Source organism: Lithobates pipiens, unplaced genomic scaffold (genome assembly GCF_037356315.1).
Source record: "Lithobates pipiens isolate NorthernLeopardFrog02 unplaced genomic scaffold, aLitPip1_a1.2 Scaffold_13, whole genome shotgun sequence".
NCBI classification, from domain to species: domain Eukaryota; kingdom Metazoa; phylum Chordata; class Amphibia; order Anura; family Ranidae; genus Lithobates; species Lithobates pipiens.
Genome location: NW_027507718.1, coordinates 32,113,061 through 32,257,239, shown reverse-complemented (window position 1 = coordinate 32,257,239; position 144,179 = coordinate 32,113,061). Strand labels below are relative to the sequence as shown.

Below are 144,179 nucleotides of genomic sequence, written 5' to 3'. Positions count from 1 at the left end.
TAAGTGGAGGGGTAGTCACTAAGGATGGGTAGAATTTGCCAAGAGAAAAGCAAAATAATGTTCTCACTAAGTGGATGATAGAGATTGCATATTGACATGAAATGCTTTCCTCATAAATACAATGTTGCAATTATTCCCAGTTCAAAGGATACCATACACGATGCATTTAGTTAATGCAATGACAAAGGAGAGGTGTATTGGACTTTCTACTATGGGTTGTCACATAGATTAATGCTTTTATTGAGCTTTAACTCTTCTAGCAGGGGAATGTTAAATTGCCTTGGTGTGCAGATTAGTCCACATATCTGCCAATTTGTTCTGTATAATACTGGTGTCCAGTTTAGCATGAATCCAGGGGATGGAAGCTTGAAATACATATGCATTACATCTTGGATACATGCCCCATGGTATCGCTAAATGATTTGTCTCCTGGGAGAATTTTTAGACAATTTTTGGCTTCACCCCTATAATAGGGGGTAGGGTGGCTTGTTATATTGGTATAGAATATCCATGATTTTGATAATAATGTTTTTTATTTGAATGCGCATACATGCTCCTTGTTCTTTCTTTAGTAGTTTTTTGAGGGATGATAGAGACTACCTTTGGAATAAAGAGGGACATGGACAGAAATCAAGAAGGTAAACAGAGAGGAGAGGTCTACTAACGCCAAAGCTCCATAAGGAAGGATACTCAAATGGGGATCTCAGAAGAGCAGAGAGGAGCAGACTGAAGTCCTACGTAGTCTTTGATGAACTCTTTGTACAAAGGTGCAGGCTAGAGAATTGTAATAAAGTGAAGACAACTCATAATATGACTGAAAGAGCAGGCTCTATGGTGGATGGCTTGTGACTTGCCCCACTCTTTAAAAAAGAGAGTGTGTGGGTGATGTGATGTAGACACTATGAAGACTTGGGAGTCTGGGAGCATGGTGGAGATGACAGCTTTTAACAGCTTCTGTTCCCTTAGCAATAAAGCTTCAAAAATGTCAGGGGATACCTTGGAAAAGATTGGCGCATAGGGTGATAGCTCTTAGAGGGGTCTCCAATGTGCCAACCCTATTAGTAGACTGACTTGCTAAACCAAATAAACTAATCTCTTACAAGAAAATTAGAGATTGGGTACATTCAAGAAACATGCTCTCTTATGGTCGAGGTGGTTGGAATCAACGGAAGAATGGAGTTGGGTCTATGCAGCTAGAGGGTCACAAAAGTGTAGTCTGCAATATACATTGTGAGATGTTTCCCTGCTATTTCCATTTGTGCCTTTTCTTCTGAGTATGCTCTTGGAACTGATGTGAAAATTGAATATATTATTTTCACCTATCTTTCTATGGGCAAACTGTACACTGTGTTTTGTTTTTTTCACTACTAATTGTACAAACATGTTCACTAAAGATAACGTGCTTAAAAAAAAAAAAAAAAAAAGAAACTGAGAAGGATGAATCAGGGATCCTGAAAGTACGAGATCTCAATGATAAGAAAAAGGCCAGAAATCATCAGTGGTCAAAACAACCACTCCTGAGTGCCAGCACCTGGGATGCCAAATTGAGATTACAGGAATGGTGTCAACTCCCTGCAGTCTTATCTTCTTAAGGAGTTGAGGAAATTTTTTTTTTAAAGGGTTGAAGATGTATGCCAAAGATTACACAGTTTAGTGACAATGACTACAAATCTTGGATCTTGAATTTGCAAGACACTATCAGGTCAGTGTCTGGATTCCCTTTACAGTTGCAAATTTAGAGAAATACTTCTGGGTAAAAAGGACCCCTGGTCAAGGAATCCACCATACTATTGTCCTTCCCCAGAATATGGATTTGAGAGAAAGCTGGAAAGTGATGTTCTGCCCAGTTCAAGATATAGGGCACTTTTCTCAACAAGGCCCGATTCTCTATGCTTCACTACAGCTTTAAATGTGCCACTGCAGTGATGCTGTCAGAATGAATCCTCACTAAATGGCCACTGAGTGGTAGGTTCAGTAAAGAAGATACATACATATTGCTTGGATCTTCAGGATACTGATTGGAAGAAAGGCGTTCTCTTAAGTCCATTAACCGTGGATTGACAGGCAAGGCTTGCCTTGTTAGGTAAGATTTTTCAACACCCTGGAAGGGGGGATTGGCCCAGTGAAGCCAAGAGGCATTGAATCCTTCAGAGGATGGAACACTTGGTTTGAAGAGTTTTGCTGTCTATAGAGTGAATAGGTCTTAGTAAGAAAAAGCTCTTTGTAAATGTCAGGTATGGAATAACACAAAGGGAATTTCCCTAAAGGAAGACACCATTTGCCTGAGGACACCCATGCATAAGTTAACAGTCTAATCGTATTGATAATGGTGCAAGGAGACCTCTTACTGTAGAACAACCAAGAAGACAGACTGTGTTCAACCTGCTGTTTAGAAGCATGCCTGGAGGGGGCGTGGCTACCGCGCTGCTGGATGGATGTCTGCTAACACAGCTCCGCTCCAGCAACGGGAACCGAACGACATACGGACAACATCGCTGACCAGAAAGCCCTTTACCGAGCACCCGAAGCTCCGGGTACCTTCGAGGGATGTCCAGAAAGCAGAGGGGAACGGTGGCTCCGAAGAAATTGGACGACTTCTTCTGACGGGAAGGCCGCGATCCACGGCAAAATGGTGCCGACCCCTGCTCCCAGGCGGCCTCCTCCTCGGACGGCTCTGCAGCATCCAGCCCTGGGACCCGCGAGACGGACTCCCGCAGATCCCCGGAGGCCTCCACACCACTCTCTTGCAGCCCGGCCAAATCTAAGCCAAGGAGGGCTTCAGACATCACCCAGGTGAGCACAGGCCGGGTGTCACGTACCTGGTATAGGAGCCCAGAATGCAGGGAGCGGCCTCTCGTAAGCCTCTGGCTCGAGAATCCCTGGAGGTGGGAACAGGAATTCAGGAGTTCAGAGGGCACAAGTGCCAAACTGGTGAAAGACAGGTTCGGACCTTGAGTAGTGGAGGAACCACAGGAGAGCTGGAATGTAGACACCCGGCAGACTGGTCAGACAGCAGACGGAAGCAGGTACAGACGATCAGGCTGGAACAGCAGGTGGCAGACAGCAGACAGCAGCAGGCACAGGCGGTCAGGCTGGAACAGCAGGTGGCAGACAGCAGACAGCAGACAGCAGCAGGCACAGGCGGTCAGGCTGGAACAGCAGGTGGCAGACAGCAGACAGCAGCAGGCACAGGCGGTCAGGCTGGAACAGCAGGTGGCAGAAGCAAGGTCAAAGTACAATCCGGGTCGGTAACAGGCGGACAGCAACGGTACACAGGAAGAGGCAGAAGCGTAGTCAGACAGGCTGGAGGTCAGAGGCTGGCAGCAAGCAAATGTCGTCAGGAACAAGCCGGGTAACAGGAATCAGGGGCAATCAGGTAGCAGAAGACAGAATAACCGGACACGCTGTAGACTGGACAGCAAGGAGGCACAGTAACAGGTTCCTTAAGTAGCCCTTTGGGCGCCAAGAACGGTCGCACGGCGTGTCTGCGCGCGCCCGCGTGTAACCGTGCGGCCGTTCGTGACCCCGCGCACCCGCCCGTTCGTACCATTGCACACCTGCGTGCGCCCGTTCGTTCCACTGCGCGCCCGCGTGCGCTCGTTCGCAACATCACGCACCCGCGTGCGCCCGTTCGTACCAACACGCATCCGCATGCGTCCGTTCGCGCCGACGCGTGCCCATGGATACTGATTAGTTCTCAACGTGGGGATTCCATGAGCAGGCCTTCCATATGCCACTGGATTCCGGGGACGACCATGACATTGCCCCCCCCCAAGGGGCAGCCTCCGGATGCCCAATTGTGCCATCTTACCCGGATGGGACCTCTCAAAGGCAAGTATCAATCTCCTGGCATGGACATTCGACTCAGGCTCCCAGGAATTTTCCTCAGGCCCGTACCCCTTCCATTTTACCAAAAATTGGATTTGGCTGCGTCTTCGCCTGCAGTCCAGGATGGATTCTACCTCGTATTCGACTTCACCGTCGACGATCACGGGTTCAGGGGGAGCGACCTTCCGGCTGACAAAGGGATCTGGAACAGCTGGCTTGAGTAAGGCCACATGAAAGACAGGATGAATCCGAAACGATTCTGGCAACCTCAGTTCATATGCCACATCATTCACCTTCCTTAAAACTGGAAAGGGACCCACAATTTTTGGACCCAACTTCTTGGATGGGCAGGCCATTTTCAAGTTCAGAGTGGATAACCAAAGCTGATCCCCGACCTTGAGATTAAGTTCCCCCCTTCTCTTCTTGTTGAACACCTCCTTATTATAGTTCTGAGTCTTCGTCATGGTCTCCTGCAGAAGCCTGTTGTTGGATCTGAAAAAGTCGAGGTTTTCTTGAACCGCTGGTACCGGACATTCTGGAAGATCGTTGGACAAGAACAGAGGGTGGAAACCGTAGTTTGCGAAAAACGGGGATTGTTTCGTGGCAGAGTGAACAGAGTTATTATACGCAAACTCGTCAAGAGGTAACAGAGGAGCCCAATCATCCTGGGAGAACGAAGAGAAACAGCGCAAATACTGTTCCAACGTCTGGTTTGTTCTTTCAGTTTGCCCATTGGTTTGAGGATGATAAGCAGAGGAGAAGCAGAGATCAATCTTCAGGGCCCCACAAAGTGCCCTCCAGAACTTGGACGTGAACTGTACTCCCCGATCCGACGTGATATTCGCAGGAATGGCATGGAGTCTCACGATTTCTTTAATGAACATCTTGTCCATTTCTGCAGCGGAGGGAGTGCCCTTCATTGGTAAAAAGTGGGCCATTTTGGATAATCTATCCACTACCACAAAGATCGTGGAACAATCTTCCGAAGGTGGTAGCTCGACAATGAAGTCCATGGAGATCATCCGCCAGGGTCTCTCTGGGACAGGTAGTGGTTTTAACAGACCCCAAGCCATGGACTTACTGCCCTTGTTCTGGATGCAGGTAACACATGCCTCCACATATTCCTTACAGTCCTTCTTCAACTGTGGCCACCAGAATGTTCGTTGAAGCAGCTCGGAGGTCTTATATACACCAAAATGGCCAGCCAGCAAGTAGTCATGACAAGAGCTGAGAACCGGAACTCGCACTTCCTGAGGAACGTAAATCTTGTCCTTGTACCAGAAGAGCTCATCCTTGGCCAGAAGAGTGATATCAGGTGGAAGAACAGTACTAGCGGATGCTTGCTTGATCTGGGACAGCAAATCCCCTTGAAGCAGAAGAAAATTCCCCGAGGGCAGAATGGTGTCCGGATGCGAGGAGGTTTCAGGTTCACTGTGCATACGAGACAAAGCGTCAGGCTTGGTATTCTTTGACCCGGGCGGTAAGTTATATGAAAAGAGAATCTGGAGAAAAAGAGTGCCCATCTGGCCTGACGTGGTCTCAGTCTCTTGGCAGACTTCAGGTACTCCAGATTCTTATGGTCAGTGCAGAAGAGATCTTGGTCCTTGTCTCTGAGAGAGTACTGCCCCAACCGCTATCTCGGAGGCATCGACCTCCAGAATGTATGGCAAAGTTGGATCGGGATGCTTTAAGATAGAAGCCGAAATGAACAAGTCCTTCAAAGTAGTAAAGGCCGCTTGAGCTTCGGGAGTCCACTGGAACTTCAGGCCCTGTTTGGTTAGTCCTGTGATGGGAGAAATGATGGTGGAAAATCCCCTAATGAACTTTCTATAGAAGTTTGCGAAGCCTACAAACCGTTGGACCCCTTTTTTGTCCGTAGGAGCAGGCCAATCCCGGATGGTAGAAACCTTCTGGGGGTCCATTTCAATACCTTCTACCGAAATGATCAGGCCAAGGAACTGAATGCTTCGTTGCTCAAAGATGCATTTTTCTGGCTTGGCGTATAATCCATGAAGGCGGAGTTGTGATAGAACGTTTCTGACGTGTTCCCGATGTTCGGCCAGGGGGGAGGAGAAGATCAGGATGTCATCTAAATAGATAATAACAAATAGGTCCAGATAGTCTTTAAAAATGTTGTTCACAAAATGTTGAAATGTGGCAGGGGCATTGCACAGACCGAAAGGCATGACCAAATATTCAAAATGCCCGAAGCGAGTGCGGAAGGCAGTCTTCCACTCGTCTCCACTCCGAATGCGAACAAGATTATAGGCATCCCGAAGATCCAACTTGGAAAATACTGCTGCTGACCCCAGTCTTTGAAACAGTTCGGGCACTAGCGGCAGGGGATAACGGTTTTTGATGGTGATTTTGTTGAGTGCCCGATAATCAACACAGGGACGTAAGGATTGGCCCTTCTCTATGAAGAAGATTCCTGCGCCTGCCGGGGAGGTAGAGGGACGGATAAATCCCTTCCTCAAGTTGTCGTCCAGGTAAGTCTTCAAGGCTCCTAATTCCGTTTCCGATAATGGAAAAATTCTCCCAAAAGGAATCTCTGCCCCAGGAAGCAGTTTTATCGGGCAATCGTAAGGCCTGTGAGGAGGTAGAGTCTCAGCGCCCTTTTTACTAAAAACGTCCAGGAAGCTGTGGTAAGCTTAGGGCACTGCTTGACGAGTTTCAGCGTCTATTTCCAGGTAGAGCAGAGAGGAAGGGGCTTCACTGATTCCCGATAAACAATATTGGAGACAGTAGGGTGAGAGGAATTTCATCTTCCCTGAAATCCAGTCGATTTGGGGATTATGAGCTCTCAGCCAGGGCATGCCTAATATGATAGGAAATAGAGGGGACTTGATGACGTCCAAACACAATAACTCCTGGTGAGTCCAGGCAATGGTGGCTAACAAAGGTAAAGTCTCTTGAGTTACTGGACCAGATTTGAGGGTTGAACCATCGGCCAGATGCACGGAAAGCCCCTTTGCCCTAGACCGAAGCGGAATGTTATATTTCGAGGCAAAGGACAAGTCTATGAAGCCACTGCAAGCCCCCGAATCAATGATTGCGCTGGTTCGGATATTTCCTCCTGGGAGCTGCAAAAGAATGGGTACAGTCAGATGGGAGATACTGTTCGGCAAGTCAGGGGTAAGGGCAGGAGACATGGAAAAGCACTTACGAAGCTTTGCAGGGCAAGTGTGCACAAAGTGTCCCGGTTCTCCACAGTACAGACAAAGGTTTCCTGCCCGACGGCGCTGGCGTTCTTCAGGTGTCAGAGAAGGTCGAAGTAAACCCATCTGCATGGGTTCAGGAGGGTCCTGGGTTGCCGTGGTGGAATTAGAAGAGGCCGGATGGGGGGAATTAGGTACCATCCACACTGGACGAGAGGTTGCTGAGGAACGTTCCAAACGACGCTCTCTTAAGCGTCTGTCTATTTGGATTGACAGATCCACGAGGGCTTCCAAAGTTTTAGGAGTGCCCACTCGGGCTAGTTCGTCTTTCAGGGATTCCGAAAGACCCATACGGAATTGATAACGAAGAGCCGCATTATTCCAGTTCGTGTCAGCACTCCAACGTCTAAACTCCGATACGTAGTCTTCCACGGGTCTGCGGCCTTGCTGCAGCGTATGCAAAGCTGCCTCTGTGGTAGCAGTTAGTTGTGGATCCTCATACAGCCGGGACATGCCCTGAAAGAAAGCGTTCAGGGTATCAAGAGAAGGATCCTTCTTTTCCAGAAGACGATGAGCCCAGGTCTGGGGTTCGCCTGTCAGCAGGGAAATGACAAATCCCACCTTGGCAAAGAAAAGTTCGCAGGTATTGCGGAATGCCCTGAATCTTCCCCGGTTGCCTGAGAATCTTTCAGGTGTGGGTACCCTGGGTTCTGGCGGCAACATCACCACCGAAGGTGCAGCAGAAGTCCCGGGAACAGCTGGTGTGGATGCAGACAGGGCCTGGACACGTTCCTCCAACTGGCTGTAGCCTTCCTGTAGGTTCTTCACCGCTTGGGTAAGTCCAGCAAGATGGGGCCAGAGCTCGTCCATTGGTGAAGTAACTGATCAATTCAATCTAGTACTACTATTATCAGTTATGTATTCCTTTGCTAGTCCCTATAGTTTAGCTAATCTATCAATCTATTACGCCAAGCACATGTTATTGTTAATACCACAATGCTACCACCCTTGGCTATGAAATCAATACACGGTCTAAGGTCAATTAAATCTCGTTTATTTCCCAAGGAAATAAGAAAACGTGCATCAAGTATCAGTAGAAGTTACAATAATACATAGCATACAATCACAGTGCAATATAAGCCTTATACTTATCGATCCTCATGACTGGGTCTCCTGATGGAATAAAGAGGGACAGAGGGAGACCTCATGGTTGCAAACCTTTTTGTTAAACATACCTCAGCCATACCACACCCCATAGCCCATCCTACTCTTTCCCGTAGACCAATCAGCGTCTCTGGGGCGTCTCCTCCCCCAGGCTAACAGTCCTGCCATACTTGGCCTCTGGGGGGCAGTGTTTGCCCATGAATTGCAACTGCTCCGACTGGATTGCAAATCTTGTGGCTTGATCTCGGACGCCCCACCAGCTGTCCTTTGTTCTTGCAGACAAGCCGGCGCCATATTATCTTTGAAGTCAGTACATTCCAGGTGGGCTGAATAGAACTCATTCTGCTATTCAAATTGTGTCACATTCCTTGCTTTTAAACATGTGAAACTGCCTGGCATCAGTATGGCTGAGTTCGGCTGTACAAACAGCTGTGTAGATGTATAATAATAATTCCTGTCTGATTCCAACATATAGCCCGCTTTGCGCCTAAAAGGCACATACCACCCTTCTTCAGACACTGCTCCTTTTGAACAGTCCATAACTGTCTTAACGTGTGTGGTTCCCCAACATGTGCTTCCGAACCAGTACCTGGGGCACAATCCTTAGCTTGTGTAACGCGTGGTTGTTTCCAACGAGCACTTCAGAGACATCTCTTATGGAACAGTACACAAGTGTCTTACCACGCTATGTTTTCAACGTGTGCAGAAACAGGTCCTATGGAGCAGTCCATAATTGTTTTACCATGTGATGTTTCCCAACACGTGCCGCTTTGCCACTGAGTGACACATCTCCACCATTCTTCAGCGACAGCTTCCATGTCACCATTCTGCATCTTGGGTATCTTCAGGACGGCAGTACAGGCAAGGGGTTCCCATTCATTCACCATTCACCAGCACCCATTCAGAGCAACATATCACCCAGCTTTCAGACCCAGAGTCTTGAGGAGGGCCTTTCTTGCCCATATTACTAGCCTACAATACCCATAGGTCACACTATACCACGAACATAAATCAACTTATTACCGTAATATATACATATATATGTATTACGCACCCCAACCTCCTATAACCTTTTACTGTAACTACGGGTCGGGATTAGGCAGGCTTGCTCGCAGCGGCGTTGCAGGGCTCTGACTTGGCAGCAACGTCTCCAATTTGTACACAGAGAGCTCACCGTCAAATCGTCCCTCAACTTGCATAGACAAATGGGAGACCCTTCTAGATAAATATCGCTTAACTACACATATAAGTTTACAACAATTACCAAACCCACACAATTCCACCCCTGTGCCTGGATTTCAGAGATCATGCCCATTGTGTACCATGCACCTCTACCTACGGTTAGGTTCAAGGAACCCTCGAGTCCCATGACTAACACTACACCGGTATTCTTTAGGACAAAGAAACAAAAACTCGCCTATGTCCTAAATAATACCTGGGTGCCTTCTTCCCAGCAATGACCTCTCCATCCAGAATACAGAGAGAAATAACTTCCCAACATTATTCGTTCATCCCCATGTATTGACCTGGCCTACAAAGGACATCATGGTCATGCTTCCGACAAAGGGAAATATCAACCTGCCTCCAGCGTTCATCTTCTCTGATCACATGTGTGATATATCCTCAAATGCAACAAGATAGAGTCCCCAGTCAGTAAGCCTATTGATGCCACCAAATATACAGACCAAGTCTGCACTTCTGTATATGAGAACGTACAGCATAACACCTTTCACAATCCAACTTAGTACCACCCATACAGGCATTCGACCACTACTTTGGATTAGTGTAAGCAACGTGTTTTGGCAAAATCTTACTGAGCGGTGATGCTAACTCATCAGGCCACTGCCCCTTCATACAGAGACAGTACAATCAGCTTGATGTTGGCTGATATTTCCACCTGCCACAGAGTGCGCGCCAGAGCCAATGACAGGTTTCTGTCCTCCCTACCAACCTCTCAACATGGTTGACAAAATCCGGAGCCACTCTAACCTGAGTGTTTCTGTGACTTCATTGAATGTTATCAAGGATACCACCAATCTCCCGGGTTAACAAAGTCACGCTCCTTCTCTGAAGCTATGGCTGTGAGTTTGTTCCTCAGGAGGCTGATGTCCCCTCAATTAACAACACCCATCCCAGCTATTGTTCCCCCCCAATATAGTGCTGAATACATCCCTCCTCTTTCGGGTTACTCCTCAGAAATAAGCATCCTGCATGGACCTCATTCTCATCTCTGGGAGTAAGTCACTGGTACAATAACCGCACCTGATTCAGTGTATACTCAGCACATATAGGGTGATAGGTTTTTGTCAACCACCATGAGATGTTGCAGCACCATGTGGTGAAGTCCTACGGTACCCTGGTAGCCAGCGTTTGTTCCCTTTATTTTAACAGAGCATGCTCCTGTGTGTATTCACTGGCATTATCTGTGCAGGGTTTCAACCTCTCAGGTGAGACACCAACCGGGCGTATCTTCCTCGTGTCTAGTTCTGGTGTTCCGCATGTCCTGTAACCGAAAGCTTCTCTCTAGGACCGCTAGGATTGAGACACCACCCCTACGAGGAAGTTTTCACCCCATTGATGTATCACCTGGCACCCTTTAGTCTGACCAACAGCCACCTTATTATGCATAAGCGCCAGTATACCTCCTGGGTACCTGCACCATATTAACTCCGTTACATCAATGCATGTCATACATTAAAACCTTTCTTCTTTCAATAAAAAAAAAACACATATTTTACATTTTCATGTTTTGACGGATTGGATGTGTCATAATTCTTCCCCAACCTCCAACCCATTGCACATGTATAAATAACATGTTTGCATTCATCAGGAGAGACTTCAGCAAAAATATTTCACAAGTTCTCTTGCTAGGCACAGTCTTTCAGATTCAGCATTAGCACCAAATTGTCCATACCAAAAAAAAACAAGTATAATCTGAATCTTTCAAGTTTTTCCTTTTTTCCTCTCCTGATGTTTATCAGAACAAATTTGTGGTATGGTGTGGCACAGACAAACTGCCAACCAGATGATCATCTGTCATCCATCTTCCAGAAGCCTCTCCAATTCTCGCTCCACTTGGATTCTGGAAGTGAAAAACAAGAGCAGTATCAACTTCTTATCCACAATATCTGTTCGCTTACCATGTTTACTTATAGTTCCCTCCTTGGAGCCCAGGACCTCAGTATTCCTGGCTTCTGCAACTCTGACCAAACTATCCAAACAACCATGACCTCTTTAGGCTGAACCCACTGTAAAATGGATCCCCATGGTATGATCAAAAAATGTTTAAACCGAACGTCAGTGTTGCTTCTCAAAAACTTCAAATTTTACAAACTAAAAAAAACAATGCATCTATCTGTATCTTTACGATGTATGCACTACCCCTTTTCAGGTGACTGGTTCTAACTGAGGGCATTGTCAATTCCCCCCCTTTCAGGTGGATTAGACCTACTACTTTTCCACCTGAATAAAAATATAACTAACATAGAGGACTAAACCAATATCCCCAAAAAAATTTTTTTTAGAAGAAAAATAAAATAAAAAAAAAAAAAAAAAAAAAATGTAAAAAAAACTTAAAAATCTGGCCATGATCACACAAATAACATGACAAGACAACCATCATACGACAAGACAACCATCATACAACAATGACAAACACTCAACTTTTAGTTGACAACATCCATGGACTTTTCTCCTGAGGAGCGTGCTCATTCCAATCTGAAATACCATTAGTTACTGGGGAAAACAAAAACAAAACAAACATATGTATCATCACAACATTTTAGCTTCATTTGTAACTCTTTTTAGTACTATTTATTTTTCATTGTTTGCAAACAATTACTAACTAATGAGCTCAAGGTACCATGTGATAATCGATTATGCATTTACAATAACCTAACCCATGTTCTGCTATATTTTACCACTGTTGTTACTTTGAGAGACCTGCAAACAAATGCAAATGTCCGTATACGAACCAGTTTAACTTCTTCCTGGTCTCTGGAAAAAGGAACACACAAGTGATTACACACAATTCTTATGTTAATCAGCAGTATTGGATATTACTCAGGAAAAGTTTACAAAGACTGACAATAAGAGAAGAGTAAAGAAACACAAGATTAAAAAAAAATCATAACAGAAACATCTTTTAACCACACAAAAGAAAAACCACAATACCAATTCAGGGGTTTATCCCTAAAAGTACAAAACAAAAAAAATGTATATCTATATCCAGGTCCTCTATCATATTCTGAACTTGAAACTTACATCAAACCTTTTTCATAGCCGGGAAACATTGACCAGAATATTCTTACCATGCTTGCAGCTCACTAAGTTCTGCTAACATCGTTTCCCCCAGTGCTATATTTGAGTAACCATGCGTCTATCTCCATTTTGACTCTAAGCAACTGTCCTACATATTGCTTTTTAGTTTGTAGACCCCGCATTTGCGTTTTACACGGGAAATGGGTTTGATTACTATGGGTTCCATGCTTTGGATGGCTACCCCACCTTGCTGAATAACACACCTGAAGCCTTGGGGTCGTTTTCGGGTATAATTTCCTTTCAATATCATTATTCGCCGCCCGACAATATTGTGAAGTGTGACCCCCCCTTTTACACAAAAAACATTTTAGTTCTGGTTTCCCTGCATAGGCCATTTTTTTAGCATATGGCGCTGGAAACCCACATTGCTGGATAATATTACTGCGATTGGAATGCACAGACTTTACACTTTCGTTGTCTGAGGAGTCATCCGAAGTGTCAACTCCTGAGTCAATTTCAAGTGCAGTTATCCCACCTTTATTTGCTTCTTCCACATCGATTCCCATCACAGTACTATCATTTGCAGTGATAATAGCATACGGGTTTTCTTCATATTTCACTTCTAGCTTTTCTATACACTGAGCATGTGTGGAGGGTACCTCCACTATTGCACACTTGGAGGACAATTCCATTATGACTGCTTGTGCCTTAAGCCTTGTGATAACCTGCAAATTCTCAGCCTCCCTTTGATTCAAAGAGGCAATGCAACTTTCTCTTAATTTACACGTTTGTTCTAATTCATCTAATCTCTGTTGCAATACACATTTCTCAGCCATTAATTGTTTAATCCGACTACAAGCATCCGCATCAGCCTTTTCAATCCTCATTGATATATCACTTACCTGTTCCATCACTTTTTCTCTATCAGCAAAGCATTCTAATTCTTTTTGTTCCGCAATTTCTTTCATTCTCATTAACATGCATAAGGCATTGGCCATTCTCTGTTTCCTGCCTTTTTTTGATTTATTAAATATGCGACTGTTATGTGTATTACATTGTTTTAAAAGTTCATTAAACTGATATGTTAATTTACCTTTGTGAGTAAGTTGAAATCTAATCCCACCATGCTTGCTAATGAAACCTTCAATGGCTTCCATTGATATGCTAATTAGCCTATCCACACCAGGTTGCTCCACCAGTTGCTTATACAATAGACAAACAACTATATAACCCCCACAAAGACAGATTCCTACCAACAAACGAACAAAAAAAAAAAATAGATACGAACCGTTTAAATTTCCAGTGACTTGTGGTTCTACAGCATACAAGACACAAGGCACACTCTTAATCAATGCCTTGGTTTTATTGGACCAGAGCTATTTCACTCTCCCGTGTGTAGAAATAAAAACCTATACTTCCTCCACTTTTCCTTTTTCCTCAAAGATGTATGGTAATTCCTGCCGCTCTCTAACCAACACTGTGCATTAGCAATACACTAAACAATCAGATACCAAATAGGCTGTTTAGAAGCTAGCTTTGACCTGTAGTCCCACTCCAAATACAGACAAAAAAAAACAAAAAAAACCAAATACAAATCCGTTTACCCACGAATTTCTTTAGGAGAACACACTCTTATTCAATGCGCTCCTATACGATAGCAGGTCATAGGGAATTTCTTTTTGGGACAGAAAGCTTTTTCACAATCACGTGGATATTTCCACTTTTCCCTCAAAATTGTATGATTTATCCTGTCAATCAGCGGTTATATCACATAACCAGGGATGATCAGTCCCTTATCTCGCCAGTGCGCCAATTTGCCCTCTGGTTACAAGTTTGCAAACACAACAATACGTACATATATATATATATCAGTCACAGTTCTCACCAGGTTTTACGCGTGCGTTTATACCAGTGAAATATCTCACAGAATTTTCCTGCTCATCCAAGCGTGGTTTCAGAATTCGCGAGCCAGCGCTAATCTTGTCCACACTAAAGATGACTTCCAGTTCTGGGTGGCTTTGAGCATCTGTGCTTACAGGGACTCAAACAAAAATACCTTAGATTTTTGTGGATTCTGTGTAAAAATATGTTTTACACGCCTTCTGGGGTGCCAAATGAAGTAACTGATCAATTCAATCTAGTACTACTATTATCAGTTATGTATTCCTTTGCTAGTCCCTATAGTTTAGCTAATCTATCAATCTATTACGCCAAGCACATGTTATTGTTAATACCACAATGCTACCACCCTTGGCTATGAAAACAATACACGGTCTAAGGTCAATTAAATCTCGTTTATTTCCCAAGGAAATAAGAAAACGTGCATCAAGTATCAGTAGAAGTTACAATAATACATAGCATACAATCACAGTGCAATATAAGCCTTATACTTATCGATCCTCATGACTGGGTCTCCTGATGGAATAAAGAGGGACAGAGGGAGACCTCATGGTTGCAAACCTTTTTGTTAAACATACCTCAGCCATACCACACCCCATAGCCCATCCTACTCTTTCCCGTAGACCAATCAGCGTCTCTGGGGCGTCTCCTCCCCCAGGCTAACAGTCCTGCCATACTTGGCCTCTGGGGGGCAGTGTTTGCCCATGAATTGCAACTGCTCCGACTGGATTGCAAATCTTGTGGCTTGATCTCGGACGCCCCGCCAGCTGTCCTTTGTTCTTGCAGACAAGCCGGCGCCATATTATCTTTGAAGTCAGTACATTCCAGGTGGGCTGAATAGAACTCATTCTGCTATTCAAATTGTGTCACATTCCTTGCTTTTAAACATGTGAAACTGCCTGGCATCAGTATGGCTGAGTTCGGCTGTACAAACAGCTGTGTAGATGTATAATAATAATTCCTGTCTGATTCCAACAATTGGAGAGGCTCCCTGCGTGGGCTCGGACATGGCTGTCCAGTAGTGTCAGGTACCTGGTATAGGAGCCCAGAATGCAGCTAGCGGCCTCTCGTAAGCCTCTGGCTCGAGAATCCCTGAGGTGGGAACAGGAATTCAGGAGTTCAGAGGGCACAAGTGCCAAACTGGTGAAGGACAGGTCCGGACCTTGAGTAGTGGAGGAACCACAGGAGAGCTGGAATGTAGACACCCGGCAGACTGGTCAGACAGCAGACGGAAGCAGGTACAGACGGTCAGGCTGGAACAGCAGGTGGCAGACAGCAGACAGCAGCAGGCACAGGCGGTCAGGCTGGAACAGCAGGTGGCAGACAGCAGACAGCAGCAGGCACAGGCGGTCAGGCTGGAACAGCAGGTGGCAGACAGCAGACAGAAGCAGGCACAGGCGGTCAGGCTGGAACAGCAGGTGGCAGAAGCAAGGTCAAAGTACAAGCCGGGTCGGTAACAGGCGGGCAGCAACGGTACACAGGAAGAGGCAGAAGCGTAGTCAGACAGGCCGGAGGTCAGAGGCTGGCAGCAAGCAAACGTCGTCAGGAACAAGCCGGGTAACAGGAATCAGGGGCAATCAGGTAGCAGAAGACAGAATAACTGGACACGCTGTAGACTGGACAGCAAGGAGGCACAGTAACAGGTTCCTTAAGTAGCCCTTTGGGCGCCAAGAATGGTCGCACGGCGTGTCTGCACATGCCCGCGTGTAACCGTGCGCCCGTTCGTGACCCCGCGCACCCGCGTGCGCCCGTTCTTACCAACACGCACCCGCGTGCGCCCGTTCGTACCAACACGCACCCGCGTGCGTCCGTTCGCGCAGACGCGCGCCCATGGATACTGATTAGTTCTCAACGTGGGGATTCCGTGAGCAGGCCTTCCATCTGCTACTGGATTCCGGGGACGACCATGACACACGGGATTCATTAGAGGACACGAGGGAGCTGATTGACCCCTTCACTGCCTTCCCCGCCACATATAAACCTATCTCTGATACAACGCTGAAGGAGATGCTTCTCTCCCTCCGCACCTCTATGCATAATGACATGCTACACTGCCTTAATAATTTTAAGACTGAGATGGGAGAGTTGGGCATGAGAGTCGACCACATTGAAAGTAAAATGGGGGAATTCGCCACCTCACATAATACCCTGATTGATGCCCATAGCGATCAAGCCGAGGAAGTCGCATGGCTTAAGGCTAAAGTCGCAGACCTAAAAGACAGGTCGTGAAGAAACAACATTAAGTTAAGGGGGGTCCCGGAGGTTGTCCTCCCTGCACAACTCCAGTAATATGCACAGGACATGTTAAAGGCCTTTCTCCCCTCCCTGCCTCAAGCAGAAATGCAAATAGACCGCATTCATAGGTTGCCAAAACCTACTTTCCTCCCTGATAACATTCCTCGTTTTGATGAGAGTTCATTTTTTTCAAACGAAAGAACAACTCATGTCTGCTTTCCGCAAACACCAGAACCCACCTGCAGAATATGCTCGCATCCAACTATTCGCGGACCTCTCACAGTTCACCATGCAGAAGCGCAAATCCCTTCTGTCTGTGACTAAGGCCCTACGCAACCATAACATCCCATACCGATGGGGTTATCCAGTGAAATTAACAGTCTCCCACGAGGGCAAAACCACAGTTGTTACCTCCATTGAAGAGGGTCTCACCCTGCTACGCTCATTGGACATTCTGCCTGCCCTGACATCAGAGGGTGCCTCTCCCTCCTCAAGTGAGCACCTACAGCTGGAGTGGCAAAAGGTGGTACGCAAGAAAAAGCACAAGTAACGTCAGTATTGATTAAACGCTAGTGAGATGCGATTATACCTTTTATAATAATATTCCTGTTGCACTGAGGACCCCACTCAGTGTATCTGTTCTCTCCCCCCCCCCCAAGATATGGGCAGCTGCTATGCCTTCGAGTGCAGGATTGCACTTATCTTTTTACAGAACTTTGTTTGCTTTTTTTTGTCTTTTATTTGCTCCCCCCTATCCTAGAAGGTCTGGTCTTTCCGTACACCTCCATACCCATTACTCTGGAAGAGTGTCTTCAAGCAACGCCTGGAGACGACTTACAGGAGGCTTTGGAGATATACCTGAGGTATCCTCATTATCCTTTTTCTGTGCTCATTTATGGCTATTAATATAGTCTCATTCAATGTCAATGGTCTTAACCATCCTGCCAAAAGGTCTTCTCTATGGAGAGAAGCTATCAAATTGCGAGCTGATGTTCTCTGCATCCAAGAGACCCACTTTGCTGTTGGCTGCACACCCCAAATCCGTCACAAAAACGTCCCACATATTTTCTTGGCCTCAGGCACCACGAAACAGAAGGGCGTTCTATCAAGGACTCCGTTGCCTTTACCATGAAGGAACTACATGCTGACCCGGAAGGTCGTTATCTTATTCTTCTATGTGAACTTAACAACAAACCCTACACTTTGGTGAACTTGTATGCACCCAATTCTCATCAACTGCGTTTCCTGAAGCGCCTTCACAGTAAAATATCTGCCATCAAATGGTGTTCTTTGGTAGTTTGTGGAGATCATAATCTGACACCAGAATACTATATGGACACTACCTCTACAGCAAGATGACAACCACCTTCTCTTCAACCTCTTCTTCATGCAGAGGACATGTATGATGTCTGGAGATGTCAGCACGCAAACTAACGTGATTATACCTACCACTCTTCAAGGCATAACTCTAGAATTGACCTGATTCTGGTTGACAAACTTCTTCTGCAGGCAGTGTCCTCCTCCACCATACATGATATTACATTTTCTGACCATGCCCCTGTCTCTGTCACGGTGGTGGAGGGACACACTCCAGGCCCTGCATATATTTGGAGGGCTAATGCTCGTATTTTTCAAAGTAATGCGCACTCCGCAAGCATAGCTGCCAACCTCTCTGAATTTTTTTCTTTAAATGACCATTCGGTCTCTGATCCAATGACGCTGTGGTGTGCGCACAAGGCATACATAAGAGGAGTAATATTGCAAATCTGTGCAAGGGAAAAAAGGCAGAGGACACAAAAACTCGACCAACTTCTCACTAAGATTAAATCATTGGAGACTCTTAATAAAAATTGTTCTACTTTACAGCTTTCTCAAAATCTTGCTCAATATCGCTCTGATCTCAGGCTCTTATTGATAGAACAATATGATAAACATGTCAGATCTCTCAAATTATCCCACTATGCCTCGGGCAATCGGGCAGGCCAATTCCTTGCTCAAAGGCTTAAAGCTGCTAGGCTCAAATCTAAAATTTCATATCTTATCCATCCTCCAGATAATAGGAAACGTTACAATCCCAAAGACATAGCGAACTCCTTCGCTGAATACTATGCCTCGCTCTATAATCTAGAAACGGACCCTAACACCCCTCAACCGAACGAGCAGAGTATAACAGAGTTTTTAGCAAAAATTAATTTGCCCTCCCTTACCCCTGACCAACTTAACTCTTTGAATTCCCCTATGACGGAGTCTGAGATCAGGAAACTCATTAGGACCCTTCCATTGGGAAAGTCTCCGGGCCCAGATGGGCTTCCCAACGATTACTATAGGTCCTTCCAAGACAATATTATACCAACTCTTCAACATGTATATTCAGCCGCAATGTCCTCTGCCTCATTTCCTGCAGAAATGCTCAAAACTTATGTGGTCACCATCCCGAAACCAGGGAAGGAACCTACATCACCAGCCAATTTTAGACCGATTTCTTTGCTTAATTCTGATGTTAAGTTGTTTGCGAAAATCCTTGCACATAGACTACTCCCGATACTGCCTGGGCTGGTCAACCCTGACCAAGCGGGCTTTACTCCGGGTAGACAGGCCTCTGATGCCACAAGGAGAGTCATTGGCATAATGCAATATGCCAGGACCTGTCGGGTGCCTTCTCTGCTCCTCTCTTTGGATGCGGAGAAGGCATTCGACAGGATCCATTGGGGCTATATGAGACTTACCTTGCAAAAGTTTGGATTCACGGGCCCTATCTATTCGGCTATAATGGCCCTCTACTCATCCCCTTGCACACAGGTCTATACGTCCAATATGCTGTCCAGCAAGTTTATTATATCCAGTGGTACAAGACAGGGGTGCCCCCTCTCCCCCACCATCTTTAATCTACTCATTGAGCGCCTAGCAGAAAGAATTATAACTCACCCACATATTTGTGGCTTTGACCTTCCAAATAGTTCACACGTTATAAATCTCTTCGCTGATGATATCATTCTGTTTCTAACCTCACCACAAACCTCTCTCTCCCACACCCATAGTACGCTTACAGAATTTAGCAATATATCCTATTATAAGGTCAACTGTAAAAAATCGCTCATTCTCCAACTCGGCCTTCCCCCCCTCTTTGTAAGTCACTACAGAAAACCTTCCCCTATACCTGGAGCAAAGACAAGTATAACATACCTTGGCCTAAAACTTACTGATATTAAGCGGTTAGCGGATGCCAATTACATACCTCTCATAGACAAACTTAACAAAGAAGCCAAACGCCTAGCTAAAATTGAACTGACTTGGTCGGGCAGACTTGCTACATTTAAAATGCTACTTCTCCCTCAAGTGCTGTATGTCTTCCGGACCCTGCCAATCCCATTAAAAACGAAATATATCAATGCTTTGAACTCTTTACTAAAGAACTTCATTTGGAAAAATGCGAGATCTAGATGCGCAAAACTTTTACTAATCAAACACAGATCAGCCGGGGGGGTGGGTCTAGTTGACATACAGGACTACTATAGGGCCTCTATCCCCAGACACTCTCTGGTACAGTGTCGAACAAGCTTTAAGCCCGACCAAGAATCTCAAACATCTCTTGATTGTTGATGCTGTCCAACCGATCCCCATTCATAAACTACCTCCCACTCTCCATGCCTCCTTAGCTGCCTGGAGAGCCCTTCAGAAACTCTCTCTTCCATCTGATAGGCTAACTGCCATTCCTATACCCTTATCAATTCTTCAACAGGCCATTCCCAATCTCTCAATCATAGGCTGACAGGAAAAAGGTATACAATTTATCACTGACTTATATGATGGGAACTCCCTTATCCCATTTGATGTTCTTCAACTCCGATTTAACTTACCATCATCAGACAAATACAAATATAATCAAATTCACCACTTTTGTAGGTCCATTAAATCGCCCATCATTCATATTCCAAAGGAGGTTTGGCAGTTCTATAATATTGTCCCCACACCTTGGGAAGCTGACCTTAAGACAACTTTTACCATTTTGCAGTGGAAGGAAGCTTTTAGATGGCTATATAGAGCCTCAAAATGCGTTAACCATTGGGAATTGTCTCAAAAAATAGCCCTTAGATGGTACCTTACCCCATATAGAATTGTCAAATTTAGTAAGGATGGTTCCCCGCTGTGCTGGAGGAAGTGTGGTGAGGTGGGTAACTTACTCCATATGTTTTGGACATGTAAAAATCTTACTAGCTACTGTAATTCTGTCTTCCGCTCGCTCTCCAGCATCACGGGCATTATCACACCCCCTAACCCTAACCTGGCGATACTAAATATAGGTATAGACTCCTTCCTGCCGGAGTTCAGAGTGGTGGTCACTCACGTGCTCCTGGTAGCCAGATCCCTGATAACAAGACATTGGAAATTTGACAAAGCCCCTGCTGTGGCTGAAGTGTTCACTACTACGCAGACCCATTATGTGTATGAGTCACTAATAGTGGCAGCGGGAGGAAATAAAAAACACTTTGATAATAAATGGAAGAGTTGGACAACTTGGTACAAAGCTATTGACTGATATACCCCCCTAATTTGGTCAGCATCCCCACCGTCCGGAACAGACCTGACCTCCTACATCCTCCCCTCCCCCTCCCTGATTCCCTTCTTTCCTTTTCTTGTCCCTTACTACTGCTTTTTTTGTTCACACATTCTCCGGCAGTGTATTTTTAAAGTTAAATAGTGGTGTCGTTTTAGGACTTTTTTAATTGAGTCCTCTGCAGCCCCAGGGGAGGTGGATTGACAATATTGCAAAATAGTAGCTATAAAGTATAAACATACATCCTAACACTCTTGATGGCTGGTTTCTTTTCTGCAATAGGTACTTGTTAGTTTATCCACAATAGTGTACTAATATCCCTACACTGCTTTTTTGGGGTTTCCCTATTCTTGCCAATATGTCTGACTTGTTGTGGAAGTTGAAATCTGTAATTTGCAAGAAAATTGTTTTTTTTTTTCTTTTCTTTTTTTTTTTTTCCTATGTTTGTTTATTTGTCTTTGTTCATATGTTTATACCTCAATAAAGACTATTTACAAAAAAAAAAAAGAAGCATGCCTGAACATTCCGTGCACTGGGAGGGACCTAAAGAGAATTTCTGGAAAATATGTAAAACAGCTGAATTTCTGTGAGGTCCTCAAGGAAATTTAAAGGCTGATTTGTCTTTTGATAGCTAATCTACTTTATGAGCAGATTGTCCAGATTGGGCATAGCTAGGATTCCCTTGCCGGGTTTCTTCCTGAAGTAAACTTATCCATTTAAATCAAAAGATAAGGATGTTTATTAAGAAGAGAGGTGTTCTACTTAGTAAATAAGTCCTTGGGAGATGAATAAAAGGTTTCCATGTGTTTGGGATATGTTGATTGGTCGGGATTCTTCCACTACTTGAGAACTAGGTCTTAAAATTCTTGTTGATTAGGAAAGAAATTCTGGGAGCACACTGTAAGCCAACCTTTCCCAGCCTTTTTACCCTGTTCCACTTTGCTTTAGCCCAGTTTGTACATTAAAGTGAATGTAAACCCTCACATATACTCAGTGAAGTTAACAGTCTCAGATGATAATCAGACATGAAACAAATCTCCCTATATAAGTTTTGCATGGATATCTGCTGTCTTCAGCTTTATTAATTCTTTAGAAAGTGCACATCGTGTTAGAGATTTTCTCTTCCTGTTCAGCACTGGGAGTGGATTCTTGGCATACAGCCAAGGCAGCTGATTGGAGGAAAGGCACAGTCCCCCCTCAACATAGGCAGAGACTTGCAGAGCTGTGCTATGACAAGGCAAGCTCTCTGCTAATATATTTCTAGCAAACTCCCCAACACAAATTTCAGGCTGCTTGTATCAAGGTTGACAGAGAATTTGTCAGAAGTTATAATGCTGATAAACAAGCAACCAAACAGCAGAAAGACGTGGGACTTAGTGCTTTGGAGAGAGATTAGGAAAACACTACAGATATATGTGCTTAGGTCAAATTTTATGAATCAGGTTTACATCCACTTTACACTTCTAGTGTGCTTTTATATTAGCTCCTCAATAATTTATTTTTATCAAGTGCTAAAGTTTTCCTGTACTCCAAATGTATTCAGTGCTTCATACCTTTGGTTTCTATCATAATCCTGTTTAATAATGATGCATTTTAAATCTACTATTCTCATAGCATTTTACTAAATTTGTCATAAGGTATACACATCTACTCTGTGGTAATGGTACCTTCCTAGAATCTGCATTGGTATACTCCAACTGTTCTTTGCATTCCCATATATGATAAAAGACAATGTCAAAACTGCAGCAGGCAGAATCTGAAGCAGCCATATGTGGCCAATCAGCTTCTATCTTCAGCTTTTTCAGTTAAGCTTTGAAAATGAAAAGATAGAAGCTGATTGGTTGCCATGCACATCTGTTCTAGATTCCATCTGCTCAGGTTTTGATTAAGTCCCCTCTTTCTGCCTTATGCACTGTACACACCGGCAGACTTTCCGACGGAAAATGTGCGATCGGACTGTGTTGTCGAAAATTCCGAACGTGTGTGGGCTCCATCTGACTTTTTCTGTCAGCATTTCCGACACACAAAGTTTGAGATCTGGATCTAAAATTTTCAAACAACAAAATCCGATCGTTTAAATTCCGATTGTGTGTATACAATTCTGACGCACAAAATGCCACGCATGCTCAGAATAAATTACAAGACGAAAGCTATTGGCTACTGGCCTCTTTATAGTCCTGTCGTAAGTGGTTTACGTCACATCGTTCTGAACGATCAGATTTTCCGACAACTTTGTGCGACCGTGTGTATGCAAGACAAGTTTGGGCCAAAATCTATTTGGCTGTTTTTGTAATAACACTCTGTACTGGTTGAAAATGTCTTGTGTGGTGCCTGCATAAGAGACAACAATTTTGCACAATCTCTGGAAGAAATGGAAAGAGTCTTGTAGGCAGGGGTCAAGTCCTGGGAAAAAAGTATGGGAACTCACTCAATATCCTCCACCCCACCTCAAAAATACAAAATGTGTGTATTTCGCATTTACATCAGGGTCCGCAGAGTGCAATGTAAGGGGGAATCCTGCAGACTCTGATGTAAAGGGAATGCCGGGAACTCTGCCCCCTTCACTCTGCCCCCTAGTGTTCTCTGTATCCTTCACTGCCCCCCAGCAATGTCCTCTGTCCCCTTCACCCCCCCAGTAACATCCTCTGCCTCCCTTCACTCCCCCTCCCAGTTATGTCCTTTGCACCCTTCCCCCCCCCAGTAATGTCTTCTGGCCCCTTCACCTCCCCTCCAGTAATGTCCTCTTCCACCTTCACCCCCCCCCCCCCTAGTAATTTCCAGAGTGGGGGCTGGTGAGATTTCAAGTGACCTGTCAGCGAGGTGATGAGCTGACAGCGGTGTGGTGCTGTTCCTTCGTTGACCATGGGGTGGCAGCGGAGGCTAGGTGGTATCGGTAGTAGTGAAGATGTGTGCGGCAGCGGGGTGAAGGAGGAGGAATTGGGAAGGAGAGTGGAATGGGGCACACCTGTGACATCACACACCAGGCATGCCAATTCTACGAGGTTTGCCATTACACCGGGACACTCACAGCCGGTGTTTGGGACTCGGGAGTTGTAGTTTCTTCCTGTGCTGCTCAGTTCTCTCCAGTCTCTACCCACCGCCACCAGGACCTTGAGCGTAGTCCGGACTACAAATCCCGGAATGCAGTGCAGCAGACTGCCCTCCCAGCTCAGCCCGCCCCTGTTCAAAGGCCAGTCCTGCTAAAGGGAACTGCGTTCCTGCTATGGAAAAAGTACAGGAACTCCGTTCCCATGCGTTCCCGCTGGTCTTGAGCCCTGCTTGTAGGTAAACAAAGCACATAAAAAAGACAAAAATACAGTTTAAATATAGAAAAAAAAGTTAGAGAAAAAATGTACAATCTTGTACATTGTAAGAATGGTATTTGAAAACCACTATATTTCACCCAAATTACAGTACAGATCCATTGCACTGCTGAGTACAGCAGATAAAGTTTCTGAAAAGACTTATGCCCTGTACACACGGTCGGACATTACGATGACAAAATCTGTCGGATTTTATATAGTGGTTTCAAATACCATTCTTACCCTCAGCTCTTGATTGGGTAGATTGATAGCAGCGCAGCCATTGGCTCCCGCTGCTATCAATCGAATCCAATGGCGCAAGCGCCGGGGGCAGGGCCGAGTCCTGCATTCAGCCTCTATGGACGCCGAATGCTGGACTCGGGAGCACACCCTCAAGGTAACCCCCTCGGGGAAGCGTTTCTCCAAGGGGGTTATCAGATGTGGTGAGGAGCCGCAAGAGCTGCCGGGGGGACCCCAGAAGAGCAGGTTCGGGGCCACTCTGTGCAAAACGAGCTGCACAGTGGAAGTAAGGTATGATATGTTTGTTATTTAAAAAAAAAAGTACCTTTACAGTCACTTTAAGTTTCTCGAAGTTGGGCTTTAACACATCCCAGTTTATTTTCAGATGCACTTCCTGCTGCCAAACCTATATTAAACCATGCCTCCCCTCTTTTTCTTTGGTGTAATTTTCCCAGTTTATTTTATTTGTTTCTCTATTTTTTTCTTTGAATATCACCATTGTGTGTACTTTTTTTTTTTTCCAATAGATTTTTATTGAAATGTATTGTTGTAATTATAACATAGATGAACGATAAACAGACATCCAATATACCACATTAGTCATTCTCATAATTTTGAGACATTCCGGCATGAATGATGCTCCCAACTTATGGGACACATGGTTATCTCATGCCAAAAGCATCTACGACCTTAAAAAAAGTAAATAAACCATAATAATGATATTGTAGAGCTATATGTAGTAGATGCACTACTGAATACATGTATGCTCTCTTTTGATTTTTCCTACAGCTATCTTATCTTCTCTTTCCTTATGTATATATGTATGATTAATGTTATTTTTTGCCTACATCTTGTAGTGATCTGAATCACAATCTGCTCCAAAGCTATGCACTTCCTGGAATGCTGACTTTTATCTGCTGTTATTATGTGATCTATCTGATTCCTTCTCACCCCATCCCTTAATCTTCATGCCTTTTTATGTTTATCAATCCATGGGAATTATGTGCTATTGATCGCCAGCTCCATCTTCATTGTAAAATCAATTGCTCTCTCACCATTATTACTTTCTGCGTGCAGATGTCATTTCCCTGTTAATCTATATTCATGCTCTTTTCCTACCTTTGAATTTCAAACACCTACCCTATTTTAATAATATACTTAGGAAATGCCAAAAAAGAACTCCTATCTTCTATTTGTTCCTCAATACAAGCCTGAACAATAAAGTTGTTATAAACCCCTAAAATGAAAAATGTATTTTTGTATTTTTATTGTATACTTGTCTCAATGCAAAGCACATAGTGTGATTTCTGTCTCCTCTCTCATTCCTCTGCTATCTGAATGACTCACTTCTGACAGGTAATGCTGAAACCACAATATCCCCATTAAACCTCCAGCACACAGCAGATGATTGACAGCCTCAGGTCTGCATGTTTCCCTATGTGACTGGGTAGAGGGGAGGGGGTGCGCATTCCCTCCACTCGGGTCTCAAATTACAGCCAGCTATCCTCGCTATGCTGTGTGTGAGATGCCCTGCATGTTGCAGCTGAGAAATAGCCTTTGATCTGTGTGTTTTAAAGCTGATTTGGCTGTACTTCTCCTGTGGATCATGTAAGAAGCCTGCTGTCAGATGACGTCCAGGCTCGAGAAAGATTGCGACCATATGGTCGGGATCCACTCACATGCCTGGTCCAGTACCACCAGCAAATGAGAGCCCGAGCCAGCCTCTCCAGCCCTCTCCACAGCCCAGAACCCCAGTGAGCACTGGAGGGGCAAACCAGACAGCGGTGACTGACAGTCACCAGCTCTCTACTAAGGGAGCTCTGGGACTTGAGTGATCGGCTTTGTTTGATCACTTGGTTCTCACAGTTAGAGCCGGCAGGGGACTGATACTGTTTCCACCTAGGTAAGTATGAGTCTAAAATGAAAAAATTCCAATACTTCTTTTTTAAGGCTTTGGAGAAGCAAGTGCTGCAGATAAACAGGTACAACTTATGTTGGAGGATTTGTTTAATCTCTGTGTATAACCTGAGGCCAGTGACTTCAGTGGGTATATGTTAGGGTTCACAACCACTTTAATAGTAATATTCCTTATTAATGTATTAAATTCAATACACATACTTATAAATATATCATTTTTAGTGGAGTAAAAGTAATTTTAAAATCTGAATGTAACAAGTTTGTAATTTTTACTCTTTTTTTTTGTAGATGCTCTATTCAACTTGTATTTACGTTCCACCCTATTTATTGTACTCTATCTGTTGGTTATCTGTTGATTATTTATTGATGCATAACACATTCATACGAGGAGATTAAATGTTTTCAAGATTTCTTTGAAGTGGAGAAGGATAATTCTTACTAAAAAAAGACCTCACGATATAGGCCATTGCACATTCTTGCCAAAAGCAGTCTTCAGATGTAGTGCCCCATGCAATTTTCATTTAACACGATTTATTTAAAAGCAAATATCACATGCAAGCAGTACAGTGCAGTTGATTTTTAAGGTTTACATACACATCACAGCAAGCTTGTTTACAAACCAGACATTCATTTTTAAGCTTGTTAGAATCATTAGCTGTCTCAAAGTTTAATGTAAAATGACTAATGGGGTAAAAAGCTTCTTCCTTGTCTAGCAACACAAAAAAGCAGATTGTATGAAATGGTGACCAAGGTAAACTAATGCCACGTACACACGACCGAATTGTCCGGTGGTCTTAGTCCGGCAAACAATCCACCGGACTTTCTAACGAACGGACTTGGCCACACACGGACACTCCGAAAGTCTGGCGATTTCTAACGTGATGACGTACAGCACATACGACGGGACTAGAAAAAGGAAGTTCAATAGCCAGTAGCCAATAGCTTCCTTCTCGTACTTGCTTGCGATCATTCTTAGTCCGCCAGACTAGCACACTGATGAACAGATTGTCCGCTGAAAGCCAAGTCCGGTGGACAAATTTTGAGTCAAAACTACTTTCTAAGTCCGCCGGACTTTACGATGAAAAAGTCCGCTGGAGCCCACACACGATCGAATTGTCTGGCGTAATGCAGTCCGGCGGACTAAGTCCGCCAGACAATTCGGTTGTGTGTATGCGGCATAAGTGTACTTTTCAGGGACCTCACTGGGACACTAAGGAAAATAATTTTGTGGCATGGGTAACAAATGATACCAAGAAGGAGATTTTTCTTTCTAAAAGAACAAGATTGACTCTGTACCTAGAAACACAATCTCAAATACGTTGCATGTAAGGTTTGAAGCACATTCTTTTATACATGTCCATATCCTACCAGAGTCCCACCAAAATTTGTGCCAGGGCCTGGACTTGTACCTCTGCTGTGTTTGGTAATGACTCTTCTTGCTGAGCTACCTGAGATGCCGGACAGCACCCTGTCTGATCCATTGGACAACTCTGCCTTGTGCCTTGACTTTTGTTGAACCTTGAATTCTTTGCTCCTCCCGTGAACTTCCTGATTTAAGCCATGTCTCTGCACTTCCGGTTTCCCAGACTATTGTGCTCTCTTCAGCCAGTATCTCGCTCTTGTCATCCTTGCTGCCGCCCATATTGAGCTACCATGCGTTATCGACTAGTGATGGACGAACTTCCGACGGGACGTTTCGCGAACGCGAAACGCGAACGGACACAAACGTTCGCGAAAACGACCGTTCGCCGCGGGCTCCATTGACTTCAATGGGAGGCGAATTTCGCAAACCTTTAGGTCGAATTTGCGGCCACGGGGTAATTATTAGGGGGTAGCACGTAGTCCCACCACCTGGACAATAGCATAATACATGTATGAGGTGAATTTGGGATCGATAACTACAAGCATTTTTTTTTTATTTGGGAAATTGTTCTGACAATTCAGGACTATGGAGCTAATGAAGGCAATGGAGGAGAGGGAAGGTCAGGGACCAGGGTAGGCAAACAAGAGGGTGCAGGAGATACAGAGCACTGACAGCAGCACCGTAATACAGAGCACTGACATCAGCACCGTGACATACAGCGCTGACAGCAGCTCCGTGACATACAGCGCTGACAGCAGCTCCGTGACATACAGCGCTGACAGCAGCTCCGTGACATACAGCGCTGACAGCAGCTCCGTGACATACAGCGCTGACAGCAGCTCCGTGACATACAGCGCTGACAGCAGCACCGTGACATACAGCGCTGACAGCAGCTCCGTGACATACAGCGCTGACAGCAGCTCCGTGACATACAGCGCTGACAGCAGCTCCGTGACATACAGCACTGACAGCAGCTCCGTGACATACAGCGCTGACAGCAGCTCCGTGACATACAGCGCTGACAGCAGCACCGTGACATACAGCGCTGACAGCAGCTCCGTGACATACAGCGCTGACAGCAGCTCCGTGACATACAGCGCTGACAGCAGCTCCGTGACATACAGCGCTGACAGCAGCTCCGTGACATACAGCGCTGACAGCAGCTCCGTGACATACAGCGCTGACAGCAGCACCGTGACATACAGCGCTGACAGCAGCTCCGTGACATACAGCGCTGACAGCAGCTCCGTGACATACAGCGCTGACAGCAGCTCCGTGACATACAGCACTGACAGCAGCTCCGTGACATACAGCGCTGACAGCAGCTCCGTGACATACAGCGCTGACAGCAGCACCGTGACATACAGCGCTGACAGCAGCTCCGTGACATACAGCGCTGACAGCAGCTCCGTGACATACAGCGCTGACAGCAGCTCCGTGACATACAGCGCTGACAGCAGCTCCGTGACATACAGCGCTGACAGCAGCTCCGTGACATACAGCGCTGACAGCAGCTCCGTGACATACAGCGCTGACAGCAGCTCCGTGACATACAGCGCTGACAGCAGCTCCGTGACATACAGCGCTGACAGCAGCTCCGTGACATACAGCGCTGACAGCAGCTCCGTGACATACAGCGCTGACAGCAGCTCCGTGACATACAGCGCTGACAGCAGCTCCGTGACATACAGCGCTGACAGCAGCACCGTAAGCAGCCCCAGGAGGAAGTCAGCACAGCACAGGGATGGTGTGATCCCCTCATAATAAGAACCCCCAGGAGGAAGTCAGCACAGCACAGGGATGGTGGGAGCCCCTCATAATAAGAACACCCAGGAGGAAGTCAGCACAGCACAGGGATGGTGGGAACCCCTCATAATAAGCAGCCCCAGTAGAAATATGACACCGCTCAACCTCTTCAAAGAGGAGGGTAGGGGCATATAGTACGGTGTGCTTTTTTGGGTCAGGGAAGTGAGCCAAATGAATTAAGAAGGTCTGTGTGCTTGATTCCAAAAATTGTTTATAGACATATACATGGTCTACTGATCACATGTGTTGAATTCCTCCGAGATCCATGCCTCATTCATTTTTAGAAATGTGAGGTAGTTAACACTGTGGTGAGCTAGGCGAGTACGCTTATCGGTCACAATCCCCCCTGCTGCGCTGAACGTCCTTTCGGACAGGACACTGGATGAGGGGCAAGCCAACAGTTCGATTGCAAATTGGGCAAGCTCTGGCCAGAGGTCAAGCCTGCCCACCCAGTAGTCTAGGGGTTCATCACTCCTCAGAGCGTCCACATCGGCCGTTAACCCAATGTAGTCGGACACCTGACGGTCTAGGCGTTCCCTGATGCTGGATCCGGATGACACCTGTCGATGGGTCGGCTGAAAGAATGACCTCATATCCGAAGTCACCAACACATCTTCAAACCGGCCTCTTCTTGCAGGCGCTGTTGGATTGGTACCCGCAAATCCTTCTCTGGGAGTGGGAATTGCTCCTCTGCCAGCGCACGCAAAAGCAGAATGCAGCATTTCTCGAAGCAAGGCCTGGAAGTGCTGCATTCTGACAGCCCTCTGCGACGGCGGTAACATTTCCGCCATTTTGTGTTTGTACCGGGGGTCTAAGTACGTTGCCACCCAGTACTGGTCCTTGACCCTCATGCTTTTTATACGGGGGTCCCTATTAAAACACTGGAGCATGAAGGCCCCCATTTGCACTAAAGTGGAAGCGGTGTGGTGGCCTGGCTCCTGCTCATCATCCAGGATAATGTCGTCCTCTTCATTCTCCTCTCCCCATCCTCGCACAACAGGGATCCCAGAAAGGTTTAAAGCATGCTCTTCTTGCTCCTGCTCATCCGCCCCGGCACCATCCTCCTCTGACTCCTCATCAGACTCCTGTTGTTGACTTGTCTCAGATAGAGTAGCCCCCCCTGGGAATTCATCCAGCATTGCGACTTCCTCATCTTCCCGCTCCTGCTCCTCCACAGCCTGATCAATGACACGACGCAATGCACGCTCCAGAAAGAAGGCATAAGGTACCATGTCACTGATGGCGCCATGGCTGCGACTGACCAGTTTGGTGATCTCCTCAAATGGCCGCAGAAGTCTGCATGTGTCGCGCATGAGCAGCCACTGGCGCGGTGAAAAAAAACCCAGCTCCCCAGAACCGTTTCTTTCGCAGAGTTCATACAGGTAGACGTTAACTGCACGTTTCTGCTGGAGCAGCCTATCAAGCATATAGAAGGTTGAGTTCCATCGCGTCGGGCAATCGCAAATAAGACGTCTGACCGGCAGATGGTGTCGCCGCTGAATGTCAGCAAGGCGAGCCATGGCCGTGTAAGATCTTCTGAAATGGGCCGAGATTTTCCTTGCCTGCCGCAAGATGTCCTGGACCCCAGGGTATTTGACAAGGAATCGCTGCACGACCAAGTTTAAGACGTGTGCCATGCACGGCACGTGCGTGATTTTGCCCTGTTTCAATGCGCTAAGCAGATTGGCACCGTTGTCACACACCACTTTACCAACTGTCAAATTGAGCGGTGTTAGCCACTCATCTGCCTGTGAACGCAAAGCTGAAAGGAGTGCCGGGCCAGTGTGGCTCTTTGCTTCCAGGCACAACAGACGCAGCACGGCATGGCAACGTCTCACCTGGCATGTGGAATAGGTTCTGGGGAGCTTGGGCGGTGCAGTGGAAGAGACGCTAGCAGCGGAAAAGGAGGAGGCAGCTGAGGAGGAGAGGGAGGAGGATGGAGTAGGAGGAGGAGAAGAAGAGTCAGGCCTGCATGCAATCCGTGGCGGTAAAACCAAATCTACACGGGTGCCACGGGTTACATGCTTGACGGCCGTCAGAAGGTTCACCCAGTGGGCAGTAAAACTGATATACCTTCCCTGCCCGTGTTTGCTAGACCACGTGTCTGTGGTCAGATGTATCTTGGCACCGACACTGTGTGCCAGAGATACATTCACTTGCCGCTGAACATGGCCATATAGCTCTGGGATGCCCTTCTCTGAGAAATACTTCCTTCCTGGGACCTTCCATTGTGGTGTTCCAATGGCCACAAATTTGCGAAAGGCCTCCGAGTCCACCAGTTTATATGGCAGTAGTTGGCGGGCTATGAGTTCTGACAAGCCAGCCGCCAACCGTTGGGCAAGAGGGTTATCCGGCGTCATCATTTTTTTACGCTCAAACATTAGGCCCACGGAAGCCTGCCTTTTTGCAGAAAAATGTGAGCTTGGCGTGATGGAAGGTGGAGTGGAGGACAATTGTGAGGAGAGAGGAGAAGGAGAAGTAGAAGACGAGGCTGGACGGTGAGAGCCTGCAGTGTGGCTTTGTGTGTTCCGTTGCTCCCACTGGGCTCGGTGATGGCTGCTCATGTGCCTTCTTAAGGCGGTCGTCCCTAGGTGAGTATTGGGCTTACCGCGACTAACGCGTTGACTGCAAAGATTGCAGATGGCAACGCTATTGTCAGCAGCGGACACGTTAAAAAAAGCCCACACTGCGGAGCCATGTGCCGGTGTCCTGGGAGCGCCAGATGTGACCGTACATGGTCGATGACTCGCTCCTGATACATTTGCAGTCTGCTTTGTCCCTGCTGTGCAATGTAAGTCATTGCTGCTTCTCCTCCCTATCTGCTGGTCCATATCTCCCTCTGAACTCCCCTCCTCTTCCTCTCTTGTGGGCACCCACGTGACATCACTAGACACGTCATCATCAACGTCACCTTCCCCACCGCTATAAGTAGAGTAGGCAGCAACACCGGGGACCAACCTCCTCCTTGGGCTGATCTGGGTACTGGCGTCAGACTGCTGAGTAGCGCTTGTTGCTACCTCCTCTTCCTGATCCAATACCAAGAGTGGCTGCGCATCAGAAATGTCCTCTTGATATGGATCGGAAAATAATTCCAGTGACTCAAGCGGAAGGTATGTGGTGGTGGTGGTGGTGGTCGTGTTGTTGGTGGTAGTGTCTTTGGGGGTGCACATAGCAGAGAGTGAAGAAGAGGGTGCAGATCGAGAGGATGAGGAGGGTGCAGAAGAGTAAGGCTGAGCGAGCCACTCAACCAAGTCTGGTGCATCCTTTAAAGTAATTGAACGCACCTTCTGCAACTTCCCACTTTGGCTCAAGCCTGTTGCTCCTGCCCTACCCCTACCACCCCTGCGGAAGGGCCTGCCTCTTCCTCTGCATGTCATTTTTTAAATGACCCTGTGACAAAACTCTTAGTCCCTATACCGCTGAAGGACTGCTGCAGTATAGGTGAGCGGTCAGCAGTGGTGCACGTCAACCCTATCTATTGTGGACCTATAGCGGTCCTTACAGAACAGCAGACTGTACCGCACTCAAGCCTATGTACCGTAGCACCCTATACCAAGTTACCAGTCCTTATAAGAACTTTTGTGGACCAAGCAGGTTGTGTATTAGTGTTTAGCAGACTGTACGTCAGTCCCTATACCGCTGAAGGACTGCTGCAGTATAGGGCAGCGGTCAGCAGTGGTGCACGTCAACCCTATCTATTGTGGACCGATAGCGGTCCTTACAGAACAGCAGACTGTACCGCACTCAAGCCTATGTACCGTAGCACCCTATACCAAGTTACCAGTCCTTATAAGAACTTTTGTGGACCAAGCAGGTTGTGTATTAGTGTTTAGCAGACTGTACGTCAGTCCCTATACCGCTGAAGGACTGCTGCAGTATAGGGCAGCGGTCAGCAGTGGTGCACGTCAACCCTATCTATTGTGGACCGATAGCGGTCCTTACAGAACAGCAGACTGTACCGCACTCAAGCCTATGTACCGTAGCACCCTATACCAAGTTACCAGTCCTTATAAGAACTTTTGTGGACCAAGCAGGTTGTGTATTAGTGTTTAGCAGACTGTACGTCAGTCCCTATACCGCTGAAGGACTGCTGCAGTATAGGGCAGCGGTCAGCAGTGGTGCACGTCAACCCTATCTATTGTGGACCGATAGCGGTCCTTACAGAACAGCAGACTGTACCGCACTCAAGCCTATGTACCGTAGCACCCTATACCAAGTTACCAGTCCTTATAAGAACTTTTGTGGAACAAGCAGGTTGTGTGTTAGTGATTAGCAGACTGTACGTCAGTCCCTATACCAATGAAGGACTGCTGCAGTATAGGGCAGCGGTCAGCAGTAGTGCACGGCAACCCTATGTATTGTGGACCGATAGCGGTCCTTACAGAACAGCAGACTGTACCGCACTCAAGCCTATGTACCGTAGCACCCTATACCAAGTTACCAGTCCTTATAAGAACTTTTGTGGACCAAGCAGGTTGTGTATTAGTGTTTAGCAGACTGTACGTCAGTCCCTATACCGCTGAAGGACTGCTGCAGTATAGGGCAGCGGTCAGCAGTGGTGCACGTCAACCCTATGTATTGTGGACCGATAGCGGTCCTTACAGAACAGCAGACTGTAACGCACTCAGGCCTATGTACCGTAGCACCCTATACCAAGTTACCAGTCCTTATAAGAACTTTTGTGGACCAAGCAGGTTGTGTGTTAGTGATTAGCAGACTGTACGTCAGTCCCTATACCAATGAAGGACTGCTGCAGTATAGGGCAGCGGTCAGCAGTAGTGCACGGCAACCCTATGTATTGTGGACCGATAGCGGTCCTTACAGAACAGCAGACTGTAACGCACTCAGGCCTATGTACCGTAGCACCCTATACCAAGTTACCAGTCCTTATAAAAACTTTTGTGGACCAAGCAGGTTGTGTGTTAGTGTTTAGCAGACTGTGCGTCAGTCCCTATACCGCTGAAGGACTGCTGCAGTATAGGGCAGCGGTCAGCAGTGGTGCACGTCAACCCTATCTATTGTGGACCGATAGCGGTCCTTACAGAACAGCAGACTGTACCGCACTCAAGCCTATGTACCGTAGCACCCTATACCAAGTTACCAGTCCTTATAAGAACTTTTGTGGACCAAGCAGGTTGTGTATTAGTGTTTAGCAGACTGTACGTCAGTCCCTATACCGCTGAAGGACTGCTGCAGTATAGGGCAGCGGTCAGCAGTGGTGCACGTCAACCCTATGTATTGTGGACCGATAGCGGTCCTTACAGAACAGCAGACTGTAACGCACTCAGGCCTATGTACCGTAGCACCCTATACCAAGTTACCAGTCCTTATAAGAACTTTTGTGGACCAAGCAGGTTGTGTGTTAGTGATTAGCAGACTGTACGTCAGTCCCTATACCAATGAAGGACTGCTGCAGTATAGGGCAGCGGTCAGCAGTAGTGCACGGCAACCCTATGTATTGTGGACCGATAGCGGTCCTTACAGAACAGCAGACTGTACTGCACTCAGGCCTATGTACCGTAGCACCCTATACCAAGTTACCAGTCCTTATAAAAACTTTTGTGGACCAAGCAGGTTGTGTGTTAGTGTTTAGCAGACTGTGCGTCAGTCCCTATACCGCTGAAGGACTGCTGCAGTATAGGGCAGCGGTCAGCAGTAGTGCACGGCAACCCTATGTATTGTGGACCGATAGCGGTCCTTACAGAACAGCAGACTGTAACGCACTCAGGCCTATGTACCGTAGCACCCTATACCAAGTTACCAGTCCTTATAAGAACTTTTGTGGACCAAGCAGGTTGTGTGTTAGTGATTAGCAGACTGTACGTCAGTCCCTATACCAATGAAGGACTGCTGCAGTATAGGGCAGCGGTCAGCAGTAGTGCACGGCAACCCTATGTATTGTGGACCGATAGCGGTCCTTACAGAACAGCAGACTGTACCGCACCCAAGCCTATGTACCGTAGCACCCTAGACAGACCAAGTTACCAGTCCTGATAAAGAGCTTTGTGGAACAAGTGAGTTGTGAATGATTAGCAGACTGCAGCAGAAGGGCAGCAGTCAAGTATAATATTCTTTCTATATTTGGAAGAAAGAATATTATACGTGTACAAGCCTATTACCGTACCACTGATACCAGTCCTGAAAAGAACCTTTGTGGAACTAATAGTAACAGCAAGTCTTTAAAATTATCCTCACTGCCTGACACACTGCTTCCTGCCTGTCCCTATACAAATTGGCAAAAAAGAGTAGGCTGGAACGATTAGCTGGAACAGCTCTTTTGTGGACCTGATAGTAACAGCTAATGATGATGATGATGATGATGATGAAGAAAGACTAATCTGGCTGAGCTGTCCCTAAAATAGCAGCATACAGCGCTCTGTCCCTTTATCTAAACTGACAAAAGAAACTCAGGCTGCTGACCTAACACCTATACCAGTCCTGAAAAGAACTTTTGTGTACCAAATAGCTAGCGTTTTCTCTGTCCCTACTCCACACAGGATCCTTTCCCTACAGTGACAGAAGAAAGAATGTAAAATGGCCACCGGATCGGGTGTATTTATAGGTTAGGGGGAATGTCCAAGTGTCCATGAGCTGTCATGTCTCAATTGGTTGTCCTGTAACACATGATAAACGTGTCACGAAAGGTTAAAGTTCTTGTATACATTAAACACGTAAGTCCGCCGGGGCGAACGACGGAAAAAGGCGTTCGAACCCGCGGACGGCGAAAGTCGGAAATTCGCCGCGAAACGACCGCCGGGCGAACCGTTCGGCCATCACTATTATCGACCCTTGGCTTGTTCCTCGACTACGCTTCTGCCTGATCCCAAAATGCAATTACTCGTTACTGATATTTAGCTTGGTTTACAGGATGCACTTGGGTTTGATCCTTACCTTAATCTGCTTCTGAACCCCGGCTTACTTACCTCCTGGTGGGGCGATCCTGAGGGCCGCGACCTGGTACTAACACACAGCCTAATCCATCTCCACCATCAGGAGCTCTGGTGTACACCAGTTAGTACTTAGACTCTGAAACTCAGGTGAGTCCATGCCATCCGCCAGGGTGACTGCCTGTGTACCTATCCTGCTGGTCGGTGGTAGTCCCGCTACTGCTATAGCAACTGGTTTTCGAGCCTGACCCCTGATCGTGACATTTTGTGATAAAAAACAAGAACCATGCTCAACTGCTCAGCACCCCAAACCAAAATAAAATCGCTATTTATTTCCTCATCAATCCATCCTCACACCTGATGAAGCCATGATTTTGTGGTGAAATGCTGTAAGTGAAAATGTTTTACTTTTTAGTTTATTGCTCCTGTTTTGTTATGAAGATGGATTTAGGATCAATTGATGATTAGTAGGATCACACAGGGTATTGTGAGTGTGCATGAGAGATTGAGACAACTTGTCAGGAAGGATAGTTGGCTATCAGTCACATATGATATGAGCTAGAGATAGGGTTTCCATCCTTATATGAGAAGCATGTATTTGTTAGAAAAATCATGGAATACCGAGAGTTACCCTCTGTGAGCGAGTGAAAAAACAAAAAGATTTGTCTTCTCATTCACAGATGGGAAACATTTTTTTCTTGTGATTTTTGGGACTAATGATGTACACATTGAGAGTATATGAAGGCAACTCTTGATTTAGTATAGTGGTGATCCACCTCCCAAAATAGTAAATAATTTTAAATTAAATATAAATAAGATAATTTAATAAAGTTTGTTGGGATGCTGGTGGGATATGGACATGCATAGAGGAATGTGTGTCACACATTATATGGGTAGCAGAATGGTGGTCAAGGCCAGGTCACAAGAAACAGTGGGGTGACTTAAATATGAATAGTTAAATGAGCCTACTCACTGGAGAAGGGGAAACTAAATTTGCTACCAGGGCAGAGCCTAATCCCAATCAGAAAATGTGCATTTTCTACTTTAACAGATAAATTATTTTTGTTATATGTTCACATAGCATAGCAAAAATATTTTAAAAATGCAGCTTACCTTTTTAGGTGTTTTTTTCTGATAACTCCAGGATTGGAAAATCCTGCTTAGTTCTCTGTTTATAAGGGGAGCAAGGGAGTTGTGTTTGCCATAATTAATGCTTTCTGTACTGTGCTAGCAGATCTCATTATCAGTTGTAAACTAGATTTGAACACTGTCTTTCCTAACAAAGGATTAAAGACATAGAAACTAGGCTTCTTCATTGTATATTAATGAGAATAAACTGTTTGTCCTAAGCCTCTCTATTGGGCCTTCCACTGAACTTGTTTAGAAATGTTTGCAGTCAGTCATGAAATCAGTGTGCTGATTATCAGTGTAAATGTCCCCTGTAACTGGAAAGTCGGTTATTGGCTTTCCTTTCCTAAGACACTGACAGCGCTGAGGAAAATAAATACTGATAACCTGAAAGCTGAAAAGCCTAAGTCTTTGGTTCTTTATCCTAATCGGTGATGCGCTGTGTCCAAGGGACACAGCACATCACCACTGATCACTGCGCTATGCGCCCCCCGGGGGCACGCACGAGTGGTGTGATGTGAAGGACGTCATATGATCTCCAGTCAGAACGTTAAAGCGCCCACCTGGCCGTTAATCTGCTATAGGCTGGGCGGGAAGGTGATAATTACAAAACCAACAGAAAAATAATAGGATTTTTATATACAGCTTACCTGTAAAATCCTTTTCTTGAGAGTACATCATGGGACACAGGAGCTCATTACATAGTGGGTTATATAGGCACCTCTGGTGATTGGACACTGGTTAACCCCAATTAAGGAGAGTTCCTCCCCTATATAACCCCTCCCATATGGGAAGCACCTCAGTTTTGTAGCAAAGCAATAGGAAACCACGTAAAACCCAAGAGGGGCCGGAGCCCTGTGTCCCGTGATGTACTCTCAAGAAAAGGATTTTACAGGTAAGCTGTATATAAAAATCCTATTTTCTTGATCATACATCATGGAAAACAGGAGCTCATTACATAGTGGGATGTCCCAAAGCAATGCTCAGATTGAGGGGAGGGAGACACAGATCATAATTATAGACCGCCATGGACCGGAGGACCTAAACTGCAGCCTGCAGTACACTGCGCCCAAAGGCGATATCCTCTTGCCCTCTGACATCCACCCGATAGAATCTGGTGAATGTGTGGACTGATGACCAAGTTGCAGCCTTACAGATCTGAGCCAGGGAGGCCTGGTGATGCACTGCCCAAGAAGCACTTACAGCCCTAGCAGAGTGCGCCTTCACTTAAAAAGGAGGGATTTTCCCTTTAACACTATAGGTCTGAGAAATAGTCTGTCTAATCCACCTTGAGAGAGTGGATTTTGATGCCACCTGGCCCTTCCTAGGGCCTTCCGGCAAAATAAATAAGCAATCAGTTTTCCTTATCTGAGCAGTTGCTTGAAGATAGATACTGATTGCCCTAACCACATCCAAAGTGGGCAAAGATTCTTCTTCTGCGGACTGTGGGTCAGGAAAAAAGGATGGTAGGATTACATCTTGATTCAAATGGAATCCTGAAACCACCTTAGGTAGAAAGGACCTGTTGGGGCGCATGACCACCTGGTCCTTATGAACAATCAGATACGGCTCTTTGCTGGAGAGAGCTGCTAGTTCTGACACTCTTCTAGCCGTGGATATGGCTATCAAGAAAACCAATTTTTTGGTCAAAAGAAACAATGAAGCCAGATGCAAAGGTTCAAAAGGTTGCCCCTGCAAAGCCGAGAGAACCAAATTCAGATCCCATGGGCATACCAGAGGTTTGACTGGCGGCCTTATCTGCATAGCCCCCTGGATGAAAGCCCGCACCAGGGAATGCGATGCAAGTGGCTTCTGAAAAAACACTGACAAGGCCGAAATCTGTACCTTGATAGTGCTTACGGCCAAATTCATTTCTAGGCCTGACTGGAGGAAGGCCAAGATCCTGCTAATGACATACTTTCTAGGATGCCATTTCCTGAGTTCACACCAGGAAACATATGTCCTCCAGATTTTGTAGTAAATAAGCCTGGAGGCCGGCTTTCTGGCATTAACCAGACCAGAAAGGACTGGCCCCCGAAAGCCCACGGTCTCTCAGAATGTGGGTCTCAGCAGCAAAACCGTCAAAAATTCAGAAAGTGTAAGCAGGATGGTAAATCGGACCCTGTGAGAGGGAAGATCCATGGCCTGCCTACTGCCAACTTCATGATCTCTGCATACCACGGTCGTCTGGGCCAAGCCGGGGCTACCAAAATGACCAATTTTGTCTCCCTCTTGACTCTTCCCAGGAACTGCGATAGAAGCGGGTACGGGGGGAAGGCATAAATCAGATTGTACTGATCCCAGGGAACTGTCAGAGCATCTGACCCCTGAGCAAGTATATCTCTTGTTCTTGACACGAATTTGTCCAGTTTTCTGTTGAACCTGGATGCAAACAGATCTACGTCTGGAGTACTCCACCTGCGACATATGTCCAAAAACACGTCGGGGTGCAGAGCCCATTCTCCTGGGCACAACCGCTGGTGGCTCAAAAAATCCGCCTGCCAATTTTCCACTCCTGGAATGAAGACTGCAGAAAGGCATAGAACATGCTTTTCTGCCCAGACAAGTATGCGATTCACCTCTTTTTGTGCAACCAGACTCCTGGTACCGCCCTGGTGATTGATATAGGCCACTGCTGTGGCATTGTCGGACTGAACCCGAATAGTCTGGAAGACCACTTTATGAGAGCCATGCAAACTCCCCGGATCTCCAAGACATTTATGGGCAATAGCTTCTCGATCGCAGACCATCTCCCCTGCGAGCACGTCTCCTCTAACACTGCTCCCCAGCCTGCCAGGCTGGCATCTGTCATAATAACCTTCCATGGAAGAGGAAGAAAAGTTTTGCCCTTCAGCAAATTCCCGGTTTGTAACCACCAGACGAGACTCTTGCGTGTCCCTGGGGATAAACGCATAGGAAGATCCAAGGATTGGGGCTTCCTGTTCCAAGCTGCAAGGATGCATCTTTGCAGAGGCCTTGAGTGGAACTGGGCAAATGGAACGGCCTCGAAGGAGGCGACCATTTTCCCTAACAGTCTCATGCACAAGCGAATGGGGGAAGATCTCCTCCCCAGAATTAGGCGCACCAGATTCCCAATGGCCAAGGCTTTTGGCCTTGGAAGAAACACCTTGCCCTGAGTGGTGTCGATAAACATACCCAGGTATTCCAACCTGGTAGCAGGCTGTAGGGATGACTTTTCTAGGTTTATAATCCAACCTAGGCGCTGCAGGTGTTCTAGCGTTCTGGAAACACTAAGGTTCAGGAACGCTACTGTTTTTTCCATGAGAAGCAAGTCGTCTAGATAAGCCATGACGGCTATACCCTGAGCTCTTAGGTTTGCCAAGAGAGGGTCCAGAATCTTTGTGAAGACTCGAGGGGCCGTAGCGAGCCCGAACGGCAAGGCCACAAATTGAAAATGGCGCCGCTCCATCGCGAACCTTAGATACTTTTGGTGTGCGGGAAAAATTTGCACATGGAGATATGCATCCTTGATGTCTATTGATGCCATAAATTCTCCCCCTTGCAGGGAGGAGACCACAGTGCGAATTGACGGCATTCGAAAGGACCGGATACGTAAAAACCGGTTCAGATCCTTCAGATCCAGGATAGGTCTGACACTTCCATTTGGCTTTGGAACGGTGAAGAGATTCGAGTAAAACCCTGAACCCTGTTCTTTTGGGTCCACTTCTACTATCACCCCCTGGGATAGTAAATGATCTAAGGCCAGAAATAGTGGTTTTTGCTTTACTGGGTCCCTGGGGATTCTTGACCTTAGAAAGCGAGAAGGTGGAATCTCCTGAAACTCTAGCTTGTAGCCCAGAGATACCGAAGAGATCACCCACTTGTCCCGGATCTCTTCCCGCCAGGCTTCCGCAAACTGCCGAAGCCTTCCCCCCACTCGGCCTAGTGGGGGCGCCCCTTCACAAGGAAGCTTTTGGGCTCTGCTTGGCAGGCTTTCGCCCCCAAGTCTTTTTCTGCCCCTGGGCTCGGCCCTAAACCTTTCCTGTAGAGGAGGGTTGAGAAGGCCGTTGCCACTGCTTAGAGCTTGATGCTCCGGGAGAGAGAGAACGCCTAAAAGATGGACGTTTGTTGCTTTTGACTAGAAGGAGAGTAGATTTACCCCCTGAAATTTTTTGGACGAATTTATCTAATTCTTCTTCAAACAAACGTTCCCCTTTAAACGGGAACCCAATCAAATGCTTCTTGCATGATAGCTCTGCTGCCCAATTCTTTAGCCACAGGGCCCTTCGCATGTGTACCAACAGGAGAGACAAACGAGATGCCTGTTGGACAGAGTCCAAAATCGCATCAATCATAAAACACAGAATTTGAGGTATTTCTGCAAAATTCTCCACTTCCTCACTGGGAAGGAGGCCAAGCATCTGTTTAACCTGTTCCTTGAGGAACTGACACAACCCCACGGCTGCGACTATAGGTTGCACCACAGCGCCAGTCATGGAAAAGGAGGCTTTTAATAATGTTTCCAACCTCTTATCAGTTGGATCTTTAAATACCTGAGCATTATCCAATGGACAGGTCAGGTTTTTATTCACGTAAGAAACAGCCGCATCGACAGATGGGACCCCCCATTTCTTGGTGAAACTTTCCTCCAGAGGATAATGCATAGAAAACCTTTTAGGAGGAGCAAACAGTTTATCGGGATGTCCCCAATCCTCATACATCAATTTATCCATTAAGGGATGAATTGGAAAGGAAAAAGCAGTCTGTGGGATTTTCCTGACTTCCAGGGAAGAAACAGAGGACGTAGCGACTTCAGCAGCAGGCATTCTGAATGTGGTACACACCAATTCAGTATAATACTGCACTTGCTTTCTGAGCGCCTGGGAGGAGGGGACTCTCTCCTCTTCCTCTGATTCCTCCGACTGCTCAAGATCCCTGTCCCAAGATAGGGATCTCTCCTCATTGTCAGAAGAATCATCTGAAAGAGGAATCTCAGCAGAGGGTGGGGATCTACCCCTTTTCCTGCTATCTTTCAGGGAAGCAGAAATAAAATTCATGATTTTCGCTTCAAAACCCTCCAATGCAGCCCTGAGGGAGTCCTCAGTGACATATACCTGGGCTGAAACATTAGGAGGGGCTGCAAAACCTGACAGGGGCACTGACTCATCCTGTGAGGCTGGCTCCAGTCTTGCAGGGGGGGGATGGTAACTTACAGGCATTTTTAGAACCCCTGGACCTAGGCGGTTATTTACCAGTGCCCTTGTTACCTCCCCCTGAGACCCTCTTACGAGGAGACATAGTCCTAAGCTACAAAGCAGAGGTACTGATACAAAGTGCAATCACTGTTGTGCTAAAAGTCTCACAATAAAATATATATGCTTAATACTGCACAACCTGATGCTGAGTAGGTGTCTAAGGTTTGCCTAGATCCAATCCCCCGGGATGCTTACTGCCCACAGCTCCTGTGTCTCTCACTTACAGCCCCCTGATGCTCTGGGCTTTTTTAAAAACTGCCGCCTGGCGCCTGCGCAGTACAGCGCCGTGCACACCAACGTGCACGGCTCACAACCACACTCCCCCCTCCTCCATTAGCCCGGGAGCGCGCTCGGCGCGCGTGCACGAGGACCGCCGGAATCCAGGGGGGGTAAGGAATCTCATCAGAGCTGCGTGGGACCCCCAGACTACGTGGGACAGTATTACCTTATTTTGGCAGGGACTGCAGTGGAGACATGAGACCTCTGGAGAACCAGGCTTCACTGAGCGTGTGTACTGAAAGGCATGTAAGTATGCATCAGGCTGCTCTTACTCCCTCTAGTGGTGGAAACCAGGTAAGACATACAACTACTCAAATGAAGAAATCCATCATATAATTATATATATGATTAACTTCCCTTACCTGTCCTCGCCGCAGGAATTGCTGAAAACAGACAGATTCCAGCCTACACCCATCACGGCGGGCAGAGTTTGCCAACCTTCTGGTTTTTCTGGGGTTCTTTCTCAGAAGAACCTCCTACCTGGACTTTGTAAAAGACTCTGCCAGAAACTTTCATGCCACATGTGTAAATAGTACACCAAGTCTGGTTTTCCCAGAGCCCAGTCTTCCAATAGGAGAGGACTTACAGGCCAAAACCTTGATTTCTTCGGCTGACGAGGCCCGGGTACCATACCATCTTGGGAGTCAAATATCGGCCCGAGATATGGATCCGGTTTGTTGTAGCCCTTAGGCCCCCACAGGGACCTGCACAGAGCTTTCTTCATAGCACATGTTTTACGTGACCAACCACCATAGACACTGGCGAAAAAACTGAGGTGCCTCCCATATGGGAGGGGTTATATAGGGGAGGAACTCTCCTTAATTGGGGTTAACCAGTGTCCAATCACCAGAGGTGCCTATATAACCCACTATGCAATGAGCTCCTGTGTCCTGTGATGTATGATCATGAAATAGGATTTGACTTACTAGAGGCAAATAGACTACTTTTGCAAGGGAATTTTTCTCAAAGCTTAGTGAATGAGGTGAAGCTCTGCTGACTTCCATCATCCAATCATGAGCAAGCAAAAATGTTGTTATTTTATTTTCCTTGCATATGATTGGGTAAAGTAAGCTCTTAGGAAAATCTGCTTGCAAAGTGCAACTTCCCTTACAACATGAAAAGCCTATTTGCCTTTAATAAATCAATGCCAAAGCCTCGAAAACATCTACCAGTATTTAAATAATTATTTACAACAACAACAAAAAAACTCTTTAGCTTCCAGAATATTCAAAAACAGTGAAAATAGTATACATTCCCTGTGGAACTCGATCCACTGCTCTTGCCATAATGCGCGCTGCACATTATGGTGCACTTACCTGCAAGTGTGCCCTCCTCAAGTGATACAGGGTTCACAATTCCTTGGTCAATCTGTCCACAGCCACTGATTTGTAAAAACTGTACCTTCTAGCATTTTTATCTTAGTTCTGCTTTAAATGAAATTCTTAACCACTTCCAGCCAGGTCAATAGCAGATTGATGTCTGGGAAGTGCTTCTGTTATCCTAAATGGGCGTCACATGACGTCCTTCAGGATAACAGCCGCCGCACGCTCGTGTGGGCATGCATCGCCGCGATCAGTGGAGCGGTGTGTAAGTCTGACACACCGTTACACCAATCTTGGTAAAAAACCTCCGGCTCTTTACCACGTGATCAGCCATGTCCAATCACGGCTGATCACGATATAAACAGGAGAAGCCGTTGTTTCGGCTTTTCCTCACTCGTCTGACAGACGCGAGTAGAGGAGAGCCGATCGGCGGCTCTCCTGACAGGGGGGGTCTGTGTTGATTGTTTATCAGTGCAGCCCCCCTCAGATGCCCACACTAAACCACCAGGGAAGCCCCCAGGATCACCAGGGAAGTGGGCAACATGTGGATGGCCAGGTATGTACCCCATGGCCATCCACATGTGCAAATGATGCCCAATCTGTGCCAGTCAGTGTCCACAAATGGGCACTGACTGGCACCATCATGTACCAAATAAAATCAGTGATGCCCAGCAATGCCACCCATCAGTGTCATCAGTGCCACCAATCAGTGTCCAGCAGTGCCACCTATCAGTGCCCATCCATGCCACCTATCAGTGCCACCCATAAGTACCCATCAGTGCCACCCATAAGTACCCATCAGTGCTGCCTATGAGTGCCCATCAGTGCCACCTATGAGTACCCATCAATGCTGTATACCAGTGCCACCTATCAGTGCCCAACAGTGCCACCTATCAGTGCCCATCCGTGCCCATCAGTCCCCACCTATCAGTGGCTATCCGTGCCACCTATCAGTGCCACCCATAAGTACCCATCAGTGCCACCCATAATTACCCATCAGTGCTGCCTATGAGTGCCCAACAGTGCCACCTATCAGTGCCCATCAGTGCCGCCTATCAGTGCCCATCACCAGTGCCTGTCAGTGCCACCTCATCAGTAAAACCTCATTGGTGCCACCTTATCGGTGGCCATCAGTGCCGCCTTATCAGTGCTTGTCGGTGCAGCCATATCAGTGCCCGTCATTGAAGAATATATGTACTTATTTACAAAAAAATTAACAGAAATAAAGAAAAACTTTTTTTTTCTTTCAAAATTTTGTCTTTTTTTATTTGTTACGCAAAAAATTAAAATCGCAGAGGTGAGCAAATACCACCAAAAGAAAGCTCTATTTCTGGGAACAAAATGATAAAAAGTTTGTTTGAATACAGTGTTGTATGACCGCACAATTGTCATTCAAATTGCGATAGTGCTGAAAGCTGAAAATTGGCCTGGGCAGGAAGGTGTCTAAGTGCCTGGTATTGAAGTGGTTAATGAAGAACCAAGGATCACTACTTATCATTAGAGAAGTATGGAGGTCAGTGGCGGCTGGTGCTCCAAATTTTTGGGGGTGCGCGAACAAACTGAAAAATTCAGAAAATTACTGAAAACAAAAACATCAATTGCAGCCTCACTGTGCCCATCATATGCAGCCATCTGTGCCCATTATATACAGCCAACTGTGCCCATAATATGCAGCCTCTGTGCTCATCTAATGCAGCCAACTGTGCACCATCATATGCGGACTCTGTGCCCATAATATGCAGCCACTGTGCCGCCGCAAATACAGCCAACTGTGCTCCATCAATTACAGCCTTTGTGCCCATAATATGCAGCCACTGCGCCCCCTCCCACTCGCCATCTGCCCGGCACTTACCCCATCGTGGTGGCATGTCAGGCAGCTGGTCAGGCAGCAAGCTGTGGGATGGTAGCACGGCAATGGATGCTGTGTGTCCTCCGACTCCTCGGAACTGAAAAAACAAAAACATCAATTGCAGCCTCACTGTGCCATCAATTGCAGCCACTGTGCCCATCATATGCAGCCAACTGTGCCCATCATATGCAGACACTGTGCCCCGCAAATGCAGCCAACTTTGCCCATAATATGCAGCCAACTATGCCCATCATATAAAGCCACCTGTGCCCATCATATGCAGCCACCTGTGCCTATCATATGCAGCCAACTGTGCCCATCATATGCAGCCACCTGTGCCCATAATATGCAGCCACCTGTGCCCATCAAATGCAGCCAACTGTGTCAATCATATGCAGCCACCTGTGCCCAAAATATGCAGCCACCTGTGCCCATCATATGCAGCCAATGGATGCTGTGTGTCCTCTGACTCGTCTGACTCCTCGGAACTAAAAAATCCAGAGAAATACTGAAACAAAAACATCAATTGAAGCCTCATTGCCATCAATTGCAGCCACTGTGCTCATCATATGCAGCCAACTGTGCTCATCATATTCAGCCAACTGTGCCCATCATATGTAACCAACTGTGCCCATAATATGCAGCCACCTGTGCCCATTATATGCAGACACTGTGCAAGCAAATGCAGCCAACTGTGCCCATCATATGCAGCCACTGTGCCCATCATATGCAGCCAACTGTGCCCATCATATGCAGCCAACTGTGCCCATCATATGTAGCCAACTGTGCCCATAATATGCAGCCACTTGTGCCCATCATATGCAGACACTGTGCCCAGCAAATGCAGCCAACTGTGCCCATCATATGCAGCGAACTGTGCCCATAATATGCAGCCACCTGTGCCCATTATATGCAGCCACCTGTGACCATCATATGCAGCCACCTGTGTCCATCATATGCAGACTCGGTGTCCATCATATGCAGCCACTGTGCCCCACCACCCGCCATGGTGAAGTGCCAGGCAGCTGGTCAGGCGGCGAGCTGTGGGATGGTAGCACGGTAATGGATGCTGTGTGTCCTCTGACTCCGATATGCGTGCGTATCTTCTTCCTGTTCTGCACGGCGGGCAATGGGATTGCCTCTGCCTTCAGCCAATCAGGTGCCCAGTATTACATCCAGGCCTCCTGATTGGCTGAGAGGCAGTTCTGTGTTAGCAAAGCAGATATTCTTTTGCTTTGCTAACACACCTGGGTGCACTGTGAGTACAATGGTTTGCGCTCACAGGTCACCTTTTTTTATGCCTATTAGAGCTTATGGCTCTAATCAGGTGCTTCAAAAATACCCCCCCGCCACTGTAGTTCAGGCGCCCGGTGCCCGAAAAGGGGTTGGATGCCTGAATAGGGGGTGTCTACAGTGGCCATGGATAGATTCATGCAATGCATGAATCTATCTATAGTACACAGAGGGGGTGGCTGGAGAGATGGGGTGGTGCCCGAGCGCCCCCAATGGACGCACCGCCACTGATGGAGGTTACTGTTACTAACTTTCTGTTCTGTTTAAAATGTCTCTTTAAGTACTGATTTACCTCCTCAGACCCAGTCTGTCTGTGCAGTATGTCACCTGCCGACTTGGTATCATCCACAGGCAGCTTAACTCTTCAGTATGACACAGAATTTGAACCCAATGTAATTTTACTTCAGATAGTTGCAGCACAGAGGATTTTTTTCTAGTCTTCAGAAGTGTAAGAAGACAATGAATTTGCAAAGCTGTCCTTCTGCAAAAAACTAACACTGACTAAAAGAATATTGAATAGACAGGCAAGGTCTAGCTAGGACTGAACTAACTAGCTTTAAAAAGTTGGGGATGACAGAGGGAAATACCAAAGCACTCCAGTAAACAAGTTATAGTGGCCTAAAACCACCATTTGATGTCAGCATACTATAACAATAGTAACTTGGTGCAATTCAATAAAATGCAGAAAAATACATGAGGTGGGACGGTACAGACAGTGTCCTATCTGTTTTCTTACTCACTCCATCTCTTTCTGAGCCACAGACCCAGCACAGGTTTTAAAGCAAAAGGGCCAGTGTGACAGACAGACAACTAGTATTTTAAAGAGAGATAGAAATAACACAGGTTTTCTTTAATTGATTTGGTTATTTTGTGCCCATTTTTTATTTTGCCCTGGAAGTTGCATATCTGCCCTGGGTACCAGCACTGTTAATTTTCTTTATGTCTAAATTTAGTGACAGCAACCTTGAAGGTTGAACAATGAGTTTGATATGGTAATGTTTGACTGCCATTTCATATAAGTTGAAAAAAAAATGCATAAATTATTAGGTTTAGCAAACTACTCATTTCTAGAAAGAAGTTAATACATGAAAGTTTTGCTATTGCATAGCCAGCATAAGATAATTTGCATTTAATGACCTGACAATGCAGCAAAGGCAAAATATATTTCCATTTGAAAGCTATTTTAACTTTAAAGTGGTGTAGAAGGTGTGAGTTTTTTAATTATTTCGAGAGTAAATTAGCATATTTATGAAATAACAAAGCTTGTATTTTGTTGCAGCAAGTGCATGCTTTCTTCCTTACTGTTCCATTTTTTAAAACTTAAAACTAGTAAGATGGGCATAGGCATTGGGAAAATGTCCTTGAATCTGTCCTTGAATCTGTGAAGTCCTTGGGGATTAACACCTTCTATCCAAAATGGACCCTAGCAAGTGGGTGTCTATATACAGTAAGTGTGTCTATATACAGTAAGTAAGAAACAGACCTAAAGCAGTAAAACCCTTCAGGGCTATGATGGACATGCATGATCTATGCCAGGGGTAGGCAACCTTTGAGAGGCAGAGATCTACCTGAACAAAACAGAGAAGATCACTGGGGTGTGTAGAGAAGTTAACTAGCAAGCCCCCAATAAAAAGTGAGGAAAGCTTGGAAAAGCCTACCTTAGCTTCAGCAAAAACTCTGCACTCACTTTCATTCACAATTTTTTCTTGTCTGGGGAATAATTGGTCACCCCCAAAAGTCTGATGCAGGAATCCATAATGAAGGCAGAACAACTGGTACTGCAGGCTGACTTGCATAACTAGCTTCAGGCTGGGTTCACATATATGCAAATTGGATGCGTGTCTCCAATCCAGTTTGCATTACAGGCCAGATTGCAGAAGGGTCCTGTGCGTCTTTGGGTCTGGTTCAGGTGCGAATTCAGGCAAAAATTCGGATCTGAATCAATCAGGGACGCAATGGACTCCATGCTGTGAACTGTGGCTGCACATATGTAAACCCAGCCTTAGGCCTGGCTAGTCTCAATGCTAGCCTGGCTGTCTGCTCTGAGTTCTGGCCAGTGTAAATAGTATAGAGGGCAGTGTCTGGGGGTCAGCAGAGGTCAGTAGTAGGTAGGACAGTGTCCAGGGGTTAGAAGTAGGTAGGGCAGTATATAGAATTCAGTAGTAGGTAGGGCAGTGTCCAGGAGTCTATAGTAGGTAGGGCAGTGTACAGAGGTCAGTAGTAGGCAGAGCAGTGTACAGAGGTCAGTAGAAGGTAAGGCAGTGTACAAAGGTCAGTAGTAAGTAGGGCAGTGTACAGAGGTCGGTAGAATGTAAGGCAGTGTCAAGGGGTCAGTAGTAGGTAGGGCCCAATATGGTGGGGTTTAATGCTGATTAGTATGAGTGACACTGGTTTGTATCATCCCTAAATAGATATAGTGAACCAAAATCCTAAGGAAAAAGATTTGACTTTAAATATACCTTGCCAGTGTCCTATTAACAGCATAATAACACCCAATTATATAAAATATAAAATTTTATTAATAGACAGTATAAAATTCAACATTAAAATAATCATCATTAACAAGGCTTAGATAATAAATGTAAACTAGACATGTCAGCTTTTGTATACGTGTTTCGCAAATTGCTTTGCTTCCTCAGGACATTTGGGGGAGCTGTTTCCATGTCCAGTACATAACAAGACACTTTTTGATCTGGAAAGAAATTAACAATATTCACATTAATCCTGAACTCAACTGAAGAGAGGGAGGGGGAGCAAAAGAGAGGAAGAAGAAAAAAATCCCTTAGACTTGTATAGGAATGCAAAACCAATTTAAGCACTTGAGGATACTGGACATGTCACACACACCCAAAAAAGTCATCAAAGTACACAGGACATGTGTAGTGTCCTTTCCCCCATCCATTTGCTGGCAATTCTTGGCTCTGAAAATGTAGCAGGGATTCAGAGCAGCGCTAGAAACTGCTGCCCAAAACATAATTTAGTGTTTATCAACATAGAAAAAAATAGAGAGATTCAAAGTAACGGTGCTGCATTTGTATCTACTCTGATTTGTATCTACTATTCACCTGTGGATCAGAGGGATAAGCCTCCATCTGCAGATGATGTCAGATAAAGCAACCTGCCAAGTAAAAAAAAAAAGTAGTTTTTTTCATTGTTTTTTTTTTTAAAGAATTTGTTTATTTAACCTTAGTTTATCCTAATCAGGCATAATTACCTCCTTCTTCCCCTTTTCCCTTCAACTATTACTTTCCTACTTTTTATTTTTATTTGATTAATCATAAATATTTAACCTTTTTTTTTTTTTTTTTTTTTTTTGCTTTGTTTGTTCATTTTTTTTTTGTCATGCAAAATTGAAAGAAAAAAACATTTATTTTGTGGTTAATTTTGCAGTGCTTTGTACCACACTCATAATTTTAGTGTAATTTTAAAAAGGACAGATTATAGATAATTATTTATACTTTCACTCTATTACTTTTTTAGTCATGATTTAATGATTTAATTTTTTTTTGGATTGCATTAAAATAGTTTTTTACAAGACAATATCGCAAAAAATAAAGCCTGGTTTGTTTTATAAAACAATGTATGTATTACTTTGTTATCTTAAGTAATGACAATCTTATTCTGGAATAAATGGGTTCATCATAGAAATGTAAAAGTTGCTCTGGTCCATAGAGGATGTACAGGGATGAGAGGGCAAGTGGTAAAAGCATGCAAAAGCCCTTGGACACAGGACACACTAATTTTAATAAGTAAGAATGAGTAAAAAATAAATGCTATATGCAGGATATGTAAGGAAAAATATATTTAATTTTAGGGAGAAATTGCTGCCTAATCACTTCCCATGAAACTATCTCTATAATGTACTGGGCTTGTACAAAAGTGCACCAGTACCTAGGTGTGCCTAGACTAGAGCAGCATGTCTTAATATAACCCTGGTTACAGAATGCCACCAATATCTTAAAGCAGACTGTCATCCACGAAGTTGTTCTCATTTAGCAGAAATCTTCCTCCTCCCAGGCCCCACCTCCGTCAGTGTAATTGTTCAGTGTGACGACAGGGTTAATAGCAATATGGAGCTGTGACAGACACTCATCAAGAGAAAAATCACTTGATTTCCTCAGCCATGCATAACTGCATGGGTGGACCAATTTGCAGTGCCAGGTATTGTATTCTGACAGCCAGGGCAGCCACCAGAAGTTTTTGGGCCCCTTACACAACTTTAGGCCTGGGCCATCCACTGGCCATCCCTTCAGTGCAACCACTTTTGTTTAAACACTCTTACAACTTACTATATGAAAATTAATCCAATCCATTAAAAGAGACATCCCCATATATTCAGTAAAGAGATGGCCCAACCCAGCAAAGAGACATTCCAATCCAGCAAAGAGCCAGACCCATATATTCAGCAAAGAGACAGTTCAATCCAGCAAAAATAAATTTCAATAAGGCAAAGAGACATCCCAATCCAGCATAGGGACATCCACATACATTCAACAAAGAGACATCCCAATTCAGCAAAGAGACATCCCCATATATTCAGCAAGGAGAAATCCCAATCCAGCAAAGCGAGAGCCCCATATATTCAGCAAAGAGACATCACCATATATTCAGAAATGAGACATCCCCATCCAGCAAAGAGACATCCCCATATATTCAGAAATGAATCACCCCTATCTAGTAAAGAGATATCCTCACATATTCAGAAAAGGGACATCCCAATCCAGCTAAGAGATGGCCCAATCCAACAGGGACATCTCCATATAGCAAGGAAACTCCCCATATAGCAAAGAGACAGCCCAATCCAACAAAGAGACAGCTACAGCACAGGCCCATATCCAGCTACATTTTCAATGAATTTACCATTGTGATGTCTAACAACTTGTCTCCAGACAAGTCCACAGTGAGAACTGAGCAGTCCTGCAGGGAATTTCCACCTGGCTTCTGGGACAAATATTAATGATGAATAATCTCTTTTATTTCAAGTGGTGGAATGAATTTTGGTAAATTCTGCATTGAGCAGCCAAAATGTGAGTTTATTCATGTTTGGCAGCCTTTAGTATTTTCAAACATGCATGCACATTGCTTTGATCAATTACATCAGGGGTCTCTAAAGCAGTGGTGTACTAAGGGGAGGTGTCTCACACTGGGTGTGGACTTGCAAGGGGTGCTGTGACTGCCACACGTGAATTATTTTGTGGTGCACCATGCTGCTGAGGGGTCTGTGCTGGGGTGGGTCAGTCTGTGCTGAGGGGTTCCCTCTGCACTAAGGGGTCTGTGCGGAGGGGAAGGGGGGCAAATCTGTACAAAGGGTCGTCTGCTGGGGAGGTACATATGTACTGAGAGGTCTGTACTGGGGGGGTTGGTCTGTTCTGGAGTGGTCAGTCTGTGTTGAGGGGTGGGTTTGTATTGATTTTTGATTTCATGAAATGGCCAGATAGCGCAACCCCCCCCCCCCCCCCCCCTGAAAGACCCCATTTTGGAAAGTAGTAGACACCCCAAGCTGTTTGCCGAGAGGCATGTTGAGTATTTTGCAGATCTCGCTTTTTGTCACAAAGTTTTTAAAAAAATAAATGGATTTTCTTTCTTCATTTTCAAAAACAAATGAGAGCTGCAAAATACTCCCCATGCCTCACCAGACACTACCTTGGGTTGTCTACTTTGCAAAATGGGGTAATTTGGGGGGGGGGGGGTTGTGCTATCTGGACATTTCAGGGCCTCCGTAACTGTGATAGGTAGTGAGGAGTAAAATCACAATTTACGCCTTTAGAAAGCCTGAAGGCGGTGCTTAGTTTTTGGGGTCCTGAACGTGGCTAGGCTCCCAAAAAGTCTCACACATGTGGTATGACCATACTCAGGAGAAGCAGCAGAATGTATTTTGGGGTGTAATTCCACATATAACCATGCCATGTTTGAACAATAAATCATTTAGTGACAACTTTGTGTCAAAAAAAATAAAATAAATAAATTGTAATTTTTCCGAAAACCTGTGGCAAAATATAAAATATTCCATGGCCTCAACATGACTATCAGCAAACAGCTTGGGGTTTCTACTTTCCAAAAAGGGGTCATTGGGGGGGGGGGGGGGGTTTAATTGTCCTGGCATTTTATGCAAAACATTAGAAGCTTATGTCACACATCACCCACTCAAACCACTTAAAGACAAAGCCCTTTCTGACACTTATGAAATAATAAAAAAAATTTGCTAGAAAATTACTTTGAACTCCCAAACATTATATATTTTTTTAAAGCAAAGGCCCTACGGATTAAAATGGTGGGAGTTGCAATTTTTTTTTCACACAGTATTTGCGCAGCGATTTTTCAAACGTAATTTTTTTGGAAAAAAAAAACACTTTTTTTAATTTTAATGCACAAAAAAACAAACTATATTGCCCAAATGTTTGATGAAATAAAAAAGATGATCTTATGCCGAGTACATGGATACCAAACATGCTTTAAAATTGGAAATTGCGCACAAAAGTGCAGCAGAGACAAACTACATGTATTTTTAAAAGCCTTTAAAATCCTTTACAGGTTACCACTTTAGATTTACAGAGGAGGTCTACTGCGAAAATTACTGCCCTCGATCAGACCTTCACGGTGATACCTCACATGCATGGTGCCATTGCTGTTTACATATGACGCCAGACCAATGCTTGTGTTCGCCTTTGTGCATGAGCATGGGGGGGACAGGTGTGTTTTTTTAAATTATTATTTATTTTTATTTTTAAATTGTTTTTTTTTTCTTTTTTTTATTTATAATTTTTATTGTTATATCGGGGAATGTAAATATCCTCTATGATAGCAATAGGTAGTAACAGGTACTCTTTTTTGAAAAAAATAGGGTCTATTAGACCCTAGATCTCTCCTCATCAAAGCATCTGACTATACCAAGATCGGTGTGATAAAATGCTTTCCTAATTTCCCAATGGCGCTGTTTATATCCAGCGAAACCTGAAGTCCTGAAATGCTTGTAGCTTCTGGTTACTTAGGCCATAGAGACGATTGGAGCCATTCTGATCTATGATCAGCTGGCGGAACCACCGGCTGCATTCTCGGGTTCCCTGTTGGGACAGAAGAGCCTGAGAAAACCATGGAAGACGGTGGGGGGAGGGGGAAACGTTCCCTCCACTGCTTGTAAAAGCAGTCTAGAGGCTAAACCTGCAGGCATCATTCTGCTATAACCACTCAAAGTCTAGCAACATATCAGTACGTTGATGATCCTTGTTGGGCATATATTGTTAATAATGTTCTTTTTTTCATGCAGCCTGATTGATTGGTGGGTATGCCCACCTTTAGAATACCACCCTTCATCCACCCACTTCTAACCACCTCCCGCCTGCCCTATAGCCGAATGACGGCCTTAGAGCAGGCGGGTTCCTTCGCCTGGCCGTCCCTGAGCGGCCTTGTGTTTACTTCCGCAGTGTGCGCCGCCAGGGGCGCGCATCGCGGAAGTATTGTATTCGCCATGTCTCCCGGAGACAGGCAAATACAGATCGCCGTGAACGGCCAATCAAAGCGGCCGTTCACAGCGCGATTGCAGCTGCCAATGGGAGATGATCTCATATGTAAACATATGAGATCATCTCCCATTGCCGTGTCTCTCCCTCCTCACACAGAGACAGCGTGTGAGGAGGGAGAGCGATCTGTGTGTCAGCCCCAGTGCCATGTGTCAGCCCCAGTGCCATGTGTCAGCCCCAGTGCCATCTGTCAGCCCCAGTGCCATCTGTCAGCCCCAGTGCCAGTGCCATCTGTCAGCCCAGTGCCATCTGCCAGTAGTGCCAGTGCCACCTGCCAGCGCTAGTGCCTGCCGTCAGCCCCAGTGCCGTCAGCCCCAGTGCCGCCAGCGCCAGTGCCGCCAGCGCCAGTGCCACCTGCCAGCGCCAGTGCCACCTGCCAGCCCCAGTGCCATCCGTCAGCCCCAGTGCCATCCGTCAGCCCCAGTGCCATCCGTCAGCCCCAGTGCCGTCAGTGCCGTCAGCCCCAGTGCCGTCAGCCCCAGTGCCACCTGCCAGTGCCAGTCCCACCTGCCAGCACCAGTGCCACCTGCCAGCGCCAGTGCCACCTGCCAGCGCCAGTGCCATCCGTCAGCCCCAGTGCCGTCAGCCCCAGTGCCGTCAGTGCCAGTGCCACCTGCCAGCGCCAGTGCCACCTGCCAGCGTCAGTGCCACCTGCCAGCGCCAGTGCCATCCGTCAGCCCCAGTGCCGCCAGTGCCAGTGCCGCCAGTGCCACCTGCCACCACCAGAGCCGCCAGTGCCAGTGCCACCTGCCAGTGCCACCTGCCACCTGCCAGCGCCAGTGCCACCTGCCAGCGCCAGTGCCATCCTCCAGCTCCAGTGCCGTCAGCCCCAGTGCCGCCAGTGCCACGTGCCAGTGCCACCTGCCAGTGCCAGTGCCACCTGCCAGCGCCAGTGCCATCCGTCAGCCCCAGTGCCGTCAGCCCCAGTGCCGCCAGTGCCACCTGCCAGTGCCACCTGCCAGCGCCAGTGCCATCTGCCAGCGCCAGTGCCATCTGCCAGCCCCATTTGCCAGAGCAATTAGCCAGAGCAAATAGCCAGCACCATCTGCCAGTGCCAGCCCCAGTGCCATCTGTCAGCAACATCTGCCAGCCCCATCTGCCAGCCCCATCTGTCAGCCCCATCTGTCAGCCCCATCTGCCTCCAGTGCCATCTGCCTCCAGTGCCATCTGTCAGTGCCACGTGTCGTCAGTGCCACGTGGGGTCACTTTGTGGGCATTTCCATTGTCCTGGTACTCCAGGACCTTCAAAACTGTAATAGGTGGTTGAGAAATAAGATGTGTAATTTATGCTCCTAGAACGCCTGATGGTGCTATTTCAATATTGGGCCTCTGTATGTGGTCAGGCTGTGTAAAAGTCTCACACATTTGGTATCGTTATACTCAGGAGGAGTAGTAGAACGTATTTTGGGGTGTCATTTTTGCTATGTACATGCTATGCGTTGGAAATATCTTATAAATGGACAACTTTGCGTAAAAAAAATGCGTTTTCATTTTTTTTCCACATTTTCCCAAAACTTCTGGAAAAAAAATGAACCATTCAAACGACTCATTATGCCTCATAGATTATACGTTGGGGTGTTAGCTTTCCAAAATGGGGTCACTTTGTGGGCATTTCCATTGTCCTGGTGCTCCAGGGCCTTCAAAAATGTAATAGGTGGTTGAGAAATGAAATGTGTAATTTATGCTCCTAGAACGCCTGATGGTGCTATTTCAATATTGGGCCTCTGTATGTGGCCAGGCTGTGTAAAAGTCTCACACATTTGGTATCGTAATACTCAGAAGGAGTAGCAGAACGTATTTTGGGGTGTCATTTGTGGTATACACATGCCATGTGAGAGAAATAACCTATTACATTGAAAATTTTGTGAGAAAAAAAAAATAAAAAATCTTCATTTTGCAAAGAATTGTGGGAAAAATATGACAACATCAAAAACCTCACCATGCATCTTAGTAAATACCTTGGAATGTCTACTTTCAAAAAAGGGGTCATTTGGGGGGTATTTGTACTTTCCTGACTTGTTCGGGTCGCAAGAAATGAGATAGGCCACCAGTACATCAGGTGTGATCAATTTTGTTCGATTCGCACCACAGCTTGTAGACTCTCTAACTTTCACAAAGACCAAATAATATCCACTAATTTGGGTTATTTTTACCAAAGATATGTAGCAGTATAAATTGTGGCCAAAATTTATGAAAAAAAAATTATAATTTGCAAAATTTTATCACAGAAACAAAGAAATATGCGTTTTTTTTCAAAAGTTTCGGTCTTTTTTCATTTATAGCGCAAAAAATAAAAACCCCAGAGGTGATCAAATACCACCAGAAGAAAGCTCTATTTGTGGGAAAAAAAAGGACACAAAATTCATTTGGGTACAGTGTTGCATGACTGAGTAATTGTCATTCAAAGTGTGAGAGCACCAAAAGCTGAAAATTGGTCTGGTCAGGAAGGGTGTTTAAGTGCCCAGTAAGCAAGTGGCTAATGATGGGCATACATGTAGCATTTTTTTTTAAATGTGGTAGTGAAATCACCTCCTACAGCACTGGAGTCGCTGATTTACGTATTGTGAGAGCAAATGCTGTTGCTGTCAAGATAAATAAATCAGTGCTGCAGCTGAATGCCGTACCTGAAACACAACTTGATTTTTTAATGCAATCTGTGCCTAAAACATACATGCCAAAGCATGGGGGCAATCCACCCCTAATGTTAGGAGAAAACCGCTCCTCCACTCTTGCCCCATGCTTTGTTATATATGCTCTTTTATTTTAACTGTGGTGGTGAAATCACCTCCTACAGCACTGGAGTCATGGCTTTACGTATTGTGGGAGCAAACACTGATGCCTTCAGAATAAATAAACTCGTGCTGCAGCTGAATGGGGTACCTGCTAAGCAAATGATGGTTAACAATAAAACAAAGTACCATTACAGTATAACAGTAAGACATACCATACCTGCAAAGAAAATACAATAAATCATAGTAAAAATAAAACATTACAGTTCTAAAATACAGTAACAATAGAGAGAGAACAATAGATATAGAACAATAGCTGACTCTGCTGACATAATCCCATAAAGGGATCGCTGTGTTTGACCTGACTGATTCACTCAGGGGTCCATCGTCTGAAGTGAGCGAGTGGCCATTACTATTAGTGGTGGAGATTTTCACTTAAGTCACCGTACTTGACTGTTAGATCATCTATCTCATTGGATATCTGCTGGCTTCTCTGCTATCTTCATCAATGATTTTTTCATTATAAAGAAAATGGACTATTTCTTTGTTTGATTCTAGTTTTAGCTTTTAATAGTGTGTTTTATCTGCGCTGTACTGTCTTTTTACATTGCTACTACTAAGTACCCTAACACTGATTATTGTCACAAATGATACTAGTACAGTGATCAAAGAAAAATATGAACACTGCACTGGGTGACACTGTGACGGGAGTGAAGGGGTTAACTGGGGGAGGGGAAATTGAGGGGTGACAAGCGTACTGGTGTTAGTGTAGTGTTGGTGCAACTTACTGTGAGATGTCTTCTCCTCTCTCTCTGGAATGAAAAGAGTTCCACAAGGGGAAATGACATCACTTCCCCTGCCTGTGTATACACTTACACAGGCAGTGGAAGGATTCCATTCGCCAGAACCGATCACCAGGTCCAGGCCAGAAATCATTGGCCTGGGCCTGGAGACTGATCGGTTCTGAAGCGAATCTGATCATCGAGGCCGCCGTACAGCTATGACGCTTCGCCCAGCCGAGCCAACCTGTGGCAGCTGGTCCGAAACTGGTTAATAAAACTTTTTTGTTGAATTAAAAAAAAAGAAGGATGTTAGGTGAGATCTTTACTGTAAGGAGTATGGGCTGGGGGGGGGGGAGTGATTTGTACTGGGAAAAGGGGATAATTTTTGGTTGTACACTGTAAAGTGGCCTGTACGTTACACACTCCTGGCTCCTGCAATATATATGGGCTTGTTCACACTAGCGCTTGGGGGGGGGGGATTGCGGTCCGTAATAACCTGCAGTTGAGCTGCATTTTTTGCATCCAACCACAACCATCTTTAGCTGTATAGGTAGCAATAATAATTATATCCCCTGTCACCTGTTAAGCACGACCCAGTCAAAGTTCATGGGGATAATCTGCATGTGCTCCTCTCCTAAACTGTGTGCAATGCATGTGGTTGCGGGGATCAAAAGGTTAAAGCAGGTGGTGAGGAGGCGATATAACACCTCCTCATAACCTGTCAAATGTTCTCTAAAGAGCTTTCTGAACGCAGATGTACTAGATACATCACCGCTCCAAATTGCAACCAAATCTGGCCCTGCTATAAGATTTTATCCGGTCCCCTGATGCATGGGGAATTCTGACAGGGGCTCTGATCTTGACTCTCATATAAGGGGGGACTATGATGGGGACACTCATTTAACCAGTTCCTGCCCATGCTATAGCCAAACGATGGCTACATCATGGGCTTTCATTGCCGGGAGGGTGTACATGGACGTTCTTCCGTGATTGCGTTGCCCACACACCCCCTGAGGGGCGTGGGTGGCACACTCTCTGATCGCTGCATCCTTAGAACACAGCTGATCACAGATCGGGGTAAAGAGCTAATCACAGTGGCCCTTTACCACAAGATCAGCTGTGCCCAATGACAGCTGATCATGATGCAAACACAAGCTGGTTTTCAGCTTTCCTTTCCTCACGTTAACAGCATGAGGAGAGGAGAGCCGATAACCAGCTTGTGTGAATTATCAGTGCAGTCCCAACAGTACTGCCTATCAGAGCCCACCAGTGCTGCCAATCAGTGCTTACCAGTGCTACCAGTCAGTCCTCATCAGTGTCACCTATCAGTGCTACCTACCAGTCCCTATCCTTGCCCATCAGTGCCACCTATCACTGCTTGTCAGTGCCCCCTATCAGTGACCATCAGGGCTGCCTATCAGTACCCATCAGTGCCACCTATAAGTGTAGCCTCATCAGTGCAGCCTATCAGTGCCCATCAATGCAGCCCCATCAGCGCACATCAGTGAAGGAGAAAAATTACCTGTTTGCAAAATTTATTAAAAAACTGTGAAAAAACTTTTTTTCCCCTCAAAATTTGGTTTATTTAGCAAAAAATAAAAAAAACACAGTGGTGATTAACCACTTAACAACCGCCCATTGCCGATTAACGGCTTCAGGGCGGTTGTTTAACTCTGAGAGGCCGTTAATTAACGGCCTCCCAGAATTCTGCTCTCGCGCACCCCCTGGGGCGCGCACATGAGAACATCCGTGACCGCTGGGTCCAGTGGACCCGGCGCATCACGAATCACGGTAAACGGCCGCTCATCGCGGCCGTTTACCACGTGATCGCTCCGTCAAATGACGGAGTGATCACTTGTAAACAAGCCGGCGTCATGTTATGACGCCGGTTCCTCCCTCCCCCTCTCTGTACCGATTGGTACAGCGGAGGGGGAAGAGATCGGTGTCAGCAGCGATGTGGGCTGCATCTGCAGTGCCCACATCGCTGCTCACTGAAAATTAACCCCTCGATTCCCTGCATTACTCTGCAATACCCTGCCATTACTCTGCATTACTCTGCAATGCCCTGCAACACTCTGCAATGCCCTGCAACACTCCGCAATGCCCTGCAACACTCCGCAACACCCTGCAACACCCTGCAACACTCTGCAACACTCTGCAACACCCTGCAACACCCTGCAACACTCTGCAACACTCTGCAACACCCTGCAACACTCCGCAACACTCCGCAACACTCTGCAACACTCTGCAACACCCGCCAATACCCTGCAACACTCTGCAATGCTCTGCAACACCCGTCAATACCCTGCAACATTCTGCAATGCTCTGCAACACCCGCCAATACCCTGCAATGCTCTGCAACGCAGTACTCTGCAACGCCATACTCTGAGATACCCAGCCATACTCTGAGATACCCAGCCATAGTCGGTGATACCCTGCAATACCCAGCCATAGACATCCCCCCCCTCCCACCGCCCTCTGCCCTCCGGTGCTTCTACCGAATCGCTAATACGATCAAAGCCAGAATCTTTTTTTTTTTTTTAGGCTTCCCAGCTTAGAGGTGAGATGCGGGGTCTTATTGACCCCACATCTCACTGTAAAGAGGACCTGTCATGCCATATTCCTATTACAAGGGATGTTTACATTCCTTGTAATAGGAATAAAAGTGATCAAAAAAATTATTTTTTGGGGAAAAAAATGTCAAACTAAAATAAATAAAGTAAAATGAACAATAAAAAAAAATGTTTTTTTTTTAAAGCGCCCCTGTCCCCATGTGCTCGCATGCAGAAGCGAACGCATACGTAAGTCCCGCCCACATATGAAAACGGTGTTCAAACCACACATGTGAGGTATCGCTGCGAACGTTAGAGCGAGAGCAATAATTCTAGCCCTAGACCTCCTCTGTAACTCAAAACATATAACCAGTAAAAAAAAATTAAATCGTCGCCTATGGGGATTTTTAAGTAGCGACGTTTGGCGCCATTCCACGAGCGTGTGCAATTTTGAAGAGTGACATATTAGGTATCTATTTACTCACCGTAACTTCATCTTTCACATTATGCAAAAATTGGGCTAACTTTACTGTGTTTTTTTTTTTTTAAGCACAAAACTGTTTTTTTTCCAAAAAAAAGCATGTGAGATAAAAAGTTGCAACGACCACCATTGTATTCTCCAGGGTGTTTGCTAAAAAAACATATATAATGTTTTGGAGTTCTATGTAATTTTCTAGCAAATAAATGATGATTTTTACATGTAGGAGAGAAATGTCAGAATTGTCCTGGGTGCTCCAGAACACCTGATGGCGCTCCATGCATGTTGGGCCTCTGTATGTGGCCACACTGTGTAAAAGTCTCACACATGTGGTATCGCCGTACTCTGGAGTAATAGCAGAATGTGTTTTGGGGTGTAATTTGTGGTATGCATATGCTGTGTGTGAGAAATAACCTGATAATATGACAATTTTGTGAAAAAAAAAGTAAAAAGAATCTTGATGTTGCAAAGAATTGTGGGAAAAAATGACAACTTCAAAAAACTCATCATGCCTCTTACTAAATACCTTGGAATGTCTTCTTTCCAAAAAGGGGTCATTTGGGGGGTATTTGTACTTTTCTGGCATGTTAGGGTCTCAAGAATTGAAACAGGCCGTCAGTACTTCAGGTGTGATCAATTTTCAGATATTGGCACCATAGCTTGTGGACTCTATAACTTTCACAAAGACCAAATAATATCCACCAATTTGTACTTATTTTTACCAAAGATATGTAGTGGTATAAATTTTGGCCAAAATTTATGAAGAAAAAATTACTAATCTGCTAAATTTTCTAACAGAAACAAAGAAAAATTCTTTTTTTTACAGAATTTTCGGTATTTTTTCTTTTATAGCACAAAAAATAAAAAACCCAGTGGTGATTAAATACCACCAAAAGAAAGCTCTATTTGTGTGAAAAAAAGGACAAAAATTTCATATAGGTCCAGTGTTGCATGACTGAGTAATTGTCATTCAAAATGCGAGAGCACCGAAAGCTGAAAATTGGTCTGGTTATTAAGGGTGTTTAAGTGCCCAGTGGTTAAGTGGTTAAATATCACCAAAAAAAAAGACTTGGAAAATGGAACAGAGGACTTTAAGGCCCAGTTCACACTAATGCAATGCGAGAGCTCTGCAAATCCAGTGCGGGTTCCTGCATTGCACCCGAACTGCACAGTGGTTCTCAGTGAGATCTGCGAACCGCTGTGGGTGTCAATGTAAAGTTAACAACACCCCCAGATCTGTTTGCAGATCGCAGTGCGAACTGCAAAATGTTGCAGGAATCGGATCGCAAGTGTAAACACCCATGCGATTGATTCCAGTGCAGACCCAAAAAGGGTCCTGCACCAACCATACAGTTTGTATGGCTGAAATCGCATTACACAGACATCGCATGTGATGTGAACAGCAATGTGGTGCGAATCACATGCAATGTCTGGCCCCGCACTAGTGTGAAACGGGCTTAAAAAAATGAAAAAACAATTTCATGTATAATATAAAACAACAAATTTTATTAAATACATTTGTTAAAAAAGATATAACAATCTTCTTCAGAAAAATAATGTGATCAGACCAATATCTACTGTACAAAAACGTATTTGTCGATATGTTTTGCTAAAGTAGATAGCGTTTCTACTTATCCTTGGCCGATCTACCTAATAAAACACCAAAAGAAAACTGGAATTGTGTGAAAAAAATTATAAAAAATGTCATATGTGTACAGCATTGTATGACCGTGCAATTGTCATTCAAAGTGCGCCTGGGCAGGAAGGCGGTACTAAATATGATGCATTCATCTCTAAAAAATAAATCCTGCAAATAAGTGTAAAATATAGTATGACCCAAGTACATAATGCTAGTTTTACTACAGAAAATAAATGTATGCATAAAAAACAAAAAACAAACAAAAAAAAATGCATTTCTCAGAAATGGTGACAATGGTATTGTGCAATTCCCTCTTCCAGATGGGATGTGTCCTATGACATGGTATAATATATACATAGTATATATTGTGTGCTCCTACTGCATAGTGCACGGTGTGGGTCACTCCTCCATGCTGCATTCAATGCACACTTGCTGTTCTGTTGATAATAATGTTGTCTTTACAAGGCTTCATGGTAATTGTCAGTGAAATCGATAATGATGAATCACTCGCCAACCATCCATGTGACAACATGAATCCATCCCCACTCACTGTGCAGGGACTACATCTCCAGCACTGGCGGCGGAGGGATCCGAGCACACATCCTGCTTAGCGTCTCTGTCACCATGGCGACTAGAAAAGTGCCCGTGATTCTGCTTCTCTTTCCCCCCCCGAAAACGAAACAATCGGGTTCACCAACTCGCTTTTCTTGCTGTCGGAGTTCGCTGTGCTTTTAGCCGTTCTACAGAGCGTTCTACAGTGCTCTGTGTAGGAGGAAGCAGTGCGGAAGAACACGTGTGTGCAGGGTCCTGTCCCCGGCATACCTGTGGAGCTGCTGACAAGTTTGTGGACAGCCATGGCCATGTATATGATGAACAGTGCAATCAGGGGGGAGATGCTGGAGAAGAAAGGCTCGCTGTACCTGCGTTCAAAGCACATGCACTATGACAAGCACACCATGGTGTCTGGCTGGTAAGAGTAAACCTCCTGGGATGACTGGATCTGAAGGGTTAATGCATAGCTCCCAACTGTCCCTGATTTCGAGGGGGAGACCTCGTGTTCTCCCATATAGAGGAGTAGGGATGAGCTCAGGCGTGTTCGCATGGAACACGTCCAGGAAGTCGGTGCAGCGCTGAGCTAATCACAGGCAGTGAGACATTGTCCCGATGTGCAGCTGCAGAGATCGGGAAATGTCTCACTGCCTATGATTATCGCAGCGCTGCGCCGACTTCCTGGACGTGTTCCATGCGAACATGCCTGAGCTCATCCCTACAGAGGAGTATAGCTCCCATGGTTCAGAGAAGCAAGATCTCCCAATCTATGGATAGCATAGGACCCACTAATCATGGGGTATTTTGTCGCAGTAAGTGGGTTTAAGCACCATATAGCAATATGGTGTGACCAAATCCCCATATTTTTTTATAATATCTTTTGGAAAATGTCTAGGTGTTTTAAAAAAAAAAGCCTCGCTGGAGGTAAATGTCAGTTTTGCATATGTGCGCTGTAATATTTTTGTTCTGCTTTCGAGGGACTGTCCCTGATTTTGAGGAACTGTCCCTGATTTCAAAGGAAATGTCCCTGATTTCAAAGGAAATGTCCTTGATTTCAAAGGAAATGTCCTTGATTTCGAGGAAATGTCCCTGATTTCGAGGGACTTTCCCTGATTTCAAAGGAAATGTCCCTGATTTCGAGGGACTTTCCCTGATTTCAAAGGAAATGTCCCTGATTTCAAAGGAACTGTCCCTGATTTCAAAGGAACTGTCCCTGATTTCGAAGGACTGTCCCTGATTTTGAGGGACTTTCCCTGATTTCAAAGGAAATGTCCCTGATTTCAAAGGAACTGTCCCTGATTTCGAGGGACTGTCCCTGATTTCGAGGGATGGTCCCTGATTTCGAAGGAGTGTCCCTGATTTTCGAGGGACTGTCCCTCATTCCTCCTCATGTTGGTCTCATCTACATAGTTGTATATAAAATGCACTTTTTATCTTTCAAAAAGTGTTTCCCAGTTCTAAACCTTTCATCCAAATTCTTAATTGCTGCATTTGTACATCTTAAAAGCCAATATAAAGGAATAGTAGTGGTAAAAAAAGCATTTGTGCATACTTCCAAACATTTTGAGATGGGAATGAGGGACACCTACTTGCAAACATATGTGGGCATAGGACACGCCCCCTGGCACACCCCTTTAACCACTTGAGACCCGCGCTATAACCGAATGACGGCTACAGCGCGGATCTCCTTTTCCGGGACGACGTCAATAGACGTAGTCCCGTGCACGAGCGGCCTGTGCCCCCCGTGCAATGGGTCGATCCCGACCCCTTATCACGTGATCAGCTGTCAGCCAATGACAGCTGATCATGTGATATAACGGAGCCGGTAATCGGCTATTATTCCTCCTCGCGCTGACAGCGCGAGGAGAAAAAAAAAAAGCCGATCACCGGCAGCCATGACCGGGACATTAGTCCCGATCACGGCCAGCCCTGCTAGTGCCCACCTGCCCCCTGCCAGTGCCCACCTGCCCCCTGCCAGTGCCACATTAATAAAAAGTAAGTGTCCCCCGTCAGTGCCACCCAGCAGTGCCCACAGTGCCACCCAGCAGTGCCACCCAGCAGTGCCCACAGTGCCACCCAGCAGTGCCCACAATCTGCCTCAACAAAAGTGCTGCACCCCAGTGCCACATATCCGTGTCCATCAGTGTCATCTACCAGTGCCCAGCAGTGCCGCCCATCAGTGCCCAGCAGTGCCACCTATCAGAGCCACCTATCAGTGCCACCTATCAGTGCCCATCAGTCCCATCTATCAGTGGTACCTATCAGTGCCTATCAGTGCCACCCATCCGTGCCACCCATCTGTGCCACCCATCCGTGCCATCTTATCTGTGCCCATCTTTGCCCATCAGTGCCGCCTTATCTGTGCCCATCGGTGCCGCCTTATCTGTGCCTATTAGTGCCGCCTTAACTATGCCTATCAGTGCCCACCAGTGCAGCCTATCAGTGCCTACCAATGCAGCCCATCAGTGCCCACCAGTGCAGCCTATCAGTGCCGCCTCATCAGCGCACTTCAATGAAGGAGAAAAATGACCCATTTGCAAAATTTTATAACAAACTATTAAACATGATTTTTTTTTTTTTTTGCATCTTTTTTTGTTTGTTTAGCAAAAAATAAAACTCTGAGGCCGCGTACACACGCGGGGACTGTTCGCCCAACTTTGTCCGCTGAACAGTGTTTCGGCGGACAGTCCGCCCGTGTGTGGGCTTTCAGCGGACAGTTTCAGCGAACAGTCCGCTGAACAAGGTTTTTCGGAATTTCCGAAAAACTGTCCGCTGAAACTTTGTTTCAGCGAACAGTCCCCTCGTGTGTAGGCTTGTTCGTCAAACTAAGTTCCGCGCATGCTCAGAAAGGATTTACACGCCGAAAGTTGTAATGCAGTGTATAGGACGTCGTATTTTTCGTCCCGTCGTACGTGCCGTTCACGTCATCGCGCACGGTTTCAGCAAACTGTTCGTTCGTCGTGTGTGGCCATGTCCGTCCATGCTAATTTTGAGCGGACTGTTTGCTGAAACTGTTTGACGGACAAAGTTGGGCGAACAGTCCCCGCGTGTGTACGCGGCCTGAGCTGTAATTAAAGAGGGATTCCACCAAAAAAATAAATATTAAAAGCCAGCAGCTATAAATACTACAGCTGCTGACTTTTAATAAATGGACACTCACCTGTCCCGGGTTCCAGCGATGCCGGCAGCTGAGGCCGATCGATTGCTCGGCTCTCGGCTGCTGCCGCCACCATTCTAGGTGAGGGAATCGGGAAGTGAAGCGAATAGGCTTCACTTCCCGGTTCCCTACTGCGCATGTGCGAGTCGCGCAGCGCAATAGGAAATCTCCGCACTGTCACTGGGACCCGTGTGTGTCCCAGCAGACAGCGCGGCAGGGCAGGAAATGGCGTAGACTCCCACGGGAGTCTATGCCCGGAAGTGGGTGTAAATACCTGTCTTTGACAGGTATCTCCACCCCCCTCCCCCCTGAAAGGTGTCAATTGTGACACCGGAGGGGGGGAGGGTTCCGATCAGCGGAGGTTCCACTTTAGGGTGGAATCCCACTTTAAATACCACCAAAAGAAAGCTCTATTTGTGGGAAAAAAATGATAAAAATTTCATTTGGGTACAGTGTTGTATGCCCGCGCAATTGTCATTCAAAGTGCATCAGCGCTGAAAGCTGAAAATTGGTCTGGGACTGAGGGGGGTTTAAGTGCCCAGTAAGCAAGTGGTTAAAGGAGAATTAACCACAAAAGGTTAATTAAATCCATACAGGCTTTTTTTATCACTACTATACCTCTAAATTGGCGTTTAAAGTGTACAAATGGAGCAATTTAGAAATTGGATGAAAGGTTTAGCACTGGGGAACACTTTTTGAAAGATAAAAAGTACATTTTATATACAACTATATAGATCAGACCGAAATGAGGGACACATGAGTTGGAAAGAGGGACATTGCTCCAAATCAGGGACAGTCCCTCGAAATCAGGGACAGTTGGGAGCTATGCTTGTGGATTTAATTAACCTTTTTTGGGTTAATTCTCCTTTAAGGGGGTGTGGCAGGGGGCATGTCCTATGCCTACATATGTTTGTTAGTAGGTGTCCCTCATTCCCATGTCAAAATGTTGAGAGGTACAGTGCCTTGCGAAAGTATTCGGCCCCCTTGAACTTTTCAACCTTTTGCCACATTTCAGGCTTCAAACATAAAGATATACAATTTTTATTTTTTGTGAAGAATCACCAACAAGTGGGACACAATTGTGAAGTGGAACGAAATCTATTGGATTTTTGAAACTTTTTTAACTAATAAAAAAATGAAAAGCTGGGCGTGCAAAATTATTTGGCCCCCTTGCGTTAATACTTTGTAGAGCCACCTTTTTCTGCGATTACAGCTGCAAGTCGCTTGGGGTAAGTCTCTATTAGTTTTGCACATCGAGAGACTGAAATTCTTGCCCATTCTTCCTTGCAAAACAGCTCGAGCTCAGTGAGGTTGGATGGAGAGCGTTTGTGAACAGCAGTTTTCAGCTCTTTCCACAGATTCTCGATTGGATTCAGGTCTGGACTTTGACTTGGCCATTCTAACACCTGGATACGTTTATTTGTGAACCATTCCTTTGTAGATTTTGCTGTATGTTTGGGATCATTGTCTTGTTGGAAGATAAATCTCTGTCCCAGTTTCAGGTCTTTTGCAGACTCCAACAGGTTTTCATCCAGAATGGTCCTGTATTTGGCTGCATCCATCTTCCCCTCAATTTTAACCATCTTCCCTGTCCCTGCTGAAGAAAAGCAGGCCCAAACCATGATGCTGCCACCACCATGTTTGACAGTGGGGATGGTGTAATGAGGGTGATGAGCTGTGTTGCTTTTACGCTAAACATATCGTTTTGCATTGTGGGTAAAAAGTTTGATTTTGGTTTCATCTGACCAGAGCACCTTCTTCCACATGTTTGGTGTGTCTCCCAGGTGGCTTGTGGCAAACTTTAGACGAGACTTTTTATGGATATCTTTGAGAAATGGCTTTCTTCTTGCCACTCTTCCATATAGGCCAGATTTGTGCAGTGTACGACTGATTGTTGTCCTATGGACAGACTCTCCCACCTCAGCTGTAGTTCTCTGCAGTTCATCCAGAGTGATCATGGGCCTCTTGGCTGCATCTCTGATCAGTCTTCTCCTTGTCTGAGCTGAAAGTTTAGAGGGACGGCCAGGTCTTGGTAGATTTGCAGTGGTCTGATACTCCTTCCATTTCAAAATGATCGCTTGCACAGTGCTCCTTGGGATGGTTAAAGCTTGGGAAATCTTTTTGTATCCAAATCCGGCTTTAAACTTCTCCACAACAGTATTACGGACCTGCCTGGTGTGTTCCTTGGTCTTCTTGATGCTCTCTGCGCTTTCAACAGAACCCTGAGACTATCACAGAGCAGGTGCATTTATACAGAGACTTTATTACACACAGGTGGATTCTATTTATCACCATCAGTCATTTAGGACAACATTGGATCATTCAGAGATCATCGCTGAACTTCTGGAGTGAGTTTGCTGCACTGAAAGTAAAGGGGCCGAATAATTTTGCACACACCACTTTTCAGTTTTTTATTTGCTAAAAAAGTTTAAATTTATCCAATAGATTTCGTTCCACTTCACAATTGTGTCCCACTTGTTGGTGATTCTTCACAAAAAATTTAAATTTTATATCTTTGTGTTTGAAGCCTGAAATGTGGCAAAAGGTTGAAAAGTTCAAGGGGGCCGAATACTTTCGCAAGGCACTGTATGTTAATGGTTCCAGGTCATGGTATAGTACAGTGATGGCGAACCTTGGCACCCCAGATGTTTTGGAACTACATTTCCCATGATGCTCAACTGCACTGCAGACAGGACTGGTGCAAGGATTTTTGACACCTTAGGCGAAACCTCATTTTGCCGCCCCATTAGCTCCACACCTGACTCCACCCCTTTGCCCTGCCCATGTGACAGAAGGCGCCACTATACAGGAAGCATCGGCTCTGCTTCCTCTAGCAATGGCTCCAGTGCTGCGCTGCACCTATAATTACACTACCGGTAGGACTGAGTTAGTTACATGCTGCAGCCTGCAGAGCATGCAGACGTGGAGAGAAACCAGCGGCCAGACGCCCCTAGGCAGCAGTGTGCCCTAGTCGGCTGCCTAGTTTGCCTAGTGGTAGCACCGGCCCTGACTGCAGAGTGCATGAGCATCATTGGAAATGTAGTTCCAAAACATATGGGGTGCCAAGTTTCGCCATCAATGGTATAGTATTATCATGATGATTTGATTGGATTCAAGTGGGATTGGAAAAAAAAAGTGATGATTTGCAATGTATAGAGAACATATGCCTACACAGTACCCTTAAGGCTGGGTTCACATATGATCCACGTGCGACTCACAGCAGGGGTCCGATGCGTCCTCATTCACCATTTTAGGTCAGATTTCCGCCTGAATTTTGGTCTGAATTCGGGCCTGAAGCGAACCAAAAGACACACAACGTTTTTGTGCAAATCCCACTGGACCTGCTGCGGAGATATCTGAACTATGGAAAGAGAACTGGTCAAAATCTCCTGCTATTGCGAAAAATGTGAGGGGTGTACTCACTTTTGTAAGATACTGTACAATAGTTCTGCTGATAGGATCAACAGGAACTTACAAAGGGTTCTGGGGTGTACTTTGAAAAACATAGAAAAACATAGAGCCTTGTCTTCTTACAGTTATGGGTTGTCTACTTCACATAACAGATTTTATAGTTTGATATATATTGTTACTTTTTTTTTTTCCAATACTTTATTTTGCAGAAGGAGACAGACACACAGTATGATATATATAGAAAGAAAATAAAAAGTTCCATACATTGGGAGCAGGACAATTTCAGAACATTGCAGTATCTCTAGTCATCCTAACAGAGTTCACCTTGCTTGTGTTCCGAGAAATCCAACAAGTGGATCTTGGAATCTCTCCCCCCCATGCGTCACATCTCCCCCCTTAGTTTCTTATTGCTGCGGATAGAGCACATTTTTTTTTTTTCACTCCAGAAAAGCCCAAAAGGAACAGAAAGAGAGAAAGGAAGGCGGGAACACAGCAGAGCGAACGGAGAGAAGGAAGAGAAAGGGAGAATGAATACAAAAAAGGGGGGAGGGGAGGAAGAAAGAATCAGTCATCTCACAAGGCAAGCAGGCGCATGTGGCTGTCCAAAATAAGCCTTCTCACGAGGTGTTGAGAGCTAGCCTGTTATATTCCTCAGAGTATTTGAATTTGTGCCAGTAAAACCATTTTTTGGTGTATTTCTCAGACCTTTATCAGTAGCTACCAAGTCTTCCAACTAATATCCGCCACCTTTTTAAGCCATGTGGCAATTGGGGGTGGCTGTTCCTGTTTCCAGTAGAGTGGGATGCATCTTCTGGCAGCTGTGACCAAAAGAGGGAGGACGGATTTCCTGTATATCCCACTGGGAATGTTGTGATGGTGGAGAAGGAAGAAAGCCGGGTCCTTTGGTATCTCTCTATCGGTAAACTTTTGAATGATTCTATGAACCTCAGACCAGTAGGGTTGTATAAGGCGACATGACCAGAAGATGTGGAGGAGGGAGCTGATCTCCTCTCCACATTTCCAGCACAGATTTGAGCATTCGGTCTCTGAAACAACGATGGGGGAGGTAAGGATTGTAGAAAGTGTGATAGTTGGACTTTCTGCCAGAATGATAATCCCGCCAGGCCTGTATCGTTCATAATTTGTTGTCCCGTCAGCCAGCTTCCCCCCAGATGTAGTCATGCACCTGTGACCTTCCCGTTGTTCTTAGGTCATAAAATCTGGGGTCATGGAGACCGGGCGTGAATGCTGGATTCCCCACCATGGGTAGGAGTGGCGACGGTAGTGACGCTAACAAAAAGTCCCGAAAAGCCTTCAGGGCCAGTCTACTAGTTTCCCCCACTGTGGGATGACATGACCAGAAGATGTGGAGGAGGGAGCCTCCTCTCCACATTTCCAGCACAGATTCGAGCATTCGGGAAACATTTTGTGGATCTTCACCGGGGTGTGATACCACCGAGTGAGCACCTTGAACCCCGCTTCCTGTTGTTTGGCACTTATCGAGGTTTTGTAGGTGAACAGGAAGATTCTGGCCACCTGTTCCTCGGTCATCTTCATCCCCAACTCTTCCCATCTTGTAAAATATGGGGGCCTGCTGTCATCTGGTGGTGTTATTAGCATTTGGTAAGTCAAAGAGACCGCATGAGATAGAGTAGACTGGTCCAGGCACAGCCGTTCAAAATCAGTGAGCGGTCTCTGAAACAACGACGGGGGAGGTAACGATTGTAGAAAGTGTGACATTTGGACTTTGAATGAATGAATGAATGAAATACTTGTATAGCGCACAATGCGAACTGAATCGCCTCTAGGCGCTGTGGCGAGCTTTGATCATCTGCTAAAAGAGGAAGGTCTTGAGTTTTTTCCTAAAAGCCAGGTGATTTTCTTCCAGGCGGATATTGATTGGTAGAGCATTCCATAGCCGAGGCCCTTGGACAGCGAATCTCCGATCACCCTTGGATTTATACCGGGCTTTGGGCACGAGGAGGAGGTTTTTGTTGGCTGATCGAAGACTGCGGTTTGGTGTGTAATGATTTATTTTCTCCATTAGGTATTGCGGAGCTTCTCTATGCACGCATTTGTGGGTGAGGCAAAGGGTCTTGAACGTGATCCGATTTTTTACGGTTAGCCAATGTAAGCTCCTCAGTGAAGGAGAAATGGATTCCCAGGGTTTTTTTCCTGTTATCAGCCTTGCCGCCGTGTTTTGGATCAGTTGTAATCGCGCAAGTTGATATTGTGGTAATCCTATGTAAAGCGAGTTTGCGTAGTCCAGTCGTGAATTAATGATTGTTCCAACTACCACTGCTTTGTCATTCTTTGGGATAAAAGGGATGAGTCTGCGAAGCATGCGCAGCAGATGGTGAGATCGACTGACTACAGATCCTATTTGCGCATCCATTGACATTTGTGCGTCTAAAATAACCCCGAGACTCTTCGCTTTGGTCTTTGGGGAGATAGTCTGCCCAAAGACGGTTGGTGGAGACCAGGAGGATTTGGTTGCGGGCTTATGATTTGGGTGTAAGATAAGAAGCTCTGTCTTTGATTGGTTCAGCTGGAGGGAGTTGGTGGTCATCCAGTCCTCTATTGATTTGAGGCAGTTTTCAAGTTGTTGTTGGTGATCTTTTTTCCCATTGATCCGGAAATAAAGTTGCGTGTCGTCAGCGTAAGAGTGGAAGCAGAGATCTGAGCATCTGATGATTTGAAGGAGTGGGCGAATGTAAATGTTGAAGAGAACGGGTGACAACGGAGAGCCTTCAGGGACTCCGCAGGTGACTGCCCGAGTTTCGGAGAGGAATTCTCCTAGTTTCACTGTCTGTGACCGATTTCCTAGGAAGGACGCAAACCATTGGAGATCTATGTCTTGGACTCCGGCTACTTCTGTGAGGCGGACGAGTAGAGTATTGTGATCTACTGTATCAAACGCTGCACTTAGGTCTAGCAGTACGAGGAGACATGGCTCTCCGTCATCTGCTGCTTCGAGGGCGTCATCCCAAATCTTGAGGAGAGCTGTTTCTGTTCCATGACCCGGGCGGAAGCCTGATTGCAGCGGGTCCAGGAGTTTGTGAGTATCCAAGTGAAGTTGTAGCTGATGTACTACAGCTTTCTCTATGATCTTAGAAATGGTGTTGAGGCTTGTAATCGGCCTACGGTTGTTTGGATCCTGAGGGTCCAGGTTTGGTTTCTTGAGTAGAGGTTTGACGATGCCTTGTTTGAGGATGCTGGGAACAATCCCTTCATGGAATGATCGGTTTATGAGGTGGGTTATGGTTGGAGCCACGATGCCAGAATGATAATCCCGCCAGGCCTGTATCATTCATAATTTGTTGTCCCGTCAGCCAGCTTCCCCCCGAGATGTAGTCACGCGCCTGTGACCTTCCCGCTGTTCTTAGGTCATAAAATCTGGGGTCATGCAGACCGGCCGTGAATGCTGGATTCCCCACAATGGGTAGGAGTGGCAATGGTAGTGGCGCTAACAAAAAGTCCCAAAAAGCCTTCAGGGCCAATCTACTAGTTTCCCCCACTGTGGGATGGTCCACGATCCGCTGGGTGATATTTCCCTGACACCAGGGGAGGGAGTCAAGCGGTATCCCCGCCAGAACTTGTTCCACCTCCACCCACTGCTTTAATGTCCTATGACGACACCAGTCCAGGACCCTGGTTAGGTGGCAAGCCATGTGATATAGGCTGATGTCCGGAAACGCCATGCCACCCCTGAGTTTGGGGAGTCGGAGAATAGATTGTGCCAACCGAGGTGGCTTCTGTGCCCAGAGGAATTCGACTAGGGCTCGATTCACCACTTTGAAAAAAGAGGTTGGGATCTTAATAGGAAGCGCCAGTAACTGGTATAGAAGGCGAGGGAGTACGTTCATTTTTACTATGTTGCATCTTCCAAGCCACGAAAACATGCCGCCCTGCCAAGACCGCAGGTCGTTCTTAATTGTGGACAGTAACGGTGGAAAGTTCAGAGAGAAGACATCTTCCAGTTTTCTGGGGAGGCGGATCCCCAGGTACTTGATATGATCTGAGGCCCATTTGAAGGGGAAGTCCTGCTGCAGTAGTTTTAAGGTGGAGGTCGGCAGGGATATGTTCAATGCCTTTTATTTCTGGTAGTTGACTCAGAACCCCGATGGCCTCTCATAGGTCTTCAACTCTGCAAGCATGTTTGGGATCTAAATCAGGGGGTTCGACAGAAAGAATAGAAGATCATCTGCGAAGGCAACAATTTTGGGTGAGAGAGTTCTATTCAAGTGGAGGCCTGTAATGTCTGGATTATTCCTAATGGTCCTTAAAAAAGGCTCCAGGGTCAATATAAAGATGAGAGGTGACAAAGGGAATCCCTGGCGTGTACCGTTAGTGATCTCAAATGCGTTTGAAAGATGGCCATTGACCTTCACCTGAGTAGAGGGGTGAGAGTATATAGCCTGGGCCCAGTGTAGCATTCTTTCCCCCAGGCCTATAAAGCACAGCGTCTCTGACAGGAACGTCCAGTCCACCCTGTCAAGCGATTTTTCTGCGTCGTGGAGAGGAGCATGAGGGGGGTTCGGTGACTCCGGGTGGCATAAATTCGATTTAGCTCTTTGGTCGTATTGTCCCTGGCTTCCCTCAGTGGGACAAATCCAACCTGGTCAAATGGATGAGGTGGGGTATGTGTCTTATCAGTCGCATGGCCAATATTTTGGCGAAGATCTTTAGATCAACGTTTAAGAAAGCGATCGGCCTATAATTTTGGCATAGCAGGTAGTCCTCCCCCTCCTTCGGAATCACAGCGATATGAGCTCTAAGTGTGTCTTTTGGCAAGATCCCTCCCTCAACCTGCAGTGTTGTATGCTGCGAGGAAGTGTGGGGTCAAAAGGGGACCAAAGGTCTTATAGTACAGCGGGGAGTAGCCATCCGGGCCCGGCGCTTTCCCCAGTTTCAATTGTGCTATCGCCGCCATAACTTCATCTGCTTCAATGGGTCTGTCGAGGTCTGTCAGTTCCTCTTCAGGGATGCAGGGGAGGCCTAATCTCGTGATGATATATATTTCTACTTTATAAGTAACCCTATGGTGGTGCAAATTGATGACGCACGTCCATGCCCTTTTTACCTGCATGCAATCAAAAAGGCAAAGGGGTTCTAAATTGACTAAATTGCATCAAGTTTGTAATATTACGTTCTAAATATTTAAAGTGCTTCTAAGTATGTTTGAATGTTTTTTTCTTTTTTTTTTTTTAAATGTATGTTTATTGAAAATTTTTGGAGCGAAAGAACTACAGATATGTTACAATAGTCGTTGATATCAACAAAACATAGCGTTGGAATCATCTTTCAAGTTACAAAAAGGAAAAAGAAAAACATATACAAGTACCATACGGGAAAAGGAGGGAGGTACACCATGTATCTGTACACAATGATTGCACAATGAAAAATTAAAAAAAACTGTTGTGTGGGTAAGAGGTGAAGGCACTGATGTGATACCCCAGTAGGTCGCCCTAGGATTGAATAGGGAGTTATCCCAGGGATCCCATAGCTTAGGAAATTGAGACAGGGAGTCTTGAACTACTGCCATCATATGTTCCATCCTACGCATCTGTGCAATGGTTGAGACTACGTGAGCTTGTGTTGGAGGTTTAGGAGATAGCCAATGGACAGGTATTACTCTTTTTTACTCAGCTAGAAGTATAAAGGCCATCAGTTTTTAGCATATTTAGGGATACCCGGGACCGGAAGGCCCAGTAAGTAGTGTGTTGGATTCAGCAGGATATCTCTCTCTAAGACTGATTGGGGCAAGGATTGAACCATGGACCAGAAAGGTGTGATCAATGGGCAATCCCAAAAGATATGGTAATGCGTGCCCACATCTTGTAGGCATCTTCAGCATAGTCGGGATAGTGTGGGATCATATTTATGTAAAACTTCAGGAGTTTTGTACCAGAACATCAACACCTTGTAGGCTGTCTCTCTCTGCTCCACGCACCTAGAGGCTTTGGAAATGGAAGTCCAGATCCCCTGCCATTGAGGGAGAGATAAAGGAATGGGTAGAATCTTGGCCCATCTCCGCATATAGAGGTGAGACTCCAATGTTGGTGGTAATGAGTCATGGAGAATCCTGTATATAGAGGATATGAGACCTCTCTGATGAGGACCATGGGTACATAGAACCTCAAAGGCATTGGGTTTTTCCAAGGCCATGGCAGGAGATATGGAGCAGAAATAATGTTTAAATTGGAGATAAGTAAAAAAAGACTGTTGTGGAATTTCACATTTGTTTTGGAGGTCTGGGAAGGACATTAGTTTGCGGGTCACTGGGTGGACCAGATGGCGGAGTTGAAAAATGCCTGTTTGAGACCATGGAGCCATAGCCACAGTAGAAAGGCTGTCAGGTATGTCTGGATTGTAAATAACATTTAAAAGGGGTGGGCATGGGGAAGAGAGAGAGAACCTCCTGTGGCATTTTTTCCAAATGGATAAAGTAAATAGCATTGGTTCTAGGCTTATGCGTTTTAAGTTGTGTCATAGAAGAGGATAAATCGGACTATAGCATAGAACAAGGATGAACGGGGCTGGTAATGCTCATCTCCAACTCTGCCCATCTACTTGTTGCAAATCATGATGACCAGGAGACAGTCGCTGATAAGTGGACAGCATAATAATACTTTACAATATCGGGTGCTCCTAAGCCTCCATGTGAGCGCAGGGCAAAAACAACTGTGTGGCCAATTCTTTGTGATCTGTTTCCCCATATGAATTTAGTGAAGGCCCGTTGAATGTTCCGAAGCTGAGACATAGGGAGAGCAATTGGCAAGGTTTTGAAAAGATACAGAAACGTTGGGAGTATAGCCATTTTGAGAACGTTTATCCTACCCAGGAGAGATAAGGGACAGTCCATCCATTTACGGAGTAGTCCGTGCGTTTCTGAGATTAAGGAGAGGAAGTTAGCTTGGTACAATGTGCGGTAGGATGCCGTTAAGTGTATGCCTAGATATTTGAGTGACACAGGGCACCAATGATAAGAGAAGTTGTTTTGTAAAGAAGCAAGAAGTGTAGGAGGGACATGAATGGGGAGGGCTTCAGTCTTAGCTGTATTAACTTTATAACCTGAGAGTTTGCCGAACGTATCTAATATGGGAATGTTTTGCTTTTATATTCAGTAGTGCACAACCCTTTTATCACTGGTACCAAGTCTTATCCTTTTGCTTATATCATATCAAAAGTCTGTGTAGCTAAACACCAACAAATACATAAATAAATTTGTATTACATTAAAATACATGTCAGTTATATGTATTTTTCATTTTTGTTTCCATTTGATTTCTTTTCTTCTACTAGGCATCAAAATCGTGAAGCTGAACCTAAAGACTATGATGTTAGTGAAGTTCCTTTGGGCAAGAAAAATTTATGTCATTCTTCATATAGGAGATTTGGAAATTCAGATTCAGAAGTGAGTAGAAATTGGACTTCATACAGCACAGTGCGCATTTTGAAATTTCAGCAAATTTCTGTTATAATTCAAGGCTTTTGAAAGAAGACTGCAGAAAAATATTTCTCTTTTTTTTTAATACTGTATTGCTTTATTGGGCGTTTAAAGAAAAATCCAATGACATTTCAAGCAGACAAACAACAATGTAACAAATTAGTATTACATTTTGTGTAAGGCCGGGTTCACACCACTGCGAATCCGCGGCGTTTTCCCGCATCGCATTACTCCCGCCGGCAGTTCACACTGCCCTATGCGGACGGCTGGGAGTGTCAATGATATGTTAATGACACCCCCAGATCCGTCCGCATATCGCAGTGCGATCTGCCGACTCGCACAGGAATGGGATCGCATGGTGTGAACCCCCATGCGATCCGATTCTGTTGCGGACCAAAAAAAGGGTCCCGTGCGAGTTTGCTGCGGGAGCGATGCGAATTCAGCCATACTATCTGTATGGCTGAACTCGCATCGCTACGGAGATCAGATGTGATTTGCGGTGCGAATCACATCCGGATCTCCCCCCGCAGCAGTGTGAACCCAGCCTAAAGGACTGTACTTGTTATACATGGCCTCCTATATAGAATTGTAAATATTTAGTAGTTCTACTTAAGCACAGAAACTCTTATCATAAAGAAAGGGGGTCAGGAAGCATTACACCGTAAAATTGTTAATAAAAGGAACAAAGAAAAAAAGAGACACAAAAATAATAGATTAGAAAAATATGTAATATTATATTTTGCTACTTTGAAATATCTGTTGAACTAGAACTCAAGCAAAAGCCATGTTTTGTTTGGACAGAGTGGGTTATCGGTTTCCCTTCAGTTTCTGTCCTCTGGTGGAGGTAGCCTTCCCAATTGTCTGCAGCTTGGCCAGTAAAAATGTAAGAAATAAAGTTGGAAACCAGGCGAGGCTAAATACAATTTCTTTTTTTTTCGTCCAAGGAGTACACATGTTCCAAACAGAGCCAACACTAATGCCGGGTACACATGGTCGGATTTCCGACGGGAAATGTTTGATGTGAGCTTGTTGTCAGAAAGTCTGACTGTATATATGCTCCGTCGAACATTTGCTGTTGAAATTTGCGGGCAAAAAAGTTTGAGAGCAGGTTCTCAAATTTTCCGACAACTTCACTTGTTGTCGGAAAGTCCTATTGTGTGTACACAAGTCCATCGCACAAAAGTTCATGCATGCTTGTAATCCAGCCGAAATAGCTGCACTGGCTATTGAACTTCCTTTTTCGCGGCTCTTCGTACGTCTTGTACGTCACCGCATTCTTGACGTTCGGAATTTCTGGCAATATTTGTGTGATCGTGTGTATGCAAGACAAGTTTGAGCCAACATCCTTCGTAAAAAAAATCCACGGTTTTGAGCTCACTCCACCAGGGCAATTGGAACATCTCGGGCCTTCCGACATCAAGTGCGTAAGGCGGCGACTTGGTCGTCTGTCTATACCTTTACAAAATTCTACAAGGTAGATGTCAGTGCATCGGCTGATGCCTGTTTTGGCCGCAAAGTTTTGCAGGTGGCCGTGTAATTTGCAATTGCACTAAAAAAATTCATTTTTTTGGGCAAAAAACACAGTTCTTTAAGTAAATGCACTGTTGCATTTGTTACCGCAAGTTTTTGAGGCGGTTTGTAAGGTAGTGACTCCCAGATTTGTTGGTTAAAGTTCTATGCTGTTCCCACACTCTGTTTTATACTGTTTCTCACATGCCATTGTGGGTGAAGTTTATATGCTGTTTCCCACCCCTCATTTTGGCACTGCTTGGGGACGTCTCGGTGGTCTAAGAAAGGAGCTGTGTCAGTCGGTTAATGTAAGAGAAAATAGGATTTTTTGTACTCACCGTAAAATCCTTTTCTCTGTAGTTCACCAGCTGACTCAGCACCCTCCCCCCCTCCTATTTCTTTTACGTTTATACTGCTTGTTGACGTACTGAGTTTGCAGGAGGCAGGCTGGGGGGTTGTTACCTAAGGGACCACCCCCTGGGCGGAACTAGAAAGTTCTGGTTTTGTTGTACATGTTAACATGTTCTGTCTAGTCCTCTCCTGAAGGTGGCATAACAACCCGATGGTCTAAGCCCTTGTACACACGGTCAGACATTCCGACAACAAAATCCTTTGGATTTTTTTGATGGATTTTGTCCGAAAGTGATGTTACATACACACGGTCGGACAAAGTTGTCAGAAAATTTGACGATCGTTCGGAAACGTGATGACGTTCGGTCGTTCCGACGGGACTAGGGCTGAAACAACTAATCGATTAATCGACAACTAATCGATTATGAAATTAATCGATTACTATTTTCATAATCGATTAATCGGCCAGTAACAAAATGGGGTTAAAGTTAATGAGTCTGATGATATTTACTAGATTGACCCTTTAATAGTATATCTCTCCTCTAATAGTATATACACTATATATCCTCTAATAGTATATACACTATATCTCCTCTAATATTATATACACTATATATCCTCTTATAGTATATACACTATATCATTCCTCAAATAGTATATACAGTATATCCCCTCTAATAGTATATACAGTATATCCCCTCTAATAGTATATGCAGTATATATCCCCTCTAATAGTATATACATTATATCTCTCATCTATTAGTATATACAGTATATAGCCTCTAATAGTATATACATTATATCTCTTCTAATAGTATATACAGTATATCTCTCCTCTAATAGTATATAGTCTCTAATAGTATATACAGTATATCTCTTCTAATAGTACCAGTATATACAGTATATCTCCTCTAATAATATATACAGTATTTATCCCCTCTTGTATATACAGTATATCTCTTCTGTCTGTTATTCTCTGAGTGGATTAGATATTTTGCTCCCTTACCATATAGTTGGTTATTTATATTTACCACTGAATAGAGATATTTAAGAATAAATTGCCTTTTTTTTTAAACTTTACATATTAACTAAATTATACACCACACTTTTTTTTTTAAGGTTATTAACTGATTAATCGAAACAATAATCTGCCAACTAATCGATTATGAAAATAATCGTTAGTTGCAGCCCTAGACGGGACTACGTTCACCCTAGTAGCCAATAGCTTTAGTCTCGTAATTTGATCTGAGCATGCGTGGCACTTTGTCCGATCGGAATTCGAAAAATGACTAAATTAAAGAATCTTACAAAGTTATTGCATTTCAGCCAATGAATAAATGTTATCTGCCTAACATACTGGCAAAATATAAATACATAATTTGTATCCTTTTCTGAGTTTTCTTCTTCATTGTCTCATGTTAACACTAGGGGGCGGACTAACACTTGATGCTAAAGAGGGTTGTGATTACTCAGTTCCACATTTTATTTTTAGGAGCGTTGGAACAAAGAATTGTCCTGTAAAATATTTAATAAATGTGCTAGGAAATATTTGGAGCTGGCTAATTTTACAGTTTACTGCAAGTGATTGAAAACATTTAGACGTTGCATATTATTACAAGAGATGAAAATGTGCTATAAAGGGATCTAAAATATTTTGGATTGTGTAAGCTTTTGTTGTGTACAAAAAATATTTGCATTTTCTATGTTGGTTTAGCAAAGATGTTATCTGGCTAAAAAATGTGTTAAAGTGTATAAAAAAATTAACAATGAACTTCTATTGGTCTGCCAAAATGCCTTTGAATGTGTTTTTGTTTAAACAGAATCTGTTTGATAACTGATCAAAACATATATACTTGGTGATTGCGCCAGAAATTATTATTATTAAAAGGTACTTATAGAACGCTGTCAATTTACACCGTGTTTACATATACATTGTACAATCACATCGGTCCCTACTCTCAAGGAGCTTACAATCTAGGGTAGAAATCAATTGCTGTCCTGCGTCCTGTGCACTCTGCAGTCTTATCTCAAGCATTCTTATGTTCCTGTCCAGGTTACATGTGTGAACTACAGAACGCCCTCTATGTTATGGAAATGAGAGCGGAAGGTTTGCTGTAGTCCTAACACACTACCTGCCATTAGGTGACATTACTGTTACCTTGTCACCCTAGAAAAGGACGTGTGTTGCTGACAAGATCACTAGGTGTAAACAAAGGGAAAAAAGCCTGGAAAAAAAGAAAACGAATACAGCCACCACAACGAAAGACTGATAAGCTGCAATATATAAAATTTTTGTTCTTGGGTATAGATATTTTTTTTCTTATAATGTTCAGATATTAGTTATGAGAGGTGTTCAAAAAGGAATACAATACAATAAAATAAATTGTATAGACCTAAGTTTAGTGAAAAATAAAATCAGCACAATACATATTACTCGCTATCAATGTGATGTGCCCCTTGTGCTGCAGGGCTCCTGCTTTAGTTGAAATCTTCCAATACCACCCCCTCCCGCAAACACAATATTTTACTGCAGTGGGGGTAAGTAGAGATTAGGAACCTGTCATGTGCACTCATCAAGAGTACTGACTATACCCACCCTTTCTGCACCCCTCTTCCAATCATAGAAGCTGTACTATAGCTTCTATGATTGGAAAACAATCTGTGAATTGAGGAGGCAGACCTTTCATTCATCCGCCCGTTTACCATGCTGTTGATGCTATTGTGTTATTTTCCTTTTTTCTTATTTTTTTTATTTTTTTATTTAGTGAATAACAATTTTATGGTACTTAAGGGGCACTTCTTTTATTTTTTACCTCTAAATCTCATAGATGGTGACCTTGCAGGAGCAGTGCCCTCCTAACTATCTTGTATTGAATGTTATTGTTGCTTTATTGTCTACTTTATATTGTAAAGCGCTGCACAAACTGTTTTCCGCTATATAAACCATGTGTATTAATAATAAACCAGCCCCTGGGTATGAGATGACCAATGTCCACTCTTGCTGACCTCATTGCTACATTGAATAAGAATTTTATGGTACTTAAGGGGCACTGTTTTTATTTTAACCTCAAAATCAGCTCCTTGGTATGAGATGACAGCTGCCTGCTCTTCCTGATCTCATATTTACTGTATTGAATAGGAATTTTGTGGTACCTAAAGTGGTTGTAAAGTCAGAAGGTTTTTTTTATCTTAATCCATTCTATGCATTAAGATAAACAGCCTTCTGTGTGCAGCAGCCACCTAATACTTACCTGAGCCCCCTCTCTATCCTGTGATTTTGTAGGGTTGTCTCGGCTGCCCGCGACTCCCCTCCCCATTGGCTGAAACAGCAGCATGGCACCATTGGCTCCCGCTACTGTCAATCAAAATCAGTCAGCCAATGAGAAGAGAAAGGGGGCAGGACTAGGCTGCAGCTCCGTGTCTCAATGGATACACAGAGCTGCAGCTTGGCTCGGGTGCCCCTATAGCAAGCTGCTTACTGTGGAGGCACTCGTCAGGAGGGAGGGGCCAGGAGAGCTGAAGAGGAACCTGAGAAGAGGAGGATACAGGCTGCTCTGTGCAAATCCACTGCACAGGGCAGGTAACTATAACATGTTTATTATTTTTAACAAATAAAAAACAAAACAAGACTTTACAATCACTTTAAGAGGCACTGCTTTTTTTATTAACTCTAAATCAGCCCCTGGGTATGAGATAACAGTTGCCTGCTCTTGCTGAACTCATATCTACATTGGCAGGAAAACATCCACCAGCTGAAAGCTTTTAGCTCAGGGCAAAGGTAAAATTGATTAGTTTAGTTTAAAATATCTGCTCTAATTGCAATAAGTCCATTGTGTATGCCACAACAGTGTACCTCATTGGGTCACTACTTGTGTTAAAAGGATAAAAAAGAATTTGGAAGGAGCTTCTAAAGTCCAGAAACAAGATGCTGTAAAAATGTATATACAGTGTTAGAGGTGGTACTAGGCTCTTTACTATTTATATTCCCATTTCCGCTTAGTGTATATGGCACTTCTGTAATGTTAGGATATTCCTTCATATGAATTGGTTCAGTGTTGGTTTCCCTAAAGCATAAAAAAACACTGTATCAATTTGCCTAATGCCTCATCCACACAGTTGGAAATGTCAACGGAAAAAGTCCGGTCGGATTATGTTGTCAGAAAATCCGATCATGTGTGGGCTCTATCTGACTTTTTCTGTCGGAATTTCAGACGGAAAAAGTTTGAGTGCTGGATCTAAAATTTTCCGACAACAAAATCCGATCTGACTTTTTCCGATCGTGTGTAGTGAATTCCGACCCACGCATGCTCAGAAAAAATTTGGAGATGAAAGTTATTGGCTACTGGCCTCTACGTAGTCCTGTCGTACATGTATAATGTCACCTCATTCTGAATGATCAGATTTTCCTACAACTTTGTGCGACTGTATGTATGCAAGACAAATTTCGGCCAAAATCTGTCGGAAAAAATCTGACGGATTTTGTGCTCGGAATGTCCGACCGTGTGTATGGGGCATAATAGTCCAAAAGTCCCTTTCCTAAATGACATACAAAGTCATGGAAACATTTTTTTTCCCAAATCCATATTTTGTTTTGCCAGTGATTGGGTGTAGTCTAAATTTCAGTTCACATTTTTTTTTTGCTAAAGTTTATAATCAGTGCGATATTGGTAAAATTGTTCTTTACAGAGCCAGAGACTAAAGTAAACCATGAAATAAATTGAATGAATACAGTTGAATTAATATATTATACAGTGTGATATTTCATGCAGTAACACAATGCAGCTGATCATTCTCATTTTTATATAGCTCTAGTTTACTCCATATGTGTTTATATTCAGGACTGGGTCACTACAACACATCAACATTTATCCCAGATTCAGTTAAAAGATGAATATCAAGTCAAAGAGGTTCCTAAGAAAATGATCAATGAGGACAACATCGGTATTCTAGATATTAAGAGGTAACCTTTTATTTGTATTTTTTATGAAATGTTGCTTTATGCTTAAATTAGAACTCTGAATACATCAGATATTTATATTAGACATACTATGAATATCACTAAGATATTGGTTCAGGGAAAATCAGAGGACTTTGTGAGCAAGACTGGAAGAAGGTGTGTGTGTCTATAGCTCACAGTCTAGGCTACACCTAAGCACTGTAGTTTTTGCCAATGACTTTATCCACATGATAGTGCGCAATGCATGCATGACCTGTGTTACAGCATTCTTCAGTTTAGTTTCCCCATTAATGTATACACTAAAGAAGAGGATACTGAAACGTCATGAGAACCCTTTTGCAGCTCTAAAAAGTAACACACATAATTTTTCCTTTTCAGGTCAACTGGATGCCCAGAAAAAGGATTTGGAGCTGTTTTGCCACACCATAATAAAGATCATATGAAAATGTAAGTTTACAGAATGTATCAAAATTGCTAATATACAAGAAAGAAAACGCATTTTGGAATTTTGAGGTAACCTTCAGGGACTGGGCCCTGACCAAAACTGTTGGTCAGCCCAGAGTAACCCCTCAGTTGCGTGCCTACTAGGGGCATGGACTCCTTTCTTTATTGAAAGACTAGCCTTCAATCAATACTTTTCTCTACACTGTTGCTGGACTTAGACTTTTGAAGCTATTCAGCATTCTGATCCTTAGCCTAAATTTTGAAGCCCGGAAAGACTTATTTTGCTTTTGCAGCTCTTCCTCTGTGGATATTGAAAATATCCTGATAAGCTGTTTGTTTCCCCCATGTGTTTATTATCCTGGTATCCATTTGGTGAGGAGTTGGTGCAGAAGTGGCCATTTCCTAGTGTTCTGTCCTTAAATAGAACTAAAACCATCGATTTATAAAAAATCTTCCTTGGCATGAAGGCATAGCCCCATCTTTAAGAATGGAGGGACAATTATTAACCTTTGCAAATCAACTTGCATCTCCAATACTTGTGTACAGGGGGTGGTATCCCAGGGCTACTAACTGGAATTTTGCTCCCTGCCCCTCAGTTTTTCACCTGTTAACTTCCTGTGTTACCATACAAATTAGCAGATCTCTATCAATGCTTCTAGAGTCTTCCAGGTCAAGGTTTCATTTCCTCAGTTCCTGTGGTAGAACATTTTCTGGGTTTTAGTCCAACCTGTTCACTATTCCTAAACCCAACTAAGGGCATACATGCCATGCTGGATCCTAAAGCTATGAATGTCTTCATTCAAGCCCAGAAAGTTCTACATGGAATCCACCAAATATGTTATCACCTCCCTTCACCAGCGAGACTTCTGTGGACATCAAGGATGCAAACCTGCATGTCTTCATACAGCGCCTCAATGTTTCCTAAATTTTTCTGTGGGCCTACACTACCAGTTCATGGCTTTGCCCTTCAGAGTCTCATCTGCACTTTCGGTGTTCAGCAAGATGCTGGCTCCAGTATTAGCCCTGGTGAGCTCTTGTGGCATACTCATTGTGTGATACCTAAAACTGAAGTTTAGTTTTTTAGTTATGTGTAGTGGTGTGTATCCCATTACTTGAAGACAGATCCTTCTGCTAAAAATCCTTCCTGCTGTGCCTCTTCAAGCCACTGGATACTGTCCTAAGTGTCTGTCTTCCAGCACTGTGAGAGTTGACTGCATGAGATGCTACTGATAAATCAACTGCCTGCCTGTACAGAGGTAAGGGCAGAGTGCTCTACGCAGAGTCTGCAGGAGCCTGACATTGCTGTGCATTTATTTTATTTTTTGGAAAGGTGAACTTTGCCTTTAAAATGTAACTTGCATAAAATAATGACAACTGGTAGTATGGCCACGTGAATGAATGATTTGGAAGTTTGAGGTGAAATTTAGAAATAATAGGTAATGTACATGTTTTTAGACTAATATTTATTTTCAGTTAATATTAGCAATGCTCCTTTAGAACTAAGAAAATTGTGGCTTATCTATATCTATTGTAACACTACATTTTTAGATTACCTAAGGTGACATAAGAATGAATGTAATGCAAACACTCTGAAAATGGAAGTGAAAATAGAGCATGCATGCGCTCTTGCAAAACTGTGGATGTATTTATCATTTATTTGATAAGACGTTCACTCAAAATGTGCAAATTTTTCAAGATTCTGTTTTCAGTATTCACTGCATTTATCACAGTTTGCATCAAGCAAATTTCACCCATGATTGTAGGAAAGATGTATACCCCCTTGCTGATGAACGGGTTTTAGGGGTCTCACAGACTCCTAAGTGTAAAATGTAAATAAATACAACTTACAAAATAAAAATTAATTTAGCATTTCAGAGGCCAACAATGGCTGAAGAGGTCCTATGGTGTCCGATTAAGCATTGGACTTTCTTCCATACTGCTCAAACTCTCATTTGAGGCCTGTCATATTTCCCACACTTGGCCTTGGTTTAAGGGGCCCAGGGAACTCTGGGATGGAGTTCCCTGCGACATCATACGCCAATATTTGCGTAATTAATCTAAAAAATGTATATACTCCAGTTCTCATTTAAATTGGTTGATCTATGTTATAAAAACTGAGATATTGGCTACATTGAGCTGTAGAAACCATACATTACCTTAGTGTGGCAGACTATGTAGAAATGGTATAACTTTGTAAAACATTTTTCTGTATTCTCATATGGCTTTCCCATGGTTGTCAGTTTTCTTGGAAAAAACTGACCTTCCTATCTTTTTTTCTTATGAATAACATCAGTAGAAATTGGATTTGATGTTACCATGTAGCAAAAGTGATAACTTCAGAGCTTGTCATAATTAAAGTGTCACTAAACCCACGTCATAAAAAAAACTATCAATAAATGTTGTATCGCATGCTTTTCCTACTCACATAGTCACTATGATTTCTGTGTTCTGTATTCTGCAAAAAAACTGGTTGATCCTGCTATTCTCTATCTCCACCTTGTGTTCATGTCCCCAATGCAGCTAGAGATTTTGCTGAGCAATGTTGGCAGCTCTGCACATGTTCAGTTTTCAGTGTGTTTCAATGCTGAGCATTTCCTCCCTGTCAGGAACCATGAAATAGACGGAGACAGAAAATGCAGTAAAAATCACACCTTTTAATAAAATGGTAAACATGGTACAACTTATAAATGTAGTCAAACGTAGCCAAATTGGGTAGTCAGAACAAGCCAGGAAATCAGGGGGGAGCCAGAGATCAGCATAGTCAGAGGCAGCAAGCAGGATCAGGAACCAGAAGGGACGTCAGCCAGGCAAGTCTTCAACAGGAACACAGCAGAGACTCTCTAGATGTTTGATCAAGGCGAAGGCATTTGATGAAATGAACCAGGCAGTTTAAATAGCCAGGAGGGGCTAGCTGTAGGCTTGACTGACAAGCAGGAGATGATCAACAGGTGAGCCACTATGAAACGATTAATTCAGGCAATTAACCGACAGCTGAGCAAACTGAGCACAGAGAAGGAAGGACTGAGAGCCCAGCCCTGACACTCCCTATTACATGTGAGCAGCCCATGTGACTAAAGAGTCACACATGTAGGCGTATACACAGTGCTAAATGACAGCCCACTCTCTCCCTCCACCTTCATACTCACTAACCAGCTAAACATAATAGGGGAGGGATATTACATGTTGATTAATGGAGGCTTCACCTCCCTGTTTTTCTAAGACACAAATTGGAGGGGGCGTGACACAACCTGTGATTGGCAGAAATCCGCCCACGTCATGTGCCATAAAGATTTGATTTCAAATATATATTTCTATGACAATTTAAAACCGTTTATTGATATTAATTATTTTTACTCTGTATTCCAAGAGGCTGCTTTTTGTTTTTTTATAATGTGACCAGCAGCAGAGGACTAGAAGTTCCTTCTGCTTATGTTTCCTTGTAGACAGGCTGGGAAACATCTAGGTCATGTAACATAGGAAAAAGGTACTTAGATTTTTTTTTTATTAACCCCTTCCCGACCAGCCGCCACAGTTGTACTGCGGCAGGTTGGCTTCCCTGGATGAATCGTCGTACGTTGGTCTGCCTTTTGATCACTAGGGGCCACGCGCTCGCCACCGGAGGCATCTGTCAATGTTAACAGACAGAACTCCGTGCTGTCAAGGGTGAGGAGAGTGATCTGTTGCTCATTCTATGTATGAACAATAATCGGTCTCCTCATCCAGTCAGTGCCCTCCCCCCACAGTTAGAATTACTCCCCAGGGATCACAGTTAACCCCTTGATTGCCCCCTAGTGTTAACCCCTTCCCTGCCAGTGACATTTACACAGTAATAAGTGCATTTTTATAGCAATGATCACTGTATAAGTGCCAATGGTCCCAAAAATTTGTCCGATCTGTCCGGCATAATGTCGCAGTCCCGATAAAAATTGCAGATCACCGCCATTACTAGTAAAAAAAAAAAAAAAAAAATCAAAATGCCATAAATCTTTACACAATTTTGTAGACGCTATAACTTTTGTGAAAACCAATCAATATACTTATTGCGATTTTTATTACCAAAAAATTTGTAGAAGAATACATATCAGCCTAAACTGAGGAAAAAATGTGATTTAAAAAAATTGTTGCTCTTTTCTTGTTTATAGCGCAAAAATAAAAACCGTAGAGACGATCAAATACCACCAAAAGAAAGCTCTATTTGTGGGAAAAAAAGAACGTCAATTTTGATTGGGCACAGCGTCACATGACCGTACAATTGTCAGTTAAAGCAACGCAGTGCGCCATATCGCAAAGAAATGGCCTGGTCATTGAGCAGCCAAATTTTCTGGGGGTGAAGTGGTTAAAATAATTACAGTCATCCATATACAGAAAGAGAAGGGATAATGAGAATTAAACTGTGTGTTTAGTATCATTTTAATGTTCCATTCAGATACTTGTTTGGATTATTGCAGTTAATTCTGTGCAGACAAACCCACAAAAACTGCATTTTTTTGCAGCCTACAATACAGTTTTTAAATACATATCGGTTACAGAAATAACATCAATTATTACTGCATTGTGTAGAGAAATCAAACAATTGGTCTAATGATTAAAATGTTAGACTTGCCTTTGCCATAAATGATGAGTACCCTAATCATTTACTGTAAGAATATAATTAGCAGTTAAAGTAACAAATTATATCCCGACCTAAGAAATGTACCAGCTCCCAATGATCTCACAAGTCATACTGACATTTTAATGTATTAATAACAATAACACTGTTATTAAATGGGTAGTGTAGTGTCAGCATAATAAAGTGTAACATTAATGTGTTTTTGTGTTTTTTAGCTGTTGTTAAAGTAAAAGAATGTTAGTAAGAAGCTTGCATGTCTTTTTTTTTGCTTAAAATCCAACTCCAGCTGAAATACTGTATACTTCCAGATGGAGTGGTTAGAATCTTCTGTCTTCTATCTGTCTCTACTCTGATTATTTCCCAGTTGATCACTGAGACAAAGTATGGGGAAATCTTTCCTGATGGGCATATACAGCAATAAAATAATGTGTGGTCGCTGATACAAGAAGTGTGGGAAACAACCCCAAATGGTTTAGTTTTTTTACTGCTGCTTTACCCTCACTGGGGTGATTCCCTTCCTTATTTCCGCCTTTGACACCCTGCATGTCACCTAGGGCTGCAACTAACGATTTTCATAATCAATTAATTAGTTAATAACCTTAAAAGAAAAGTGTGGTGTATAATTTAGTTAATATGTAAAGTTTTAAAAAAAGGCAATTTATTTCTAAATATTTCTATACACAGGGGTAAATATAAATAACCAACTACATGGTTAGGGAGTAAAATCTTTAATCCACTCTGAGAATAACAGACAGAAGGGATATATATATACTATTAGAGATTGAATCTGAATCTGGTAAATATCAGACTCAGATCAAATTTTTTATTTATTTAAAGAAAAAAAAAGTTAAAGACTGTTTTGCAGATTTTCAAACAGAACTGTAATATTATATGCTGGCCATACAAAAAAAATGTCATTTTAAGAACTTTGTTTGATTTTCTAATTGTTATTGGGGTCAAATCGACGTTGATGTTTTCAACCACAGTGACGGGAAAATTTAGAAATTATAGAAAACTTCTTGGTCAAAGGAATTTTCAGACAGGTTTTATTTTTGTTCAGAAATTATTATTATTATTATACAGGATTTATATAGGGCCGACAGTTTACGCAGGACTTTACAACATTAATTACATTAATTTTAAAATAGAATGTTAAAAGCAACTGAAAATTTCATGCATTCTTTCATTCAGCGAATGTACAAAGGTTTTTCACATGAATATTCTCATCTGAAAATTGATCCATGTGGCCAGCATTAAGGCTCGGTACACACCTATATAGCTTGCTTTTTGATCAGTTTATGCAGTGCTTTTTGCTGTGCATGTTGATTTTTGCACACGCGATTTTGCAGCGATTTGCGTTTTTTTTCTTTTTTTTAATGCCTTTTTGTTGGCCAATTTGTTGTTGGGCAGATTAAAAAACAAATTTCTGCAAAAACGCGCTGCATGCTTTTCTGCAGCTTCTCCACTGAAGTATATTGAACCCAAAAAAGCACAATTTTACGTTGGAAAGGGTCAAGGACCTTTTTCAAATACGCAGCAGCTGAACAAAGCATAGATGTGAACGTTAAATGAACTTTAGTGCGTTTCTGCAAAAGGCAGCAAAAAACACATGGGTGGGAAGCAGGCCTAAGACATTTAGTAACATAATGGAGTTAAAAAAAAAAATAGCCAATTCATAGTAAAAAAATAGCAAATAATCGCTACTGTAAGGTGTTTGTTTTTTACTGTGCAACAGGAAAAGTAATATTTACAGTAGAAATGATTTGCTCTTTTTGTAATATTAAGGGATACTTTTTGTTTTTTTTAACCCCATTATGTTACTAGCCGATTAATCGATTATGAAAATAGTAATTGATTAATTTCATAATCGATTAGTTGTCGATTAATCGATTAGTTGTTTCGGCCCTAATATCATCTACAGTAAATTACTGTTGTTATTAACTATCCCTTCCTTAATATATAAAAAAGAAAAACATGGGAGTATTAATAAATTAGGCTGAATGATCTTCTGTATACTGTATAGATAAATGACTGTGTACACAATAGATATGGAAAGAAAACTCATGTTCATCAGGGATGGGGATTGCGTTTTATCTGTCTAGACTGCATGTCAGTCTCATGTCAGAAGTATACATTTCTGATGACAGCTCTCCTTCCTGTCACCTCTCTTCTGAGTTATATGGTAACTACTGAATAATATATTTACTGGCTCATAAAGTAGTGAGCACCGTGGATGACATCCTCTTCCTCTGATTACTGAGCTGTGCTATCATTTACAGCAGAATTGATAACCCTTCTAATGCTGCGTACACACAATCGGAATTTCGGCCAGCAAAAGACCGATGAGAGCTTTTCATCGGAAAATGTGACCGTGTGTATGCTCCATCAGAATTTAGCTGGCCGAATTCCCGCTAGCAAAAATTTGAGAGCATGTTCTCAATTTTTCCGATGGAAAAACTTTCTATCGGAAATTACGATCGTGTGTATGCAATTCCCACTCGCAAAAACTCACGCATGCTCAGATTCAACTACAAGATGGAAACTATTGGCTACTGGGTACTGAACTTCCTTTTTCTAGTCCCGTCATACGTGTTGTACATCACCATGTTCTTGACAGTCGGAATTTGGTGTGACCGTGCGTATGCCCGACAGCTTGAGTGAAATCCCATCGGAATTCTGTTGGGAAAACCATCAGAGCTTTTTCCGACCAAAATTCAGATCGTGTGTATGTGCCATTACACTAACCACTGCATAATGTCCTCCCTTCTTTCTCATTGTACCTGTATGGAAAACGAGTGTGAAGCCCCATACAGACATCAGATTTTCTGCTGATTTTTTCCTTCAGATTTACCAAAACCATATAATATGAGGTCAGACCTTAGGAGTTTCAATGTGCATGCAATCCGGCAGGCCCTTGCACTACATGGTTTTGGTAAATCTGAAGACAAAAATCAGCAGAAAATCTGATAGTGTGTATGGGGCTTGATTCTTTCAACTCTCTCAAAGCTCAACTAACAATTCAATTTTATTTAAAAATACTAGTGATGTTATCAAGGCTTAAATAACTGTTATATTTGGGGGAATGCAAAGCTCATCTCTTTCATCTCATAGCTCAAACTGTGCAAAATAACAGGGCCTTTTTTTTGCTAATTAAAAAAAATAGTCCGGCAGGATGTAAAGTCGGTTTCTATTATTACTCTATTTTTCCAAAGGAGCAGAGTGTTCTACTATGGTATACCATCAACACAAGGAAGAGACTTTACATTATTACATTTTATATGCAAACTAAAATGGTGAAACATTTAAGACTTGGGCTTGGTTCACACTGCTGCGACTTGGGATCCGACTAGTCGCGTGATGTGAGAAATGCCATGTTAGTCAATGAGAGCTGTACTAAATAGCACTCCTGTAATTGCTCCGACTTCAGAAAAGGTTACTGTACTACTTCAAGGTGACTTCTATCCAACTTCTATTCTATACTTCTATCAAAGTAGTTCTGAAGTTGCCAGGAAGTTGTCTGGCAAAGTCGCACCGCAAGTTGCCCGACTTTCAGGTCGCGGCAGTGTGAACCGAGCCTTAGACCCCCATGCACACTATTCGATTTTCTGCAGATTTTTGTCTTCAGATTTACCAAAACCATATAATATGAGGCCAAACCTTAAATGTTTAAATTTGTATGCAATCAGGCAGGCCCTTGCACTACATGGTTTTGGCAAATCTGAAGACAAAAATCTGCAGAAAATCCCTCCTAGATTGTTAGCTCTAACGAGCAGGGCCCTCTGATTCCCCCTGTCTTGAATTGTATTGTATTGTAATGTCTACCCTAATGTTGTAAAGCGCTGCGTAAACTGTCGGCGCTATATAAATCCTGTATAATAATAATAATAATAGTGTGTATGGGGTCTTAGACTGCTTCATCAGAACACAAATTGCAAAATAGCAAAAGTTGTACTATGTACTGTACTATGACCAAAGCCAGTTTTTATCAAGACTATGAAATTATATACATTTTTTTTTCTTTATAGAGATAAACATGTATTTAAATGTTGATTGTGATTATTTTGCTTTTTTGCTCTACTTTGTAGACATCTGGACACGACATATGCTACAGACTATGTGGCCCCTTATCCTTGCACAGCAACTTTAGTAAGTATTTCTTTTGGTTTACATCTCTATTTATTTTAGTTTTAAATATTACTAAAACTGGAGTTTTGATTTGTTTTACTTTATGTAAGCAACTATAGGACCTACATGGCTGAAGGGTCAAATCACCCAATAATGTTATTTCATTTTTATGTCTAACTCAGTGGGGTGAGCTACTTGCTGAATTCTTATATCTCTTGGATTCTTCAGTGATGAGACTTCCACCCACTTTTTCAACTAGATCTTAAAGGAAAGACTACTCCTCCACCACTAATTTTTGGCTATTGATTTTTTTTTTTATTTCTCCTTCCTACCTTTAATGATGTACCTTGTGTACTTCTGTCCCAGCCTCGCTGCAGCCCAGAACGTCATTTCCTGCTGCTTGGCCGCAGCCTTCTGGGAGCTGTGTGTGTCCTAGAAGACGACAGAGCCATTCAGAAAGCACCGCACGACTCGTGCATGCGCAGTAGGAAACCGGCGGTGAAGCCTTAAGGTTCCACTGCAGGTTTCCTGTAGTTAGAATGTTTCCTGTAGTTAGAATTGCTGACTTTTAAAAAAACAAAATTTGCGGCCGGAACATCGCTTTAAACTGGAACTTCACTCTCTCAATCAGCATTGACTATTTTTGCTCCTCTTGCTGCTACCATTAATAAATGGATAGGAAAGTATATCATATTTACTTGTTTTAAACTTTTTTTTTACAATTCTTCAGTTACTTCCTGCTTTCCATGCCTAGGCAAATTATGACATACATCCCAGGAGTTTTTTGTAGGGGATGAGGGGAGGAGGGATTTTCTCAGCTATGCACACCCTCTCCTGCTTGCATGCCTGAGCCAAGGGCAGATGGATTTCAGGAGGTAAATGCTACATGAATCATTTGACCTTATTCAAGATGGCCACAGCCTGGAATGCTAAGTGATTTTTCACCAAAATAAAGCATGGAGACATGAATGGATGGGTGAGTTTGCTTTGGATATTAAAAAAAAAAATATTTTAATAGCACAGTTCCACTTTAATGGCAAAATGTGGTCTGTGCCTGAAGCAAAATAAACGCTTCAGGCACTGATGTCATTATGCTATTAACATTTTTGTGAGCGGTGGTGTTTTTTGTTTTCTTGCGGGGTCAACGCGATAGTGTTTACTTATATGACTTCCCAGTAGCAGTAGTTTTTTAATTTTTCTGGTGGCATCTGAGGGAGAATTATCGTTATTGGATGTGAATACCAGTTGCAGCAGGGTAGGTTAGAATGATTATTGCTGATCCTGGATGTCTTTATTATAAACAAGTTCATGTTGACCTCCCAGCATTTAAGATCCAACTTGGTCTAACTGGTGAGTTACCATCCTAACCTTGTGGAGGTGATCAAATTTGCATGGAGGGAAGACTCACGTCTAGCCCTGCAGTTGTATTCTACATTTGAACCAAAGGACTTTAACATTCTGCAGACTGCTGTTTTTCTATTGTTTATTATTATTTATTAGTAATACATTGTTTTAGCACAAATGTATTACACAATGTTATATGACAACTAGGCAAAAGAGGGATTGAGGAAAAAGTGGTTGAAAAGATATAGAAGAATCTCACACATTGTCTAGGTCCCTGGTGTCCTACACATGGCCCACTGGCTGCATGTGGCCCGCCGGACCCTCTGTGTGTCTTGCTCTTGGGCACCAATTAGAGAGCAGGTTGCTAGGTGCTGGAAAGCTGTGTTTCAGCACTGAAAGACTGTACTGCGGGCAGAGTTATGTAGTGTGTGCAATCAGCTACAGGGTACTCTACAGGTCCATGGCTGTGGTCTTTCTGTTTTGGAACCCAATCCCTGAAGACCCCTTAAGAGGTATTTCCATGGTGACAGGTGATGCCTGGACTTTATGTATGGTCCAGAATTGTAGACAGGTGACAGGTTCACCCTGTATGCTTCTGACCATTACTGTTAATTATGGATTGATATTTGATGTGATATTCACTACAATGTTGTATAAACTTTTCAGTTTGAATCTAAGGCCCCTTACACATGGGCCAGATCTGTTTCTGTCTGCAGCAGTCCGCTTTGCTCTATGGGCAGTTGGATGTAAACAGATTGGCTGTCCGTTTAAAACCTACTACACCCAGGGTGCACAGGCTTACCCTATATTCTGACTACTACACTGTGAGTACCCCACAGGGGAATACCCTTACAGATAGCTATGGTGGAGACCAGGCAAACGGGAGCCATTGCAAAGCAGCAGGCAAACATTCGCTCTGCCGATCTCAGAGTAACGATGTGCCCCTTTCACTGGAGCAGGAACTGACTCTTTTAATTCTATTTCAGGTATACAACATGTGGCCTGTTTAACAAAAGCATAACTTTCTGCATCTACTGAATGTCACAGTTCCTTGGATAAATAGTGGCCTTAATATACCAGGGCTCAAAAATACCACGTCTCTTCTACTCCTGAATCCCGATATTCCTGAACTAGATGAGGCAGACACTGAAGGGACTGAAGGGGACATAGAGACAGAATTGGAGAAAGCTGCAGAAGATTTTACTTTCCCAAAATGCTGCTATATTGAAGAGGGAGCTTCACACAACATGCTTGCTAATGTGGAAAGTCTCATTGCTGCTGTCTGCAAGAGCCTTGTCATTGTGCAGTTTGATTCTCATCAAGCCCCTTTGGGTACAAGGAGACCTGCTAAATCCTTTACAACATCCCCTGCTTATAAACAGATAGAATATGGAGTCTGAGATGATTGGATCACTCCAGAAAGAATTTTTATCCCCCCCCCCCCCTCACCAAATCTTTGCCCAACTCTATCCAGTGGAAAAAGAGTTCACAAAGAAAAGATCGATTCCTGTAGGTAATCCTGCTTTCTCAGTCTTAAACAACCATCTCTCTACTCTTATTGAAGATGTTGCTTCTTTAAAAAAACTGCAGCTAGAAAATTTAAGCCACTTTTAAAGATTTTTAATCTTGCAGCCACAACCCTGCAAACAACTGTCACTGCAGTTTCAGTATGACATACTGCAACTAACTGGACTTGGACAATGAACAACCAGCATTATCAAAATTGTGTCTTAACAGAGCGATTACAGCAAACACCTTCTCAGATTTTTTGTGTGGATGCCCTATAACATGTGTCAACCACAAGGCCCGAATGTGCCCCTCCCCATGCTATTTCATGTGGCCCTCGCACCCAGTGTTTTTTTTAGCTGGAACATGGCAGAACTCCATTACACCACCTCCAGCTCTCACCCTCAGCTCCACTCACCACTGTCACTTGTAAACACAGAAGCCTTCTGTGTTTACAAGGACAGCTTCCCTCTTGCCGGCTTTCGCAGATCCCTTTCTGCATGTAGCCAGGATGGAGACGGGGGGATGCAGGTGCACTGGGGTATATGGCAATGTGATCCCCAGGTGCAAAGACGCTGACCAATGATCTCCCTGCAAGGGAGGGAGAGAAGTAGAGCTGTCTACGCTAGTAGGAAGTACTAGACCAGGGCTGGGTAGATGAGATCCAAGGAAGCTTTTGGGGGGTATGAGGGCTATGAAGGGAAATGTGTGCAGAAGTAGGGGATGGGGAAGAATAAATCAGAATTCAGAGCTGAGGAGCGGTGGGGGTGAGATGTTGACAGCCTGTGAAAGAGAGCTGAACCCTGTACACTGAGCATAGCACACTCCTAAACCCGGCACTCTGTATGTAGCGCACTCCTCAACTCTGTATTCTGTACACAGTGCACCTCTGAACGCTGCACTCTGTACATAGTGCACCCCTGAACTCTGCACTCTGTGCATAGGGCACCCCTGAAATTTTAATTTGTACATAGTGCACCTCTGATTTCTGTACACTGTACATAACACATTCCTAGTATTCCTAGTATTTATTGTCCCACATACACCATTCAATTCGGTTCAGCGGGGAACGTGGTTGAGTTCCTGCACCTATTCTCTGAGAAAAAAAGCCCTGGATAAATGTATGTAGTCTTACAGATACAACCGGCCCTTTGAGAGAAACCATAATGCGATGAGACAAATTTTCAGAATAGTTCTAATCTCCATTCACATGCTCAGTCTAATTACTAAAAGCTTGGACAGCTGAAACTGCCTGTGTACAGTGTCTCACATGTATGCCTTTTCAAGGCAGATGTCTGAAGATGCACTTGACTAATTCATCAAAGATGTCACGGGGGGTGGCAGGATTTACTTCCACAGTGGAAGTGGACTCTACTTCCTTAAAATTCATATCACCTAACCGCTGTACCCAGGTTTTAACTTCAAAACTAAAGTGCAACCCTAGCTTTCTGGGTCACAAAGCCCAGTAAGTCTTTCCCATAGCCCTCTTCCCAATGAAGGAATGCCCTCACTCCTAAGAGTGGGGGGACATCTGTTCTAGGTTGCCTCCCTCTGGGTAACAGGTGTCCCAGAAGTGTAGGTTCAGTCCTTGGTTTCAAAGGGGTACAGAGTTCAAAACTGTACCTTCTTCACTATTTTCTTCTCTCGATCAACCACAAACTGCTCAAAGGACAGTCAGATTTTCAGAATGCCGTGAACCATCTCGTGTCCCATGGAGTAGTTGGGCCAGTACCTCTACAAGTCAGGTTCAAAGGATTTTCCTGGTACAAAAGCCCAATGGGGGTGTTTGTTAAGGGATTTTAAATCCAGAATATGACAAATACCTTCAACTTCTAAAATTGTGGCTGGAATCTGCTAGGTTGGTAATTGCCCCTCTGAGACAACAGGTCTATATGGCATCCATAGACATCCCAGATTCTAATCTGCATGCTCCCATTTATCCACCTCACAGTGCTTTTTGTGCTTTGCAGTAGTAAACAATAATTTTGTAGCTTGTCGCACTGGCCTTTACACAAGCACCCCTTCTTGCTTTTCTCAGAACTCAGAGTATCTAGGTGACAGGCTAGCTAGGCAACCTTCTCCTGAAGAGCTCTTCTCCTATCCAGCTATCAGCAAATGTCCACGGGACAATTCAAATGCTGCAGGCTTTTGGTTGGATGATAAATGTAAAAAAAAATCTGCTATCCAATCTTGTGTTCACCTGTAAAACTTGGGCTTGGCCCTGGACACATCTCAAGCAAAGGTTTTTCTTCCAGAACAGACATTGTCACCTGTGGAAGCCAAGCCCCCCATCAACATCCTGTTGTTCAGAGCAGTTCGGATGTAACCTTGGACCCCCCTTCTGTGAGGATACTCAATCAGGGTGCAGTTGGACATTGCCATGGCTGTGGCCTATAGCAATCATCAAGGTGCCTCCAAGATATATGCAGCCTTGAAGAAAGTATGTCAGATAATCTCATGTATGAAAACTCCCTCTCTATCAATCTCTGCAGTCCACATCCCAGGAGTGGAAAACTGGAAAGCAAACTGCCTCAGCTGCCACCACATGGTTTAAGGGGAATGGGTCCTTCACCCAAACATACATTATAAAGACAAGGCTGTCTTGTGCCTAAGACTATTCTATCTTCTGAAAGTGGTATCTTTCTTTCACTTTAATAAGGACATAGTTCTATTATCCTCTTGCCCTGCTCCACAGCATCCAAAGGAAATTCTCTTTATTGCATGGACTTAGTCAGGACTCTACCTTATTGCTGCAGCTCTGATCAGGAAGAGAGACCTTGCTTTCAAGTCCACCATTCCAAGATGGATAAGAAATATGTTTGGTAGAGCTTATTCCCTCACGGAAATATCTCCTGCTATCAGTTCAGCACCAGGCCTCTGTAGCCCAGCTGTGTAAAGTAGTCACCTGGTCCTCTGTTCATACTTTCTCGAAGTTCAACCAGGTGGATGTCCATTCTTCCGAGGATGCAGCTTTCAGCAGCAAAGTTCTGGCAGCAGCACCCTGAAACTGGGTATTTTGACCCTTGTTATTTTTTGGGCCTGTTGGGACAATTTTGTTTGCCTAGTTGTTGCCTAATATTCTCATTCATTACTTGGTTACTCTGCATTTCTTACTACAAAACTGAGGATTCATGGAGTGGGTAGAATTTTATAAGGGAGGCGCCCAGGGGGTGTGTCCTTGAAGGCTTTGCTAGTGTCCAATCACCTGAATGTACGAGCCTAACCCAGGGTCTATGAAAAATTCCTCTTTTTCCATTTCATAACCTAAAGATTAGTAGTAGCTTTAGTTTAGGGAGTTTATAGGATCATCTGCTTTGGAAAAATATAGGATAACTCACTTCATAAGTATGGGATATCTGATTATAGTGAATGCCTAAGTTGACCTAGCAAACCCAAATTTAATTGGCAACAATTTTTTCCAGATGTCTAACTGGAGGCCTTTGCCATTTCCCATTTGCTTTAAGCTGATTGAACAACAAGAGGATTTCAGCTCTGAGGAGAGGTAGTGTGTGATTTTTGTCACGTTTCAGAAGAGGTGAATTGGTTGAGGCCTTGGATGTGTCCTCTGTCACCTGTCAAATACTGTAAAGCAAGTAAGCACTTGGTGGATCTTGTAGCTGGTGTTTTCAAAGGTTTTTTTTTCGACCATGCCATGTGATCAGTTTGCTGGAGTAAAGTCTCAGAGCTCTTATCTTTTAATGCAGACCGGGAAAGACATAGAGCTGACGAGGGGGCAGGTTGAGGGTGCTATGTTCAAATGTGTGTGTGCGTGTGAGTAAATGTATATTTTGGGGAGGACAAAGCTGTGTTGACTGCAACATCAGTGAGCATTATTTTGTACTTTGCTTTGGCTTACTAGGTTAGTCAAAATGGCAAAAGGAACAAAAACCTTAGTAATTGTCATGGTTATGCAATAGTTTGTCTGCTTACCTGTTCCCATGTGTTCATCTAGAGACCAGCCGACCCTCACCTGTCTGCTTTTGTAATCCATCCTCTGGCATAGCTCCACCCTAGCTCCTATCAGAGAGCTCTATATTAACCTGTGCACTGCGGCCAGCCCTGCTGATCAACCTTTGTGTATTAGCTTCCTGTTACCTGCCGTGTGCTCTTCTGTTGTTCCTTTACCGACTTTGGCATGTCCTTGACTATTGCTATTTGCCTGTGATACTGACCTCTTGTCCCTGACTATTCCCGTCTGCTTGTGGCCCCGACCTTGGCTTTGTCCCTCACTATCCCTATCCTCCTGTTGCCTACTGTGGATGTGAGCTGGGGGACCCTGGGGGTCGCGACCTGGAGCCAGTTGCAGCCAAGTCCATCCTCACCACTAGAGGCGCTGGTGAACACCTGCTGGCTCTTAGACTCCGCACCCCCAGGGAATCTTATGCTCTAACCCCAGTGGGATCTGTCCCCATTTGCAGCAGTCAGCCGTAGGGTCCACAACCTTGCGGTGCACTCCTGATCCCTACGGTGTGCATCTGTCACCTCGCCTCATGGTGACCTGACAGTAATTGTTATGAGCTCAAAAATGTTTCAGCCCATTGTGGTGTTTTCCCAAAATAAGACAACAGGGCAGCATAACAGCATCAATTGGGCCTTTTCTCCTTTGTGGAGTCAGCCCTATATCAGTTTTTTTTTTTTATAATTACAGAAAATATAGCCATAATACACACACAAAGAGGGATTGTACATGCTCACTAGACCACACAGGCTGTTGGCAGATATTTTCATATTTTATCTTTTAGGACATACAACCATTAATAATACCTAATATGATTTTTCTTTTACAGTTCTTTTATTCTGGAAGCTTTTCAATTTCACTGTTTTGTTTTTAATTCTTTGAACTTTAATAGCAAGGATATTTATATTACCAAGTTGATTTTAACAGTGATTAGCCTGAAAGTTATTTGTTATTGAAACATGATCCTATCTGTGCATGATGGCTTAACAGATGTTTCACTCTGATTTCATTTGGTTGCATCAAATATTACCTACTAACTCTTCCAAAAATTATTTTTAATTTCTATCTGCCAATCCCAGTTTACCATACTTTGTTCAGCAAATAATAATGCTTCATTATAATTAACCTCCTCGCGCCCGCCCTATAGCCGAATTACGGCCGTAGAGCAGGCGCGTTCGTTTGGGCGGTCGTCCCTGGACGGCCTGATGTTTACTTCCGCAATGCGCGCCGCCGCGGGCGCGCATCGCGGAAGTTCTGTGTTCGCCGTGTCCCCCGGGGACAGGCAAACACAGATCGCTGTAAACGGCCAATCACAGCGGCCGTTTACAGCGTGATCGGCGTGTCCAATGGGAGATGATCTCATATGTAAACATATGAGATCATCTCGCAGCGCCGCTCTCCTTCCTCGCACAGACAGTGCGAGAGGGGAGAGATGAACGGCTGCAGCGGCAGCCGTTCTGATTCCGAAAAAAAAAAAAAAAAAAAAAATGAAATAAAAAGTGCCATCCGCCCCCAGCAGTGCCATCCGCCCCCAGCAGTGCCATCCGCCCCCAGCAGTGCTATCTGCCCCAGTGCCATCCACCCCAGTGCTACCTGCCCCCAGTGCTATCCACCCCAGTGCTACCTGCCCCCAGTGCCATCCACCCCAGTGCTACCTGCCCCTAGTGCCATCCACCCCAGTGCTACCTGCCCCCAGTGCCATCCACCCCAGTGCTACCTGCCCCCAGTGCCATCCACCCCAGTGCTACCTGCCCCCAGTGCCATCCACCCCAGTGCTACCTGCCCCCAGTGCCATCCACCCCAGTGCCACCTGCCGTCAGTGCCACCTGCCCCCAGTGCCACCTGCCCCCAGTGCCACCTGCCGTCAGTGCCACCTGCCGTCAGTGCCACGTGTCATCAGTGCCACATAGTGCCATCTGTCATCAGTGCCACGTATCAGTGCCATTTGTCATCAGTGCCACCTGTCAGTGTCACGTGCCATCTGTTGTCAGTGTCACGTGTCATCAATGCCACTTATCAGTGCCATCTGTCATCAGTGTCACGCGTCATCGGTGGCATGTATTAGTGCCATCTGTCATCGGTGGCACATATTAGTGCCACGTATTAGTGCCATCTGTCATCGGTGCCACGTTTCAGTGCCACGTGTCATCAGTGCCACGTATTAGTGCCACGTGTCATCAGTGCCACGTATAAGTGCCACGCGTCATCAGTGCCACATATTAGTGCCATCTGTCATCAGTGCCACATATTAGTGCCATCTGTCATCAGTGCCACCTGTCATCATTGCCACGTATCAGTGCCATCTGTCATCAGTGTCACGTGTCATTGTCCTGGTGCTTCAAAAGTGTAATAAATAGTCAACAAGTTAGATGTGTAACTTATGTTCCTAGAACACATGATGGCGCTACCTGCATGTTGGGCCTCTCTATGTGGCCAGGCTGTGAAAAAGTCCCACACATGTGGTATTGTAATACTCAGGAGGAGTAGCAGAATTTTTTGGGGGGTGTCATTTGTGGTATACACATGCCATGTGAGAGAAATAACCTATTACAATGACAATTTTGTGGAGAAAAAAAAAAAAAATGAAAAATCTTAATTTTGCAAAGAATTGTGGGAAAAAAATGACAACATCAAAAAGCTCACTATACCTCTTACTAAATACCTTGGAATGTCTACTTTCCAAAAAGGGGTCATTTGGGGGGTATTTGTACTTTCCTGACTTGTTCGGGTCACAAGAAGCGAGATAGGTCACCAGTACATCAGATGTGATCAATTTTGTGCGATTCGCACCACAGCTTGTAGACTCTCTAACTTTCACAAAGACCAAATAATATCCACTAATTTGGGTTATTTTTACCAAAGACATGTAGCAGTATAAATTGTGACCAAAATTTATGAAGAAAAATTAATAATTTGCATAATTCTGTCACAGAAACAAAGAAATATGCGTTTTTTTTCAAAATTTTCGGTCTTTTTTCATTTATAGCGCAAAAAATAAAAACCCCAGAGGTGATCAAATACCACCAAAAGAAAGCTCTATTTGTGGGAAAAAAAGGACAAAAAATTCATTTGGGTACAGTGTTGCATGACTGAGTAATTGTCATTCAAAGTGTGAGAGCACCGAAAGCTGAAAATTGGTCTGGGCAGGAAGGTGTTTAAGTGCCCTGTAAGCAAGTGGTTAATGACTGGGCCTCTTTTATATAATACTATTTTTTGTGCAGCCAAAAGTGAGTTTGTTGTTGTGTCTATCTAGTAATTCATCTTTTTGATTTGCTTACATAGTGACATGGGTGTAAAGTAAGTTCCCAAGAATAGTTACTCAACAAAATATTTTTCAATGTTTTTGTTCAGCGTTGAAAATTCATTCTAAATGGATAATGATAATGGATATTCAAAAATTAAGTTGATCCACATTAACCACTTGCTTACTGGGCACTTAAACCCCCCTCAGTCCCAGACCAATTTTCAGCTTTCAGCGCTGATGCACTTTGAGTGACAATTACGCGGTCATACAACACTGTACCCAAATGAAATTTTTATCATTTTTTTCCCACAAATAGAGCTTTCTTTTGGTGGTATTTAGTTACAGCTTGGAGTTTTATTTTTTGCTAAACAAACAAAAAAAGATGCAAAAAAAAAAAAAAAATCATGTTTTAATAGTTTGTTATAAAATTTTGCAAACGGGTCATTTTTCTCCTTCATTGAAGTGCGCTGATTAGGCGGCACTGATAGGCTGCATTGGTGGGCACTGATGGGCTGCATTGGTGGGCACTGATGGGCTGCATTGGTGGGCACTGATAGGCTGCACTGGTGGGCACTGATAGGCATAAAATGTTACCCTGTGACACTGCGCTATCCAAATAAAAGAACAAAGCTGCTATCACAATCACAAGGATATAAAACAGTGAATCATTAACAAATATTAAATCATAGTGTAGCGCTAGAGAACAAACTAATACATAGCAATATGTGATCATAGAATATTTTAACCAATCACAGAACTCATATAGTGTGCAAGAAATACACCTTAAGTGTATAATTCGTAAGTGTATATAAAAAAGTCCAAAGAAAAAATAAAAATAAAAAATAATAAAAGTCTCTGTATAAACGTTGATCGAATCCAAACGTGAGATAAAGGTCACCATCCACCTTCCTTAAATGAGACTAACATGCAGACACCATGTGGTATTCCCGTCACCTTTCAAGATAAAGGCTTACCAGATGTAATAGACCCACACGAATCTACACTCGGAGGGTCACACAGGCTTGTGTACTCGTATACGAGATTTTAGACGTAATTTTTCCAGGAAAGTAGTGAATCAGACTGGATGTCTCGGCTAGTTGACAAATCCTTCAGCAGTAAAATCCAACTCAAATAGTATTGAACCCATACAAAGAGAAAATAGGGGCCACAATAGTGTAATTCCGTTTAAGAAAAATATTTAATAAAAAGGTAATGAACTTACATGTAACCAAAGAATCAAGCGCTTAGTCAGTAAAAACAGTGCTACAGCAGGAGTCCCGACGCGTTTTGTCCTCCACAGACGTCATCTGGGGTAACACTCCACTGTAGCACACTCACTTTTATATCCCCCCTTTCAATCTGGGCGAAAATTCCATCTGCCTGTGTCACCGTATATTACTTCCGGTTTAAGATGGCGCCCGGCGTGCGTTCCACGCCTCGCTCTAATACTACAACAAAAATCTGCCAGCGTTTTAATGCCATAACACATACGGAGTAAACCGATAAATAAAATCAGCTTTAATCCACCTAGAAAGACAAAATACTAAGGATCTTCCCATCGCACAAAAAACCTCATATCCGGGTCATAGCTGAAATAATGACAGACGCCCAATAAGAGGACTGATCCCACAGTGGGCGTATCACATTGCATAACTAACCTCATATCCGGGTCATGAGTGAAATGATAACACACGCCATACATGGGAGACTAATCCCGCGGTGGGCGTGTCCCCGATTAGAGCGTGACGTTTCCAGACAACGGCGCTGGAACGCAACGTCCACAGGAAGCGCCGGTGTACCTGACGCCGGAAGTGACGTGGAAGGAAATACGTCGCCTCCGGTCAAGGCACATCCGACATCGGGAATGACTCAAAAGGAAATACGTCACCTGCAGTCAACCACGGAGCGCATATATATGCTCCGGAACGCACGGCTCAAGAGGCTGTGCACTAATACACCCACCTATTCAAAAATGCAAAAAATACTAATACGAAGTAGACTCTGCACAAATAAAAATAAAAATAAAAATGAAAATAAAAATAAAAAATCTCCTTATTCTAAGTAAAAACTTTAAATCGAATAACACCTAGCAAACAATCAAGGGGTGCATTCACAAGGGACATGAATATATCACCCCCAAAAAATTTTCTATTTTTCCTTCCTTTATATAAAAAATATCCTTATACAAAACAGTAATTTTTTATATATAAAAAATCAAAGCCAGCAATAGTGTACTATATGTCTGAATGTTCATCAAACCAGTTAGCATTGACACATACGGCAGATGGAATTCTGTCCCAAAAAGATTTTTTTAAACATATTACATAAAAAATATAAAAATTATAAAAAACTAGGCCAAAGTGAAACATTGACAATATACACATTAACCATCATTAATAAAAGCATTAATATCCCACTCTATATTTAGGCCAAATGGAGAGTAGGATCGAATAGTATATATCCAGTAGGTCTCTAATCTGGAAACACCTCGAGTCATAGCACCCCCTCTCCAGGGGGGTGTGTATTTGTCAATAGCCAAAAACTCGGTACCCGTAGGGTCACTATTGTGACATTCCCTCTAGTGTTTCGGGACAGTATGTTTAGAGACCTTACCCCTTATTAGAGCTATATGCTCACCTACTCTAATCGCAAACGTTCTTGTTGTCCTCCCCACATATTGTTTGCCGCATGGGCAAGTGATCAAATAAACCACATACTTGGTGCTACAAGTACAAAATGATTTTATAGTATGTTTTATTGGTTACTGTTGATGTAAACTCAGTTGTTTTTTGTCTTCCGGCTGTATTAAATTGGCAAACGCCACATTTTTTACAAGGGTAAAAACCTGTTAAGTTGTGAAAAAAAGATGGACGACAGGGTGGATTAATGACATTGGGAGCAATACGGCTCCGTAAGGAGGGCGCACCCCTAAAGAGTACTTTCGCTCTCTCAGGTAACCTAGATCTAAGAACCGGATCACTTCTTAATACATCCCAATGTCTGTTTATAATGGTCTTGATTTGTTTATGCTGTACTGAAAAAGATGTAAGCATAGACCATCTATAGGTGTCATCCGATTCTTGGCGTGATTTCTCAACAACCAGGCTTTCCCTATTAGTACCGATAACTTTCTGTATCTCTGCATCAAGAACATTAGTGTCATATCCCTTATCCTCAAATTTTTTTTTTTTTTTTTAAGGGTTTCTGCCTGTGTCCTGAATGTATCCAGGTCTGTGCAATTCCTCCGCAGCCGTAAAAACTGGCTCCGTGGTATCGAACTCAACCATGTTCTATGATGACAGCTATCGAGGGGAATAAAACTATTCCTATCCGTCGGTTTAAAATGCGTTTTAAACACAAATTTGTTATCTACTAACTCAATCTCTAAATCAAGAAAATTGATCCTAGAGAAACTCATTTCAAACGATAATGAGATACCCCTGTCATTACAGTTCAAATTCCTAAAAAATTCAGTTAGCGAATCCGGTGAACCACTCCATAGGAGGAGGATGTCGTCTATATACCTAGCCCACAGGACCAAAGAGGGGTTCTGTTGGGCATAGACGACATCCTCCTCCCACTTGGCCATAAATAGATTAGCAAGACTGGGGGCAAACTTAGCCCCCATGGCTACACCACGTTGTTGTAAATAATACTTATCGCCAAACCAAAAATAATTGTGTTCCATAGCAAATTCTAAAAGTTCGATGAGGTAATCACATTGGAATGGCGCCAAGGAATCTTCAAGATCCAAAAAATGCCGGGCGGCCTCTATACCCATCCCCTGGGGTATACAAGTATAGAGGGACGCTACATCCGCTGTAGCCAGAAGACATTGCTCATGAAGTACTAAGTCTTCAAGTCTCCTAATTGTAGCACCAGTATCTTTAAGATAAGAGGGGGTTTTCTTAACAAGAGGTTGCAAATAAAAATCTATGTAACGGCCTATACGTGAAGTGACCGAATTTATACCACTCACTATAGGCCTACCAGGGGGGCTTACCGAAGATCCACAAAGATTTGGTGAGCCCCCCTGGTAGGCCTATAGTGAGTGGTATAAATTCGGTCACTTCACGTATAGGCCGTTACATAGATTTTTATTTGCAACCTCTTGTTAAGAAAACCCCCTCTTATCTTAAAGATACTGGTGCTACAATTAGGAGACTTGAAGACTTAGTACTTCATGAGCAATGTCTTCTGGCTACAGCGGATGTAGCGTCCCTCTATACTTGTATACCCCAGGGGATGGGTATAGAGGCCGCCCGGCATTTTTTGGATCTTGAAGATTCCTTGGCGCCATTCCAATGTGATTACCTCATCGAACTTTTAGAATTTGCTATGGAACACAATTATTTTTGGTTTGGCGATAAGTATTATTTACAACAACGTGGTGTAGCCATGGGGGCTAAGTTTGCCCCCAGTCTTGCTAATCTATTTATGGCCAAGTGGGAGGAGGATGTCGTCTATGCCCAACAGAACCCCTCTTTGGTCCTGTGGGCTAGGTATATAGACGACATCCTCCTCCTATGGAGTGGTTCACCGGATTCGCTAACTGAATTTTTTAGGAATTTGAACTGTAATGACAGGGGTATCTCATTATCGTTTGAAATGAGTTTCTCTAGGATCAATTTTCTTGATTTAGAGATTGAGTTAGTAGATAACAAATTTGTGTTTAAAACGCATTTTAAACCGACGGATAGGAATAGTTTTATTCCCCTCGATAGCTGTCATCATAGAACATGGTTGAGTTCGATACCACGGAGCCAGTTTTTACGGCTGCGGAGGAATTGCACAGACTTGGATACATTCAGGACACAGGCAGAAACCCTTAAACAAAAATTTGAGGATAAGGGATATGACACTAATGTTCTTGATGCAGAGATACAGAAAGTTATCGGTACTAATAGGGAAAGCCTGGTTGTTGAGAAATCACGCCAAGAATCGGATGACACCTATAGATGGTCTATGCTTACATCTTTTTCAGTACAGCATAAACAAATCAAGACCATTATAAACAGACATTGGGATGTATTAAGAAGTGATCCGGTTCTTAGATCTAGGTTACCTGAGAGAGCGAAAGTACTCTTTAGGGGTGCGCCCTCCTTACGGAGCCGTATTGCTCCCAATGTCATTAATCCACCCTGTCGTCCATCTTTTTTTCACAACTTAACAGGTTTTTACCCTTGTAAAAAATGTGGCGTTTGCCAATTTAATACAGCCGGAAGACAAAAAACAACTGAGTTTACATCAACAGTAACCAATAAAACATATACTATAAAATCATTTTGTACTTGTAGCACCAAGTATGTGGTTTATTTGATCACTTGCCCATGCGGCAAACAATATGTGGGGAGGACAACAAGAACGTTTGCGATTAGAGTAGGTGAGCATATAGCTCTAATAAGGGGTAAGGTCTCTAAACATACTGTCCCGAAACACTATAGGAAATGTCACAATAGTGACCCTACGGGTACCGAGTTTTTGGCTATTGACAAATACACACCACCCTGGAGAGGGGGTGCTATGACTCGAGGTGTTTCCAGATTACAGACCTACTGGATATATACTATTCGATCCTACTCTCCATTTGGCCTAAATATAGAGTGGGATATTAATGCTTTTATTAATGATGGTTAATGTGTATATTGTCAATGTTTCACTTTGGCCTAGTTTTTTATAATTTTTATATTTTTTATGTAATATGTTTAAAAAAATCTTTTTGGGACAGAATTCCATCTGCCGTATGTGTCAATGCTAACTGGTTTGATGAACATTCAGACATATAGTACACTATTGCTGGCTTTGATTTTTTATATATAAAAAATTACTGTTTTGTATAAGGATATTTTTTATATAAAGGAAGGAAAAATAGAAAATTTTTTGGGGGTGATATATTCATGTCCCTTGTGAATGCACCCCTTGATTGTTTGCTAGGTGTTATTCGATTTAAAGTTTTTACTTAGAATAAGGAGATTTTTTATTTTTATTTTCATTTTTATTTTTATTTTTATTTGTGCAGAGTCTACTTCGTATTAGTATTTTTTGCATTTTTGAATAGGTGGGTGTATTAGTGCACAGCCTCTTGAGCCGTGCGTTCCGGAGCATATATATGCGCTCCGTGGTTGACTGCAGGTGACGTATTTCCTTTTGAGTCATTCCCGATGTCGGATGTGCCTTGACCGGAGGCGACGTATTTCCTTCCACGTCACTTCCGGCGTCAGGTACACCGGCGCTTCCTGTGGACGTTGCGTTCCAGCGCCGTTGTCTGGAAACGTCACGCTCTAATCGGGGACACGCCCACCGCGGGATTAGTCTCCCATGTATGGCGTGTGTTATCATTTCACTCATGACCCGGATATGAGGTTAGTTATGCAATGTGATACGCCCACTGTGGGATCAGTCCTCTTATTGGGCGTCTGTCATTATTTCAGCTATGACCCGGATATGAGGTTTTTTTGTGCGATGGGAAGATCCTTAGTATTTTGTCTTTCTAGGTGGATTAAAGCTGATTTTATTTATCGGTTTACTCCGTATGTGTTATGGCATTAAAACGCTGGCAGATTTTTGTTGTAGTATTAGAGCGAGGCGTGGAACGCACGCCGGGCGCCATCTTAAACCGGAAGTAATATACGGTGACACAGGCAGATGGAATTTTCGCCCAGATTGAAAGGGGGGATATAAAAGTGAGTGTGCTACAGTGGAGTGTTACCCCAGATGACGTCTGTGGAGGACGAAACGCGTCGGGACTCCTGCTGTAGCACTGTTTTTACTGACTAAGCGCTTGATTCTTTGGTTACATGTAAGTTCATTACCTTTTTATTAAATATTTTTCTTAAACGGAATTACACTATTGTGGCCCCTATTTTCTCTTTGTATGGGTTCAATACTATTTGAGTTGGATTTTACTGCTGAAGGATTTGTCAACTAGCCGAGACATCCAGTCTGATTCACTACTTTCCTGGAAAAATTACGTCTAAAATCTCGTATACGAGTACACAAGCCTGTGTGACCCTCCGAGTGTAGATTCGTGTGGGTCTATTACATCTGGTAAGCCTTTATCTTGAAAGGTGACGGGAATACCACATGGTGTCTGCATGTTAGTCTCATTTAAGGAAGGTGGATGGTGACCTTTATCTCACGTTTGGATTCGATCAACGTTTATACAGAGACTTTTATTATTTTTTAAATTATTTTTTATTTGGACTTTTTTATATACACTTACGAATTATACACTTAAGGTGTATTTCTTGCACACTATATGAGTTCTGTGATTGGTTAAAATATTCTATGATCACATATTGCTATGTATTAGTTTGTTCTCTAGCGCTACACTATGACACTGATAGGCATAGTTAAGGCGGCACTAATAGGCACAGATAAGGCGGCACCGATGGGCACAGATAAGGCGGCACTGATGGGCAAAGATGGGCACAGATAAGATGGCACGGATGGGTGGCACGGATAAGTGGCACGGATGGGTGGCACGGATGGGCACTGATAGGTACCACAGATAGATGGGACTGATGGGCACTGATAGGTGGCACTGATAGGTGGCTCTGATAGGTGGCACTGCTGGGCACTGATGGGCGGCACTGCTGGGCACTGATGGGCGGCACTGCTGGGCACTGATGGGCGGCACTGGGGTGCAGCACCTTTGAGGCAGATTTTGGGTGGCACTGTGGGTGGCACTGCTGGGTGGCACTGTGGGTGGCACTGTGGGCACTGCTGGGTGGCACTGTGGGCACTATGGGCACTATGGGCACTGCTGGGTGGCACTGACAGGGGGGCACTTACTTTATTTCAGGATGGCACTGCGGGTGGCAGGTGGGCACTGGCAGGGGGCAGGTGTCCGCTTGAATTGCTGGCCGTGATCGGGACTGATGTCCCGAAACACGGCCGCCGGCGATCGGCTTTTTTTTTTTCTCCTCGCGCTGTCAGCGCGAGGAGGAATACTAGCCGATTACCGGCTCCGTTTTATCACATGATCAGCTGTCATTGGCTGACAGCTGATCACGTGATAAGGGGTCGGGATCGACCCCTTACACGGATCGGTGATCAGGCGAGTCTCACGGACTCGCCGATCACAGAGCGCGCCGCGCGCGCCCCTCAGGGGGCGCGCAGGCCGCTCGTAACTGGGACGACGTCAATAGACGTAGTCCCGGAAATGTAGGTCCGCGCTAATGCCGTCATTTGGCAATAGCGCGGATCTGAAGTGGTTAAATATGTAAAGTTCAAGAAAATTTTTAAATTATCTTGGCAAATATTTTGTCCTTTTCTCCCTTCATCACAATCTTTACCATGACGTTCTACCTACCTAATTCCACCATCAAATTTCCTCTGTCTGCACCTCTTTCTGGATACAGACCAGTGATCCAGTGCTGCACTCTATAAATGCCCCAACCCAATATTGTTGCGACCCCTCATTGTAATGTCATTACACTGCTGCAGGCTTCTGGAGCCTGCATGTCATTTAACCATTGACTTAAAGCCAAGTTCCACCCAGAAATGGAACTTCCGCTGATCCGGTTCCTACGCCCCTCCGGTGTCACATTTGCCACCTTTCGGGGGGAGCAGATACCTGTCTAATACAGATATTTGCTCCCACTTCCGGCAAAGAGCGCCGCAGAATCCGCAGCGAACTACGCCATGTCCGGCCCCTTCCCCCCCCCCCCACTATCTTATGGGAGACAGGCAGGTTCCAGAAAACAGCAGGGACCATTCAGAATGCACAGCGTGACTTGCGCATGCGCAGTTGGGTAGACAGGCTTTTCATTTTACATATTTAGTAAAACAACTGTGACACAAAGCAAGACAAGAAAAATACAGCTGCACAGGGTCCCAATAACAGAGAAGAACATATAACTAACACTGACACAAATAGCCACACAACATGCATACTTACTGTACCTGCTTTCTCCCCATCATCAAATGTGCAGAAATAATTATTCTGCAGCATTTTTGGCAATAAGGGAGTAACACATCGCTGCTAAAGCCAACCAGGAAGCACATACAAAGCAGATGAGTGTTTTCCTAGCCATAGGATCACAAGTGTGACATTACCCTATTAGTATACTGATATTTGTTCCAAATTATTTACAGTTGTGTAAGGCTTGTTGGTCATCATCAGTGCAGTGTTTGGGAACCATGGCTTCCATTGAGTAGGACTTGAGAACCAACAAAAAGTGTAATCAGACAGGCTACGCTGATGTGGACTAAAAGTAACCAGAATCCTATTAATAAATCAGTATAAATCACAGCAGAGTAAATACAGTGCCTTGAAAAAGTATTCCTACCCCTTGAAATTTTCCACATATTATGTTACAACCAAAAATGTAAATGTATTCTATTGGGATTTTATGTGATAGACCAATACAAAGTGGCACACAATTGTGAAGTGGAAGGAAAATTATAAATGGTTTTCAAAATTTTTACAAATAAATATGTGAAAAGTGTGGCGTGCATTTATATTCCCCCCCCCCCCCCCCGAGTCAATACTTTGTAGAACCACCTTTCGCTGCAATTACACATCTGGAGAGTAACATTTTTGCCAATTCTTCTGTGCAAAATAGCTGGTTGTAACATGACAAAATGTGGAAAATGTCAAGGGGTATGACTCATGGCACTGTATATAAACAAGAAAAGTAACCAGTAAAATGATATGTTGTATTCTTTTCAATGAATACAATGCATTCTCTAAATGGATGCGGTGGAAAAGAGGGGCCATCACAATCTACCCTTGTCCAATCAGAGAATGCCTTGAATCCAATAAAAAGAATATAACACATTTCTGAATGGAGGAGTTGCCAGGCAAGTTACTTCCTTTGTTTAGTGTACCAGAGGGGAAGTCGCTCACCTGCAGCCCCCTGGATGTGTCGTATTGATCATTACAGGTAACCAAGTGGGCCCAATGTGAATCTTAAAAATAGATTATTCCTGGAGTTATTCTTTCTTATGAGGCCTCAAAATACTAGTTAAACATGGCCTAATTTTCACCAACAGACCAGTGCAACAGGGTTATAATGTTGTTTGCTTTGTAGGAAATCATGCAGCAGGGTTTGTCACTTTGTGAACTGGGTAGGCTTAATCTGACCCTACACTGATCAAAATTTGGCCAATCCATGCCGTTTTACTTCTCTTCAATCTCTGAAATCTGTGTTATGCAACATAAACAAATACAACACTGAGAGCACCTCACAAAGGAATGAAACAGCATCTTTTGGTGGCATCTCCATGAAATTAAAATATAGATTTTTTTTTTTTTAACAGAAGGTTTTATTTTGTTTTAAGAAACATAACCTACAGTCAAGAGAAATACATCGTACGGCAATACAGATTGTAAGGAGAAGCGTTTAACTCATGGATGATATACTGTACAGTACAGCAATTACCGGTTATCATGATAAATATAAGAAAGTGTTCAACTCAAAGTTATTAGAGCTATTTCATGGGTTACCCATAGAAAAGAAGTGAGGGGACAATATGAAAAATAGGGTAAAGCAGGGATTTGCAATTAGCGGGCCTCCAGCTGTTGCAGAACTACAAGTCCCATGAGGCATAGAAAGACTCTGACAGCCACAAACATGACACCCGGAGGGAGAGGCATAATGGGAGTTGTAGTTTTACAACAGCTTGAGGTCCGCTAATTGCATATCCCTGGGGTAATGGAATGGTAGAGGAGGGAGAGAGTGAGATTAGGTGGGGGGGGGGAATAAAAGAGGGATGGGATATAGATGGGATATAGACTGTAGGATAGAGGGTGGGAAGGGGAGGAGAAGGAAAGGGGAGGGGGTGGAGGAAGGGAACACATCAATTAAAGGAACACAGTCGGATACTAAACGTCCACCAAGGAGTCTTGACCATAAGCATCAATCCAATTGGACCATATTTTGTCAAACTTATTGGGACAGTTTTTACTCTCATATGTTATTTTATACAATGGTAACACAGAGTTGACAGCCTTTCGCCAAGTAGCCTGTAGCCTGTGTGGGAGGATCCACAGATTTCCATCTTAACAGAATTTCTCTATTCGCATAGAATAGGGTGAAAGTTATGTCACGTACACACGATATTAAAGGGGGCTCCTGGATTCTGATAAGCCCCCCCCGCCCGCAGACCCTGACAATCAATGGCCAGGGTTGAGGACAAGAGGACAAGGTGCTTTGGGGTGGGTGGGCAGCAAGGCCTCCTTCCCCAAAGCACCCCCCATGTTGAGGGCACGCGGCCTGGTACGGCTCGGGGGGGGGGGGGCTCGCTTGTCCCCACCCCCTTTCCTGACCGGCCAGACTGCGTGCTCGGATAAGGGTCTGCTATGGACTTTGGGGGGACCCCCACACATTTCTTTCGGTGTAGGGGTTACCCTTTAAATCCATAACAGGTGACGGGGCTCGTGAGGTTTCAATCTCGCTGATGGAGGCGGCGACATTCACTTCCTTCACTAGTTCCGTCTACCTGGAGCCACGTTCAAAATGAATGGACTTTACGCCGTGTGTGGGCAAGTCATAGTCCAGCGGAAAAGTCCGTCGTGTGTGGGCAGGTCCGCTCATTCGGAAAGTCCGGCGGACGTCCGCTGCAAAGTCCGGTGGATAGTCCGATCGTGTGTACGCGGCATAAGAGAGCGCTTGATGTACCTGTCTCCCTCAATGTCTTCCATATAACCTAATAGGAAAACATGAGTGTCCAGGGGGCACAACAGGTAAGGCCCCTTTTACACCGAGGCGGTTTTCAGGTGCTACAGCGCTAAAAATAGCGCCTGTGCAGTGCCTGAAAAAATCGGCCCCTTTCACTCCAGTGTGAAAGCCGGAGGGCTTTCACACTGGAGCGGTGCGCTGGCAGGACGGTGAAAAAGGTCCTGCTAGCGGCATCTTTGGAGCGGTGAAGCAGCGGTGTATTCACCGCTCCTAAACCGCTCCTACCCATTGAAATCAATGGGGCAGCGCGGCTATACTGCCGGGAAAGCGCTGCTGCAGCGGCGCTTTGCGGTCAGTTTTAACCCTATTTTGGCCGCTAGCGGGGGTTAAAACTGCCCCGCTAGCAGCGGCATACCGCTGCTAAAACGCCTGCACCGCCCCAGTGTGAAAGGGGCCTAAGGGCGGAGCTTTTTTTTATCCTATAATCTGTTTATTAATATATTTTTCTTCATCACATACTCATCAAAAAACATACATGGGAAAAATAAATATTTCCAGAATACATACAATAACACATTACATTCTATACACAGCAACCCCACAAAAAAAGAAAGAGGAGAAAAAACAAAACAAAAAAAAATCCTGCCATAAAACATAAAAATTCTCTCTCCCTCACTTTCACTCCATCCGGACCAAAAGCCCCCTACACCATTCCTTCCTTCTTGAGTCATCATACCTTAATTATTCTATAACTGATAAATAATCTATTAACCCCTATTCTTCCATCTGATCCCAAGATAAATGGTGCCAACCCTGGTAACATCAACCATGGTTCCCACATTTCACTAAATTTATTTATTAATTCCCTATTCTTATATACCTGCCATTCCTTTAGTAATGCGTCATTCACCTGTATCCGCCATTCTTCAAATGTTGGACTACTAGAGGATATCCATTTCAATGCTATCGATTTTCTTGCTATAAAAAATATCCTAGTAATGGGGAGTCTAATTGTCAGAGTATATATTTATTTTTCTAATTGTCCTAGGAATCATATTTTTGGATCTGTCTGTATCTGTGTTTGATACAGCTGATTAATGGTTTCTACCACAATCTGCCAATATCTGAACAGTTTAGGGCAGTTCCAAAGCAAATGCATTAAGTCGGCAGATACTCTTGAACATCTTGGACATTCAGATGTGTCCTGCCTCCCCAAATGGTATAATTTAGCTGGTGTTCTATAGGCTCTATATATTATATATAATTGCCTTAGGCATTGCTGTGGAGATACCAATACAGACTGTACACATTCCAATATACCCTGCCATGTTTCATCTGTCATTTTTCCAAGATCTTTTTCCCATCCTTTTCTGGCTAAACAGCTATTTGTTTCTCGTGACTGCTCAGTCAGGCGACCATAAAGAGTAGAGATCAAACCCCTCTTAACCTGTATCTTTGCGAGGACATTCATAAGTGGCACAGTTTGTATCTTAACGTTTTTGTCTTTAAATTGACTCTGTAGTGCATGGCGTAATTGTAAATATTGATAAAAAGTGTGAGAAGAATGTTTTCTGTAAATCTTGAAATATTTTTAATATATTATCTGTATAAAGCTGTGCAATATATTTTATCCCCTTTTCTCTCCATACTCCAAACCCTTTTGATTTATCTAATTCCACATAATTTTTATTTCCCCATAAGGGGGAGTATGCTGAGATATGGTTATATTGCATAATACACCTCATTTCCTGACAAACCTTATGTATGAGTCCAAGAGTTAAACCTTGTTGACTGATTCTATTTGAGCTATCAAATGGTATTGTGAGGATCTACTCAAAATTATCGATTGGATAGGATCTGTCCAGTCTATCACTCCCCATCCTGTTGGAGTTGTGCTGCTAAAAAATAAATTTTAGCATTTGGAACAGCAAGACCCCCTTATCTTTGGGGAGTTGTAATGTATTTAGTTTTATTCTAGCATCTTGCCCTTTCCATAGCAATGTTCGAAATGGGTAATCTATTTTTTTAAACCATTTAAGTGGTATCCAAATCAGTGATTTATGTAAAACGTAAAGCAACTGTGGGGCCTAGACCATTTTTATTAGGTTTGCACGCCTTACCACCGATAAAGTTAATTTGGACCATACTTTACTCTTCTTCTTAAATGTATATAATATAGGGGCTAAATTATAATTAATATAGTCCTTTAAATTAGGAGAAACCTGTATACCTAGATATTGGAAAGTTGTAGCAACCTGTATTTTGTGATCTGTTTGTGCTAAAGTCACTGTTAAAACATCAACCGGGAGTAGTACTTATTTTTCCAAATTTATAACGAACCTCCCGAACATCTACCAAAGGTCTCAATCAACTTTATCGCAGATGTTAGGGATTGATCTGTATCTCCCAAGAATAATAAGGCATCGCCTGCGTTTAATGATATTTTATCCTTTCTTCCGCCTCTCTCAAAACCCCTAATAATAGTTGTCTGTCTGATTGCTATTGCCAGTGGTTCTATAGCCAATGCAAATAACGGTGAAAACAGGCTCCCCTACCTAGTACCTCTAGTCAGAGAAAAATTCTCTGATATTGCTCAATTTATCTGTATACATGCTTGTGGTGCTGTATAGAATAATTTAATCCATTTTACAAATCCTCTACCCAATCCAAATTTCTAAAGAACCTCCCATAAATATATCCATTCAACGCAGTTGAATGCTTTGGCTGTGTCTAGCGGTAGTATAGCTCTATTCCCTACATTATCTGATGGTATCTGTAAATTTAAAAATAATCTTCTCAAATTCATTGTCGTGGACCTTCCAGGTATAAAACCTGATTCGTCCACATGCACAAACTTATGTATAACCTTATTTAATCTACATGCCAAGACCCTTGCCAGAATCTTAGCGTCAGCATTTAACAGTGAAATCGGACGATAAGAGGATCTTTATCTGGTTTGGTTAATACTATTATACAAGCATCGTTCATAGTTTCCAGTAGCCTAAATGATGCATGTGCATGATTCAATACTTTCAACAATTATGGCAGCAAAATATCTCCATAGCTTTTATACATTTCTAATGGTAACCCATCTAGACCAGGAGCTTTCACGTTAAGGGCGAAGCTTAGGAATACCTGAGTAGGGGGAGTACCTGTGTAGGGGGAGTACCTGTGTATTGGGGATACCTGAGTAGTGTAAGAACCTGCGTAGTGCGAGTACCTGCGTAGTGCGAGTACCTGAGTAGTGTAAGTACCTGTGCATTGGGAGTACCTGTGTAGTGTGAATACCTGTGTAGTGTGAATACCAGTGTAGTGGGAGTACCTGAGTAGTGTAAGTACCTGTGCAGGAGGAGTACCTGAGTAGTGTGAGTATCTGTTTATTGGGAGTACCTGTGTAGTGGGAGTTCCTGAGTAGAAGTGTACCTGTGTATTGGGAGTACCTGAGTAGTGTAAGTACCTGTGTATTGGGAGTACCTGAGTAGTGTAAGTACCTGTGTATTGGGAGTGCTCGTGTATTGTGAGTGCATGTGTATTGTGAGTGCTTGTGTATTGTGAGTGCACTAGGAGTAGAGAGCAACAAATAGGGTAGACAATAGTTAGTCTTACTCATTTCCCCAATAGTATAGTTCCCGATAGCCTAAATGATGCATGTGCATGATTCAATACTTTCAACAATTATGGCAGCAAAATATCTCCATAGCTTTTATACATTTCTGATGGTAACCCATTTAGACCAGGAGCTTTCACATTAAGGGCGAAGCTTAGGAATACCTGAGTAGGGGGAGTACCTGTGTAGTGGGAGTACCTGTGTAGTGGGAGTACCTGTGTAGTGGGAGTTCCTGAGTATTGTGAGTGCCTGTGTATTGTGAGTGCTTGTGTACTGTGGGTGCCCGTGTATTGTGGGTGCACTGGGAGTAGAGAGCAGAAAATAGGGTAGACAATAAATAGTTAGTCTTACTCAATTTATCCAATAGTATAGAGGGTAAAATGTCTAACAGGATTGGTGATGCCACTCAGTGCACATCCTGCACCATGTATGCATTCCTTGATGAGCCAATCGAGGGCGCATACTGCTGTGTGAGATATGAGTGAATTCTTTCTCTGGAAGCCCAGATCCTGGATCTGGAGAATCAAGTAGCAACACTGAGAAGCATTAGGTACCTGAAGAAGAGCTTGGACATTACCCAGCAGGTGCTGGCAGGGGCCAGCCTATAGGAGGTTAGAGAGATGGAAGCATAGGAACCAGAGGTAGGTAAGACAGATGGGAGGAGGGGTAGAGGGAAGAGCACTGGGGAGGCCGGTCCTGAGTTGGTACAACCCAACAAATATACCAGGTTGCATGAAGAGAGTGATACAAGCTTGGGGGTGGCAGTGCTGAAGCAGGCGCCCTCCCCTAGCAGCCATCGGTTGGACAGATTATTGGGAGGAGCTGGGGAGGATCCAGCAGTCATGATACATGTTGGTACCAATGACAAAATAAGAGGAAGGTGGAGAGTCCCAAAAACTGATTTCAGGGACTTAGGGAATAGATTGAGGAAAAGGACCTCCAAGGTAGTTTTCTCTGCAATACTACTTGTACCTCGAGCCACAGCGGAGAGAAAGCAGAAGCTCAGGGAACTGAACAAGTGTCTGAGGAACTGGTGCAGGCAAGAGGGGTTTGGGTTTCTGGAGAACTGGGCTGACTTCTCAGTCAGTTACCGGCTCTTGTGAGGATGGGCTGCACCTTAATGGGGATGGTACAGCTCTATTGTGAAGCAAGATGGCCACAAAGCTGGAGGCGCTTTTAAATTAGGTGTTGGGGGGGGGGAATTCGAAGATAAAACCCGGATACACAAGGGGTGAAAACAATACGTACTCATACAGCACTAAGAGGCGTATACACAAATGCTATGAGCCAAGCTAACAAAATAATGGATCTGGAGATGCTATTACATGAGGAGGACTTAGACTTTGTGGGAATAACTGAAACTTGGTTTGACAAGTGACACGATTGGCTGGCCAATATACAAGGGGTTTTCCCTGTATCGAAAGGACAGGGAAGGTAGAAAAGGGGGAGGGGTGTATTTATATGCCAAAATTGATGGAAGGGTGCTAAAGGAGCGACATTATGTATGGGATAGGGGGGAGTTGGAATCAGTATGGGTAGAACTTCAAAGATAGGGGGTGAGTGAGAAATTAATAGTGGGGGCATGTTATATGCCACCCAACATGAGGGAGGAGGAGGAGCTGGAATAACTAGCTTAGTTAGAAAGCAAACAGGAAGGCAAACAGGGAAATGTAATCATAATGGGGACTTCAATTATCCCGTTATCGACTAGGCAGGGGGAACAGCTCACTCACTAAAGGCTTGTCATTTCATGAATGTTTAACAGGGAAACTTCATGTCCCCAATGGTGGATTCACCTACTAGAAAGAATGCCCTGTTAGATGTTTTAATTACAAACAATCCAAGTATGATCTCAGATGTGGAGATACGCGACAGCTTGGGATCTAGCAATCATAGAATGATCGCTTTTACCATAAATCACAGTAAAAGGAGGCATATGGGTAGTACAAAAACACTAAATTTCAAACAAACACATTTTCCTGAACTATGGTCATTGCTACACGACATTAATTTGGACCAAATTCTGGGGACATTGAACACAGAAGAGAAATGGGAATGCTTTAGCAGCATATTAAATAAAGGTATCAAACAGTGCATTCCAATGGGCTATAAATATAGAAGAGCAAACATTTAACTTGGGTGGTTAAACCATAATGTAAGTAGCCTCATCAAGGAGAAAAGTATGGCCTTTAAAAATTATAAAGGGAATGGGTCAACGCCAGCATTTCTGCACTACAAGGAATGCAAAAAGAAATGTAAAATAGCAATCAAGCAGGCTAAAAAAGAATACGAGAGACACATAGCAGAAGAAAGTAAAAATAACCCAAAAACGTTTTTTAGATACATTACCAGTAAAAAGACAAAAATGGAACACATTGCACACTTAAAAGATGAGGAGGTAAGGATGGTTACAGATGAGACAAAGAAGGCAACTGTACTAAATGCCTTCTTCTCCACAGTTTTTATGTAAAGCCGCGTACACACGGGGCGGACTGTCTGGCCAACTTAGTCCGTCAGACAATCCGACGGACAGTCCGTCATACTTTCGAATGAACGGACTTGCCCACACACGGCACTTTTTGAGCGGACTAATACGGCGTACTAAGTCCGCCATACTATCTGCCCTACTTTTGAAATGAACGGACTCGCCCACACACGCGGAGGAAAGTCCGCTCATTTCGAGCGCGTCTCCAGGTAGGCGGGGCCCGCGAAGGAGACGTCGCTGACCCCGCCGCCTGGTATGGACTTAAAGGGGAATCCCAACGGCGAAAAAAATCGGCGTGGGGTCCCCCCCAAGTCCACAACAGACCCTTGTCCAAGCACGCTACCCGGCCGGCCAGGAAAGGGGGGCGAGCGAGCGCCCCCCCTCCTGAGCCGTACCAGGCCGCGTGCCCTCAACATGGGGGGGTGCCTTGGGGAAGGGGGGGCCGCGTGGCCCCCCCACCCCAAAGCACCTTGTCCCCATGTTGATGAGGACAAGTGCCTCTTCCCGACAACCCTGGCCGTTGGTTGTCGGGGTCTGCGGGCGGGGGGCTTATCGCAATCCGGGAGCCCCCTTTAATAAGGGGGCCCCCGGATACCGGCCCCCCACCCTATGTGAATGAGTATGGGGTACAATGTACCCCTACCCATTCACCTGTAAAATAAAAGTACCAAAAAAACACAACACACGAGATAAAATACTTTATTGCACAGCTCCGGGGGTCTTCCGCCTTCGGGGGTCTTCTCGCTGGACTCCTCCGCTATCTTCTTGTAGCTCTTTTGCTAGCGGAGGAGTCCGGCTTTCTTCTTTGCCGCCAGCCTCTTCTCCCGACTTCGGGGGTCTTGTCCCCCTCTTCGGTTCTTCTGCCGGGCCACCGCGCCTTCTTATAGCTCTTTTACAGGCGGTGGCCCGGTCTTCTGTCGCCGCCGTCGCCGCCGTCGCCGCCTTCCGTTCTTCTTCTTCTTCTTCTTCTTCTCCAGGAGATGTTGCCTCGACGATCTCTCCGGCCGGAATGCCAGGGACGCACTGCGCGGCCACTTATATAGGACAAGGGGCGGTGTCACATGGCTTTATGTCACATGGGTTGGTGTCACATGGTGACCCCGCCCCCTTACGATGTCATAGTCCCCATGTGACATCAACCCATGTGACCAACCCATGTGACATAAAGCCATGTGACACCGCCCCATTGTCCCTATATAAGTGGCCGTGCAGTGCGTCCCTGGCATTCCGGCCGGAGAGATCGTCGAGGCAACATCTCCTGGAGAAGAAGAAGAAGAAGAAGAACGGAAGGCGGCGACGACGGCGACAGAAGACCGGGCCACCGCCTGTAAAAGAGCTATAAGAAGGCGCGGTGGGCTGGCAGAAGAACCGAAGAGGGGGACAAGACCCCCGAAGTCGGGAGAAGAGGACGGTGGCGAGGAAGAAAGCCGGACTCCTCTGCTAGCAAAAGAGCTACAAGAAGATAGTGGAGGAGTCCGGCGAGAAGACCCCCAAAGACGGAAGACCCCCGGAGCTGTGCAATAAAGTATTTTATCTCGTGTGTTGTGTTTTTTTTTGGTACTTTTATTTTACAGGTGAATGGGTAGGGGTACATTGTACCCCATACTCATTCACATAGGGTGGGGGGCCGGTATCCGGGGGCCCCCTTATTAAAGGGGGCTCCCAGATTCCGATAAGCCCCCCGCCCGCAGACCCCGACAACCAACGGCCAGGGTTGTCGGGAAGAGGCCCTTGTCCTCATCAACATGGGGACAAGGTGCTTTGGGGTGGGGGGGCCGCGCGCCCCCCTTTCCCAAGGCACCCCCCCATGTTGAGGGCATGCGGCCTGGTACGGCTCAGGAGGGGGGGCGCTTGCTCGCCCCCCTTTCCTGGCCGGCCGGGTAGCGTGCTCGGACAAGGGTCTGTTGTGGACTTGGGGGATTTTTCGGCGTTGGGGTTCCCCTTTAAGTCCATACCAGGCGGCGGGGCCAGCGACGTCTCCTTCGCGGGCCCCGCCTACCTGGATACCCGCTCGAAATGAGCGGACTTTTCTCCGGGCGGGAAAAGTACGCTCATTTCAAAAGTACGGCGGACTGGCACACACACGGGGGGATTGTCCGCCGAAATGCGAGTCCGACGGACAGTATTACGGAAATTCCGAAATAATTAGTCCGCCAGACTGCACGCTGAAAAAGTCCGCTGAAGCCCACACACGAGCGGACTGTCCGCTGAAATGTGTTTCGGCGGACTAAGTAGGCCAGACAGTCCGCCCGTGTGTACGCGGCTTAAGAAAAAGAAGGCTTTATCGACAGCGACTGTAGTGTTAGTGGCACAACACAAGACATACCCACGTGGCTAACAGGCTGAAGTCAAAGATAGACTTACTAAGCTCAACACAAACAAATTAAAAGGGACCAGATGGATTACACCCGAGAGTCCTCAGAGAACTAAAGTCAAGTCAAGTTATAGCCAGACCACTGTTCCTGATCTTTGTGGACAGCATAATGACATGATTGATACCAGCTGATTGGAGAAAAGCCAATGTGGTACCAATATTCAAAAAAGGACCGAGACATATTCCTGGGAATTTATAGGCCAGTCAGCCTAACATCAGTAGTGGGTAAATTATTGGAGGGGATGATTAGGGACTACATCCAAAGTTTTATGGAGGAGAAGAATATCATTAGTGGTAATCAGCATGGTTGTCAGAAACCATGAAATCAGGCTGAGACAGAAGTACAGGTAAATCATATAAAAGTAAAGAGAACAAACGTATTCAAAACATAGCCACAGTTTAGTAACCGGAATGGATAGTCAGCCAAGTCAGAAGTCAGGAATCAATGTAGTGGAACAGCAAGCAGGATCTGGAGCCAGAAGGGATGCCAGCAAAGCAAGTCTTAAACAGGATCGCAGGAGATAGTTTATGTGATGTGACCAAGATGAAGGCTGAGCTCCTCTGGACTGGACGGCTTAAGTAGGCAGGACTAACGAGCAGGTTCATCAACAGCTGTCAACAGCTGAGTAACTGTGGAGAGATAGGAGCTAGCAATAAGCGAACAGCTGTGTAGCCAGCTCAGAGAATGAAGGGCTGAGCCCAGCCCTGATAATGGGTTTATGAGGGGACGTTCCTGGCAGACCAATCTGCTACCATTCTACGAGGAAGTGAGCAGCCATCTAGATATGGGGAGGCCTGTGAATGTGATGTATCTGGACTTTGCAAAAGCATCTGATACAGTCCCCCATAAACACAGCTTACAAGCTAGGCTTATACCATTGGGTTTGTACTTGGGTAAAAAAAATGGTTACAGGGATGGGTCCAAAGAGTAGTGATAAATAACATGTACTCAGACTGGTCTGAAGTAGTGAGTGGGATAACCCAAGGTTATGTCTTGGGACCAATTTTATTCAACATATTCATAAACGACATAGAGGATGGGATAAATCTTTTTGCGGATGACACAAAGTTAAGCAGAGTAATAACCTCGCATCAGGACATGGACATTTTGCAGAATGACCTGAATAAAATAAAGTAGTGGGCAGACAAATGGCAAATGAGGTTTAATGTGGAGAAATGTAAAGTAATGCACTTGGGGTCAAAAAACATAAATGTTAAATATTCACTAGGTGGAGTACAGCTGGGGGAGTCAAGGATGGAAAAAAAACTAGGGGTAGTAGTAGATGACAGGTTATGCAACAGCATGCAGTGCCAAGCTGCAGCTGCCAAAGCCGGCAGAACATTAGCATGCATAAAAAAGGGATATACTCCAGGGACAAAACCATAATTCTGCCACTTTATAAAACTCTGGTGAGACCTCAGCTGGAGTTTTCAGTCCAGTTCTGGTCACCAGTCCTTCAAAGGGATGTGCTGGAGCTGGAGAGAGTCCAAAGAAGGGCAGCGAAACAAATAAGGGGACTGGAGGACCTCAATTATGAGGAACAGCTGAAAACACTAAATTTATTCTCGCTGGAGAAAAGACGCTTGAGAGGACATATGATAGCGACCTACAAATATTTCAATGGGGATCCCAGCATAGGAAATAAACTATTCAGTCATAGGGAGTATAAAAGGACGCAGGGCCACACAGTGAGACTGGAGAAGAAGCGGTTTAACCTTAAACTGCATAGGGGGTTCTTCATTGTTAGGGCAATAAGGATATGGAACTCTCTCCCACAAGTGGTGGTGACTGCGGGGAGTATGGATATCTTTAAAAGACTTTTAGATGTACATCTTAAGCCCCATACACACTATCAGTGTTTCTTCTGAGTTTTTCCTTTTGGATTTACCAAAACCATATAATATGAGGTCAAACCTTAGGAGTTTCAATTTGTATGCAATCAGGCCAGCCCTTGTACTACATGGTTTTGGTAAATCTGAAGGAAAAACTTAGAAGAAAAACTACACAATACAGTGTGTATGGGGCCTTAAAGGACACAGCATACATGGATATGGGAAAGCATTATAGACAATGATACATATGCACCCACACAGGTTGAACTAGATGGACTAGAGTCTTTTTTCAGCTTTACATACTATGTAACTATGTAAGACCACACCATGTGCCAGAAAGTACCAGTTTCAATGATGCACCTAGTGCACAATGGGTCCATTTGAGGGTAGATGATAGCTAGTCTTTTGAGGGTTGTAGTATGCCCTGTGAAGGAATTTAAATTGTATGAACCTAACCCTAGCCAAAATCAAGGAGGGAATGTAGGAGGAGACACAATCGTCCCATTTGTCTTCACCAAGGGTGGGAACTTCTGCTCTCCACTTGTCGAAAGTTTGGGTTGGTTTAGCATTGTAGGCCACTGACAGGTAGAAATCCAAAGAGGATAAAGGCTTCCCCATCACCTTGGAGGGCAGAAGGTGCTCTATGGGGTCAGATTCAAGGACAATGGGATCTGGGAATTGAGTCCTAATATCATGCCACATTTGCCAGTAGTGGAATTCCAGGGGTCTAGGCAACGAGTATGTTCCCTGCAAGTTCGGGATGGGCAAGATCCTACTGTCCTACATAACATGTTTTAGAGTGGTAATTCCCCAGTTAGCACACACGTATGAGTCAGGAATTGTATATGTGAGGGAGCAAAGGTTTTCCCCATAGGGATGTATGCAGGGATACGTTGGATGGTTTCCTATAAATAGCCCAGGCTTGGTTCCATACCTGTATCATAACTTTCATGGGACCTGTTACAGAGGGGTGAGCCTTAGGTCCACAAAAGACCAGGCTGCGTAAGGCCGCATAGGATCCCATAAGGGCTGCCTCCACGGTCACTGCAGGATTCTGTCTAGGCTGGGAGAACCACCACTGCACAGTGACCATCACTGCTGCCCAATATTGAAGTTGAAAGTTTGGGAGTGCCAGTCCACTGCTAGAAAGCGAGAGATACAAGATCTTTTTTGCTACCCGAGGGGTTTGCCCAGCCCATACAAAGGACACCACAATGCCATCCAATCACCTAAAGAAGGATTTGGGAATAATGATTGGGGTATGCCAAAAGAAGTATAAAAAATTAGGTAGGTAAACCATCTTCAACAGATTAAAGTGCTGCCTGAGTCCCATGGACCCATGGTAGGGCTGGCCCTGGATGGGAGTCATTCTCCTGTGATAGCTACTGGTCTCAGAGCCTGACCTTGACACTACAAATAAATGTGATATAGATGAACAAATTACACATATGATCTAAGATAATATATCATATATATATATATATATATATATATATATAATAGATTGGATTTTTGAAACTTTTTTAACTAATAAAAAAATGAAAAGTGGGGCGTGCAAAATTATTCGGCCCCCTTGTGTTAATACTTTGTAGAGCCACCTTTTGCTGTGATTACAGCTGCAAGTCGCTTGGGGTATGTCTCTATCAGTTTTGCACATCGAGAGACTGAAATTCTTGCCCATTCTTCCTTGCAAAACAGCTCGAGCTCAGTGAGGTTGAATGGAGAGCGTTTGTGAACAGCAGTTTTCAGCTCTTTCCACAGATTCTCGATTGGATTCAGGTCTGGACTTTGACTTGGCCATTCTAACACCTGGATACGTTTATTTGTGAACCATTCCTTTGTAGATTTTGCTGTATGTTTGGGATCATTGTCTTGTTGGAAGATAAATCTCCGTCCCAGTTTCAGGTCTTTTGCAGACTCCAACAGGTTTTCATCCAGAATGGTCCTGTATTTGGCTGCATCCATCTTCCCCTCAATTTTAACCATCTTCCCTGTCCCTGCTGAAGAAAAGCAGGCCTAAACCATGATGCTGCCACCACCATGTTTGACAGTGGGGATGGTGTGTTGAGGGTGATGAGCTGTGTTGCTTTTACGCCAAACATATCGTTTTGCATTGTGGGCAAAAAGTTCGATTTTGGTTTCATCTGACCAGAGCACCTTCTTCCACATGTTTGGTGTGTCTCCCAGGTGGCTTGTGGCAAACTTTAGACGAGACTTTTTATAGATATGTTTGAGAAATGGCTTTCTTCTTGCCACTCTTCCATAAAGGCCAGATTTGTGCAGTGTATGACTGATTGTTGTCCTATGGACAGACTCTCCCACCTCAGCTGTAGTTCTCTGCAGTTCATCCAGAGTGATCATGGGCCTCTTGGCTGCATCTCTGATCAGTCTTCTCCTTGTCTGAGCTGAAAGTTTAGAGGGACGGCCAGGTCTTGGTAGATTTGCAGTGGTCTGATACTCCTTCCATTTCAAAATGATCGCTTGCACAGTGCTCCTTGGGATGTTTAAAGCTTGGGAAATCTTTTTGTATCCAAATCCGGCTTTAAACTTCTCCACAACAGTATTACGGACCTGCCTGGTGTGTTCCTTGGTCTTCATGATGCTCTCTGCGCTTTCAACAGAACCCTGAGACTATCACAGAGCAGGTGCATTTATACAGAGACTTGATTACACACAGGTGGATTCTATTTATCACCATCAGTCATTTAGGACAACATTGGATCCTTCAGAGATCCTTGCTGAACTTCTGGAGTGAGTTTGCTGCACTGAAAGTAAAGGGGCCGAATAATTTTGCATGCACCACTTTTCAGTTTTTTATTTGCTAAAAAAGTTTAAAATATCCAATAGATTTCGTTCCACTTCACAATTGTGTCCCACTTGTTGGTGATTCTTCACAAAAAATTTAAATTTTATATCTTTATGTTTGAAGCCTGAAATGTGGCAAAAGGTTGAAAAGTTCAAGGGGACCGAATACTTTCGCAAGGCACTGTATATATATATATATACCAAAATATAGATTTATTATATATAAAAAGAAAGTTCACCCCTACATTTTTACCATCACTTAAAATCCATCAAATTAGAATTGGGATGGTACGCCCAATAGGCTCTATTTTGTATCTCAACTTATAACCCATTAAAAAAAATAATAATAATTTGAATTGGGAATTCCAGATTATGTGCAAGTGATTAGAACCTTTTTTCAGTTATGCACCTGTCTTATTTGTTTATGATGCGAAGATCAATAGTGCTCTCTCTCTGAGGCCTTCAGAGGAAAGGCTATGGATGGTACGCCCAATAGGCTCTATTTTGTATCTCAACTTATAACCCATTAAAAAAAATAATAATAATTTGAATTGGGAATTCCAGATTATGTGCAAGTGATTAGAACCTTTTTTCAGTTATGCACCTGTCTTATTTGTTTATGATGCGAAGATCAATAGTGCTCTCTCTCTGAGGCCTTCAGAGGAAAGGCTATGGATGCCTATATGTCTGACAAGAGACTTTGAAAAGGTCACCATATGATTTAAAATACGTCATTCCACTGTAAGAGTTTGCATCATTTCAACCTGCATGGAAGGTGTGTTAATAAAATTTTTGCTGTCCAAAAAAAATAAAAATTAGATTAAGACTGTAATTTTCCATTGCAAAAACCAGGCCCTTCTGTAACAATTTGCTGAAGATGGCTCAATCAAAGATAGAATTGTTTGGTCACAGTAACAGTAACATGTTTGCCCCAAACCAAAGACACGTTTCAGGAGAAGTTCATAACAACTGTGAAACATATGAGAATGTTATGATTTGGGATTCTGGTGATGCTTCAGGACCAGTGCACATTCATTAATTTAACTATACATTCTGCAATGTAACAGAGAGTGATAGATGTGAGGCCACCTGTCCAAAAGCTGAAGTTGAACCAGAAATTAGTTTTTCAACATGATAATGATCCAATGCACACTAGCAAACCCACAAAGAATAGCTCAAAAAAGGACAAAATGGAGTGGCCTAGTTAAAGCCCTGTTTGACTACCATAAACATTATGCAGGAGATTTTGAAATGAGCAGATCATTTAAGGAAACCTACAACTATCTTGCATCTGAACTAATTTTGCTTGTAGGAGTGATCAAAAATGTCAATGTCACAGACTGATGGGCAGTTACAAATCACCTACAAGAACACATTTTTCCTATGGGGGCAATATTGGATTTTTATGCTAAGGATGTCATTACTTTTTTCACAGTACACCATTACATCTATTGATAGTTTTGATGAATAAATGATTGAAAAGGCACATTTTCTTGTGTTCTTATTCAAGTATATCAACGTTATCTGTAGTCATTGCTGAACACGTTGAAAAAGTAAACAATTTCCAAGGGGTGCACATCATTTTTCACATGACTGTAGATCGAGAATGGAGGTCATATTGTTTGTTAGTAACCATCCACTTCCTGCCCTCCCAGCATATACACATACTGTACATACTTGAATTCTCGGAGCTTGCCTTTGTATTTAATTGGCAAAAACTCACAGCACCTTTGCTGGTGGAGAGAATGGAACAGTAGGTTATCAACTGCAAAATGTAACCCTGGCTGATGGCCTACAGTGTTTTTACCAATGATGGTGACCGAGGGATGCCTGCTGCAATTTAAGCTGTCCCAAAGACAGCAGTATTATCCTGTTGACAGGAATCAGACTTTTTACATTTGTCTAGAATTTCAATAACAAGATTCACATCAAGCTTCATTCATACTGAATTTTTATTTTACATTAGGAACAATGCAGCAAGAAGAATAAGGCTTTGTTCCACAAAGTAGGGAACTGGGTACTCTGCTGGGGAAATCTCTCAATTGAAATCCCAAAGGGACATAAAAAAAGCAATTGAATGATATGTTTTCATCAGAGTTCAGTTTATGAAATATCAGTGTGTGTACATTTAGAAGCAGAAATGTAATAACAGTAAGTGAGCAAGCAGGATTTGCCTGTTGTCATGGAGAGTTGTTCTGTTCATAAAAAAAATGCACTTGGGAATTGGACTATTCATGTCTATTTTTATTGTAAGGATTTCACTTAAAGGCAATTGTTGTTGCTCTAGAGCAGATCCTCAGATCTCCATGTAGCTAAGTTGGTAAATAAGCGATAAATGCAGCATTAAACCCTGAAGGGAGAACATGAGAATAGATTCATGGAAAACTTTGCCTTATTAACTTTTTTTTTTTAACTTTCTGTACTTTGTATCCCCTTTTATTTCTTCAAGCAATGCAGATTTTACGACTGAACTGTGTAATGATGTGTTGGTTAACTGTTAATTTAGTCTGTTTTTAATGTTTTATTAAAATGTACGTTTGTATTTATCTAACAGAAAGTTCCAGAAGTCCCAAACTACTCCGCAGCCTACAAGAAATGCCATTCCCAGTTTACGGACACAGCAGATTATAGAAGGCATGGTAGAAACACCTGGCAAGATGAAAGTGGCATGTATGCCAATAGTCACATGAAGCGACTGGTGTTCACGCCAACCCACCTTATAACACCACACCTGTGAAGATAGCATGATACACAACATGACCATCCATCTGTTCTGCATTTTCTCATGTTTTACTGAAAATAATCTTAAAACATTTTGTTATGAATGAAGAAACTAAATTGGAAAATGAAATTAAATTACACATTTTAGTAACCATTATCCTGCAGCAGGATCTCTTGATCACGTTCACATCGTGGTCAATATGTCAGCATGAGTTTTTTTTATATTTATTTGTAGAATCCAAAAGAATCTCAGTGCCCTGTGAAAATCTGTATTGTTTTTTTTGAATATTTTGGAGAATATTGTCTATACAATAGACTGATTCATTGTCATAAACTTCAGACATTTATCTAATTAGATGTTTTAAGGCCCCTTTCACACATGCGGATGGTATGTCCGTATTTCATCCATCCGTTTGCGGATGAAATACGGGCATACATTCATCCCTGTGGGATAGCGGGTGTCTGCGGATGAGCATCCGCAGACACCCGATATCGTCCGCCTCCGCTACTGTCCGATTCTGCAGACGGAGGAAAATCCTATTTTTCTATCCGTCTGCAGAGCGGATCGGATGAACACAGACAGACGGTCCATGTTCATCCGATCCCCATAGAGGAGAGCGGAGAGCTGACAGGGCGGTCCCTGCACAGTGTGCGGAGACCGCCCTGTCCGCCGCCGGCTCAGCGGGGACAACGGAGCGATCCCCGCTGAGCGAGCGGATCATCACGGGGCAGATCATTACTGATCCGCCCCGTGTGAAAGAGGCCTTAGGTGTTATCAAGTAAAAAAATATAACTAAGGTTTGTAGCGGTCATATTATGAGAGCTGTGAATTGACATTCTACTCTTAAATGTCACTGAGCATGTATTACAAGAAATCTTTACTGACATAAACATGTAGCTACCATTGCGGTCTTGTGATTCTGAAGATGCTTTCTATATAATGTAAACTCTCTGGCTTCAACAGTGTTCGTCACTGATCTGGAACAGGTATCCAGATTACTCCTGACTTTACTCTGACTTTCCAGATATGCATATTTGCTTAGGTTCATGGTTCAAATTGCAATAAAACCACTGGGACAACAGAACAAACAGGATACTAGCAAAATATCAATCAAACCACCTGGACGACATAACGAGGCTACTAGCATTTTTAGACAGAGGTAATCAATGGCAGTTTCCATAGCACTCTAAAATGTTTTAGTCTTTAGAAGTTAGGATTGTATATGAGGAAATGGCCTTGTATACTTCTCACACTGTGCACATCTAGCACCTGTTTTCTAGCACCTGTATATAGAGATGTATTCAGTAGCAGTGAATGTTCCACTGAGTACCCAGCATGGGGTAAACGTGACTTAAAGCGGGGTTCCACCCTAAAGTGGAACGTCCGCTCATCGGAACCCTCCCCCCTCCGGTGTCACAGTTGGCACCTTTCAAGGGGGAGGGGGGCGCAGATACCTGCCTAAGACAGGTATTTGCACCTACTTCCAGGCTTAGACTCCCACGGGAGTCTATGCTTCTTCCTGTCGGGACACACACGGGTCCAGAGACAGCGCGGACCATTCCTATTACGCTGCAAACCGGGAAGTGAAGCCACAATGCTTCACTTCCTGATTCCCTCACCTAGAATGGCGGCGGCAGCAGCCGAGAGCCGAGCGATCGATCGGCCTCGGATGCCGACATCGCTGGACCCTGAGACAGGTGAGTGTCCATTTATTAAAAGTCAGTAGCTGTAGTATTTCTAGCTGCTGGCTTTTAATAATTTTTTTTCCCAGTGAAATCCCTCTTTAAAAGAACTTTAACGTTAGGTGCTGCCTTATGGTCTCCTTTATGGAACCAAATGGTTCCTCTAAAGATTTCATAAAATATGAACTTGTATCATATTCGCTGGAGGACCGCAAGTATGTAAACTGCTCGCTATGCTGATATTATGCCATATAACATTCAAGAAGGAGGCCTTAATAATGGAGAATCTTTTAAAATTTTGAGTCGATGTTGGGGGTGGGTAAGTGTAGGGGTTGGTGTAAGGGGGAGGCCTATAGAAAACCATTACTGAGAGAAATACATAGGCTGTTATTGCTAATCTTTTTCTGAAAATCCTTCCTGTCTAGCTTCAATACATCCCAATACATTTAGTGTGAAACTAAACATTAAACTGTTTCTTAAATTGTTAAAAGTACTTCCAGGAGGTCAATTTACTTTAACCATCCCATGTTGGCTCTTATTCATTTGGGAGAGTGAATCTCCTACGTCTCTCCTGTAGAGCTTTCATAGTAGCGTCCATGCACACTGGCTTAAAAATCGCTCCTTCTACCGGAGTTTTGTGTTCTGCCTGTAGAAGCAGCCCAATGCTATCCTATGTGTCCATGCACATTAGGGCAATTACAGGCATATTTTGAGCTCATCGTTTAGAAACAGAAACAAAAAAACCTTCTGGCTTGCGTTTCTGATTGGAGCTTTCTGGCAGAAAAAAATGCAAAACTCTACTAAACTTGTCTAAACTGTGTACAAAAACACTCTATATGAGCTTTTTCTCTGCCAAGGGTACTAACATTTTTTAAGCCCAGTGTGCATAGAGCCTAACAAGCAGGCTGTAGGACTATCATAATTGAATGGGGAAATTGTTTCAAATGCTTTCTATCTGTTGTGCCATGCTGGTAATTTTGTAAAAACTGTGTTTTCCTTTGCATTTTATTTTAAACAAAATAAAGAAAGTGCAATTGTTGAATGTGAGGGAAGTAGATTGGACAAATCACCAGTGGGGCTCCCCTTGCACTGCAAGGTTTAAATGCTTATTTTGTCTAAGGAGCACATAAAACGCAATAGATTTTACCTTATTCATCATTCTCCCAGGCCTCCAGCTGCACAACTAGTCTTCCAAAGCCACTTCTCTCCGCCTCTCTGTCAGTCCTGCATTGTAGGTGGGAACGACAAAGAACCACCCACAACCCAGAAAGTTAAAGAGGAAATAAGCACCAGTACTAGCTTTTAAATGTCATGGTGCTGGGGAGCCCCACTGCAAGCGTAACAATTTTCCCAAGTGGTTGGTGGTAATAGGAGATTCTATATTCAGAAGGACTGATAGAATAATTTGTCGCCAGGATCGCCTCAATCAAATGGTTTGCTGTCTCCTTTGTGCCAGGGTTCAGCATGTGGTGGACCGGGTTGATAAATTACTGAGAGGGGCTAGGCATTACCTAGCTGTCTTTATCCACATTGGAACCAATGACAGAATATATGGAAGGTGGAGGATCCTTAAGAACCAATTTAAAGAACTAGCCTGCAAGTTGATGGGAACGACCCCCAAGGTGATATTCTCTGAAATATTGCCTATGCCATGCTCAACACAGGAAAGGCAGGGGGTGATTAGAAAGCTGAATGCATGGCTAAAGACCTGGTGTAAGGGATTTGGGTTTTTAGAGCACTGGGCTGACTTTTCATTGGGGTACAACCTATATGCTAAAGATGGTTTGCACCTAAATGGAAAGGGGTCTACTGTGCTGGGGGAGATGTTTGTGGAAAGGCTGGTGGACTATTTAAACTAGGATTGTGGGGTTAGGGTAAATTAAAATTTAATGGGGCAGACAGGTCAGACAGGGGTCTGCCCCTATTGGTGGGTGGAATGGGGAAAGATGGAGGGAGGGCTATGGCAGATGATATGAAGTTTCCTATGTTACAATCAACCATTGGAATTGGTACTACTTGTACTAAAATAAAAAATATGCAACATACATTTGCAAAATGTGACAATGAATTAAAGTGTTTGTTCATCAATGCCAGAAGTCTGCCAAGCAAAATAGGTGAGTTAGAAGCTCTGGTGCATGAGGTGAACTATGATCTAATTCGTATTGCTGGATCTTGGCTTCATTCTTCTCATGGCTGAGCTATTAATATTCCTGGATATGCTCTCTTTTGGAAAGACAGGGTAAAACGGAGGGGTGGTGGTGTCTGTCTCTATGTGAGAAGTGATCTCAAAGCGAGTGTGAAAGAGAACCTAGTTGATGGAGAGTGTGATGAGTCTGAAGCATTATGGGTGGAACTGTAGATGGGTGTGCGTACTACAAAGGTTGTCATTGGAGTTTGTTATAGACCTCCCAGTGTTAGTGAGGAGGTGGAGACTCAGCTCCTTGCACAGATGGAAAAGGCTGCAAGGGCTGGGACAGTGATAATGGGGATTTCAACTACCCGGAAATTGACTGCAGTAATGGCACTGCTGGGACAGTTAAAGGTCAAAAATTTATAAACCTATTACAAGACAATTTTATGGTCCAGTTTATTGAGGCCCCAACTAGAAATGACACTCTGCTGGACCTGGTAATGTCAAACCATGCAGAGCTTATTACCAGTATTCATATAAAAGAACATCTGGGTATCAGTGACCATAACATGATTTCATTTTATGTTAGCTGTAAGCAACAAAACATACAGGTATGACAAAAACACTTTAAGAGAGCACATTTTCCAAGGATGAGGGCTGCTCTCCAGGACTTAGACTGGAAGGGAATATTGGCATCAATGGACACGGAACAGAAATGGGAATTCTTCAAAGTGACTGTATACAAACTCACTGCAAAGTATATTCCCATGGGCAATACATTTAAAATGCTAAAAATAAAACCTATGTGGCTCATGGCCAACGTTAAAATGGCTATAAATAATACAAAAAGAGTTTTTACAAAGTATAAAAATGAAGGAACAAATGGTAGCCAGTGGCAGTGACCACACTAATACTAAATAAAAGGTATCAGGTGGTAAAATCAAATACATATTCCAGAAATAGCATAGCATAACTTAGTGCACTAAAAGGTGTTTTTAGAGGAGAGTTACACATAAACAGATGAATACATTTCCATAAATATGGTGTACAGTGCTTAGCTATAATATAGTAGTGAATATAAGTGATAATAAACACACTTGCTAAGGAGAAATACTGGTGCTGGTCTCCCAACGTGGAAGCACAAGTGAAAACAGCAAATAAATGCAAAATAGTAAAATAATAATAGAGTCAACTAAAAGAAGAAAATACAATTAATTTTCCACAAAAATAAATATTCAGTGTCCAAAGTTGTTTCCATTAATAAAACTTCTAAAGTGCACAGTGTAGCGATGTTCAATTCATAAAGTGCTAGTGCTTGTAAACATAATCCGGTATAAGGTGCTGATGGAGGTCGATATCCCATGCAGTTCTTTGGGATAAATATATGGGTGTCCCCTTATATTACTGCTGTAAGGTTACAGCATGAATTTAATATCTTCGGGGTCCTTGGTGGTCTTACTGTGGTAACCCAGGTCCTGACCGGTGTTCCTATCCTGCCTATTAGAAACAGCGCATGGCCCCTTTAAGGGTGGCTTAGGGATGCTCAGGATGGAGGGTAAGAAAAAAGAAATCACTGAATGGTGTACAAGCGAGCTCGATTAGCGTCACTTCCGGTAGCAGAAATGTATTCATCCGTTTATGTGTAACTCTCCTCTAAAAACACCTTTTAGTGCAAGTTATGCTATGCTATTTCTGGAATATTTATTTGATTTTACCACCTGATACCTTTTATTTAGTATTAGTGTGGTCACTGCCACTGGCTACCATTTATTTCTAACTTTCTTTACAGCGCACCACTACCTTCTTAAATTTTTATCTCCTTTGTGGGTTCAGAAATTTCCCTCCAGTGCGTACAGTGGTACGCTAGCTAATATTCTGTAGGTTGGCGCAGGAATACCTCTTTTATTATAAAAATGAAGGAACGCTATCATCGTTTAAATGTTACAAAGAATATAACAGAATATGTGAAAAGGAAATCAAGGATGGAAGAATTCAAATCGAACGACAGATTGCAAAAGATAGTAGGACAAATCTCAAAATATTCTTCAAATATATTAATAGTAAAAAGGTCAGGTTTGAGCACGTAGGCCCTTTACAAAATAATCTAGAATGGGTGACTGGGGACAAAGAAAAGGCAAATTTATTACATACATTCTTCAGCTCTGTGTATACAAAGGAGCATGGGGGAGCTCATGTCCAGCTCATGTCCAGAATGGGGGTGTTAGTGATACAGCCCCAAATGATCTACAATGGCTCAACAGTGATATGGTCCAGAAACATTTAGACAGAATAAGGGTGGATAAAGCACCTGGACCAGATGGCATCCAAACACAAATCCTATAATAATTGAGCTCTGTCATTTCAAGGCCATTGTTTCTAATTTTTAGGGACTCGTTAATGACTGGAATGGCACCACTGGATTGGCGCAGGGCCAATGTGGTGCCCATATTTCAAAAGGGATCAAAGTCCTTACCAAGTAAATACAGACCTGTTCGTTTTTTTTTCTATAGAAGATACTGGAGAGTTTAATAAAAGACCACATAGATGAGTTCTTGCTGGAAAAAATATTTTAAGCAACAGACAGCACAGATTCATGAAAGACAAAAGTTGTCAATTAAACCTGATTTCTTTTTATGAGGAGGTAAGTTAAACCTTGGACAGAGGGGTGGCTGTGGACGTGGTATACCTGGATTTTGCAAAAGCGTTTAACACAGTTCCCTACGCATGGCTCATCTGTAAGGTAAAGTCTACAGGCTTGGAAAGATACATTTGTAAATGGATAGAAAACTGGCTAAAAGACAGAATTCAGAGAGTAGTGGTTAATGGCTCTAATGCCCTGTACACACGACCATTTTTTCCATCAGACTAAACTCTGACAGTCTTTCCGACGGAGTTGTGCTGAAACAGTCCTGCATACACACCATCACACCAAAGTCAGTTCGTTTAGAATATGGTGACATACAGCACGTACGACGGGACTAGAAAAAGGAAGTTCAAGACCCAGTGCGCCACCCTTTGGACTCCTTCTGCTGATCTCTTGTGTTAGTAGAAGTTTGGTTGGAGACGATTCATGCTTTTCAGACTCCAGCTTATTCTGATCGTTTTACTGCTGTTCAGTTTGTGCTTGTGGGTTTGTATCTGGTTTTCAGTGCGTGTTGGTCAGTTCGTATCTGTATTCCAGTGCGTTCTGGTCCGCTCGTTTACTGTTCTTCAGCTTGCTCTTCACAGGCCTTGCTGTTCTTCAGTGCGTTTGTTTAAGTTTGTTCTGACTAGCCAACCGTTTTGAAACCATGGTGCGTGTACATACTCATTCTCGAGTTCATGCTGTGTGGGGGCTTGGTGTTGGGGTTCATACTTTGACCCGAGCCCGTTCCATGAACAGGGCGAGGAGGAGTTCATGGACCAAGAATTGGTTACTACAGCGTGACCAATTCTCGCACATGCCTTTGTTTCGTGAAATCCAGGAGAATAATCCTGAGGATTTCAGGAATTATCTCAGGATAACAGACCCTGTTTTTCACCATCTGTTGGCTTTGCTGACCCCTTATATCAGCAGGGAGGATACCTGCATGCGGCAAGCCATCACTCCGGAGCAGAGACTAGTTGCCACCATGCGGGACTTGGTGACTGGGAGAAGTCTACAGGACCTCAAGTTCTTGACAGGCATCTCTCCCCAGGCTCTGGGGATCATTATTCCAGAGACCTGTTATGCCATCATTCAGGTCCTGCAGAAGGACTATATTAAGGTAAGTTTTATCCTTTAACATCACATTATACAGTTGCAATAAAAAGTATATGAACCCTTTTGGAATGATATGGATTTCTGCACAAATTGGTCATAAAATGTGATCTGAGCTAAGTCACAACAATAGACAATCACAGTCTGCTTAAACACACAAATAATTAAATGCTACCATGTTTTTATTGAACACACCATGTAAACATTCACAGTGCAGGTGGAAAAATTATGTGAACCCCTAGACTAATGAGATCTCCAAGAGCTAATTGGAGTGAGGTGTCAGTCAACTGGAGTCCAATCAATGAGATGAGATTGGAGGTGTTGGTTACAGCTGCCAGCCCTATAAAAAACACACCATTTCTGGGTTTGCGTTTCACAAGAAGCATTGCCTGATGTGAATGATGCCTCACACAAAAGAGCTCTCAAAAGACCTACGATTAAGAATTGTTGACTTGCATAAAGCTGGAAAGGGTTATAAAAGTATCTCCAAAAGCCTTGCTGTTCATCAGTCCACGGTAAGACAAATTATCTATAAGTGGAGAAAGTTCAGCACTGCTGCTCCCTAGGAGTGGGCATCCTGTAAAGATGACTGCAAGAGCACAGCACAGAATGCTCAATGAGGTGAAGAAGAATCCTACAGTGTCAGCTAAAGACTTACAAAAGTCTCTGGCATATGCTAATATCCCTGTTAGCGAATGTACTATACAAAAAAACACTAAACAAGAATGAAAAAAGAAAATAGTTGGGACTTTATATGAGGCCATGACCATCCGGTACATTGGTCTCCATCCCTAATCGATTAAAAAGAATGGGGAAATGGGGGCAGACGGGGCAGTGGGACTTTATGTGAAACATCACACTAAGGTAGAATGAGTCATTCATTGTAAGTATAATTAATATTTATTTGATATCCAATGGGGTCACAATGCAATAGATGATACAAATATTATAACAATAAATAAGGTACAGAATAAATAAAACATGATTGGTCTATCAAATCATAGTAAAATTAGTAGCATAGTAGACACTGTAGCACATGATTAATAATAGTAGCATCAGCAGTACACCCAACATAGATATAACCAAAGTTGTATTAAATAAAATTGATGACTCAAACAATCAGAATCCATGGTATGCACATGATAGCTGTGACATGACATCAAGTATGAATGCTCAACGCATTTCGTGAAAGTTTGTCCACTCATCAGGAGATGCTAAACAGGGAATACCTATAAGGAATAATAATATGGTAATTAATGGTAATTAATTACAATAGGAAGAGAGGGAGCCAAAAACTCTGGTCCAAACACTCTTACCTATGAATAAATGAGTAGAATTATAGTAAAGCGTAAATAATCTGATCTTGATGAAGGGAGGCACTAGGGGGTGGGTAAGACACCCCCCCCGGGAGCAGAGGAGGTGACCAAGCAGCAACAAGGCAGGGCAACCCAAAAACAATGTGTGAAAATAGATGCAAGAAAAAGATCGCCCTTCCAGCATTGTAGTGTAGAATCTTGAACCCAAAGGGGTAACTGTAAAGCATAATAATAATATATAATGGTGAGTGAGTGGGTAGTATATTGGGAACTACAAGGTGGAAGATGAGATATTAGTGTAAGTGAGGGAGGAGTGAAAGGGCATGTGCAAATAGCCTAGTGTAAAAGGGATAAGACAGTGCAGGAAAAGAAGGAAAAACAAGAATGGATTTTATGGGAGGATGCCACAGAGGAAGCCACTGCTGTCCAAAAAAAACATTGCTACACGTTTACCGTTTGCACAAGAGCACCTGGATGTTCCAGAGTCCAGAGGAAAAACAAGAATGGATTTTATGGGAGGATGCCACAGAGGAAGCCACTGCTGTCCAAAAAAAACATTGCTACACGTTTACCGTTTGCACAAGAGCACCTGGATGTTCCAGAGCAGTACTGGCAAAATATTCTGTGGACAGGTGAAACCAAAGTTAAGTTGTTTGGAAGAAACACACAACACTATGTGTGGAGAAAAAGAGGTACAGCACACCAACTTCAAAACCTCATCCCTACTGTGAAGTCATGGTTTGGGGCTGCTTTGCTGCGTCAGGGCCTGGGCGGATTGCTATCATTGAAGGAAAAATTTATTCCCAAGTTTGTCAAGACATTTTGCAGGGTATTTTAAGGCCATCTGTCCACCAGCTGAAGCTCAACAGAAGATGGATTTTGTAACAGGACAACGACCCAAAGCATAGAAGTAAATCAACAACAGAATGACTTAAACAGAAGAAAATATGCCTTCTGGAGTGGCCCAGTCAGAGTCCTGACCTCAACCCGTTTGAGATGCTGTGGCATGACCTCAAGAAAGCGATTCACACCAGACATCCCAAGAATATTGCTGAACGGAAACAGTTCTGTAAAGAAGAATGGTCAAGAATTACTCCTGACCGTTGTGCACGTCTGATCTGCAACTACAGGAAACGCTTGGTTGAAGTTATTGCTGCCAAAGGAGGTTCAACCAGTTATTAAATCCAAGGGTTCACATACTTTTTACACCTGCACTGTGAATGTTTACATGGTGTGTTCAATAAAAACATGGTAACATTTAATACTGTGTGTTATTAGTTTAAGCAGACTGTGATTGTTTATTGTTGTGACTTAGATGAAGATCAGATCACATTTTATGACCAATTTGTGCAGAAATCCATATCATTCCAAAAGGGTTCACATACTTTTTATTGCAACTGTATGTATTTTATGTTTGCTAATTCATTGTATTTATTTCATCATTCCCTAATTAACATGATTGGAATATTCTGTGAATGTCCCCTTTATCCTCATGCATGCGGGTAGCTTTTTTAATACTCCTTTTTTGGCCTACATGCATATTTGCCTTCACTAACCTCCCCAGCATGCTATCCTGGGCCCATATACACCTATATAGCCTAGTCCCTTTAACAAGGTATATTGTCAGCTCCATTGTACTGCTTTCCCCAAAACACCCCCTAAAATCTATCCAAAAGGTAATGTGTGTCCTTTTTTTTTGGGGCTTTTTTTTGGGCTCCCAAAGTCACCTCAAACCCCCCCCCATACATTTTTATCAATAGGCCATCAGAGGGGGTGAGGAATCTGATAAGTGGACCTTATATTTTTGTCATTTTAAATATTCCTTCAAAAAAATGTAATATTGGTGTTGTGAAAGAATGTTTTTGTGTAATCTGCTTGCAATGTTATATGCAAAAGTACTTATTTCTTTTCTTGTTTGACTCCACAGTTTCCTTCTACGCCCCAGGAATGGCAGACTATGGCCTCCCATTTTGCTGCCTGTTGGGACTTTCCCAACTGTGGAGGGGTGATAGATGGGAAGCATGTCCACATTGTGCCACCACCCCATTCGGGGTCTTACTATTATAAATATAAGGGGTTTAATAGTGTAGTGTTAATGGCGGTGGTGTCGGCACACTATGAGTTCCTCTATGTCAGGGATATGCAATTAGCGGACCTCCAGCTGTTGCAAAACTACAAGTCCCATCATGCCTCTGCCTCGGGGTGTAATGCTTGTGGCTGTCAGAGTCTTGCTATGCCCCATGGGACTTGTAATTCTGCAACAGCTGGAGGTCTGCTAATTGCATATCCCTGCTCTATGTGGACGTGGGGAAAAATGGCCCGTTGTTGTATGGAGGAGTCTTCGCCCAGACGGGGTTTTACCAACTTCTCCAGACTATTGGCCTGGGATTGCCACCTGATGCGGACAACATGGAAGGACTCCCCTTCGTCTCCATAGCTGATGAAGCGTTGGGTCTGCAACCACCTGATGGGGCAATTTCCCCAAAGGACCCTCACCCCAGAGAGGAGGGTTTTTAACTACCGGCTGGCCAGAGTGAGACGAATCATTGAGAATACCTTTGGGATAATGGCCAGCCGGTTCCGCCTGTTGCTCACAGCAATCCATATGGCGGACTACAAAATCAACCACATCATCCTGTGCTGTTGCATCCTGCATAATTATTTAAGGAAACATTCTCATAATTATCTAGCGTCAGTTGGGCCTGAGACCGCACTCATTCCCAAAAATTCTTTGACAGGCCTGGATACTGGCCATACTGGCTTGGCACCCTAAAGCGCCTGTCAAGTTCGGGAGAGATATGTGAATTATTTTATGGGTAGGGGGGCCATTGCAATGGCAGACAATGTCTAAAATTTATATTAATTTCAAAAAAATTCTGATAAAATCTAGAATTTTCTTTATTGCTTGCTTTTCTTTTTGGCTGTCTCCTAGGTTCTCCTAGTTATCCTAGTGCACTTGTAGTGCCAAGTGTATTTTCCTTTAGAAAGTTGGTTTTCACAATTTTTTTTTCCATCTATATATATATTTTTTGTATCTTTTTTTTTTTTTTTTTTTTTTTTTTTTAGAAACAGGCATGTTTTAAAACATAACATACACAACTCTGGAACTTACAAAGTTTAACGTATAAAACTTGAAGGCAATATCAGACATTATAGTGTCAAAAATGTCTTGATATTGCCTTCATCAGATGGGGTGATGTCACCCCTGTAAAAGCCAAATTTTGAAGATACAGACAAGTTGGGAGTCCAAATGGGTAATGCAACATGTGCTATCTCCCATCATGGGGGATCAATGGGTGTGTTTTCTCGGTGCAATCCCTTCCTCTCACCTACTAGCATTATAAGGAAGGGGTTGAGATCCCCTGATGGCAGATAGCACATGTTGACACATCATGTGCATCTTCAAAATTTGGCTTTTAAAATTTTAAAAACTCAAAATCACATAATGTGGTCATCTAAAAAGGAAATGAAGAACATGATCAATTTTGTTTTAGGGAAAAAGGAATTTGATTCTCCCCAACACATCGATTATGTTCTTCCTTTCCTGCTGCATGATGTCCAGGCAATTGCACATTGCATCGATCTCCCCATTCCAGGCCATGATCTTGGCAATGAGAGTTTTGGCGCTGGCGCTAATAAATGGTTCCACCGCTTCCCCTTCTACAACCAGAACATCACCTAAAATTGATGAAAAAACATGTATTTAGAAACATGCAGGCATACATAGATTACCTGAAGCTGGGATGTCAGACACTCACCTGGTGGGGTGCCCATGTTGCCCAATTCCTCCACCTCTCTTTCCTGCACATCCTCGGGGGGGCTGGGGCTAACTTCCCATTCAGGCTGG

At 43.9% G+C, this 144,179-nt stretch overlaps 1 protein-coding gene across 1 annotated transcript; it reads left to right on the top strand.

Annotated features, from left to right (window-relative positions):
- Positions 1–64,013: 64,013 nt before the first annotated feature.
- On the top strand, positions 64,014–134,188 carry CFAP95 (cilia and flagella associated protein 95). Its single transcript, XM_077474960.1, has 6 exons — positions 64,014–64,368; positions 77,820–77,931; positions 84,663–84,784; positions 85,160–85,228; positions 93,920–93,980; positions 131,297–134,188. Exons 1-6 carry the CDS (start codon positions 64,253–64,255, stop codon positions 131,477–131,479), a joined length of 663 nt encoding a protein of 220 aa, XP_077331086.1. The 5' UTR covers positions 64,014–64,252; the 3' UTR covers positions 131,480–134,188.
- Positions 134,189–144,179: the final 9,991 nt, after the last annotated feature.

Excerpts from the sequence above, each read along its gene's own strand:
- CFAP95 (XM_077474960.1), top strand. The coding sequence starts at position 64,253 with ATGGCCATGTATATGATGAACAGTGCAATCAGGGGGGAGATGCTGGAG. Across the intron at positions 77,932-84,662 it reads TTGGAAATTCAGATTCAGAA|GACTGGGTCACTACAACACA; the intron begins GTGAGTAGAAAT and ends GTTTATATTCAG. Across the intron at positions 84,785-85,159 it reads GGTATTCTAGATATTAAGAG|GTCAACTGGATGCCCAGAAA; the intron begins GTAACCTTTTAT and ends TTTCCTTTTCAG.